This window comes from Phyllobates terribilis, unplaced genomic scaffold (genome assembly GCF_046119375.1).
Source record: "Phyllobates terribilis strain yellow unplaced genomic scaffold, ASM4611937v1 Scaffold_2__4_contigs__length_985480577, whole genome shotgun sequence".
Classification (NCBI taxonomy): Eukaryota; Metazoa; Chordata; class Amphibia; order Anura; family Dendrobatidae; genus Phyllobates; species Phyllobates terribilis.
The window spans coordinates 466,307,157-466,451,335 of record NW_027362762.1 but is presented as its reverse complement, the minus strand read 5'-3'; the positions used below and the strand labels follow the sequence as shown (position 1 = coordinate 466,451,335).

Genomic DNA, 144,179 nt, shown 5'->3' with positions numbered 1-144,179 from the left:
TTTGGAAACTAGACCCCCCAAGGCACCTTTCTAGATGCATAGTGAGCACTTGGAACCCCTAGGTGCTTCACAAATTGATTCGTAATAATGAAAAAGTGAAAAAAAAAACACTTTTTCATTTTTACGAATCAATTTGTGAAGCACCTAGGGGTTCCAAGTGCTCACTATGCATCTAGATAGGTGCCTTGGGGGGGTCTAGTTTCCAAAATGGGGTCACTTGTGGGGGAGCTCCAATGTTTGGGCACACAGGGACTCTCTAAATGCAACATGGTATCCGCTAACAAATTGAATGGAAAATCGGCTCAAATTGTTAGCGGACGCCACATTGCGTTTGGAGAGCCCCTCTGTGCCCAAACTTTGGAGCTCCCCCACAAGTGACCCCATTTTGGAAACTAGACCCCCCAAGGCACCTTTCTAGATGCATAGTGAGCACTTGGAACCCCCAGGTGCTTCACAAATTGATTCGTAATAATGAAAAAGTGAAAAAAAAAACACTTTTTCATTTTTACGAATTAATTTGTGAAGCACCTAGGGGTTCCAAGTGCTCACTATGCATCTAGATAGGTGCCTTGGGGGGTCTAGTTTCCAAAATGGGGTCACTTGTGGAGGAGCTCCAATGTTTGGGCACACAGGGACTCTCCAAATGCAACATGATATCCGCTAACAATTTGAGCCGACAATTTGTTAGCGGATATCATGTTGCATTTGGAGAGTCCCTGTGTGCTCAAACATTGGAGCTCCCCCACAAGTGACCCCATTTTGGAAACTAGACCCCCCCAAGGCACCTATCTAGATTCATAGTGAGCACTTGGAACCCCAGGTGCTTCACAAATTGATTCATAAAAATGAAAAAGTGTTTTTTTTTCACTTTTTCATTTTTACGAATCAATTTGTGAAGCACCTGGGGGTTCCAAGTGCTCACTATGCATCTAGAAAGGTGCCTTGGGGGGTCTAGTTTCCAAAATGGGGTCACTTGTGGGGGAGCTCCAAAGTTTGGGCACAGAGGGGCTCTCCAAACGCAATGTGGTGTCCGCTAACAATTTGAGCCGATTTTCCATTCAATTTGTTAGCGGATACCATGTTGCATTTAGAGAGTCCCTGTGTGCCCAAACATTGGAGCTCCCCCACAAGTGACCCCATTTTGGAAACTAGACCCCCCAAGGCACCTATCTAGATTCATAGTGAGCACTTGGAACCCCAGGTGCTTCACAAATTGATTCATAAAAATGAAAAAGTGTTTTATTTTCACTTTTTCATTTTTACGAATCAATTTGTGAAGCACCTGGGGGTTCTAAGTGCTCACTATGCATCTAGATAGGTGCCTTGGGGGGTCTAGTTTCCAAAATGGGGTCACTTGTGGGGGAGCTCCAATGTTTGGACACACAGGGGCTCTCCAAACGCAACATGGCGTCCGCTAACAATTTGAGCCGATTTTCCATTCAATTTGTTAGCGGACACCATGTCGCGTTTGGAGAGCCCGTGATGTGCCTAAACAGTGGAGCTCCCCCACAAGTGTCCCCATTTTGGAAACTATACCCCTCAAAGATTTTATTAAGGTGTATAGTGAACATTTTGAACCCAGAGGTACGGCACATTATTTGTTTACATTAGGTCATCATATTGAATAAGTTTTCATTATTCTTGAGCGCAAGTGCTCGCTACTTGAGTTTGCATCGGGTACTCAGGTATGCACCATGTACAGCGTGTGCTCGAGTGACATGCTCGAGTCCCTGCTCCGCATGTTTCACGGTTATTAGACACCCAAAAAAAAACATGCGGGGATCGCTCGTGCATGGCAGGCAATCCCCGTAAAGTTTTTTGGCCGCGAAGCATATGGGGCAGAGACTCGAGCATGTCACTCAAATACCCACGATACTAAATGCATACCAGAGCACCCGATGCAAACTCAAGTAGCGAGCACTTGCTCTCAACACTAGTCGCCATATCGTCATCTTTTTTTCTTACTTTTGAAAAAAATCCCAACCCCAGCCCTAACCCTAGCACAACCCTAGCCCCAGCACAACCCTAGCCCCAGCACAACCCTAGCCCCAGCACAACCCTAGCCCCAGCACAACCCTAGCCCCAAACCCAGCCCTAACCCTAGCCCAATCCTAACTCAAGAGTTTATTTTTGACGCCGTTCCTTGTGCGGTATAAGTGATTAGACGACTTTATTCTTCGGGTCGGTGTGATTACAGCAATGCCAGAATCATATGGGGTTTTTATGACTGACAGCTGTCACACACTAAAAGACGCATTTTTTGTAAAATCTAGTTTTTGCATCGCCATATTTTGAGAGCTATAATTTTTCCAAATTTTGGCAGACAGTCATGTGACGGCTCGTTTTTTGCGGGATGACTTGACGTTGTTATTGGTGCCATTTTCAGGCACGTGACATTTTTTGATCGCTTTCTATTCCGATTTTTGGGAGGCAGAATAAACAAAAACCAACAATTCAGGAATTGTTTTTTTTTTTTTTTTTTTATTCTGTTCCGCGTGTGGTAAAATTGATGAGGCAGCTTTACTCTTCGGGTCAGTACGTTTACAGCGGTACCACATTTGTATAATTTTTCTATGTTTTGGCGCTTATACACAATAAAAGCTATTTTATAGAAAAAAATATTTTTTAGTATCGCTTTATTCTGAGAGCTATAACTTTTTTATTTTTCGGCTGATGGAGCTATATGGTGGCTTGTTTTTTGCGGGACGAGATGACGTTTTCAGCGGTATCATTTTTATTTATATGCGTCTTTTTGATCGCGTGTTATTCCACTTTTTGTTTGGCGGTATGGTGATAAAGCATTGTTTTTTGCTTGTTTTTTTTTTTTTTTTTTTTACCGTGTTCACTGAAGGGGTTAACTAGTGGGACAGTTTTATAGGTCAGGTTGTTCCGGACGCGGCGATACCAAATATGTGTACTTTTATTGTTTTTTTTTTATTTTTTTTATAATAATATTTATTGATGGGTACATTATATTTTTATTTTTGGTGTATTATTTTTTTTATTTTTTTATAATATTTTTGCACATTTTTTTTTTTTTTTTTTTTCCACTTTCACACAGTTTATACACTTTATTACTTTGTCCCACTCTGGGACTTTCACTTTTTTTTTTCTGATCGCCTGCATGGCACAGGAATGGAGCACCATCCCTATGCCATGAAGGCTGTCAGAAGTGCACAGTGTGAAGATTGCTTGGAGATGCACTGCGCATGTCCAAGCAATCTTCCTGCTCTCTGGTGACCCGGATGTTGTCATGACGACATCGGGTCGTCATGGCAACACCCGGGAAGCCTTTGCAGACTGCGCTGGAAGCCGGAAGAGGAGGTGAGTATCGGCGATCACCTCCCCTTGCCCCCGCAATGCCGCGATCGACTTCGATCGACTTCGATCGCAGCATCGCGGGGGTTAATGTGCTGGGAGCGGTGCGTGACCGCTCCCTGCACATAGTACCGGGTGTCAGCTGTGACAATCAGCTGACACCCGGCGGCGATCGCGCCCGCACAGCCTGTGTGCGCGCGCGATCGCCATGACGTACTAATACGGGTCTGGCTCTTAAGTCCCAGGGCACAGACGCGTATTAGTACGTCAGATGTTATTAAGGGGTTAAACAACAATATTAAAGTTGGTACAAACATCATGCCACCAGTAGCATTATTGTGGGTTACAAATGCAGAATTGGTGACTTGTTTCTATTATACCATTTCTCTGATTGTTCCTTATTTGGTTTTGGCTCCCACTCCTGAGAAAAAATACTGACAGATTATTTCAGGAGAAAATAGGATCAGTCATTTGGAAAATAAACAGCTGTGTTTTTTTGTTTTCAGGGGACATAAATCACTGCCAGAGGTGTCTGGCAGTGTAATGCCAGCTCTGTTTGTCCTTTGTGTACCTGTCCTGGTGTTTGCCCTGTGTGCACCTGTAATAAGAAGCAGTGAATTCCCTGAAGAACCCTTGCAGGATGTGCCATTAATGAGGAAAGACTGCCATCTGTTGGCCAGGTGAAATCAAGCGGAACAAAATTGTGCTGGAAGTTTTGCAGGAGGAGTGACTTTGGGTGCTGGACCTGATCAGGTGACTCACAGGAAGGACTTCACTTCCTTGATGTAAAAGCCCTGTGCACCGTAGGCTGATTTAGTACCAAGCAAGAGAGCGGAGCAGAAATGCTCCAGAGATGCTCCTGAGTCCAGTGAGGCAGGCCTCAGTGGGAAGTCTACGCCACACAGGTGCAGGTCATCACCTGGGAAGATCCGCATCCCCTACAGGAGAACTCCAACTTCCGTCTACGCTGGTCCGGACCAGGATCTGCGCCCTGCGCTGGTTAAGCCTCCGAGGCCCGGCGTCGCCTGTGAAGAGCCGAGGCCTAGTCCTCTCCACCACAAGCCTAAGAGACTACAGCCGACGGTCAAGCTGAGAATAAGCTGAGAAGACTGCGACTGGAGGGGCAAGCCTGCGATTGCGGAGGAACAGTGCGAGTGAGCATGGCCGTCCCTTCCAGCTATCACCAACTGTACCGGGATTGGCTGGAACTAGGATTTCAGGTTGAAGGGGGGCAGTTGGTGCGTGGGAGGCTCAACGAGCTTTGATAGACTACGTCAGAGAGAGAGACTTGCGGCCTAGTGGGAAAACCAGGTGACCCCTACTAGGGCCAGATCGGGATAGAGAGCTTACGTGGTGACTCCCACGACTGGGCGCACCACCTTTTTGAGAAAAGAACATTATCGTTAAATAGAGAGAGACTTTTTTTTTGCTATTCCAAGATTGTTATTAGTTCTACTGTTGATTTACCTTGTTACTAACACTAATTGTTTAAAGTTATTGCTGTATATAAATTAAGTTATATTAATTCCTGACTGATTTCCGCCTCATGATCTCTGTGCATTGCATCTCGACACTTGTATATCAGCTGGGTCCTACCCGTTTCTGTATATCAGCTGTGCCCGCCAGCATCTGCCTGTATATCAGCTGTGACCGTCAGTATACCTGCTGCACCTACTGTGCTCGGTAGTATCCCTTCCGTTCCTGCCAGTGACGCGCCCACAGGGCCGTGGGGTACTCGGCAGCCGGGCCTCTGGTTGCCGGGGGATATCACGGTGGCTGGCCCGGTCAGTGACCCAGGGCGGTCAGTGAAATGGGGAAATACTTTTATATGGGGTTTTTGTGACGACCCACCTGTGGTGTCTGGTGAGGATCACCAGCGCTGCAACAGTCCTCTGAGGCCGATGGTAGGGCAGCTTGGGATGGAATGGCTCCCCACAGGTGGAGCGGGCCTCAGGGCAGTGTAGGGGATGTACTGGATGGTGGTGCAGGGGAGAGACGGCAGGTCGGTCCCGGAGGAAGGATGGACACTCACACAGGGGTCAGCTTCAGTACCTTTACTGGTGATGCTGCAGGCACGGTCCAGGGTACTCCAGGTGAAGGGCGCACTTCTGGACTCTCCCCAGTGAGCGGGTATAGGGTCTCCTGATCCGTCGCTTTACTCTCTAGGCTTCTGGCCTGCCTGGAACTAGGCCTAGCTTGGTTACTGTCTCTCTTAGCACCTGCTGACCTGGTGGTAGGGCCTTCTCTTTGGAGATCACTCTCCCTGGATGCTGGGACCTCTGTGACTCCTGGCTCTGGCACTACAATCAGCATTAGGTGAACCTGGAACCTGTAGTTCTCCAGGGGTTCCGGTGGTTCCTACTGGGTATAAGGAGTCCCTGTAGGTGCGGACCCGGTGTCCGGTATATAAATCGGGGTGAGCTACTATGCTCCTCTGCCCCCTGAGTTCCACTCTCCTTTTCTCCTCGCTGTCGACCACACTCGGGGCCCTTACTACTTGGCAGCTAGCGTGCTGCGTCTTCACTGCTCTTTTAGCGTCGGCACGCTCTCAGCTCACTGTGAGCTGTGTTCCTCTCTAAACACTGACTTCCAACTAGCTGAGCTGCCTAGCTCCACCCTCCCTATATATATATATATCCCTAACGGGCTCCCTCTGCTGGTCTGAGGTGGAAGGTGGAGGTGTATGAATGTAGTGAGGGCCTCTTGTGGAGAAGTCCATCCATGCACCCTTCTGGGTTCTGTGGCACCAATGTGCAGCAGGGGCGCCACACCAGCATCTGTCTTTAGTGGAGTGGTACCTGGCAGCTACTTGCCATCACACTGTGTGGAGAGACTGTGCAGGCAATCATACTGTGTGTGGAGAACTGTGGGGGCCATCATACTGTGTGTGGGGAGATGTGGGAGTATTATACAATGTGGGAGCCATCATACTGTGTGTGATGGTCTATAGGGGAAACATACTGTATGTATGTGGGGGGGCTGTGCGAGCATCATTCTGTGTGGGGAGCTGTGGTGACATCACACTGTGTGGAGGGGCATTATTCTTTGAGGAGATGAAAAGGGGCATCCTAATGTATTAGGGAGGCTGTTGATCAAGGTACAAAAGCTGAATAACAGGAGCAGTATGATTTACTGTTTTTTTATATACTTTATACAAATCAGTAATTTACTGCTTTGTGGGGGATATCATACTGTGTGTGAGGAGCTGTTTTTGGCCATCATACTGTGCGTGTGCAGCTGTGGGAGTATTATACAATGTGGGGGCTGTGGAAGTATTATATTGTGTGGAGGGCCCTGGTGGCATCATACTGTGTAGGGGGCTGTGGGGTGACTAATTCTCAATTCTATTTTAAATTATCAGTAGTTGGCGGAAACTGTGAAAGCTATCGGCTGTGTGGTGGGCTGTGGGGGCATCATGCTGTGAGGGCCGGCATACTGTGTGGAGGCATGATACTCTGTGGGGGTCTATGGATACATTATACTGTGTGTGTGGGGGGCTGTAGGAGCATCATACTGTGTGGGGAGCTGTGAAGACATCACACTGTGTGGGGGGGCATCATTCTTTGAGGAAATGACAAGGGGCATCCTAATGTATTGAGGAGGCTGTTGATCAAGGTACAAAAGCTGAATAACAGGAGCAGTATGATTTACTGTTTTTATCAATTTTATACAAAGCCGTAATCTATATGGTTTTTATTAGCTGCTACTATTGTAATGTTTATTACAATAGCAGCTAGTTCCCGTACATCATACTGCTCAATATAATAATAATCTACATTAATAGATCAATAGAGCCACCAGCAGTACATGAATACATCACCAGAACCACCGTCAGTACACAACTACATTACCCGAACCTCCATCATTACATTACTGCATCACCAAAACTACCATCAGTGCATGACTACATCGCCAGAACCACCTACTTCATGACTACATCGCCAGAACCACCGTCAGTACATGACTGCATCACCAGAACTACCATTAGCACATGACTTAATCACCAGCACCATCTTTGGCATATGGCTACAGCACTAAAGCCATCATCAGAATAAGAATATAAGGCCACGGCACCACTATCAGTATTTGGTCAGTATTTTTTCTCATGAGTGGGAGACAAAACCAGGAGTGAGTGATAAATGCAGAATTGTTTCTATTCTACCTTTTCTGATTGTTCCTCACCTGGTTTTGGCTCCTACACCTGAGAAAAATTACTGACCAAATACTGATAGTGGGGCTGTGGTCTAACAATAGGCATATTACAATGATCAATTGCAATGTCAGGTCAGCACCCGGCATATACAATTGTATATCACATGGAACTGTACCTCCCAATATGTCCTTAACAACGGTAAGGGTATGATGGGAGTCGTTGTTACCAGCTGCCATCAAACTCCGGACTATATAGGAACCATAGATTCAGGCAGTAGCATTATGAAACATTTAAAGAGTAACTTCACTTTTGGGAAATAACTTATGTTTTTGGACAATTAAAGAAGCACTCCCATGAATATCTCCCGCCTTCTCCGGGATCCAGCGGTGTTCTGCTCCTCTTTGGGGTGACATCACCACTCTGCAGACTCTCTATGTCATACTGCGCTCTGTGTGACCCAGAAGTGGCTTTTACAATGTAAGCCTATGGACTGTCAGAACGAGGCTCCATTGGCATAAATTGTCAAATAGACTTCGCACTCACGCATAGAGTGAGCTGGCTAGTCTGAAGAGCAGGACGTCACTGGATCCCAGAGAAGGTGGCGGAGGGTTAGTATATTAACACTCACGCTATAGTAAATGCACATATACATAGAATTAGTGAAAATAAAATATTTATGGGAGTGCTTCTTTAAGAGAAGAGAAGGTAATCTTTCCATAATGGAGCTGAAGATACAAGAGACTTACTATATAAGTGAGCTTGAGGGATAGTATGAGGTCACAGTATATAAAAGGAGGGACAGTGTGAGGGCACAGTATGGGAGAGGGAGTTCAGTATACAGAAGAAAGGATGTTTTAAGGGCACAGTATTGGGCGTTCAGTAAACAGAAGGAAGAATAATGTGAGGGTGCATTATAAAGAGGTGGTTCACCATACTGAAAGAAGGTCAGTGAGAGGGTACAGAATGAATAGGTGGGTCAGTATACGGAAGGAGTGACAGTGTGAAGACACAGTATGGGAGGGGGTAGTGCAAATAAAGAGGGAAATTGCGAGGGCATAGAATGAAGAGGGGTTCAATATACAACAGACCGGACAGTGTGAAGGCACAGTATTGGACAGGGCAGTATAACGAAAGATGGATAGTGTGGGAGGGTGCATTGTACGGAAGGAGGTATTTTGTGAGGGAGTTGCAGGAGTGTCACTAACGTCAAAGATCCAAGGCTCTGGCCCCAAACTACTTGCCTAGGGACCTGGATCTACAATGAGCGCCACATTGAACTATGTCAGTGTCACCATGGTTAATAGCATTTGGGGACATGAAGAATTCTCTTTATATGGGGGAATTATTATTTTAATTGGAGCACTCAGGGGACATTATTACTTTTTAAGGGGGATCTTAGATTAATAATACTTTTTTCAGAGGGAGACATTGAGGGGTCATTATTATTTGAAAGGGACACTTGGGACATTATTACCTTGAAATGAGCATTCAGGGTAATATTAGGCTAAGTGCCCACGATGCAGAAATGCTGCATATTTTTTCTGCATCTCCCTGGCAGGAAAAACGCATGCGGATTTTACATGTGTTTTTCCCGCCAGGTAGACGCATTTGTCAAGCGTTTTTGCATGCATTTCTGCATGCGGGTTATCAAGCGCTTTTCCAAGCGATTTTAGCATCACTTGGAAAAGTGCTTGACAACTTGGTCACACTATATAAATCCATGCAACCGGCATGGATTTATATAGTGTGACCAAGTTAATAGTTAAAAAAAGAATAAAAATGTTAAAAAATTTAAAAAAAACATTATACTCACCTTCTGATGGCCCCCGGTCTTTTCTCCGCTGTGTCCGGTCTCTTGTACGGCTCGCGGTGGTGTGAAAGGACCTTTCATGACGTCATTTAGTCATGTGACAGGTCACGTGACCGCCAACGTCAGCGGTGCTTTTTTTAACAGGTACCATGGTACCCGGGTCTGGAGGAGAGTCTCCTCTTCTCCAGACCCGAGTACCATCCGCACATGTAGTCATGCGAATATTAAGCGAGTCAATACAAGTCAATGGCGGCAATTACGCTGCGTGTCCGCAAAATTAATGGACATGCTGCGTATTTTTGTGCATTAATAATCCGCAGTGGAAATTTCCGCAGCATGGGGCACGTATTACCAAGCGTTTTTTAAGCGTTTTCGCTTCAGAAATTCCGCGGCAAAAACGCTTGAAAAACGCATAGTGGGAACGCAGCCTTACGTTCTACGTAGCATAGTTGAGTCATTAATACTTTCTATGGGACTTTATTGTTTTTAGCGACACTATCTATCTTGCACACTGTGTAGCATTTTTGTGGCTGGAGGAAGTTATTGTGTCGGCCTGAACCTGATGGAAAAGGTGAAAAATGTTACCGAACCCCTATCAGAAGGAGCAGCACCTGTAAGTCACTATACTGCATGTTACCGTTGTGTAATCACATGTGTGGTTAAGCAGGACTAGTAAATGACCGTATGCTCCCTGTATGGTGGTAATATTGGTCTTTTTAATAGTGTTTAGTGAAATTCAGTCATCAGTATTTTTTGATGTAATGGTAATTTTCATATTATAATATTATGCATTATCTATGCAGTACTAGGGCCTAATATGGAGAGGGGGTACATAGACTTTGGCAGTCAAAGTACATAAGGTGAGACAATTTACCGGTCATAGTATATAAGGGGGAACAGTTTGGGCAGGGCCGGCTCCAGGTTCTTGTGGGTCCTGGGCGAAAGAGTCTCAGTGGGCCCCTTTAACACATACCACGATTCATGAGGCACAGATACCGCAAAGAAATATATATATATATAGTACAATGCCAAAGATTTCACTTACATGAGTGATATCTATTGTAAATTCTACAATAGCTCAGAAATTGGCGAATCCTCGCAGCGCACAGTGCAGACCGGATAGCATAGACCTCCATACAGTATTATGGGCGCCACATAGTCCTCTATACAGTATTATGGGCCCCATATAATGCTCCATACAGAATACTGGCCCCCATATAATGCTCCATACAGAATACTGGCCCCATTTAACGCTCCATACAGAATACTGGCCCCCATAAAACACTCCATACAGAATACTGGCCCCCATAAAACGCGCCATAAAGAATACTGGCCCCCATAAAATGCTCCATACTGGATACTGGCCCCCCTAAAACTCTCCATACAGGATACTGGTCCCCATATAACGCTCCATACAGAATACCGGCCCCCATAAAATGCTCCATACAGAATACTGGCCCCCATAAAATGATCCATACAGAATACTGGCCCCCATAAAATGCTCCGTTCAGAATACTGGCCCCCATAATATGCTCCACACAGAATACTGGCCCCCCTATAATGATCCATACAGGATACTGGCCCCCATATAACACTCCATTCAGAATACTGGCCCCCATATAACGCTCCATACAGAATACTGGCCCCCATATAACGCTCCATGCAGGCTGTGCCCCCCACACAATGCTCCATGCAGGCTGTGCCCCCACATAATGCCCCATGCAGCCTGTGCCCCCCCATAATGCCCTATGCAGTCTGTTCCCCCCCACATAATGCCCCATGTCGGCTGTTCTCCCCCCCCTATAATGCCCCATGCAGGCTGTTCTCCCCCCTATAATGCCCCATTGCAGGCTGTTCTTCCCCACCCTATAATGTCCCATTGCAGGCTGTTCCCCCCACCACACATAATGCCCCATGCAGACTGTTCTCCCCCCCCACATAATACCCCATGCATGCTGTTCTCCCCCCTATAGTGCCCCATTGCAGGCTGTTCTCCCCCCCTATAATGCCCTATTGCAGGCTGTTCACCCCCTATAATGCCCCATTGCAGGCTGTTCCCCCCTATAATGTCCCATTGAGAGGCTGTTATCCCTCTATAATGCCCCATGCAGGCTGTTCTTACCCCCCTATAATTCCCCATTGCAGGCTGTTCTCCACCCCCACTATAATGCCACATGCAGGCTGTTGCCCCCCCTATAATGCTCCATGCAGGCTATTCTCCCCCCTATAATGCCCCATGCAGCCTGTTCTCCTCCCCTATAAAGCCCCATTGCAGGCTGTTCTCCTCCCCCCTATAATGCCCCATGCAGGCTGCTCTCCCCCCTATAATGCCCCATTGTAGGATGTTCTCCCCCCTATATTGCCCCATTGCAGGCTGCCCCCCCCATAATGCCTCATGCAGGCTGTTCTCCCTCCCCTATAATGCCCCATTGCAAGCTGTCCCCCCCGTATAATGCCCATGCAGTCTGTTCCCCCCCCCATATAATGACCCATTACAGTCTGTTCTCCCCCCCATATAATGCCCCATTGCAGTCTGTTCTCCCTCCCCTATAATGGCCCATATAACGCTCCATACAGAATATTGGCCCCCATAAAATGCTCCATACAGAATACTGGCCCCCATAAAATGCTCCATACAGAATACTGGCCCCCATAAAATGCTCCATACAGAATACTGGCCCCCATAAAATGCTCCATACAGAATACTGGCTCCCCTATAACACTCCATACAGGATACTGGCCCTCATATAACACTCCATACAGAATACTGGCTCCCAAATAATGCTCCATACAGAATACTGGCCCCCATATAACGCTCCATGAGGCTGTACCCCCCACATAATGCTCCATGCAGGCTGTGCCCCCACATAATGCCCCATGCAGGCTGTGCCCCCCATAATGCCCCATGCAGGCTGTCCCCCCCCCACATAGTGCCCCATGTAGGCTGTCCCCCCCCCCACATAATGCCCCATGCAGGCTGTTCTCCCCCCTATAATGCCCCATTGAAGGCTGTTCTTCCCCACCCTATAATGCCGCATTGCAGGCTGTTCCCCCACCACACATAATGCCCCATGCAGGCAGTTGTCCACCCCCTATAGTGCCCCATTGCAGGCTGTTCACCCCCCATAAAATGCCCCATGCAATCTGTTCCCCCCCTATAATGCCCAATTGCAGGCTGTTCTCCCCCCCCTATAATGCCCCATTGCACACTGTTATCCCCCCTATAAGGCCCCATGCAGGCTGTTCTCCCCCCTATAATGCCCCATTGCAGGCTGTTCTCTCCCCTCACTATAATGCCCCATGCAGGCTGTTGTCACCCCCTATAATGCTCTATGCAGGCTATTCTCCCCTCCTATAATGCCCCATTGCAGGCTGTTCTCCCACCTATAATGCCCCATTGCAAGCTGTTCTTTCCCTCTCTAATGTCCTATTGTAGGCTGTTCTCTCCCCCCATAATGCCTCATCCTACTGTTCCCCCCCCCCCCATAATGCCGCTGCTCCGGACTCCTCAGTGTCGCCGGCGTCTTCCCGCTCTGCACTGTGACGGCTCAGGAGAGGGCGCGGTGAAAAGACGTCATCGCACCCTCTGACCTGAGATGTCACAGTCAGAGGACGCGGAAGAGACCCGAGCTGCTGCGGAGGCACGGGGAGAGGTAAGTATTGTGCCGAGGCCCTGAGAAAGCATGGGGGTAGGGGGTGGCACTGCTCTCCTCAGCTCACGGGTCCCATAGCATGCCTGGGTGCCAGACGGCGAGTGGGGCCCCCCGCCTGTTCAGGGCCCTGGCACTTGCCCGGGTGCATCAGGTGCTGACGCCGGCCCTGAGTTTGGGGGCAGTAATTTATAGGAGAGAATGGTGTGGAGCCAATGTATTATAAGAGTGTAGGCAGGGCCGGACTGGCAATTGCCAGATCGGCTGGTACCTGCACTAGGCTGCTCTGTCACTTGGGGTCTCCTGGAATCTTCCGCTGCACAGGAATCAATGCCACACCCCTTCTCCCACGAGTCCCATGTGACCTCCTTTTCTTCACATTCACTTTATGCACATGAAGGATGAAAGAGGAGATGATGCCCAACCAGTCAGCATGACCATTACCTATCACCGGACAGCCAGCCTCGCAGGCTGAGGTACGTAGCTTCCACACACTAAAGAGCAGCAGCACGTTAGCGCAGGAACCCTCCACCAGTCCAGCTGGTGAGAAGGACTTCTTCCCAGAGTGTTGGAGGACGAGTTGGGTGAAACGCTTGTCCTCTCTTCTGTCCAGCAGCTCCTACCTCTGATCTACTGCTCCCATCTTGCTACGCATGATCTTCGGCCATGACGCATGACATCACTTCCATGTTCCCCCAGTCAGGGGTATGCCGGCGCCAGCTGTCAGCCACTGATTGGCCAGCGGCGTATATGGCAGCGTAGGAAGCCGGTGGGTTCCCTGTGTCACAATACATTTCAGCTGGATGTGCACCATTATTGCAGGACCCCTCCAACTCTGGGCCCAAGTGCAGATGCACCGGCGGTATGTCCGCACCTGCCATTACGGATCCCTGTGGCACCCCACTGTTAACTGTGACTCAACCTAAGTGTGTTCCACTAATAACCACTTTCTGTTTCCTATCACTGAGCCAGGTGTTAACCCAGTTACACATATTTTGCCCTGGTCCTGCTTTCATTTTATGTACCAACCTTTTGTGTGGCACTGTATCAAATGCCTTTGAAAAGTCCAGATAGACAACATCCACTGTGTTTCCCTGGTCCAATCTAGAGCTTACCTCCTCATAGAATCTGATCAGAATAGTTTGCAGGACAGATCCCTCATAAACATACAGTATATTGATATTGGGAAATTGGGTTATTTTATTAAAATTCTCCAGGATAGCATCTCTTAGAAAACTCTCAAAGATGTTGCCCACAGTAGAGGTTAAATTTACCAGCCCATAAATTCCAGGCTCAGATGTTGTCCCCTTCTTGAATATTGGTACCACATTTGCTATGCGACTGTAATGCTGGTGGGTGAATGTAACACTGGTGTATGTGGACCCACTGCACCACGGGCCGGGCTTACCCTGGAGGGGCGTGACTAAGTGTCTACTGGGTCTTCACTAGAGCCTCTGGTAGTGAGAATAGGCTGGGCTGCAGGTACCACTCCAGGGCAGGGAGGTTCAGAGGCATGAAGGCAAGGACGAGGTCAGACGGTCTGAGGTCGGTGAAGCCAGCACAGGTTCAGAATACGTAGCCGAGGTCAGAAACAGAGAGGTCAGACCGGACGGGTATACGAGCCTGGTCAACAACCAGAGAAACAACACACACATGATCTAAAAGAATCTTAGCAGAACAAACTGACTAGGAACCAACATTTGGGCCAAGAGTGGTGGGAGGAGCTGCCTAATATAAAGCCTGCTTGCACGGGATAGACCAGGAACCTAATCTCTGTAGGACACAGCAGGGTTCAATTCCTGCAATCACCAGCCACGCCCCCTAAAGCTAAATGGAAACAGACTCATATGCAGCAGTGCTGCAAGATGCAAAACTCAGTGAGCCGGCCTGACGCAAATATAAGCCGCGTGGTGACAGGGGTGAGTAGGGCGGCACTGAGGAGGCATGTGAGTTACCGTCATGACAGCGGCAGTCCTGTGATTCAGACCCAGTTATAATAGAATCCTAGAATATTAGAAATGGTGGTCTGTCTATCAAGGTACTTAAGCCTTCCCATCAAAGTTTTTATACTCTTAATATATTGCAATCATCATATTATTTAGCACTGTGTACTTACAATTGCTCATTTTGCCTTTCTATCCAGTTAATTACAGTGGGGAAAATAAGTATTTGATCCCTTGCTGTTTTTGTAAGTTTGCCCACTGACAAACACATGAACAGTCTATAATTTTAAGGATAGGTTAATTTTAACATTGAAAGATAGAATATCCCAAAAAAAGCAAGAAAATCACATGGTATAAATTAGATATATTTTTTTGCATTTTGCAGTGAGAGATAAGTATTTGATCCCCTACAAACCATTCTGAGTTCTGGCTCCTACAGACGAGTTAGACGCTCCTAATCAACTCGTTACCTGCATTAAAGACAGCTGTCTTACATAGTCACCTGTATTAAAGACTCCTGTCCACAGACTCAATTAATCAGTCTGACTCTAACCTCTACAACATGGGCAAGACCAAAGAACTTTCTAAGGATGTCATGGACAAGATCATAGACCTGCACAAAGCTGGAATGGGCTAAAATACCATAAGTAAGACGCTGGGTGAGAAGGAGACAACTGTTGGTGCAATAGTAAGAAAATTAAAGAAATACAAAATGACTGTCAATCGACATAGATCTGGGGCACCATGCAAAATCTCACCTTGTGGGGTATCCCTGATCATGAGAGATCATCCTAAAACTACACGGGGGGAACTTGTTAATGATCTCAATGCAGCTGGGACCACAGTCACCAAGAAAACCATTGGTAACACATTACACCTTAAAGGTTTAAAATCCTGCAGTGCCCGGAAGAAAGCCTTATCATTATGGCTTCTCTTGGGCGCGAAAAGAAATACAGATTACAGATTAAACGTGCACGTTTTTCAGGAGTATTTTGCACTTTTTAGATGTAGAGATTGGGCTTATAACTAGCACTTTACAAAGAAAAAAATTAAGATGAAATTACTTGTAAAATAATATTATAGGGAATTTACATTTCAAGCATTTTCTTAATGTACATTCTACATAGTTACATGGTTTGAACTTTATAGTCCTAGGTCTTTTTTCAACCAATCTTCAAAGTTATACATTTTCTGTTGTTAGATTATTTATAACTTATAATGTCATGTTTTATTTAAAAAGTATCCAGCCCTTTTTTAAATTCTGCTATACTGTCTGCCATTACTACCTCTTGTGGCCGTCATTCCACATTCTGACTGCTCCAACTGTAAAGAACCCTTAGCTATTTGACTGCCAGAAAGGACTTTCCTCCACGTGTAACAGATGTTCCATTTCCCATTGTAAGGTCCTGGAAAGTGATAAGTCAGTACTATGCATTGAACACATACAGTACAGACCAAAAGTTTGGACACACCTTCTCATTTAAAGATTTTTCTGTATTTTCATGACTATGAAAAGTGTACATTCACACTGAAGGCATCAAAACTATGAATTAACACATGTGGAATTATATACTTAACAAAAAAGTGTGAAACAACTGAAAATATGTCTTGTATTCTAGGTTCTTCAAAGTAGCCACCTTTTGCTTTGATGACTGCTTTGCACACTCTTGGCATTCTCTTGATGAGCTTCAAGAGGTAGTCACCGAAAATGGTTTTCACTTCACAGGTGTGCCCTGTCAGGTTTAATAAGTGGGATTTCTTGCCTTAAAAATGGGGTTGGGACCATCAGTTGTGTTGTGCAGAAGTCTGGTGGATACACAGCTGACAGTCCTACTGAATAGACTGTTAGAATTTGTATTATGGCAAGAAAAAAGCAGCTAAGTAAAGAAAAACAAGTGGCCATCATTACTTTAAGAAATGAAGGTCAGTCAGTGCGAAAAATTGGGAAAACTTTGAAAGTGTCCCCAAGTGCAGTTGCAAAAACCATCAAGCGCTACAAAGAAACTGGCACACATGAGGACCGCCCCAGGAAAGGAAGACCAAGAGTCACCTCTGCTTCTGAGGATAAGTTTATACGAGTCACCAGCCTCAGAAATCGCAGGTTAACAGCAGCTAAGATTAGAGACCAGGTCAATGCCACACAGAGCTCTAGCAGCAGACACATCTCTTCAACAACTGTTAAGAGGAGACTTTGTGCAGCAGGCCTTCATGGTAAAATAGCTGCTAGGAAACCACTGCTAAGGGCAGGCAACAAGCAGAAGAGACTTGTTTGGGCTAAAGAACACAAGGAATGGACATTAGACCAGTGGAAATCTGTGCTTTGGTCTGATGAGTCCAAATTTGAGATCTTTGGTTCCAACCACCGTGTCTTTGTGCGACGCAGAAAAGGTGAACGGATGGACTCTACGTGCCTGGATCCCACCGTGAAACATGGAGGAGGAGGTGTGATGGTGTGGGGATGCTTTGCTGGTGACACTGTTGGGGATTTATTCAAAATTGAAGGCATACTGAACCAGCATGGCTACCACAGCATCTTGCAGCGGCATGCTATTCCATCCGGTTTGCGTTTAGTTGGACCATCATTTATTTTTCAACAGGACAATGACCCCAAACACACCTCCAGGCTGTGTAAGGGCTATTTGACCAAAAAGTAGAGTGATAGGGTGCTACGCCAGATGATCTGGCCTCCAGAGTCACCAGACCTGAACCCAATCGAGATGGTTTGGGGTGAGCTGGACCGCAGAGTGAAGGCAAAAGGGCCAACAAGTGCTAAGTATCTCTGGGAACTCCTTCAAGATTGTTGGAAGACCATTTCCGGTGACTACCTCTTGAAGCTCATCAAGAGAATGCCAAGAGTGTGAAAAGCAGTCATCAAAGCAAAAGGTGGCTACTTTGAAGAACCTAGAATATAAGACATATTTTCAGTTGTTTCACACTTTTTTTGTTAGGTATATAATTCCACATGTGTTAATTCATAGTTTTGATGCCTTCAGTGTGAATGTACAATTTTCATAGTCATGAAAATACAGAAAAATCTTTAAATGAGGTGCGTCCAAACTTTTGGTCTGTACTGTATGTATTTATACATATAAATGAGAACTTGTCATAATGTAATAATCTTGTTTATGCCTCTGAACAGCCTCTAAATTCCAAATATCTTTTTTAAAATGTGGAGCCCAAATTGGATCCCATATCCAAGATATGAATTTAAGTAGCAGGATTGGAAGTATGTCTGCATATGGTTGTCTTGAAGAAGGAGTCGGAGGACTCTGAAACGCATTGCCAATAAACCTACAATTTTATCACACCACCAATTGTGTCGTATTCTGGAGAGCGCAGAAACACTTCCAATCCTGCTACTTAAATCTACTGTTTCATGGAAGCTGCTGAATCTGGTTTTCAAGCTCTATAAGTGCTATGTATCACACAACCTCATAAGGTAAGCGGTTCTACCTTTAATTATCAACCTTTTAACATGGATAAGACCCTTTTGTGCCCTTGCATTTCTTTACATATCCAAGATATGGCCTTACAAGGGATTTATAGAGAGGTAACAATATACTTGGATCACAGGATTTTATTTCTCTTTTTATACATCTTAACATCTCGTTTGTTTTTGCGGCTGCTGCTTGACATTGAGTACTGCTGTTCAGCTAACTTGTAACCAGAATACCCAAGTCCTTCTCTTGCTCTGTAATCTTTATTATATTTACATTTAATCTATATGGAGCAGTACAATTACTCCAGCCGTGGTGCTTTACTCTACATTTATTAACATTAAACTTCATCTGCCACGTGTTTGCCCTTGCAGGAATCTTTTCCAGATCCTTTTGTAATATTATAATGTCAGAGGTTAATAATCAACATATGTAGTTTGGAGGGTGCTTTGATCCATTGGAAAAGGTAGGGATAGCCATCCATTTTTTTGGATAAAAAATGTAAAAAATATATATTTGTAGAATTGAATAAAAACAGAACATTTTGGAAAATGTCTCACATTTTTTCTATAGTATTGGGCATGTTTTGTTTTTAATGAATTCTACCAATAAAATTGTTTTGACATTTTTTATCCAAAAAACGTCTGGATATCCCTATCTTTTCTTATTGCTACCACCGAGCAGGATAGGTTTTTCAACAGCGCTAAGGATTCGCTGGCTAGTTCAAGGTGGGTGAGCTGGATCACTCTCTTATTTATTGCCATGATTCATTACTTTTAGATTCAGAACAGCTGCGGAGTTAAAATAATTTTAACTTAAAGGCAATCTGTCAGCAGTTTTTTCCTATTTCTTCTGAGAGCAGCATAATGTAGGAAAAGAGACCCTCAATCCAATGATGTATCACTTACAGTGGTGTGAAAAAGTGTTTGTCCTCTTCCTGATTGTTTATTCTTTTGCATGTTAGTCATGCTTTAGATCACAAAACAAATTTAAATATTAGACAGATATCACAAGTAAACATAAAATGCAATTTTTAAATGAAGGTCTTTATTATTAAGGGAAAAAGAAATCCAAACCTACAGGGCCCTGTGTGAAAAAGTGATTGCCCCCTAAACCTAATAACTGGTTGGGCCACCCTTAGCAACAACTGCAATCAAATGTTTGCGATAACTGGCGATGAGTCTTTTACAACGCTCTGGAGCAATTTTGGCCCACTCATCTCTGCAAAATTGTTGTAATTCAGCACATTGGAGGGTTTCTGAGCATGAACCGCCTTTTTAAGGTCATGCCATAGCATCTCAATGGGATTAAGGTCAGGACTTTGACTAGATTACTCCAAAGTCTTAATTTGATTTTTCTTAAGCCATTCAGAGGTGGACTTGCTGGTGTGTTTTGGATCATTATCCTGCTGCATAACACAAGTGCGCTTCAGCTTGAGGTCACGAACAGATGGCCAGACATTCTCCTTCAGGATTTTTTGGTAGACAGCAGAATTCATGGTTCCATTTACCAGAGCATATCTTCCAGGTCCTGAAACAGCAAAACAGCCCCAGACCATCACACTACCACCACCATATTTTACTGTTGGAATGATGTTCCTTTTCTGAAATGCTGTTTTACTTCTACACCAGATGTAATGGGACATACACCTTCCAAAAAGTTAAACTTTGTCTCGTCATTCCACAGAGTATTCTCCCAAAAGTGTTGGTGATCATCAAGATGTTTTCTGGCAAAACTGGGACAAGCCTTTATATTCTTTTTGCTAAAGAGTGTTTTTAGTCTTGGAACTCTGCCATGCATGCCATTTTTGCCCAGTCTCTTTCTTATGGTGGAGTCCTATCCTTAACTGAGGTAAGTGAGACCTGCTGTTATTTGGATGTTGTTGTGGGGTCTTTTGTGACCTATTGGATGAGTCATCGCTGCACTCTTGGGGTAATTTTGGCTGGCAGGCCACTCCTGGGAAGGTTCACCACTGTTCCATGCAGGACTGGCCTTAGCCAAATCATGCCCTATACAAAACTACCCATTGGTGCCCCTGCCCTACTGATTTTTTTACCCAGTTTCCTAGGACACAAACGAGGACAGGAATCGTTTTTTAATATATATCCTACGAAAATTGATTTAATCACATATATTGTACTATATACTCCTCCGAATTTGAAGTGAGGAATCTGCGCCTAAAATCCACATTAATTCTATGTCTGAACTTACCCTTACAGGGGTATTCTTATCCTGTGCATTTATGCCGTATCCAAGGATAGTGCATATTGGATAGTATATGCGGATCGCACAGATGGGACCCACATGTATATGGAGAATGAGACGCTGTTGCTTTTTGTGGAGAGGTGGTATAAATTCCTATACACATGGGTGGGAATACTGCCATCTCTTGGCTTAGAGCGGCGCCTGTCATGGCCTAGTTGGCGGGATCCGCATCTAATATATACGCTTCTACTATACAAGATGAGAATACCAGAGGATGCATGATGGAGTCGGTGCCTTCTCTGTATGTACGCAGGGCCAAACAGGCCAAAATACAAATGTTAAAAGCAATCTGTCACTACATTTGACCTATCTAAACTATTAATATGGGCATACAGGCCACCCTGGAAGAGCTCATTTACATAAAATGATAAAAGATTTATCAGCAACAAGGCATCTGATATAAGACATACAAGGATGTCTTTTTTTTCAGCAGTCTATAACCTCTATGCCCATATTAATAGTTCAGATAGGTCAAATGTGGTCCCTTTAACGGGAATTTAGAAAAAAATCTCTGCTTTCCTGCATAATAAAGTGTCCTCGGGTTATACCTGGTGCTGCCTCTCAGATCCACTGCCCTGACCAGGGCTGAGGTGCAGCACCACATGCACAACCTGAGGACAGGGGGCGCTGTTTATGGCAGAACATCATATTTATCCCAAGTAACCCCATTATTAACCAGTTTGGGCTCACACACACACACAGGTGACAATGCAGCAAATAATTTAGAGGGAAATCAGTAATACAAATCTATGTGGATATTGCTGCAGATTTGCGTCTGATTTCCTTGCATGTTATGAAAAGAAAAAAAGTCAATGATTTTGAAATCCACAGAAAAGATACAATGCATTGTACATAATTTATCTCAGCTGCTGCAGAACATCATATTAGACACCTCAGCTGCTGCAGAACCTCATAATAGACACCTCAGCTGCTGTAGAACATCATATAAGACACCTCAGCTGCTGTAGAACATCATATTAGACACCTCAGCTGCTGTAGAACATCATATTAGACACCTCAGCTGCTACAGGACCACATAATACCCTACCCAACTGCTGCTGAACCTGATAATAGACACCCCAGCTTCTGCTGAGTTCATAATAACCATCTCAGCTGCTGTAGAACATCATATTAGACACCTCAGCTGCTGCAGAACCTCATAATAGACACCTCAGCTGCTACAGGACCTCATAATACCCAACCCAGCTGCTGCTGAACCTGATAATAGACACCCCAGCTGCTGCTGAATTCATAGTGAACATCTCAGCTGTAAAGAACCTCATAATACACATCTTAGCTGCTGTAGAACCTGATAATACACACCCCAGCTGCTGCAGAACCTCATAATAACCATCTCAGCTGCTGTAGAACATCATATTAGACACCTCAGCTGCTGCATAACCTCACAATAGACACCTCAGCAGCTACAGGACCACATAATACCCAACCCAGCTGCTGATGAACCTGATAATAGACACCCCAGCTGCTGCTGATGTGGCGCCCCTGCTGCGCATGAGTGCCACAGATCCTAGAGGGGTGCATGAACGGATTCCTCCACAAGAGGCCCTCACAGCATACACACACCTCCACCTTCCACCTCAGACCAGCAGAGGGAGCCGGGATAGGGATATAAATAGGGAAGGTAGAGTTAGGCAGTCAGTTCCTCTGGAGAGTTCAGCAAGTACAGATCTGAATACAGAGTCGAGCTCAGTCTAGTCTGAGGAGAGCCCTTGTAGAAGTGATACTGCAATGGAGCTCAGTTACTTTAGTCAGACTCAGTTGTAGCTCAGAATAGTGAGCTTAAGGCGTGCCGACGACATAAGAGCGGTAAAGCGTGGCAAGCTGCCGCCAGTGTGTATAGCCTGATGAGGGCCCCGAGCGAGGCCGAAGGCTAAAGGAGTGAGTAGCATTGGGGGCAGAGGAGCTGTACAAGCTCACCCCAGAAAACATATACCGGACACCGGGTCCGCGTCTACAGGGCCGTATATCCCCCTGTAGAGACAACCGGAGACCCCTGGAAGACTTCAAGTCCCAGGATCACCCAAGAGCTGATACGTAACAGAGCCAGGAGTCACGGAGGCCCCACAAGCTGGGAGTGTGTACTCCAAGAGAAGGCCCTACCACAAAGTCAGCCGATGCAGGACAGAGACAAAGTTAGGCCTAGCTCCAGGCAGGTCAGAAACTTACTACACAAAGGCAAGAAACAGGAGGCCCTACACCCACTCACTGGGGAGGATCCTGATATGCACCCTTCACCCTACAGTGCTCCGGATTGTGCCTTGAATACCATCAGTAAAAGGTACTGAAGTGACTATCGTGTCTGTCCCTGTTCTTGCTCTGACCCGGCTGGGTCCCATCTGTCCTGCATCCTTACATCCCCACTGCCCTGAGGCCTAGCTCCACCTGTGGGGAGCTATACCACGCAAGCTGCCTTAACACCGGCCTCAGTGGGCTGCCGCAGCGCTGGTGATCCTCACCAGACACCACAGGTGGCGTCACGAACTTTTATATAATTTTCCACCCTTTTAAAGAGAGGTCCAGGGTACGGGCCCGGGAGCCGGCCACCGCGACATCCCCAAGACCAGGCAACAAGGCCCGGGCGTCGAGTCATCCCCATCCCCTGGGTGCGTCACTGAATTCATAGTAAACATCTCAGCTGTAAAGAACCTCATAATACACATCGTAGCTGCTGTAGAACCTTATAATACACACCTCAGCTGCTGCAGAACCTCATAATAACCATCTCAGCTGCTGCCTAAACTCATAATACACACCTCAGCTGCTGCAGGACCACATAATACCAAACCCAGCTGCTGCTGAACCTGATAATAGACACCCCAGCTGCTGCTGAACCTGATAATAGACACCCCAGCTGCTGCTGAACCTGATAATAGACACCCCAGCTGCTGCTGAATTCATAATAAACATCTCAGCTGTACAGAACCTCATCTTAGTTGCTGTAGAACCTGATAATACACACATCATCTGCTGCAGAACCTCATAATAAACATCTCAGCTGCTGCCTAACCTCATAATACACACCTCAGCTGTTGCAGAACCTCATAAAAACATCTCCGCAGCTGAAAAAGCTCATAATACACATCTCGGGTGCTAGAGACCTGATGGTACACACCTCAGCTGCTGCAGAACCTCATATTAGGCACCTCAGCTGCTGCAGGACGTCATATTACACACCTCAGCTGCTGCAGAACCTCATATTAGACACAACTGCTTCAGAACATCATAATACCCACCTCAGCTGCTGCAGAACATCATAATACACACCCCAGTTGTTGCAGAACCTCATAATAGACAACACAGCTGCTGCAGAACCTCATATAACATACCTCAGCTGCTGCAGAACATTATAATATACACCCCAGCTGCTGTAGAACCTGATAATGCATACCTCAGCTGCTGCAGAACCTCATAATACACACCTCAGCTGTTGCAAAACATAATATACACCCAAGCTGCTGCAAAACCTCATAATGCACATCTCAGCTGCTGCAAAACCTCATAATGCACATCTCAGCTGCTGGAGAACCTGATAATACACACTTCAGCTGCTACAGAACCTCATAATTCACACATCAGCTGCTGCAGAACCTCATAATACATACCTCAGTTGCTGCAGAACCTAATATTAGACAATTCATCTGCTGCAGAACCTCATATTAGACACCTCAGCTGTAATAGAATCACATAATCCACAACTCAGCTGCTGCATAACCTCATATTAGACACCTCAGCTGCTGCAGAACCTCATAATACACATATCAGCTGATGCAGGACCTCATACTACACACCTCAGCTGCTGCAGAACCTCATAATATACACCTCAGCTGCAGCAGAACCTCATAATACACACCTCAGCTGCTGCACAACCTCATAATACACACCTCAGCTGCTGCAGAACCTCATAATACACACATCAGATGCTGCAGAACCTCATAATACATACCTCAGTTGCTGCAGAACCTAATATTAGACAATTCATCTGCTGCAGAACCTCATATTAGACACCTCAGCTGTAATAGAATCACATAATCCACAAGTCAGCTGCTGCATAAACTCATATTAGACACCTCAGCTGCTGCAGGACCTCATAATACACACATCAGCTGCTGCAGGACCTCATACTACACACCTCAGCTGCTACAGAACCTCATAATACACACCTCAGCTGCTGAAGAACCTCATGATACACACCTCAGCTGCTGCAGAACCTCATAATACACACATCAGCTGCTGCAGAACCTCATAATACATACCTCAGTTGATGCAGAACCTTATATTAGACAACTCATCTGGTGCATACCCTCATATTAGACACCTCAGCTGCTTGCAGGACCTCATAATACATACATCAGCTGCTGCAGGACCTCATACTACACACCTCAGCTGCTGCAGAACCTCATAATACACACCTCAGCTGCTGCAGAACCTCATAATACACACCTCAGCTGCTGCAGAACCTCATAATACACACATCAGATGCTGCAGAACCTCATAATACATACCTCAGTTGCTGCAGAATCTTATATTAGACAACTCATCTGCTGCAGAACCTCATATTAGACACCTCAGCTGTAATAGAATCACATAATCCACAAGTCAGCTGCTGCATAACCTCATATTAGACACCTCAGCTGCTGCAGGATCTCATAATACACACATCAGCTGCTGCAGGACCTCATACTACACACCTCAGGTGCTGCAGAACCTCATAATACACACCTCAGCTGCTGCAGAACCTCATAATACACACCTCAGCTGCTGCAGAACCTCATAATACACACATCAGCTGCTGCAGAACCTCATAATACATACCTCAGTTGCTGCAGAACCTTACATTAGACAACTCATCTGCTGCATAACCTCATATTAGACACCTCAGCTGCTGCAGGACCTCATAATACATATATCAGCTGCTGCAGGACCTCATACTACACACCTCAGCTGCTGCAGGACCTCATACTACACACCTCAGCTGCTGCAGAACCTCATAATACACACCTCAGCTGCTTCAGAACCTCATAATACACACCTCAACTGCTGCAGAACCTCATAATACACACATCAGCTGCTGCAGAACCTCATAATACATACCTCAGTTGCTGCAGAACTTTATATTAGACAACTCATCTGCTGCAGAACCTCATATTAGACACCTCAGCCTTTGCAGAACTTCATAATACATACCTTACAGACTGCAGACCCTTATAATATACACCTCAGCTGCTGCAGAACCTCATAATACCCACCTCAGCTGCTGCAGAACCTCATAATACACGCCTCAGCTGCAACAGAATCGGATCACAGGTGTGGAAAAGATGGAGAATAATTTCTCCATTCTGTGAGTCGACGTGAGACTTGTCTGTGCGTGTTGTATGATATACGCTGCCAATCCCAGCATGCCGCAAATCTTTTCTCACGCCGACTTGGCATGAGAAAATAAACGCTAGTCGGCACTGCTCCATAGTATAACTATGGAGCAAGTGCTATCAGATGAAATATCGGATAGCACTCATCCCAGTTATACGCTGGCTACTCTCCAGTCTGAGCAAGCCCTTAAGTCGCTCTATTTGCCGATACGAGCGGTCGTCATGTGATCACTCACATGCGATTTGCAGGTCGTGTGACGATTGACGTCTCCTTCTGTTTCTCTCATTATTCTAAATTTCAATTGAGAGAAGCAGGAGGAGACGTCAGTCTTCACATAACCACAAGTCTGCAAATCGCATATGAGCGATTACGTGACGACAGCTCGAATCAGCAAGTAGAGCAAAATCCTAAAAGATTGCATACTTTAGGATTCGCATGTCAATGTGCAGAATTACAAACATGAAAATTACACCTATATATTACACATTACACTCTACACATGCCCAATGTAATAAGAAGCAGTGAATTCCTAGAAGGACCTTTGCAGGATGTGCCATTAATGAGGAAAGACTGCCATCTGCTGGCCAGGTGAAATCAAGTGGAACCAAATTGTGCTGGAAGATTTGCAGGGGGAGTGACTTCGGGTGCTGGACCTGATCAGGTGACCCACAACAAGGACTTCCTGGGTATAAAAGCTCTGCGTTCCAAGCAAGAGAGCAGATGTTCTCCAGAGGTGGTGCTGTGTCCAGCATGACAGGCCTCAGCGGGAAGTCTGGGTCACTGCCTGGCAAGGTCTGGATCCTCCGCAGGAGAACTTCAGGTTCCGTCTATGCTGGTTAGCACCCTGCCCTGATTAAGCTTCTGAGACCTATCAAGAGCAGAGGCCTAGTCCTCTCCGCCCCAAGCCTAAGAGACTACCGCCGACGGTCAAGCCGGGGAAGAGCCGTGAAAAGACTGCGACCAGAGAGGCACGCCTGCCATTGAGGAGGAACAGTACGAATTAGCAGGGCCGTCCCTTCCAACTATCACCTACGGTACCAGTGCTGGCTGGGACTAGGGTCCTTCCTTGTATCACGACACAGTGGTTCCACCCTCTGGATCCATAACAGACTTTCCATTTCCTCCTCCCTCTCCTCCTCCTTATCCTCTTCAGCCCATCCACACTGCACTGGCGGGCTGAAGCTGATGTGGGTAGTACCCTCTGTAACGCAGGCAACCATCTCCTGTTACTCCTCCTCCTCATTATCACCCAATCCACCCTGAGAAGATGAGATGAGGCTGGGCTGTGTAGTATCACCCTGTGTACTTTCTTTCTCCATCTCCACCTGGTCCACATGCAAAGCTTCCTCTTTACTTGTGAGCAGTGACCATATGAGAAGACACAGTAGCGGGGTGGTTACGCTGATTAAGTCTTACACACATGTTTGGGGAACCACTGTGCCACGATCCAGGGAGAGCCTGGAGGGGCTTAACTTAGCAAACATCTTGGTCTTCACCAGAGCCCCTGATGGTGTGGTTAGACTTGAGCCCAGGTGGACGCCAGGTGCTACAACAGGACAGAGCCCAGAGCCGCGGCAGCTGAACCCCAAAGGGGCAGGGAAGCAGGACCGGCCAGTAACTGGATCACAGGGGGATGTGAGGCTGGTAGACAGAACAGGTACTGGATCAGGAATGGACAGGATGAGTTCAGGAACACAAGATGGCCTCAGGTACAGGATCACAGGTGCAGGTTTAGACTGGCCTGGTGAGGTAGCGTTATGGGTGCGGACAAAACGGATCAGGCTCAGGACTTGGTAGAGGCAGGACGGGCTCAGGAACAGGATACAACAATGCGGACAGGAACCAGCTGAAACAGGGCAAGCAGGATCGGGTGCAGGCATGACGAACAGGCTGACTAGACTCTGATGCCGAAACTCACATCCTTTCTTTTGGACCATAACCCTTCCAGAGCACCAAGTACTGTAGGAAACGACGTTGGAGGCGAGAATCTACAATCCTCAAAATCTGAAACTCCAAATTACTATCAACCATGATTGGGGGCGGTGGCAGGGGAGGGAACTCAAGAGGTTCTACATATTTCTTGAGCTGAGTCCTGTGAAACACATTGTGGATCTTAAGGGCCTGGGGTAGTTTGTAGCATCGGCATCTCTGCCTCCTGCCGGGCAGAGACACCGTTCCCCTCACCACCGCGGTCCAGGTCCGGCGTCTTCCCGCTCCCCTGCTGCTGTGGCGCGCACTGCGCGCAGCTTCACGGCACTGTGCTTAGGGCGCGCGCGCGCTCCCTCCCTCTTAAAGGGGCCGCACGCCATCCTTTAGAGTCCCCGGCCAATGGCCAGAGGACTTCCCCTATATAAGGCACCTCCTCGAAAATGGAGGTGCCTGTGCAAGGTTGTTGTGCTAAACACTTGCTCCAGCCCTCAGGTCCTGCTGCCTGTCAGTCCTGCCTGCCAGCCTTCTGTCAGTCTAGCCCGCCAGCCTGTCTAACAGTTCTGTTCTCCAGTCTGTCTACTGTTGTGCCTGCCAGCCTGCTTACCTGGAGCACCTGTCTGTAACCTGTCGTTCCCGCCAGTCTGCCTACCTGGAGCACCCGCCTGTTACCTGTCGTGCCCACCAGCCAGTCTTCCCGAAGCACCTGCCAGTTACCTGCCGTGCCCGCCTGCTCCCCTACCCGGAGCACCCGTCTGGCTATCCGACGAACTAGCCTGCTAATCTACCAAGTCCCCCCGTCAGCATTCCTGCTGTGCTCATCCGCTGTATCGGTCAGTTCCTGCCATCTGAGCCATGGGAGTCACCTGCTCTCACACAAGGTCGGTCCCAGAGTGGCACCTGGTCCACCTGCCCGGTTCCTCCCTTGTTCACGGAGTCGACTAAGCCGCCGTGTGACCTTGGTCGGGCCATGTAGGCACTTAGTCATGCCCCTCTGGTCCCTCCTTGCACCGAAGCACAGAGGTTCCACCACCCGGACCCGTTACAGTTTGCACAGGCCATGGAACCCGTTGGCCCCCAGGCTCCTTTGCTCTCTGATCTGTATCAGGAGGTCTCACATCAAGGATCTCAACAGGAAACTATCCTGTCCTACCTGCGGACTGTCAACTCCTGCCTGGACACGCTGTCCACCCCGTCTGTGTCCGTCTCTAGCCGAGCGGCACCCGCTCCGTCAGCACCTCAACCCACTGGCGCTGTGGCACCCGGCTCCAGACCCCGGCTCTCTGCGCTTCCACGTTTTGGTGGTGACCCCGTCTTATGTCAGGGCTTCTTAAATCAGTGCATGCTGCACTTTGAACTCCGGGCACATCAGTTCCCCTCCGACCGGGCCAAGGAGGCGTTCATCATGTCTCACCTCACCGGGGAGGCATGGGCAAGGCTAAACCCTCTGTGGGAGAGAGGGGATCCCCTGGTGTCCGATCTTCTGGCTTTCCTCACTGCCTTCCGGAAGGTCTTCGATGAGCCCGGGCGAAAATCTTCTACTGCCTCCTCACTTCTCCGTCTCCGCCAAGAGAGTCTTTCTGTGGGCCACCATGCCGTACGTTTCCGAACCCTTGCATCTGAGCTTGCCTGGAACAACGAGGCCCTGGTGTCCACCTTCTAGGAGGGTCTTTCCGGACGGATCAAGGATGAGCTAGCCGGTCGTGACATCCCTTCCACCCTGGATGACCTGGTGTTATTAGCTACCCGGATTGACATCCATTTTCTGGAACGTGCTAAGGAGACTACCCGGGAGAGAAGATTTCCGCGTCTCGCTCCTGTATTCCAAAAGCCAGCCTCACAACCAGCAATTGCCCGGGCATGTTCGCCTGAGCCCATGCAAATTGACCAAACCAGGATGGTCAAGTCTCGCCAGGAGATGCGCCGAGCCGAGGGGAGTTGCTTCTACTGTGGCAGTAAAGAGCATCTGATCCGTTCCTGCCCGGTGAGGCCGGGAAACTCCAGTGTCTAGGACCGCTTGGAGAGGTCGTCCTAGGCAAGAATAAATCCTTTCCGTCCTTGACTCTGTCTGTTTCTATTTCCAGTGGTGAGACCCGCTTCTTCGAGATTGCCCATCTGGATTCCGGAGCCGCTGGGAATCTCATTCAACAGGCTGTTGTGGAGCGGTATCAGATTCCTACTGTACGTCTGGCTGAACCATTGGCGGTTGCCTCTGTGGATGGGAGGCTTCTTCCGGAGACCATCTTACTCGTCACAGAGCCTGTAACCCTTCAGGTGGGAATGCTGCACTCGGAGAAGATCTCCTTTCATGTGCTGTCCAGTCTCTTTCACCCCCTCTTGCTTGGTCTACCCTGGTTACAGAGACATGAGCCCGTCCTGAATTGGAGATCTGGTGAAGTGCTCCGTTGGAGTCAGGAATGCCATGAGTCCTGTCTGGTTCCGGTTCGTCCAGCTCGACCCCAGTCTACTCCGGCAAATCTACCTGGTCTGCCGGCACCCTACTGGTCCTATGCGGACGTCTTCGACAAAAAGGAAGCAGAGACACTACCTACCACCTCATAGGCCATACAATTGCCTCATCGACCTGGTACCTGGTGCTTCTCCTCCCCACGGGCGTATCTACCCCTTGTCGCTGGCTGAGACCCGGCCCAAGTCTGAGTACATAGAGGAGAATCTTGCTAGGGGATTTGTCCCGAAATCCACCTCACCGGCTGGAGCAGGATTCTTCTTCGTCAAGAAGAAAGACGGCTCTCTACGTCCCTGTATCGATTACAGGGGTCTTAACCAGATTACCATAAAAAATAAGTACCCCCTGCCTCTCATCTCGGAACTGTTCGACCGCCTTAAAGGCGCAAAGATCTTCACCAAGCTCGATCTTCGTGGGGCGTACAATTTGGTCCGGATGCGCCAGGGAGACGAGTGGAAGACAGCATTCAGCACCCGGGACGGTCACTACGAATACCGCGTAATGCCCTTTGGTCTCTGTAATGCTCCAGCCGTCTTCCAGGAGCTGGTTAATGACATCTTCCATGATCTCCTGTATTCTTGCGTGGTGGTGTACCTGGACGATATCTTGGTCTTCTCTCCGGATCTGCCCTCTCACCGCAGGGATGTTCGTCAGGTTTTGCTAAGGCTCCGGCAGAATTTCCTATACGCTAAATGCCTCTTTGAGCAGACCTCTCTACTGTTCCTGGGCTATATTATCTCTGAGACTGGTCTGCGGATGGATCCCGAGAAGGTCTCTGCCGTCTTAATGTGGCCCCGACCGGAGGGGTTGAAGGCGATTCGGCGATTCAGCGATTCCTGGGCTTCACAAATTATTACCACCACTTCATTCCTCATTTCTCCTCCCGGACTGCTCCCATCTCCGCGCTCACCCGTAAAGGAGCAAATCCCAGGGAATGGACGTCCGAAGTGGAGGAGGCCTTCGTCTCCCTTAAACAAGCCTTCTCCTCCGCTCCTGTGCTACACTGTCTGGATTGCAACAAGCAGTTCTTCCTGGAGGTTAATGCATCCTCCTCCGGAGCCGGAGTGGTGCTCACCCAGAAATCCTCGTCCGGGAGAATGGTAACCTGCGGCTTCTTCTCCAAACTCTTCTCCTCACCCGAGCGCAACTACTCCATAGGAGATCGTGAGCTGCTGGCCATCAAATTAGCACTGGAGGAGTGGCACTACTTGCTGGAGGTGGCTCTGCACCCAGTGGTCATCTACACTGAGCACAAAAACCTCGCTTTTTTGCAGAACGCCCAAAGATTAAATCCGCGATTCTGCTTCACTCTGCATTACCGCCCGGCGGACAAGAACATTAAGGCTGACGCTCTATCCCGCTCATTCTTGTCTTCCGACCTGGAGGAGGAGCCTCTACATATCATTGACCCCTCCAAAGTAATGACTGTGGCTCTGTTTGACTTGTCTCATCTTTCACCCGGTAAGACCTTTGTAGCGTTTCCGGATCGTAAGAAGGTTCTACTCTGGGGCCATTCATCCAAACTAGCCGGTCATGCTGGCCAGAGGAAGACCTTTCTGCTCATCGCCCGACATTACTGGTGGCCTTCCCTGCGCAAGGATGTTGCGGACTTCGTCGCGGCTTGTTCCTCCTGTGCCCGTAACAAGGTTCCCAGGCAGCTTCCATCCGGCCGTCTCCTTCCTCTCCTCGTGCCTTCCGCTTCGTGGCAACACATTGCAATGGATTTCATTACGGATCTCCCTGTTTCTGCCGGTTGTACTGTCATTTGGGTGGTCGCTGACCCCTTTTCTAAAATGGCCCATGTGGCGCCCTGCTGCGCATTGGTGCCAAAGATCCCAGAGGGGTGCATGGACGGATTCCTCCACAAGAGGCCCTCATAGCATTCACACACCTCCACCTTCCACCTCAGACCACCAGAGGGAGCCTGTTAGGGATATATAAAGGGAAGGTAGAGCTAGGCAGTTCAGTCTGGAGTCCACAGAGAGTGAAGTCTGTGTGAAGTCTGCTGCAGCCAGAGAGGTTGTCAGGTCAGTCCAGACTCAGAGAGCTCTAGTTAGTGAGCCTAGGGCGTGCCGACGCCAAAAGAGAGGTGAAGAGTAGCAAGGCCTACTGCCAGTGTGAAGCCTAGTGAGGGCCCCGAGCATGGCCGAAGGCGAGTGGAGTAAGCAAGCAACTTAGGGGGTAGAGGAGCTTAACCAGCTCACCCCAAAATCATTTACCGGACACCGGGTCCGCGCCTACAGGGGCCTATATCCCCAGCAGGAATAACCGGAACCCCTGGAGAACTATATGTCTCAGGAACACCAAAATCTGACTGTTATACCAGGGTCAGGAGTCACAGAGGCCCAAGAGACCAGGGAGTGTGATCTCCAACAGAAGGCCCTACCACCAGGTCAGCAGGTGCAGGACAGGGACCAAGGGCTCATGGACTTTATCAGTGTGTCGGCGGGCCACGGAAATGGACCCGGAAAGAAGCTGTTTATGAAGTGTAATAAACTGCTGAGTTTGAGAAAAACAGAAAGCTTATCATATGTGAGTTGATTGACGCAACGAAGCGAGTATCCCCCAGGATAATGACAAGCGCTGCCTTACATGTGGTTTGAGAGTGCGGGCAGCTGCAGTCTGGTTGCTAGGGGCAACTGCAGTCTGGTTGCTAGGGGCAACTGCAGTCTGGTTGCTAGGGCAACTGCAGTCTGGTTGTAGGGGCAACTGCAGTCTGGTTGCTGGGAACAACTGCAGTCTGGTTGCTGGGAGCAACTGCAGTCTGGTTGCTGGGAGCAACTGCAGTCTGGTTCCTGGGAGCAACTGCACAGGTCGACGAGTGAGGTCAAAGCATCTGGCTGCAACTCGGCGGGGTTGTGAAGGTCGTCGTCGCACTCAAACCTGGTTTGCTGTGGCTCGGCGGGGCTCACGAAGGTCAAAGCATCTGGCTGCAACTCGGCGGGGTTGCAAAGGTTGTCGTCGAACTCAAACCTGGTTTGCTGGGGCTCACGAAGTTCAAAGCATCTTGCTGCAACTCGGCGGGGTTGCGAAGATTGATGTCGCACTCAAATCCTGTTTTGCGGTGGCTCGGCGGGGCCACGAAAATTTTTTCGGGGAAAGTGGTGAAGTTCAAGTGTGAACAGTGTACCGTGATGGCTGTGAGCAAAGCAGCAGATGTGTCTGGAGCTATTGAGCGTTTGAAGGGCCGGTTGGGACCGGAGTTAGGTATTTGAGAAACTCTTACAGGACATGGTGCGGGAACCGCAGGAGCTGTGGGCACCGTATAGAATGGTGGCAGTGGACCATTCTATTAACTCTCCGGGGGCGCCCGTGTTGTCCCAGAGTGCCCGGGGAGGTGGTAAGAGATCTTATGAACTGAGTCGCTGATGTTTTTTGTAAAAATTCCCTTACAGGTGTGGTTGTTTAAAAGGGGGCGGAGTCTAAAAAGGGGGCGGATTTTCACAAGAGTGTGGAGTGTAGAAAACTGGAAATTGTTGATGACTGTGGGTGGGTACCTCCTAAAAATGACAAGGTGACCGTTGATAACGGGGTAGCTCCAGTGGAAGGGGGTGAAGTCAAAGTGGGAGGTGACCTGGTAGTCCACAACACCATGGGGAGTGACACAGACCCCATAGTTGACGGTGACACTACTGAAGTAGAAGGAGAGGTCAGTCAGGAGGGGCTAGACGAGGGGAGAGAGTCCACCTCTCGTCGTAGACGGTGCAGGGGCCACAAAAAGGTTGCTCCTGTACTCTTTGCTGAAAGTGAAAGTAAAGAAAATGTAATGGTGTGTGCCATTGTTTCAAGTGTGGATCCTCCTTCAGAGGCAGAAGAGGAGGTGACGGACCTGGAGAACGTGTCCTCAGACCAGCGGAGCCTGGAGTCTGAACGGCAGAGGGTCTACCAGGTTGTGAAGAACTTACAGCGAGATCTAAAGGGAAGCAACGAGGAAGTTGTCCAGTGGAAGGAGATGTTCCACGCAATTAAGGAGGACCGCCGCAAAATCAAGGAAGAGGTTTTGCAGTTGAAGCTTGAGAAGGAGGCGCGGCAGGATGGTGTTTCTGGACGTGAACAAATCCTAGAACGACTGCGCAAACAGCTCAACCAGGAGCTGTGTGACTCCAAGAAGGAGTGTGGTGAACGCAGTAGGGAACTGCAACAGAGTAAGAGAAATTATGAGGATCTCCTCAAGGTGAAAGGAAAAACTAGAGGAGGATAAGGCAGGTGCAGAGCAAGGGCGCCAAGTGGTTGAGACCACTCTGCAAGATATCCGTGAGGAGAATGATGATCTCCGGGGAAAGACCCTAGATCTGGAAGCTCAGGTGAAGGAGCTACAGATGTCCTGTGATACTTTCCAGAAGGCGGAGACGTACCTTAAGGAAACAGTCAGCAAGATGGAAGCTGAGTGAGAGAAGATGGAGGAGTCCATCGGAAAAGCCACAGACCAGGGTCAGGAGTTGACCGCTGGTGATGGGAGGTATGAAGCAGAGTGATGTGGGCTCGGAGGGTTCGTGGGCTCGGAGGGTTCGGTGGATGTCGGAGCCGAGATCAAGCAGCTCAAGGAGTTGCTACAAGCCCAGTGGACGCAAGAGAAGTGTGAGAGACTGGCTATTGAGAGCCGAGTGGGCGCATTGGAGACGGAGAGGTCTGAGAGAGCTCTGCTGCTGGAAGAGCAGTTGAAGCAGGAAGAGATTCAGAGATGGACTGCTGAAAGGCAAGTAACTGAGCTGGAAGGAGAAGTTTTAAAGCTCAAAGGTCGCCTAGCAAAGTGTCACGTTGTGAACGAGGTCTCCTTGGAGAAGGGAAAAGGCAAACAAGTTGCACTTACTCCCTTAGACCATGAGAAGGTGGACCTGAGGAGAGCTAAGAGTATGGTGTTGGAAGATAAAGTTGAAGTGGAGGTGGTCAAGACGAAAAGTTGTGAAGTTGTAGCTGTGAGTCAGCTCAGGGGAAGCATCCAGGGTGAAGAAGCTGGAAGTCAGTTGTCCCTGAAACCTGAGCTGGTTGATCGTCTGCGAGAGGTGGAAAAGCTTAATCACGCTAGACTGCGAGTGGATAGACAGCATCATCTGAGCAACAGAAGATGGCAGCCGTCTAGAAAGTGTGAGACCAGTCAGAGAAAGGGCTCCCTAAATATCAGAGCAGCTGAGGTTAGGGACCTTTCAAGATGTCCTGGGAGTGGGTTTGGAGGTAGTGAGACCTCCAGTGACTCAGGGTTGAGTGGCCCATACAATCAACCCAATAGAGGACGGAACTATGTGGAGTCACACAGCTGTATTGACCGCTGGGAGCGGGGGAGACCTGGTAGGGTTTCGACTGACCGCTGGGAGCGGGGGAGACCTGACAAGGTTACGACTGACCGCTGGGAGCAGGGGAGCCGCTGGGAGCGGGGAAAGTCTGACAAGTTTACGACCCGGAAATGTGACTTGACGGAGTCGATGACATTGACAGATGGTAGGTCCCTAAGGAGTGGGCTAATATCAATGACTAATGTTCCAGGGGCTGGACAACGCAAGGGTCAAGGGCATGGTCTCAGTGTGAACTGTGGGAGATAAACTGTTTGTGTATATTATGTGTTCAACCCCACAAGTTTGAACAGAGGGGGGGAATATGTGATGTAGCAGACATCCCTTTAATGGTTCAGTGTGTTTTGAATAATCATGTACCTTTCCCTTTAACTGACTGGTCACATGACCGTGACATCACACAGGTCCTTATGTACACAGAAGGTCCTATCTGTGGGTGTGTGTGTGTGCTGCAGTATATATAAACCCTGTGTGTTCCTGTGTAATGCAGGTACCGGAATGCAACGCACAGAGACACAAGGCGAGAACAGTCAGAGATGTTTGTAAACAGTTTTATACAACAGGTATTCTGAAACAAGGGATTAGCAACAAGGGTAATGAACAGTGGTTTGAAATATCAGCAAAATACGAAATTTCTCAAAGTAAGGCGCAGTCTCTTAAAATAAGGTGATGCCCTCAAGCATGAGAAGCACCACACAAGTTCTTTAACCGTGAATTTGGCCCTAGCGGGGGTCACCGGTTATTCCCGCTAGGCCGTGAGTCTCTTTCCGGATGAATTCAATTAAATCACGTTGTGCTACTTTAGCCCCAACCGTCCCCCTCCCAACCTGAGTACTTAAACCCAATTGTCCCCGGTACCGTGGGTGAGCAGTGGAAGTGACGGCCCTGCTCACGTATGCAGCTCCTCTCTGCTTGGCTGTTGGGGGCAGTCTCTCGAGCCTTGGATAGGGGGGTCCAGGCCACGTCGGGTTCCGCGAACTCACTCAGCACCGCGATCAGGTTCCTAGTATCCTCAGCAGGCACAGCACTCGAGTCACAACTGTGAGGGATCCGGAGCTCTTTTACCGGTGCCCGGCTAGAGCACCTCTCAGGCCTCTGGATTTGGCCTGTCACGCGGGGTTTCTCAGGACGCAGGGAGCACGTCTGCTCCTCTCTGCTGCTTGGCGCCAAAGACCCCTCAGGTTTGGCGCGCTGGCCTCTTATCTCTCTGAACTCCCTCCTGGAAGTCACCTGATCGGGTCCAGCCTCTGAATCTGCCCTCCCTGCAACTTCCTTTGTATATTTTGGTTCTGCTTGACTGTCTCTGGCCAGTAGATGGCAGTCTCGCTCCATCCTTGAAACGTCATGTTGAAGTTCTTTTACAAGCTTTTTTGCTCGTTCTACATTCCTCCCTCCTTTTTGCTCGCCAGTCCTCGGGCGAGTGGACTCCTCACAGAATTGATGTCTCCTTCCAGGTAATGCAAGCTCAGACAGGAGTTGGGCCCACTCCTGCGTTTTCTGTTGGATTCGAGACCAGATAAACTCGTCCTGAGCATACTGGTTAGGAGGAATTCCGGCATTAGCCCGCTCAGTTCTGCGGGGCTCTTCTTGCGGAGGAGACTCCGGGAGATCCGAGGAGTCAACTAGTGGGGATTGCAAATCATTTCCTGACTCATTCTGACTTCCACTCGGGAGTGGCACCAACGGTTCTGACGGGCCCAACTGCATTGTGGCCCACCCTTCTTCATCCCCCAAGGTTCCTGTATGTGGCACTTCAGCCAACACGTCTGAGGGCCCAGCCCTGTTACAGACTTCTGCTTCAGAGGAGCAAGGTCGCAACATATTACGGTGCAACACCCTGGATGTCGCGGCGTCATCCCCTTCGGGCCTAACCTCGTAGACGGGGTTGTCTGGGTGAACCTTCTTCACCACCCGATATGGTATTGCCTCCCAACGATGGTCCAGCTTACTCCCAAATCGTTTAGCCCTCACCAGCACTCGGTCTCCTGGCTGAAGCGATCCACCTGTGGTCGGGGGCCGAACTGCATGCTCTACTTCCTGAAACTTCTGAGCAACCAGTCTTCTCACGGTATAGAGTCGACGCTGGTGTTCTCGAATCCAGGTACTTGGGCTACTGCCCGGACCGGGGTCTTCTGAGTCTAGCTCCAATTCGGTGATTTCTCGGCCACTTCTTCCAAACAGCAACATGTAGGGGGTGTAGCCGGTGGTTGCATGAACTCGATTATTATACACCCACACCAGCTCGGACACGAATTCGGGCCACTTCATCTTTTTGTCCGCTTCCAGTGTTCGCAACATTTACAACAGGGTTCGGTTAAAGCGCTCGCATGCACCGTTCCCTTGCGGGTGGTAGGGCGTTGTCCGGGAACGGTCGATCCCATAGATGCGGTATAGCTCATCCATCACTCGTCCTTGGAAGCAGGCCCCCTGGTCAGAATGTATTCGCTTCGGGCACCCATAAATCCGGATGAAATCTTGACAGATGGCCTTGGCTGCGGCTTCTGCCGTCTGATCTTTAGTGGGCGTCACTACTGCAAACTTGGTGAAGTGATCAGTCATGACTAAACAGTGTCCATAACCGTTGTATGAAGTTCCTACTATCAAGTAGTCAATCATCAAGACTTCCAAGGGGGCAGAAGTTCGGATGGTCTGAATGGGAGCTCTTTGCTCCGGGGGCTTGTTCAACTCACACTGGCGACATGTTCGGCAGACCCCCTCGACTTCTTGTCGCAGTTGAGGCCAATACACCAGCCGTTGCAACCACCGGAAGGTCTTTTCTACTCCGAAGTGAGCACCTCTTCTATGAGCTTCTTGGGCTAGCTGTGTTACTAGCGCTCCTGGAACTACCACTTGCCAGGTAACATCAAACTCTCGAGGCAGCTGGATTCTTCGGCATAGCAAGCCGTCCTTCAGAAGGAGCCTCTCCCACTGGCCTAGGATTTGTAGGGTAGTTGGAAGTGAAGCGGCTCTGGTTTCCTGGTCGGGTCTCTGATTAAGGGCGACCCATTCTCTCAACTTTGCTAGCTCCGGGTCGGATTGCTGCAGATGTATCCATTCGTCTCTTGAACGGCCCAGAATCTGAGTGGGCCTCGGCTCCCCTCTGGTCTCTTGGGCGTCGACCACAGCAGCGGCGAACTGGCTGAAATCCGGGATCTCGTCGCCTTCGAGCTCCTCATCTCTGTCCTTCTTCGGCCCCGCCTGAGTGACCCGGGACAGGGCATCTGCATGTGTTTTCAGGGCCTTGGACCGATAGGCGATTTTATACTGGAATTTGGACATCCTTGCGACCCACCGCTGTTCTAACGCGCCCAGTTTGACGTTCTCCAAGTGGGCCAAAGGGTTGTTATCTTGCACTTCTGACCCTGACAGGTACTCAGCAAACTTCTCGGTCATGGCCCACACCAGTGCCAGTAGCTCCAGCTTAAACGAACTGTAGTTGTCCGGATTCTTCTCCGTATCTCGGAGTGACCTGCTGGCATACGCGATCACTCGCTCTTTCCCTCCTTGTACTTGAGCCAGCACTGCTCCCAGCCCATGCAAGCTTCCATCAGTGTACAACATGAACGACTGCGAAAAGTCAGCGTAGGCCAGAATCGGGGCATCTGTTAGCGCCATTTTCAATGCTCGGAATGCCTCTTCTTGTCGTGGGCCCCACTGAATGGGCTGCCGCTTGGCTCCCCCAGCTGTTCCTCTCAGCAATTCATTGAGCGGGTTCGCAATCTTAGCGAAGTCTTTAATGAATCTGCGGTAGTATCCAGCGAGCCCCAGGAATGCCCTTAGTTCCCTTAGATTGGCGGGCGTGGACCACTTCTGCACGGCAGCTACTTTCTCCGCAGTGGGGTGCACCCCTGCACTGGACTCAGTGTGCCCCAGATATTCAATTTCTCGTTTGAAGAGACGACACTTACGAGACTTAATTTTCAGGCCGTGCCTTTGTAGCCGTTCTAACACTTGTTCCAATCGGCGGAGATGATCCTCAAACGTTGCGGAATAGATAATTATATCGTCCAGATATATTAAAGTGGCTTCAAAGTTGAGGTCCCCCAAGCATCTCTCCATCAGCCGTTGGAAGGTTCCTTGTGCATTTGTTAGTCCGAACGGCATTCGATTGAACTCAAACAGGCCCATAGGGAGAACAAAAGCTGTCTTCGGACGATCCTTCTCAGCTACTGGGACCTGCCAATAGCCACTGGCCAGGTCGAGGGAGAAGAATTTGGCGCTCCCTAGTGCAGATAGAGACTCTTCGATTCGGGGGAGTGGATAGGAGTCCCGTACTGTACAGGCATTCAGCTTCCGATAGTCTACGCAGAATCTCAGGGTACCGTCCTTCTTTCGGACCAGCACGATCGGAGCGGCCCAGGGGCTCTGGCTTTCACGGATCACACCGTTCCGCAACATGTGGGCCAACAGCTCTTTCACCTCCTGGTACATTTGAGGCGGGATCTGCCGATATCTCTCTCGGATGGGAGCAGTATTTCCGGTGGGTATTTCGTGCTGAATGTCCCGAGTGCACCCGAAATCATCTTCATGCTGTGCAAACACTCCCTGATATCGCTGTAGAAGTTGTTCGATCTGCCTTACTTGTCCAGCAGAAAACTCAGTCAGGTTAGCTTCCATTTCTTCCAGGAGGTGGCGTCCAGCCAACGGTTCTCTTCCATGTTCCTGGCTATTGAGGGACACCTCTAGGGTCCATGGTTTTCCTTCCACAGGTGCCAGCCCTATAGCGTCAGCTCTAGTAAGGGCCTCCGGCATTACGCACACTCGCGCCACCTCTTGTCGGGGCAACAACTGTAAACTGGTGCCACTTAAATTGATGCAGCGCACGGGTACTCGACCGTGCCACAAGGTGGCCAGAGTTCGAGCAATCAGGAGTCCAGAGGGCGCTTCTTCTCCCTCCATTGGTTCAACTTGAATGTCCACGCCCTCTAAGGACACATGTGCCAGCACCGGCAAAGTGAGTACAGTCTGTCCCACCGGCAGTGTCATTGTGGCTTCGGGCGGTATCGATACCTTACCAAGGTACTGGGAGGTAGTGGGCAACTTTTGAATGTGACTGACCCGCACGAGGTGCTGGAACACTCTCTTGTTAGCTGGGTCTCGAGTGGCGCGGGTCCAGTTGTTTTCGCTACAGCCCTCAGCCAGGAACTGTCCGACTTCTTTCAGCACATTCATGCCCAGGGTTACAATGGGCCCATCGCCTCCGGGCCCGGTGGTCAGTACAATCCCTTTTCGACCGAGGTTCTTTCCACATGCCCGCACGGACATCCATACTACTCCCGCTACTGGGATAGGTAGTTGATTAGCCGCCACCAGTTTGACAGTGGGTTCCCGGCAGGAACGAGCGACTTCAGGAAAGTGACTTTGGAAGTAAGTCTCAGGCATAGTGGTCACTTGAGACCCGGTGTCCATCAAACAGCGGATCCGCTGCCCATTGAATTCAGCCCAGATAATGGGCCTCTCGGAGACAATGTCTTCAGAGCTCCCTCTTCTACTCTCTGAAGCTCGAGACCCCACGGTATGCTCCACAACCTCGGGCATTTTAGTTTAACGGCTGTCCCCTCCTCCTCCTTTCTCGGTTGGGACAGTCTTTGGAGATATGCCCCCTACCTCCGCAGGTCCAGCACTCCGGTCCTCGTTCTGCCGATAGGTCGGGTACATGTCGTGCTGGGGCCGGATAGGAACGTCTTTCTCGTTCTGGTCTCCGTCCGCGTTGAGCAGTACGGTCCGTCGGCAAGGGGGCAGTAGGAGTCTTCCTAATAGAATTCAGCTCACCCCGAATGTCTCGAATTTCCTGACGTATTTCCCGTACCCAATCAGGCTCTTGGTTGGTGAATCCAGGAGCAATTGCCTCATGACTTCTAACTGTGGCTTTGAGAACAGGAACTTCTCTCTTCAGGACTCTAGCTTCAGCCCCTACCTCCAGGAAGCCCATATCAGGGCTCAATCGCAGCCGCTCCTTCAGGATCTGCCTCAGGGAAGGGTCTTTCAAGCCAGCAATCAGTTGGTCACGCAACACCTCATCCAATGGTCCCAGTCCTCGGTTCCCATCTCGAGTTTTCTTAGTGATATGGGCCGTCACTTCCTGTAATGCATTAACATACTGATTTACTGTCTCATTTTCCCCTTGGACCCGCTGAAACAACCGTAAGCGCAAGTGTCCCAAATCTGTAGTGTCACCGTGCATGTCCTCTAGAATTTTTATCACTTTATCCACGGTGTCACGGTCCCCAGGTGGGCGGTACATCACAGTCTGTCGGGCCTCTCCATCAAGGGTTAGGAGGGCCAGCTCCGCCTGGGCTAGAGGGTCAAGGGGATACATACGTAGCATACTTCTCAGTCTTTCTGCCCAGTCCCAAAGTGACATGCCATCCCCTGTAAACTTGGGAAGATGGCTGAGCATAGCCCCCAGGGGTATATGGCTCTGGCCGGACCCAGCCACAGACTGATCCGCCATCTCTGCGTCTGAATGTTGCATCCTGCCGACTACGCCAAATGTAATGCAGGTACCGGAATGCAACGCACAGAGACACAAGGCGAGAACAGTCAGAGATGTTTGTAAACAGTTTTATACAACAGGTATTCTTAAACAAGGGATTAGCAACAAGGGTAATGAACAGTGGTTTGAAATATAAGCAAAATACGAAATTTCTCAAAGTAAGGCACAGTCTCTTAAAATAAGGTGATGCCCTCAAGCATGCGAAGCACCACACAAGTTCTTTAACTGTGAATTTGGCCCTAGCGGGGGTAACCGGTTATTCCCGCTAGGCCGTGAGTCTCTTTCCGGATGAATTCAATTAAATCACGTTGTGCTACTTTAGCCCCAACCGTCCCCCTCCCAACCTGAGTACTTAAACCCAATTGTCCCCGGTACCGTGGGTGAGCAGTGGAAGTGACGGCCCTGCTTACGTATGCAGCTCCTCTCTGCTTGGCTGTTGGGGGCAGTCTCTCGAGCTTTGGATAGGGGGGTCCAGGCCTCGTCTGTCGGCGGCCGACGTCGGGTTCCGCGAACTCACTCAGCACCGCAATCAGGTTCCTAGTATCCTCAGCAGGCACAGCACTCGAGTCACAACTGTGAGGGATCCGGAGCTCTTTTACCGGTGCCCGGCTGGAGCACCTCTCAGGCCTCTGGATTTGGCCTGTCACGCGGGGTTTCTCAGGACGCAGGGAGCACGTCTGCTCCTCTCTGCTGCTTGGCGCCAAAGACCCCTCAGGTTTGGCGCGCTGGCCTCTTATCTCTCTGAACTCCTTCCTGGAAGTCACCTGATCGGGTCCAGCCTCTGAATCTGCCCTCCCTGCAACTTCCTTTGTATATTTTGGTTCTGCTTGACTGTCTCTGGCCAGTAGATGGCAGTCTCGCTCCATCCTTGAAACGTCATGTTGAAGTTCTTTTACAAGCTTTTTTGCTCGTTCTACACCTGTGTGGGGGTGTTCCGGTGTGTAGGAGTTCCTGGGTGTTGGGAGCTCCTGTGTGGGCACCGTGTGAGAGGCACGAGGCTGTTCCCTGTGTGTGGGGGGAACACCGCTCGTGTGAGGCTTGGTGGACTCCTGGGAGGTGAAGCCTGGATCCCTGTGTGAGAGTGTGGGGGATGCCAGTAAGCCTCGGAGTGCCACACAAGCGTCCTGAAGGGTGAAGCCTGGGTATGATATGTGTAATATGCCAGTAAGCCTTAAAGGGAGTGATGGCTGGAGACCACGTGTGGTAAGCCGTAGAGCCACAGTGGTGGCGTATGGAAAGGAATATAACAGCTGAAGTCGGCAAAGGTAATACTCGTGTGTTATGGACATTTAAATGGACATTGTCTTAGTATTTCCTTGCGGAAGGCTGTAATTAGAGCCAAGTGGGCCGGTCTGCCACTTGGGCTCATGGACTTTATCAGTGTGTCGGCGGGCCACGGAAATGGACCCGGAAAGAAGCTGTTTATGAAGTGTAATAAACTGCTGAGTTTGAGAAAAACAGAAAGCTTATCATATGTGAGTTGATTGACGCAGCGAAGCGAGTATCCCCCAGGATAATGACAAGCGTTGCTTTACACCCTCCACATTGTGTCTGATTGCGGGGTTCAGTTCACTTCGCGCTTCTAGAGAGCTACGTGTAAGCTGCTGGATGTCTCCTTGGATTTCTCCTCTGCTTATCATCCTCAATCCAATGACCAAGTGGAATGCATCAACCAGGTCCTTACCAGCTTTCTTCGGCACTTTGTCAACGCTCACCATAACGATTGGGTTGAGCTCCTGCCCTGGGCCGAGTTCTCCTATAACAACCATGAGAGCGAGTCTTCTTCTAAATCCCCATTCTTTGTGGTCTACGGTCAACACCCCCGGATTCCGTTTCCCGTCTCCTCTTCGGTGGACAATCCTGCTGCGGAGTCTCTGGTCAGCGAATTTTCGGCTATTTGGGAAGACACTAGATCTGCGCTTCTTCAGTCCTCCGAACGGATGAAGAAGCATGCTGATAAGAGACGTCTGGATCCGCCTCATTTCCGTCCGGGAGACAAGGTCTGGCTTTCCTCCAAATATGTTCGTCTCAAGATACCTTCCTATAAGTTGGATCCGCGGTTCATCGGTCCATTCGAGGTTCTGAACCAAATCAATCCCGTGGCTTACAAGCTGAATCTCCCTGTCACCTTACAGATTCCCAACTCCTTTCATGTATCCCTCCTCAAACCTGTTGTCCTTAATTCTTTCTCTGACGATCCAGGTACTGCTCCAGCTCCAGTTTCTGCTGAGGACCTCTTTGAGGTAGAAAACATTTTGGCCACCAAGCGGGTAAGAGGAAGGACTTTCTTTCTTGTGGATTGGAAGGGGTTTGGCCCTGAGGAGAGGTATTGGGAACCCAGGGAGAACATTCATGCCCCTCATCTTCTTAAAAAATTTCTTGCGGGCCTAAAGAAGAGGGGGCGTAAAGTGGGGGGGGTACTGTAGCATTGTTCCCCTCTCCGCGGCGGTCAAAGTCCGGCGTCCTCCCACTCCCTTGCTGCTGTGGCGCGCACCACATGCAGCTTCCCGGGCACTGTGCTTAGGGCGCACGTGCGCTCCCTCCCTTTTGAAGGGGCCTCGCGCCGTCCTATAGAGTCCCCGGCCAATGGCCGGAGGACTTCCCCTATATAAGGCACCTCCTCCAAAATGGAGGTGTCTGTGCAAGGTTGTTGTTCTGTGTGCTAAACACTTGCTCCAGCCCTCAAGTCCCGCTGCCTGTCAGTCCTGCCTGCCAGCCTTCTGTCAGTCTAGCCCGCCAGCCTGTCTAACAGTTCTGTTCTTCAGTCTGTCTACAGTTGTGCCTACCAGCCTTCTTACCTGGAGCACCTGTCTGTAACCTGCCGTACCCGCCAGCCTGCTTACCTGGAGCACCTGTCTGTAACCTGTCGTGCCCACCAGTCTGCCTACCTGGAGCACCCGCCTGTTACCTGTCTTGCCCGCCAGCCAGTCTTCCCGAAGAGCCTGCCAGTTACCTGCCGTGCCCGCCTGCTCGCCTACCCGGAGCACCCGTCTGGCTATCTGCCGAACCAGCCTGCTTATCTACCCGGTCCACCTGTCAGCCTTCCTGCCGTGCTCATCCGCTGTACCGGTCAGTTCCTGCCATCTGATCCGTGGGAGTCACCTGCTCTCACACAAGGTCGGTCCCAGAGTGGCACCTGGTCCACCTGCCCGGTTCCTCCCTGGTTCACGGAGTCGACTAAGCCGCCATGTGACCTTGGTCGGGCCGTGTAGGCACTTAGTCACGCCCCTCTGGTCCCTCCTTGCACAGAAGCACAGAGGTTCCGGACCCGTTACATAGTTCAAGACAAAACGCTGCTGATTTAATGATGGCGGTTATTTTATAGGGACCAATAAATCTAGGTCCCAGCTTCCAGGAAGGAACCTTCAACTTGATATTCCTGGTAGACAACCACACAGTCATTCACACATATGTCCGGGCCTGGCGAGCTCTTCCTGTCAGCCATACATTTGTACCTGTCTCCCATGATCTTGAAATTACTCAGAACCCCCCGCCACACAGAGGAGAGCGATGAAGCAACATGTTCCTACTCAGGAACTCCCGAAGCCCCTCCGCCACTAAAGGTACCAAACTGGATGGAAACCGTATGCATCAAAGAACGGTGACCTGCCGGTAGATTCTTGGAGGTGATTATTAATAGCAAATTCAGCCAACGGTAAGTAAGATGCCCAATCCTCCTGGTTTTCGGAGACAAAACACCTGAGGTAAGTCTCTAAATTCTGATTAATGCGCTTGGTCTGCCCATTCGACTGAGGATGGAAGGCAGAGGAAAAGGACAGCTGCACCCCCAGTCGAGATCAGAAAGCTTTCCAGTACTTGGAAACAAACTGGGTCCCCCGAACTGACACCACATCGGAGGTAACCCAGCGAAGCTTCACGATCTCATTTATAAATACCTGAGCAAGAATCTTGGCATTCGGAAGTGCCGGTAATGCGACCAAGTAATAAAATCCATGGACAAGTGTGTCCATGGCCTGCTAGGAATGTCGGGGTCGTAGCGACATTCCACTCGTCCTCCAGTCACTCCAAATTAAGGCTATGAGCATGGGTCAACCATTCAAAGAATGAGTCAGACAACAAGCTGGTTCAAACTCAGAGCATGCTCAGAAGGCTACTGGCAAGCCACGATCTCAGCAATGTTCTGTCTTTATTTCCGCATGCACAAACTTAAATACACTACGTAATGGGGAGGGGAAAGAGAGTGTTCGGGGCGGGGTAAGCCATAAATGTCTAGTATCCAGCCACTCCTGATTGGTCCACGACTCCTTAACTCAGTCTCTGGGCAGACAACAGTCAGTTGATGTTTTGGTTTCATTTCTCTGAAACAGGTGCTTGGCTGATACTGGCGCCATCTTAGGATAAGTTTCGATCTAAGTAACACGTAGCAAGGAAAGCTTATTGTTATGAGACACAAAATGGTGGTTAGTACATAAACAAAGCGTATAAAAGTATAAAAGTATAAAAAGAAGAAAATATATATTCTTTTTTACCCTGACATTCCCCCCTAAACACTAAGCTTTCCCTTGTTTCGGGGCCTTTGAGACTGTCCATGTGTGGGGAGAGGGGAGGTGGATTTCTTCACCCAATCATCTTAGAAGCTGCCCCCTTATGGGACGCCACCAAACAATTGAGCCCTACCCTAAATAACACATGGAGTTCTCCCAACTGACCCTAAACTAGATCTCTCAATTGGACTCTGTCATGGGAGGTCTGGTCAGGCTTGTTCAAAGGAGTGTATTTCTCCATGTCTTCCTTACTGGTATCATCATGTAACAAAGATGTGGTTTCTTGATTCAAAAAGGTCCCGGAGGTTGGAACAGCATTGTTTATAGCTTTCCTGTATAAGGGGACTATACAGCATAGGACCACCAGGCCCAATACTAGTAGACCTCCCATTACTAGACAAGCTTGTTGGAGGAATCCCTTGAGCCCTCCCAACCAACCTGAGAAGAAGGAGGTATCTACCCCCGCATTCGCCTTCACTTCCTCTGCCAGACTTGTTATCCTTTGAAGAGCTATCACGGTTTTCCCATTCACTCCAGAGTTCTGGGGAATGTATGTGCAGCATTCTTCCCCTATCATCCCACATACACCACCTTTCTCAGCGAGAATCATATCTATTGCCAATCTATTTTGAAGAGTCATCCTCGTATTGGGCCCTAGTTCCTCAACTATGCCCTGGAAGGCATCTCTGCTGTAATTTATAAATCTCTGTTCAGTGTAATAGACATAGTTTATCCAATCTACATTCCTATTGATCTGTATAGCCGGGATGAGTGAGAGAAATCCAGCAACTACTTGATTCTGGGCCTTGTACTCATCTGGGACCCCCCTAGGGACTCCTATAGAGTCTATATAGACCTTCGGGTCTTCTGCATAGCTCATATGCAGCTGTTCCAGACTTCTCTTTTTCCTGGTCAGTTCAGGAGTCGTTTCCGGGTTCCAGGGCAGGATTCTGAATTGCATGGCTAATTTTACTAGGGTGCACTGTCCGGTCCAGGTGGTGGGAAGCCTGGGTCTGAGTCGTCCATCCCCACAGAGCCAATAACTATCATATATATATCTGGAATGATTGCTTAGTAGATCAGTGTCCACAGTCTCGTTAGTCTGACAGAAACCATCTTTGAAAATTCCTAAAGAACGACCGGTAGAGTTGTCAGGGGAGTAGCATGTATAATTATCTTTGGTTATTGTTACTTCACCAGGGGTCCGAATTTTTGCCTTGGAGCTAACCACGGGAATGTATTCAGGACAAGAGCTATCGTCTAATTTATTTTTCAGCAACTCTAATAAGCAGAGGGTACTATTATGGTCAGCTGGGAAAGCATGGGTGTACAGATGAGTATTGGCGGCTGCACAGGCCACGCAACTTACGGATATGTTCTGGGCTCTAACATTATACCGTACCCATTCTAACCATAGATTTTTACGGGGATTTACCTGGGTTTCTATGGAGAAAACTTCTTCCCACCGAAGCCCTGGGATGGGAATGACCTCGTTTAAATTTTTTTGCAGCATAGCACCTTCGCTAGATTGGCTTGTGTTCAAAGGGGCTGGTGTAGGTTTTGTTTGTATATCTTTTAGCTCTATTATTCCTTACCTAGGGTTTATAGCACCATTGTAGCTACTCAAAACATATTTCCCCAAATCTCCTGTTTGAGGGTTCTCCAAATTCAGATATAAAGGGAAGCAGTCTTTTTCCCATGAACATTTTGGTCTACGTGGCCACTGTACCGTATCTATAAATCCAGTGCTCAGGGTCATTCGGGTTAATAGAGATCTCCCTTCTCGGTCCTTCCTGTTTACAGCTTCCTTTGGTTTGTATTCCCAGTCAGTATCTCCCGTATTCCACCCCACATCTGACCAATAATAGCAATTTTCGTTTCCTGGACGGGTTACACAGAGATAAAACGTTCCTCGGGCATAAGCATTATACCAGTACCATGTCATTCCTGCACAATCCACTATGTCACAGTAATCAAATCGATACGTCTGAATTTTTGCGTGAGTATCTACCCAAAATGTGGTAGCTGTCCACCCTGGGACAGACAGTAAGCATATGGAAAGGATATAGAAGAAGGTAGTCATCTTTTATAGGCTCGTTTTGTCTCTCTTGCAGTGGGAGGCGTGAATCCAGGTGCTCCTGCCCTCAAGCTTCAGAGCTGTAGGAGTAGTCAGGATCACAGTGTAGGGGCCCTCAAATCTGGGTTGGAGACAGTCTTTCCGGACAAACTTCTTTACGTACACCAGGTCGCCTGAGGTGAAATCATGTACCGCATCACCTGTGGATTCTGGGAGAGAAGCAGATACTGTAGAGCGGGTGTTAGTCAATTCTTTAGACAGAGCAATCACAAATTTTACTACTCTATCATGTGTTTCAGACAACTCTTGGGGCCTAATTTCTCCTATTTTAGGTGGGGTCCCAAACAAAATTTCATAGGGAGTTAGCCCATGTTTAGCTTGTGGGGTGTGTCTGATATGATACAATACTATAGGGAGTAGGTCGGGCCAGGGGAGGGGATGATCTTGGGTCATTTTCAAGAGCTGGGTCTTGAGTGTGGAATTCATCCTTTCCACTTTGCCTGAACTGGCAGGATGGTATGGAGTGTGGAGGCCCAAATCTGTTCCCAACATGTTCCAAAGTTCTTTGTAGATATTTGCTGTGAAAGCTGGTCCTTGATCCGATTCTATGACTTGGGGAACTCCAAATCTGCAGGCAATTTCAGTGATCAGTTTCTTGGCTGTGACTTTAGCAGTCATGTTGACAACCGGGTAGGCCTCGGGCCAGGCTGAGAACATATCCACGGCTACCAAAACGTACTCATATTTTCCTGCTTTAGGCATTTGGATATGGTCGACTTGTATTCTCTGCCAAGGGTAGTCTGGTTTAGCCAGGTGTTGGAGAGGGACCCGTGCCGTACACGTTGGGTTGCAGGTAGCGCAGACAGAGCAGGATTTTGAGTATGCAGTCACAGTGGAAGAGATTCCGGGTGCAAAGTACAGTTTCTTGATACATGCCAAGGCTTGATTCTTTCCTCTGTGTGTAGGCCCGTGAGCCCATGCTGCCACGGCTGAGTACATGCGCCTGGGCAAGCAAGGTTTTCCGTCCACTTGATAAAGAGCTGAGTCGATCTTTAAATCTTTGCGACCTGCCAGCACGGCTCCTGCCGCTTTCCATTGCTTGACTTCTTCAGTGGGGGTCTTCCTTTGTTCCTCACACAATTTTTCTTCAGGCATCCTGACCCCCCTGGATTCCACTCGTGTCTCCGCTGGACTTGTATGGTCTTCCGCCGGCTGTTCTTTGGCCCTTGCTCTAGTGAACGCCACAGCTACGGTTTGCAGGGTCTCCCCCATCTCTTCTTCCTTTTCCTGCCACTTTGATGACACATTCTCCACTGCTGCAGTCTTGGCTGCTTGATCAGCTAGGTGGTTGCCCCTGGCTTCCCTGGAATCTAGTCTTCCATGAGCCTTGACCTTGATAACAGCAACCTGAATGGGTAGTTCCAGGGCCTTCATTAGGGCCTTAATCCATGAGGCATGTTTCACTGGTGTACCTGCAGCTGTGATGAATCCTCTAGACTTCCACAAAGTCCAAAATCATTGCAAATTCCATGAATAGGTAGTAGAAGAAGAGGCACAGACAGACGGATATGGGATACTTTAGAACGCGCATAAATACAACAAGCAGACACATGTTCAACCACATCTTGATGCAACCCCAGCCACCAAAAACGATAAGAAAGGAGGTCCGCTGTTGCCTTACCACCTGGATAACCAGCAAGCACAAAGTTGTGATGTTCCCTAATTACTTTGTGGTGCAGATTAGATGGTACAAATAACCTCCCTTAGATTGTACAAATAACCTCCCTGAAGGGCAGGAGGCAGGGGCGTCCACCTGAGCCTGCAACACCTCTCTCTCCAGTTCAGGGTACAATGGCGAAATGACTACCCCTTCTGCAAAATCGGGGCAGGGTTCTCATGGTCACCACCACCAAGGAAGCTCCAGGACAAAGCATCAGCCTTGACGTTTTTGACCCCTGGACGGAAAGTGACAACAAAATTGAACCTAGTAAAAAACAGGGACCATCTAGCTTGCCTAGGGTTGAGACGTTTAGCCAATTGAAGATATCACAGGTTCTTATGGTCTGTGATAACAGTAATAGGATGGACAGCCCCCTCCAACCAATGTTGCCATTCTTCGAACGCCAATTTAATCGCTAAAAGCTCCCTATTACCCACATCATAATTTCTTTCAGCCGAAGATAATTTCTTGGAAAAGAAAGCGCATGGACGCAATTTACCAGGGAATGGACCCTGAGACAACACAGCCCCAACCCCCACCTCCGACGCATCAACTTCAACGATAAAAGATTGAGAAACGTCGGGTTGACTGAGTATAGGTGCAGTGGCAAAACAACTCTTTAGGGAGGAAAAAGCCTGCAGGTTGGCATCCAACCATTTAGAAAAATCATCCCCCTTCCTTGTCATGTCAGTGAGAGCTTTCACAATTGCCAAATAATTTTGGATACATTTCCAGTAAAAATCAGTAAAGCCCAGAAAACGCTGTAAAGCAGGTTCTTAGGATGGTCCCAATCAAGGACAGCATGGATCTTCTCTGGATCCATCCGAAAATCCGAAGATGACAACAGGTACACCAAAAACTGCACCTCCTGGACTGCGAAAACACATTTTTCCAGTTTAGCATATAGTATCCCTTAATATCTGAAGCATCTGTTTAACATGCCCCCCCCATGTGCCTCAAAATCAGGTGAGTAAACCAAAATATCATCCAGATAGACCACCACAAACCTGCCCACCAAATGATGGAAAATATAATTTATGAAACGCTGGAACACCACAGGTGCATTGGTCAGACTGAAAGGCATAACCAGACTATCAAAATGCCCCTCAGGGGTATTGAATGCTGTTTTCCATTCATACCCTTCTCTGATTCTAACCAGATTGTAGGATCCTCTTAAATTCAACTTGGAGAACACCTTAGCTCCCACAACCCGGCTGAACAAATCTGGAATCAGAGGAAGAGGGTATAGATCTCGGATGGTAATTTGAATCAATTCCCGGAAATCTAAACAGGGATGTAGACCGCCATCTTTCTTTTTCACGAAGAAGAACCCTGCCGCCATGAGGGTCTGATATGTCCCTTCTCCAGACTTTCAGCAATGAAATCCTTCTTGGCTTGTCTCTCAGGGTAAGAAAGATTATACAGTCTGGACTTTGGTAGTTTAGCTCCGGGGGTCAGGTTAATAGGACAGTCATATGCACGATGAGGAGGCAAATCCTGACACATCCTCTCAGAAAAAACATCCTCAAAACCAGACAAAAACGCAGGTAAGGTCTCTGTAGAGACTGTAGAAAGGGAAATGTTTAAACAGTTCTCATGGCAGTAATCTCCCCATTCAATGATCTCGCTGAATTGCCAATCCACAATCGGATTATGCTTCACCAACCAGGGTAGACCCAGTACAATTAGAGTGCGAAGGCCATCCAGGACATAGCAAGGAATAATCTCACAATGAACAGACCCCACCCGCAGTCTTATATTATATACAATCTGAGTCAGAGCTTTCTGTGCAAGTGGCGCTGAGTCGATGGCAAAAATAGGAATGGGCTTAGCTAAAGAACAGCAAGCAAGCGCATGAGTTCTCACAAACTCAGCATCAACCATGCTGACTCCAGCTCCACTGTCTACAAACACAGAAATTTTCTCAGTCCGGCTCTCTAACACCACCTCTGCTGTCAGGATAAACCGAGAACTGCAGGTTGACGAAAAAAACACCCCTCAATTATCCAACTCCAGACTACCAAGGGTTAATTGAGTTTTATTTTGCTTAGGAATCAAGGGACAGGCCCCAATAAAATGTCCCTTTTTTCCACAAAAAAACCCATATGCCCTTTTTTTGTGGATCTCAGGGGAAACGTATGATGCAGAGGCACCCCGTAACTGCATGGGTTCTTCCACGTCACCCAGTACTGGTTCAACCCCAGACCGCTCCCCCGGCAAAGGGGCATTACCCCAAGAAGAGGACTCCGGAGAATGTGGTCTCACACACCTATCCCAAAGGCGTCTATCAACACGTATAGCCAAAGGCATGGCAGCCTCCAAGGACTCTGGGGTTTCATACACTGCCAAGGCATCTTTCAACCTTTCAGTAAGGCCCTTACAAAATTGGCTTCTAAGAGCCGGGTCATTCCATTTGGTATTGGTTGCCCATCTGCGGAACTCGGAGCTATAAGTCTCCACTGACCGATTCCCCTGCTGAAGGCGACGTAGCCTGGACTGAGCCAAGGAGATTCGGTCAGGATCATCATAGATAAGGGCTAGAGCCCTGAAAAACCCCTCCACTGACTGGAGGCAAACAAAACCCTGTGGCAAAGAGAAAGCACAGGATTGAGGATCTCCTTGCAACAGTGAGATCACAATCCCCACTCGCTACTCCTCATCTCCAGAGGAGTAAGGACAAAGTTTAAAATACAACTTGCAAGCTTCCTTAAACACAAAAAACTTGTCCCTACCTCCTGAAAACCTGTCCGGGAGGGCAACCTTGGGTTCAAGCTGGACCGGCCTACCTGCAGAAACCCCAACATTAGGGACCTGCAGCCGCTGTTGCTGCTGCTGAACCTCAGAGCAGAGGTCAGTCACCTCCAGAGACAGCTTGTGCAGCTGTTCTGCCAGCATTGCAACCGTATCCATGAACCAAGGCAGAGAGTAAAAAAAAAACACATCCCCAAAAAATACACAAATAAAACCACATGTAGGTTTTTCTTTTTTTTTTCTTTCTTATTTATGCACGGCCAGTGATAATGTCACGCAAGGTGAGGGAAAGACTAAGTGCAACACAAAGGGAAAAGGGGGAGGAAGCGCAAACACTAAGGGGGAGTGGAGACCTCTAGGCAGATCTAATATCACCCTGCCTACCCTATCGTCGCCATAAAGGTTCCACACCTATCGCCGAGCAGGAACCTAAGCCCTGAATGTCCCTAGAGCTTAGCCCTAGATAGGGAGAGGACAGGGTGAGCATTAGTCAAGCCCCACTACAAACTAAAGACAACAAGGTAGACAAACAAAGGGGATACAGTTAGCTTGAGCAGACACCAGAGAGATAACGCCAACTGTCCTCCAAGAGCAGCAGAGAAGAAACTAGCGGACTGCTTGTGCTCCAAGCCTACACAGAGGTACGTAGAACTATCACTGGTGACTCTCTGGAGAAACTGAGACTATTTAACTACCCAGCAAGGGTGTGTCAATTAGCAGCAGAAGGTGGAGGTCGCTGCTGGGTCCTAAAGGAAGAAGGATAAAACTATACTACAGAGATGAGAGAATGAAGAAGGCGTGTGAAATGCCAAGCGCAGTGACTAGAGATGAGCGGTGTTCGAGCTGTTTTGGGCGGTGTTCGAGCCGTTCGGCGAACACGAACAATTTGAAAAAAATTCGGCTGTTTGAGGTTATGTTCGATAACTGTTCGTGCACCAAAATCATAACTGGATGTTTTCTCAGTAATGCTGAAAATTAATGTTAATACGCAGTTTGAGTGTACAGCGGGGCGGGGGAGGGGCAGGGGATGGATCTCTGCAGAAATAATGAAGATCTCCATTTTTTTTCTCTTTCCTGCATTTACAGTGGGGAGGTGCAATCTGTCAGCCTATCAGCAGCGCACACACGGAGCGAACTGCTTTTTTTCACACAAGCAAGGGCATGTGTCATTGGCAGTGTATGTCACATGTCCTTGCCCTATAAGACCCAGCCATTTTCCCCGTCGCCACCATTTTCTCACTGCTGCAGCTGCGTGTTAGACGGCACCGCTGTTGCTGTGGGCGCTATACTTTGTTAATTTCAAGCCAATTTTCGCACAAATCTACAGATAGCTTGGGAGTAGGGAATAGTTGTGATTGCAGTCCTTTTGAGGAATAGGTTACATCATTTCCTATGACTTTTATCAGGCAGGTCTGTGCTCTTAAATAGATAGGTTGGGAGTAAAGACTAATTGTAATTGCAGTCCTTTTGAGGGCTAGGTTACATCAGTTCCTATCACTTTTTGCCAGGCAGGTCTGTGCCAGTGCTGTGCAAGTTTTTTTTCACAGCATTTGGCTAAATCTAGCAAAGCAAATCCTTTTTGGCCTCTTGCAGTGTGTGTTAGTCAGTGGAGTAGCCTATCTGTGTTGCAAGCTACACCACCTGTGTATAGAATACAATTTTTTTTACTGCACCTAGTGAAGTAAAACTTTTTGGGCATAGCATCATTCTATTAGTCCATCTATACTAACCTCCACCAGGTTGCAAATTCAAAATAATTTTTATCTGCATCTAGCTCTGAAAAAATATTTCGGCTTGTAGCAGTGTGTGGGACTTGTTCTATTAGTCCATCTATACTAACCTCCACCAGGTTGAAAATTCAATATAATTTTTATCTGCATCTAGCTCTGAAAAAATATTTCGGCTTGTAGCAGTGTGTGGGACTTGTTCTATTAGTCCATCTATACTAACCTCCACCAGGTTGCAAATTCAATATAATTTTTTTCTGCATCTAGCTCTGAAAAAATATTTCGGCTTGTAGCAGTGTGTGGGACTTGTTCTATTAGCCCATCTATACTAACCTCCACCAGGTTGCAAATTCAATATAATTTTTATCTGCATCTAGCTCTGAAAAAATATTTCAGCTTGTAGCAGTGTGTGGGACTTGTTCTATTAGTCCATCTATACTAACCTCCACCAGGTTGCAAATTCAATATAATTTTTATCTGCATCTAGCTCTGAAAAAATATTTCAGCTTGTAGCAGTGTGTGCGACTTGTTCTATTAGTCCTTCTATACTAACCTCCACCAGGTTGCAAATTCAATATAATTTTTTTCTGCATCTAGCTCTGAAAAAATATTTCGGCTTGTAGCAGTGTGTGGGACTTGTTCTATTAGTCCATCTATACTAACCTCCACCAGGTTGCAAATTCAATATAATTTCTATCTGCATCTAGCTCTGAAAAAATATTTCGGCTTGTAGCAGTGTGTGGGACTTGTTCTATTAGTCCATCTATACTAACCTCCACCAGGTTGCAAATTCAATATAATTTTTATCTGCATCTAGCTCTGAAAAAATATTTCGGCTTGTAGCAGTGTGTGGGACTTGTTCTATTAGTCCATCTATACTAACCTCCACCAGGTTGCAAATTCAATATAATTTTTTTCTGCATCTAGCTCTGAAAAAATATTTCGGCTTGTAGCAGTGTGTGGGACTTGTTCTATTAGTCCATCTATACTAACCTCCACCAGGTTGCAAATTCAATATAATTTCTATCTGCATCTAGCTCTGAAAAAATATTTCGGCTTGTAGCAGTGTGTGGGACTTGTTCTATTAGTCCATCTATACTAACCTCCACCAGGTTGCAAATTCAATATAATTTTTATCTGCATCTAGCTCTGAAAAAATATTTCGGCTTGTAGCAGTGTGTGGGACTTGTTCTATTAGTCCATCTATACTAACCTCCACCAGGTTGCAAATTCAATATAATTTTTTTCTGCATCTAGCTCTGAAAAAATATTTCAGCTTGTAGCAGTGTGTGGGACTTGTTCTATTAGTACATCTATACTAACCTCCACCAGGTTGCAAATTCAATATAATTTTTTTCTGCATCTAACTCTGAAAAAATATTTCGGCTTGTAGCAGTGTGTGGGACTTGTTCTATTAGTCCATCTATACTAACCTCCACCAGGTTGCAAATTCAATATAATTTCTATCTGCATCTAGCTCTGAAAAATATTTCGGCTTGTAGCAGTGTGTGGGACTTGTTCTATTAGTCCATCTATACTAACCTCCACCAGGTTGCAAATTCAATATAATTTTTATCTGCATCTAGCTCTGAAAAAATATTTCGGCTTGTAGCAGTGTGTGGGACTTGTTCTATTAGTCCATCTATGCTAACCTCCACCAGGTTGCAAATTCAATATAATTTTTTTCTGCATCTAGCTCTGAAAAAATATTTCGGCTTGTAGCAGTGTGTGGGACTTGTTCTATTAGTACATCTATACTAACCTCCACCAGGTTGCAAATTCAATATAATTTTTATCTGCATCTAGCTCTGAACAAAATATTTCGGCTTATAGCAGTGTGTGGGACTTGTTCTATTAGTACATCTATACTAACCTCCACCAGGTTGCAAATTCAAAATAATGTTTATCTGCATCTAACCCAGCCAATACTTTTGGGCTAATACCACAGTTTGGCCTCGCAGCTCGGCTCGGTTCCCATCCATTGTTTTTTGTGCAAACAACTCCAGAGTTGTCAATTAGTTAACCACCAAAATGAGTGGAAAAAGGCCTGCTGCTGGTGGAAAGGGGAATAGGCGTGTTGGGAAGGGAAAAAAAGGTTGTGTCCGTGGGGTAGGTGTTAAAGCAACAGTAACATCTGCAGAAGAAAGACCATCTTCCAGCCAAACTAAGATGTTTACTTCTTTTAGCGGACAATGTGATAAGATCCCTTTCTTACGGCCACGCCAATCGCTACAAATTCCAGATGAGGCACAAAAACAGCTGGTGTTTCAACGGATATCAAGTGCTCCTTTAAGTGGGCTCTCCTCCACCTCAAATTCAACATCACAAATACTCCAGTCCTCAGAGGTGTCACCCGAATCGCACTTGCTTCCTCACAGCTCCCAAGTCTCCAGCTGCCGGTCTGAGTATGGGGTAGAACAGATGGTTGAGTCTGCAGAGCTGTTTACTCATACTATAGCCTGGGAATCGGAGGTCGGCTCCAGAGCTTCTGTGAATCCAGACGAGGAAATGATCTGCACTGATGCCCAGAATCTTTATGAGTCGGATCCAGGACCAGACGCAGAAGGTTCTGACCATAATATAGACCCTTGTTCCCAAACTGTAACTCCTGTTGGTGGAGACAATGAGGAAGACGATGATGAGACTCAAATACCTGATTGGAGTGACAACTTGAGTTTTTTGTCAGGGCAGGAAGAGGTTGGCTCTGAGGACGACGGGTGTGAGAACACACAGGGTGATGATGACGAGGTTGGAGATCCCACTTACTGTCAACCCACAGTCAGCCAGTCGATGAGGTCAGCAGAGGAGGTGGAGGAGGATGCTAGTGACGACGAGGTCAGGTTGCGCCTTCCTGGACAGAGACGTAGTACTGGAAGCACGTCAACAACTGCATCCTCAAACACAACTCTGCCTCTGACCACAAGTCGTGGTGGCTCTTCAGGTCGCATGGGTGCTAAGCCTTGCATAGCCTGGGCATTTTTTCAGATCGATAAGGATGACCCAACTCGTGTTATCTGTAACATTTGTCAGCAAAAGCTAAGTAGAGGCCAAAAAATACATAGTTTGAGTACTTCATGCATGAACCGGCACATGGATATGAAGCATAAGTTGCAGTGGGAAGCTCACTGTGCTACAATGCGGCCTAGCCGGCCGGGCCAACCACCGTCTGCCACATCTTGTGCATCCGCGGCCTCTTCATCCTCTGTGACTGGGGGGACAGCAGTCACACCTGTTTTGGGACGCAGACCTGCCACCTCTTTACCCGCAACAGCCAGCGTGATTGGCAGGTCATCATTTTCTTTGGAGGTGGAAACACCAGCTGGTGTTCAGCGCTATCCGACATCGATAGCACCACCTTTGGATCAAGGCAACCTAACATGTCCACCTGCATCTGCCTCACAGACCGGCAGTTTGCCGGGGACACCCTTCTCAACCCCGTCTAAGCACAACAGCCAGCCCTCGGTCCCTCAGATGTGGACAAGTAAAGACCATTTCCTCCTAGCCATGAGAAAGCTAAGAGGTTGAATTTCACCATCTGCAAGCTCTTGGCTACAGAAATGCTGTCTTTCCGCCTGGTGGACACAGAGGATTTTCTAGACCTTATGTCTGTCGCAGTGCCCCAGTACCAGATGCCCAGTGGGCACTACTTCTCAAAGAAAGGTGTGCCTGCGCTCCACCAGCATGTCGCACACAACATCACCGCTTCTTTGAGAAACTCTGTGTGTGACAGGGTGCATTTCACCACAGACACATGGACAGGGGCATTACATGTCGCTGACTGGGCACTGGGTAACTATGGTGACAGCAGGACAAGGGGCTGCTGTCCAAGTCTTGCCGTCCCCACGAGTTGTGCGTCAATCCTCTTTATCTCGAAGTTCCTCCACTGCTTCTGCCTCCTCAACCTCCTCTCGGTCCTCCACCTGCACCCAAAGCCTGTCTGGTCATGCCACAAGCTTTCTAACTGCGCAGAAGGGATCCTGCACACCTCCTTACTATGCTGGCAGCAGGGCTCAACGTCATCAGGCGGTTTTTACTTTGAAATGTCTGGGAAATGTGAGTCACACAGCTGAGGAGTTGTGGTCAGCTCTGGAGAACCAGTTTCATGAATGGTTGTCTCCACTGGACCTGAAACCAGGGAAGGCCGTGTGCAATAATGCTGCAAACCTGGGTGCGGCCCTTCGCCGGGGCAATGTCACACACGTGCCTTGTATGGCTCACGTGTTGAACCTGGTTGTCCAGCAATTTTTAGCCCACTATCCCAGACTAGATGGCCTTCTGCAGAGGGCACGGTCACTGTGTGCTCACTTCCGCCGTTCGCATCCCGCAGTTCAGCGACTTACATCTCTACAGAAGTCGTTGGGCCTGCCACTTCACCGGCTAAAATTCGATGTGCCTGCCCGGTTGAATTCAACTCTGCACATGTTGCAGCGACTGTGGCAGCACCGACAAGCCCTGGTGCAATACGTTCTGACGTATAGCCTGGGCCAACGAGATCCAGAGGTGGGGCAAATCACGCTGGAGGAGTGGTCTCAGATCAGGGACCTATGCACCCTTCTGCACAGTTTTGAAATGGCGACGAAGATGTTTAGTGCTGACGATGCCATTATCAGCATGACTATTCCGGTGATTTACATGATGGAGCACATGTTAAACAGAATTCGGAGTCAGGTGGTGGCACAAGAGGAGGTGGAGGAAGTAGAGGAGGAGGAGTTGTATGCGGAAGGGCTAACATCTGCAAGGTCCAGACGGTCGGCAGCACCAAGGCGGCAGGCATGTGAGGGTGGGGGAGATGGTTTTACCAGGGTGCATGGTAGCAGCCAAACTAGTGAGGAAGGTGCAGGAGCCCAGGAAGAAGTGGAGGACGAACTGATGGAAGACTCATCAGATGAGGGAGACCTTGATCACATTTCTGTTGTGCGAGGTTGGGGGGAGAGGGCAGAGGAAGGAAGCATGATTGTTACCTCGCCACCAACACAACAGGGACTTGGTGCTCCTGGATGCGCAAGACACATGAGTGCCTTCTTGCTGCACTACCTGCAACATGACCCTCAAATTGTGAGAATTAGAAATAATCCTGACTACTGGGTTGCCACACTGTTAGATCCCCGGTACAAAAGTAAATTTGCAGAAATTATTCCTGCCATAGAAAGAGATGCACGCATGCAGGAGTATCAGCAGAGACTGTTGCAGAATCTTACATGTGCTTTTCCACAAAACACTAGTGGTGCATGTAGTGAATCTCACAGTTCCAACTTGCCAACCAAGGGACCGTCGAGTGTTCAGCACTCAAACCGTAACAGAAACACAGTATCTGCTGGTAACATCAATTTTGCGGAATCATTTCACCACTTTTTTAGCCCATCCTTTGCACAGTCCACAGGAGACAAGAAGTCTGACACATAGTCAACGCCTAGAGACGATGGTACAGGAGTATCTCCAAGTAAACATTGAAGCCATGACTGTGTCACTGGACCCTTGCTCTTTTTGGGCTTCCAATCTGGATAAATGGCCGGAGCTCGCCACTTACGCCTTGGAGATCTTGTCATGCCCCGCAGCCAGAGTTCTGTCTGAACGTGTGTTCAGCGCTGCTGGTGGTGTGCTGACAGATAAGCGCACGCAGCTCTCCACTGATAATGTAGACAGACTCACGTTCATAAAGATGAACAAATCATGGATCTGAAATGACTTTTCTACCCCTGTGTCATCCTGGGGAGAGTAAAAGCTTGATGATTTGTTAAAATCACCTCACCAACCGTTTTAAGCTTTCAAATTACTAATCATGTTTATCTGTATCTTGGCTGGAAAATAATTTGGGCCTTGTAGCAGTGTGCAGTACTGATTCTATTAGGCCATCAATACTAAACTCCACCAGATTTAAAATTACTAATCATGTTTATCTGTATCTTGGCTGGAAAATAATTTGGGCCTTGTAGCAGTGTGCAGTACTGATTCTATTAGGCCAACTATACTAAACTCCACCAGATTTAAAATTACTAATCATGTTTATCTGTATTTTGGCTGGAAAATAATTTGGGCCTTGTAGCAGTTTGCAGTACTGATTCTATTAGGCCATCTATACTAAACTCCACCAGATTTAAAATTACTAATCATGTTTATCCGTATCTTGGCTGGAAAATAATTTGGGCCTTGTAGCAGTTTGCAGTACTGATTCTATTAGGCCATCTATACTAAGCTCCACCAGCTTTCAAATCAATAATAATTTTTAGCTGCATCTAGCCCGGAAAATAATTTTGGGGCTCATAGATGCGCAAGACACATGAGTGCCTTCTTGCTGCACTACCTGCAACATGACCTTCAGATTGTCAGAATTCGAAGTAATCCTGACTACTGGGTTGCCACACTCTTAGATCCCCCACACTCTTCGATCAACCTTTTCATTTTAATAAAGAACAAAAAAATGGTCATTTTTGAAATTATAAGCATTAGCAGGTTATTATAAACTGAAATCAAACAGTTTTCAACTCAAAACTTTATTCTAGGTGATGTTACATTTGCACATAGGACCCATTGTTCGATAGGAGCTTCTGAACTCTCTCGTCCATTGAATTTGTCAGGTTTTGGATGGTTTCTGCTTCAATTGTTTTGCATAAGGACAGAATACCCTCCCAGAGCTGTTGCTTAGATGTGAACTACCTCCCGCCATCATAGACACTCCTTTTGATGATGCTCCAGAGGTTCTCAATGGGGTTGAGGTCAGGGGAGCATGGGGGTCACACCATAAGTTTGTCCCCTTTTATGCCCATATCAGCCAGAGATGCAGATGTGTTATGTGCAGCATGAGACGGTGCATTATTATGCATGAAAATGATCTTGCTGTGGAATACACGGTTCTTCTTCTTGAACCATGGCAGGAAGTGCTGTTTGAGAAACTCCACATACATTATGGAGTTCATCTTTACCCCTTCAGGGATCCTAAAGGGGCCGACAATCTCTCTCCCCATGATTCCAGCCCAAAACATTACTCCACCTCCTCCTTGTTGGCGCCGTAGCCGTGTTTGCATGGGGTGTCCATCAACCAGCCATCCTCCACTCCATCCATCTGGACCATCGAGCGTTGCACGGCACTCATCGGTGAACAAAACAGTTTTGAAGTCAGTCTTCATGTATTGTTTGGCCCACTGGAGCCGTTTCTGCTTGTGTACAGTGGATAGAGGAGGTCGACAGGATGGCTTATGCACAGCTGCAAACCTCTGAAGGATCCTGGATCTTGTTGTTCGGGGGACGTTGGAGGCACCAGCAGCTTCAAAAACTTGTCTGCTGCTATGACAAGTCTTTTTTGACGCTGCTCTTTTAACCTGACGTAATTGCCTGTAGGAAAGAGTCCTCAATTTTCCCTTATCAGCACGCACACGTGTGTACTGTGAATCAGCTACATACTTCTTGATTGTGCGATGATCAGGATGAAGTGTCTTGGCAATGTTGATTGTAGTCATGCCTTGACCTAAACATGCCACAATTTGTTGCTTCTCAGCAGCCGACACATCCTTTTTCTTTCCCATTTTGGCAGAAAATGTAGGCTACTTAATAATGTGGGACAGCCTTCTTAAGTAGTCTTGCCTTTCATTGGAAACACCTGCCAAACTAATTAGCACAGGTGTCTGCAATTGCTTACAGTGATATAAAGTGCCCTGACACACATCACCATCAATGAGTTTAACTGACAAACAAAAAAATTCTTCCCTTATCACTCCTAAACACTTTTTGCATAATAATTTGGAACACAGTGTACATGTGCTTTTCCACAAAACACCAGTGGTTCACGTAGTGAATCTTACAGTTCTAACTTGCCAACCGTGGTCTGTATGGCGTTGTTCAATAAAGGGCCCAAAATTAAGATAACATAGACGGGAGAGGTCTCTATGAATACGAATTCCTAAGTACTTGATACCCTGTGAGGGCCAGGCAAAGGGAAAGTTGGACTGGATGGAATCCTGTATGGATTTGGGGAGGGAGACATCGAGGGCCTCAGACTTCGCTGCATTGATTTAAAAAATTTGACCATGTAACAAAGTGATCTATTTCAGCCATAACAGCAGGGATGGATATATGTGATTGAGTGATATATACTAGGACATCATCAGCAAATGCAGAGCACTTGTACATGGTGCCTCCCACCTCAATCCACCTAATATTGGGGTTATGGCGAATTGATGAGAGCAGGTGCTCCGTCACTAGGATGTATAAGAGAGGGGACAGAGGACATCCTTGCCTTGTCCCATTGGTGATTATGAAAGGTGATGAAAATGTTCCATTTATCTTCAGCATAGGTGACGTATTGCGATACAGGGCCGTGATTTTGGCTATAAAAGGGTCCCCTAGACCCCTACCCCAAGCTTTTTAAGAGAATAATATATGGCGTGCCAGGAGACTCTATGGAATGCTTTCTCAGCATCCAACGAGAGTATCTAATTACAAATTTTTAACTGCATCTAGCCCAGGAAATACTTTGTGCCTAGTAGCAGTGTCTGCTAGTCAGCGGATTATCCCAGCTGTTAAGCAAGCTACACCACCTGTAGTTTGGACACTTAATTTTTTCAAAGGAAATGATTCGGGCCCCCGGGACACTCAGTGAAGCGCATCGGGGAGGCACCCCAAGGCACAGGGGCTGGGACTGGCCGTAGGACGCCTTGCGGTGGACTGTCAAGCTCGATCCTTATAAAAGCTTTTTAACTGCAGCAGCTTTAGTGGACGCTACTGGAGCTGGAATTACGCGGCTGCTGGCATGAGACTTGCCCTCCAATAGATCCTTGTAAAAGGATTTAAAGTGCACTCATTCAAATTAGAGAGACAATTTAAATTAAAAAGATTAGACCTGCCTCCACCGCAGGGGGGCTCGCTCGACCCACCAGTGGACAGGCACCAGTATTGGGAGAGGGGGGCTGGCTGTCAGGGTCCACCGCGACTCTGGCACAAACCCGGCGACACGGAGGTCGCACGGGCAGGAACGGATTGGCCGTGTCGGCTTCGCACTTTTTTGGTTTTAGAAGGGCATGACATGCCTATATCTGTGTCTCCCCCTCCTTTTACTCCTCCACCTCTTTTCTTTTCGCATGACTATATGTACTTGTCACTTTTCCATGTGTTAGTTGTGTCTTCAGAGCAGTTTGTCAGCTTTTGGACACCTTTGAAGGTGTTTTCTATGTGTTTTTGTTTGCCTGCCATTGGTTTTAACGGTGTTCGAAGGTGTTCGACGAACAGTTCGACGAACAGTTCGGCGAACATACGGGTGTTCGACGAACCGAACCGAACTCGAACACTACGGGGGTGGTTCAACACTAGCAGTGACCTTCTACAGCCGGCTCCAGAGCGACTGTTTGTCACACCTGACACACCCGTGACAGAGACCTGTCGCTCCAGAGGAGCAGGGGTAGGGGGTAAAAAGAAGTGACAAAAAATAATAAACCTCCTGGGTAACCCCTTCACGACCTATGACGTATATATACATTACGTGTGTGTATATACAACCCCTGGCAAAAATTATGGAATCACCGGGCTCGGAGGATGTTCATTCAGTTGTTTAATGTTGTTGAAAAAAAGCAGATCACAGACATGGCTCAAAACTAAAGTCATTTCAAATGGCAACTTTAGGGCTTTAAGAAACACTAAAAGAAATCAAGATTAAAAATGTGGTACTCAGTAAGGCTATGTGCCCACGATGCAGAAATGCTCAGGATTTTTTCCTGAGCGTTTCTGCATCTCCCTGGCAGAAAAAAACGCATGCGGATTGTACATGCATTTTCCTGCCAGGGACATGCGGAAATGGAGCGTTCTTCACTTGCATTTCCGCATGTGGGTTGACAAGAGCTTTCCAAGCGATTTTAGCATCACTTGGAAAGTACTTGTCAACTTGGCCACACTATATAAATCCATGCAATCGGCATGGATTTATATAGTGTGACATGGATTTATATAGTGTGACCGAAAGAATGGTAAAAAATAAAAAAATAAATACTTACCCTCTGATGGCCCCCGGTGTCTTGATTCCCTCCGTTCTCCCTTGCCGGCAGCGGTACACTGAAGGACCTGCCGACGTCAGCGTCGCGTGACCCGTCACATGACTATGACGTCAGCGCAGGTCCTTCAGTCCATCGCGAGCTGCCGGCAAGTGAAGACAAGGAGAGCGGGGGCCGCCAGAAGGTAAATATAATCTTTATTTTTTATTTTATTCTTTTTTTCACAGTTTTCTATGGTACCCGGGTCCAGAGGAGAGTCTCCTGTCCTCCAGACCCAGGTACCATCCGCACATTGAAACGTTTGGATTCCGCATGTACAGATCCAGTGATGCGTAATCCATGCGATCTAATGCAAGTCAATGGCGGCGAAAACGCAGCACTTCCGCAAAATAATTGGTAGTGCTGCGTTTTTTTCCGCAATGATAATCCGCAGCGGAAATTTCCGCAGCATGTGCACAGCACATGCGGATTATCATTGGGGAACATGGCAGGCCTTCTACCAAGCGTTTTTTAAGCGTTTCTGCAGCATTTTTGCTGCTGCGGAAACGCTTAAAAAACGCATCGTGGGCACACAGCCTAAGGGTAATTTTTTTCAGACCAAGCAGAGGGAAAAAATTATGGAATCACTCAATTCTGAGGAAAAAATTATGGAATCATGAAAAACAAACACACAAAAGAACACTCCAATACATCACTAGTATTTTGTTGCACCACCTCTGGCTTTAATAACAGCTTGCAGTCTCTGAGGCATGGACTTAATGAGTGACAAACAGTACTCTTCATCAATCCGGCTCCAACTTTCTCTGATTGCCGTTGCCAGATCAGCTTTGCAGGTTGGAGCCTTGTCATGGACCATTTTCTTCAACTTCCACCAAAGATTTTCAATTGGATTGAGATCCGGACTATTTGCAGGCCATGACATTGACCTTATGTATCTTCTTTCAAGGAATGTTTTCACAGTTTTTGCTCTATGGCAGGATGCATTATCATCTTGAAAAATGATGTCATCATCCCGAAACATCCTTTCAATTGATAGGATAAGAAAACTGTCCAAAATATCAATGTAAACTTGGCCATTTATTGAAGATGTAATGACAGCCATCTCCCCAGTGCCTTTACCTGACATGCAGCCCCATATCATCAATGACTGTGGAAATTTGCATGTTCTCTTCATGCAGTCATCTTTATAAATCTCATTGGAACGGCACCAAACAAAAAAGTTCCAGCATCATCACCTTGTCCAATGCAGATTCGCGATTCATCACTGAATATGACTTTCATCCAGTCATCCACAGTCCATGATTGCTTTTCCTTAGCCCATTGTAACCTTGTTTTCTTCTGTTTAGGTGTTAATGATGGCTTATGTTTAGATTTTCTGTATGTAAATCCCATTTCCTTTAGGCGGTTTCTTACAGTTCGGTCACAGACATTGACTCCAGCTTCCTCCCATTCGTTCCTCATTTGTTTTGTTGTACATTTCCTGTTTTGGAGACATATTGCTTTAAGTTTCCAGTCTTGACGCTTTGATGTCTTACTTGGTCTACCAGTATGTTTGCCTTTAACAACCTTCCCATGTTGTTTGTATTTGGTCCAGATTTTAGACACAGCTGACTGTGAACAACCAACATCTTTTGCAACATTGAGTGATGATTTACCTTCAAGAGTTTCATAATCCTCTCCTTTGTTTCAATTGACATCTCTCGTGTTGGAGCCATGATTCATGTCAGTCCACTTGGTGCAACAGCTCTCCAAGGTGTGATCACTCCTATTTAGATGCAGACTAACAAGCAGATCGAATTTGATGCAGGTGTTAGTTTTGAAAATGAAAATTTACAGGGTGATTCCATAATTTTTTCCTCAGAATTGAGTGATTACATAATTTTTTCCCTCTGCTTGGTCTGAAAAAAATTACCCTTCCTGAGTACCACATTTTTAATCTTGATTTCTTTTAGTGTTTCTTAAAGCCCTAAAGTTGCCATTTGAAATGACTTTAGTTTTGTGCCATGTCTGTGATCTGCTTTTTTTCAACAACATTAAACAACTGAAAAAACATCCTCCGAGCCCGGTGATTCCATAATTTTTGCCAGGGGTTGTATATATACACTGCTCAAAAAAATAAAGGGAACACTCAAATAACACATCCTAGATCTGAATGAATGAAATATTCTCATTGAATACTTTGTTCTGTACAAAGTCGAATGTGCTGACAACAAAATCACACAAAAATCATCAATGGAAATCAAATTTATTAACCAATGGAGGCCTGAATTTGGCGTCACCCCCAAAATTAAAGTGGAAAAATATACTACAGGCTGATCCAACTTTGATGTAATGTCCTTAAAACAAGTCAAAATGAGGCTCAGTATTGTGTGTGGCCTCCACGTGCCTGTATGACCTCCCTACAATGCCTGGGCATGCTCCTGATGAGGTTGTGGATGGTCTCCTGTGGGATCTCCTCCCAGACCTGGACTAAAGCATCAGCCATCTCCTGGACAGTCTGTGGTGCAATGTGACGTTGGTGGATGGAGCGAGACATGATGTCCCAGATGTGCTCAATCGGATTCAGGTCTGGGGAACGGGCGGGCCAGTCAATAGCTTCAATGCCTTCAGCTTGCAGGAACTGCTGACACACTCCAGCCACATGAGGTCTGGCATTGTCCTGCATTAGGAGGAACCCAGGGCCAACCGCACCAGCATATGGTCTCACAAGGGTTCTGAGGATCTCATCTCGGTAGTTAATGGCAGTCAGGCTACCTCTGCCAAGCATATGGAGGGCTGTGCGGCCCTCCAAAGTAATGCCACCCTACACCATTACTGACCCACTGCCAAACCGGTCATGCTGAAGGATGCTGCAGGCAGCAGATCACTGTCTGCGGCGTCTCCAGACTATGTCACATGTGCTCAGTGTGAACCTGCTTTCATCTGTGAAGAGCACAGGGCCCCAGTGGTAACTTTGCCAATCCTGGTGTTCTGTGGAAAATTTCAAGCGTCCTACATGGTGTTGGGGTGTGAGCACAACACCCATCTGTGGACGTCAGGCCCTCATACCACCCTCACGGAGTCGGTTTCTAACCGTTTTTGCAGACACATGCACATTTGTGGCCTGCTGGAGGTCATTTTGCAGGGCTCTAGCAGTGCTCCTCCTGTTCCTCCTTGCACAAAGGCGGAGGTAGCGGTCCTGCTGCTCGGTTGTTGCCCTCCTACGGCCCCCTCCACGTCTCCTGGTGTACTGGCCTATCTCCTGGTAGCACCTCCAGCCTCTGGACACTACGCTGACAGGAACAGCAAACCTTCTTGCCACAGCTCGCATTGATGTGCCATCCTGGATGAGCTGCACTACCTGAGCAACTTCTGTGGGTTGTAGAGTCCGTCTCATGCTACCACAAGTGTGAAAGCACAACCAACATTCAAAAGTGACCAAAACATCAGCCAGAAAGCATTAGTACTGAGATGTGGTCTGTGGTCTCCACCTGCCGAACCACTCCTTTATTGAGGGTGTCTTGATAATTGCCAATAATTTCCATCTATTGTCTATTCCATTTGCACAACAGCATGTGAAATTGATTGTCAATCAGTGTTGCTTCCTAAATGGACAGTTTGATTTCACAGAAGTTTGATTTAATTGGAGTTATATTCTGTTGTTTAAGTGTTCCCTTTATTTTTTTGAGCAGTGTATATATAGTGTTTGTGAAATGGTGCTGGGCATTTTATTGTCTGATCTGTGAGAATCGAATCGCAAATTGTTTGAATATCTGGAACCTGCGAACTTCAGGTACCAGATATTGTACAACATCAATACATGAATACCATTCAAAGTTGATTCTCTGGAGATTGATTTGATCATTTTTAGTATTCATGTGCTGATGATGGATCTGGTGATGTATTCCTGTACTGATAATGGTTCTGGTTATATATTCCTTGTACTGATGGTGGGTCTGGTAATGTATTCCTGTACTATTGGCGGTGTATTCATGTATTGATGGTGGATCTGGTGATGTAAGGTGTTACGGGTCCGGGAGGTGGAACCTCTGTGCTTCGGTGCAAGGAGGGACCAGAGGGGCGTGACTAAGTGCCTACTCACCCTGACCAAGGTCACACGGCGACTTAGTCGACTTCTTGAACCAGGGAGGGACCGGGCAGGTGGACCAGGTGCCACTCTTGGACCGACCTTGTGTGAGAGCAGGTGACTCCCACTGGACAGATGGCAGGAACTGACCGGTACAGCGGGTGAGCACGGCAGGAAGGCTGACGGGTGGTCCGGGTAGATAAGCAGGCTGGTTCGGCAGATAGCCAGATGGGTGCTCCGGGTAGGCAAGCAGGCGGGCACGGCAGGTTACAGGCGGGTGCTCCAGGTAGGCTGGCTGGTGGGCACGGCAGATTAGCGAGCAGGACTGTTAGACAGACTGGCGGGCAGAACTATTAGACAGACTGGCGGGCAGAACTGACAGGCAGCGGGACCTGAGGGCTGAAGCAAGTGTTAGGCTATGTGCCCACGATGCAGAAATGCTGCATATTTTTTCTGCTTCTCCCTGGCAGGAAAAACGCATGCGGTTTTAAAATGCGTTTTTCCCGCCAGGTAGAAGCGTTTGTCAAGCGTTTTTGCATGCATTTCTGCATGCGGGTTATCAAGCGCTTTTCCAAGCGATTTTAGCATCACTTGGAAAAGTGCTTGACAACTTATTCACACTATATAAATCCATGCAACCGGCATGTATTTATAGTAGTGTGACCAAGTTAGTTAAAAAAAAATAGAATAAGAATGGTAAAAAATAAAGATTATACTCACCTTCCAATGTCCTCCCGGTGTTTTCTCTGCTGCGTCCAGTGTCTTGGGCGGCTCGCGGTGTTGTGAAGGACCTGCGGTGACGTCATTGAGTCATGTGACAGGTCACATGACTCAATGACGTCATGGCAGGTCCTTCACAACACTGCGACCCATACAGCAGACCAGACGGAGGGGAGAAATCACCGGGAGGACATCTTTATTTTAAATTCTTTTTTTAACAGGTTCTATGGTACCCACGTCTGGATGAGAGTCTCCTCTCCTCCAGACCTGGGTACCATCCGCACATTGAACCGTGTGATATCCACATGTACAGATGTAGTCATGCGGCTGTCACACGGTCCAATGCAAGTCAATGGCGGCGATTACGTTGCGTGTCCACAAAATTAATGCTGCGTATTATTCCACAATGATAATCCGCAGCGGAAATTTCCGCAGCATGTGCAAAGCACATGCGGATTATCATTGGGGACCATGGGGCACGTATTACCAAGCATTTTTTAAGCGTTTTCGCTGCTGTAATTCCGCTGCAAAAACGCTTGAAAAACGCATAGTGGGCACGCAGCCTTAGCACACGGAACAACCTTGAACAGGCACCTCTATTTTGGAGGAGGTGCCTTATATAGGAGAAGTCCTCTAGCCATTGGCCAGGGACTCTATAGGACGGCGCGCGCGGCCCCTTTAAGAGGGAGGGAGCGCGCACGCGCCCAAAGCACGGTGCCCAGGGAGCTGCGCGCGGAGGAGCAGGAAGACGCCAGACCTGGACCGTGGCGGTGAGGGGAACGGCGTCTCTGCCCGGCAAGAGGCAGAGACGCCGATGCTACAGTACCCCCCCCCCCTTTACACCCCATGTTCTTTAGGCCCATGAGAAATTTTTTAAGAAGATGAAGGGCATGAATGTTCTCTCTGGGTTCCCAAGACCTCTCCTCAGGGCCAAACCCCTTCCAATCCACAAGAAAGAAAGTCTTTCCTCTTACCCTCTTGGTGGCCAAAATGTTTTCTACCTCAAAGATGTCCTCAGCGGAGACTGTAGCTGGAGCGGTAACTGGATCGTCAGAGAAAGAATTAAGGACAACAGGTTTGAGGAGGGATACATGAAAGGAGTTGGGAATCCGTAAGGTGACCGGGAGTTTCAGCTTGTAAGCCACGGAATTGATTTGGTTCAAAACCTCGAACGGACTGATGAACTGCTGACCCAACTTATAGTAAAGTATCTTGAGACGAACATATTTGGAGGAAAGCCAGACCTTGTGTCCCAGATGGAATTGAGGCGGATCCAGACGTCTCTTATCAGCATGTCTCTTCATCCGCTCGGAGGGCTGAAGAAGTGCAGATCTAGTGTCTTCCCAAATAGCTGAAAATTCGCTGACAAGAGACTCCGCAGCAGGATTGTCCACTTAAGAGGAGACGGGAAACGGAATCCGGGGGTGTTGACCGTAGACCACAAAGAATGGGGATTTAGAAGAAGACTCGCTCTCATGGTTGTTATAGGAGAACTCGCCCCAGGGCAGGAGCTCAACCCAATCGTTATGGTGAGCGTTGACAAAGTGCCGAAGAAAGCTGGTAAGGATCTGGTTGATACATTCCACTTGACCATTGGATTGATGATAAGCAGAGGAGAAATCCAAGGAGACATCCAGCAGCTTGCACGTAGCTCTCCAGAAGCAAGAAGTGAACTGAACCCCGCGACCAGACACAATGTGGAGGGGTAGGCCGTGAAGACGAAAAATGTGATGGATGAAGTCCTTAGCCAGCACAGATGCAGATGGAAGACCAGGCAGAGGGATGAAGTGCGCCATTTTAGAAAAGGGGTCAGCGACCACCCAAATGACAGTACAACCGGCAGAAACTGGGAGATCCGTGATGAAGTCCATTGCAATGTATTGCCACGGAGCGGAAGGCTCGGGAAGAGGAAGGAGACGGCCGGATGGAAGGTGCCTGGGAACCTTGTTACGGGCACAGGAGGAACAAGCCGCGACGAAGTCCGCAACATCCTTGCGCAGGGAGGGCCACCAGTAATGTCGGGCGATGAGCAGAAAGGTCTTCCTCTGGCCAGCATGAACGGCTAGTTTGGATGAATGGCCCCAGAGTAGAACCTTCTTTCGATCCGGAACTGCTTCAAAGGTCTTACCGGGTGGAAGATGAGAAAGGTCAAACGGAGCCACAGTCATTACTTTGGAGGGATCAATGATATGTAGAGGCTTCTCCTCCTGGTCGGAAGACAGGAATGAGCGGGATAGAGTGTCAGCCTTAATGTTCTTGTCCGCCGGGCGGTAATGCAGAGTGAAGCAGAATCGGGCAAAGAATAGAGACCACCTGGCCTGACGCGGATTTAGTCTTTGGGCATTCTGTAAATAAGTGAGGTTTTTGTGATCAGTGTAGATGACCACCGGGTGCAGAGCCCCCTCCAGCAAGTAGCGCCACTCCTCCAGCGCTAATTTGATGGCCAGCAGCTCACGATCTCCTATGGAGTAGTTGCGCTCGGGCGAGGAGAAGAGCTTGGAGAAGAAGCCGCAGGTTACCATTCTCCCGGACGAGGATTTCTGGGTGAGCACCGCTCCGGCTCCGGAGGAGGATGCATCAACCTCCAGGAAGAACTGCTTGTTGCAATCAGGACGGTGTAGCACAGGAGCGGAGGAGAAGGCTTGTTTAAGGGTGACGAAAGCCTCTTCCGCTTCGGAAGTCCATTCCCTGGGATTTGCTCCTTTATGGGTGAGCGCGGAGATGGGAGCAGTCCGGGAGGAGAAATGAGGAATGAAGAGGCGGTAATAGTTTGCGAAGCCCAGGAATCGCTAAATCGCTTTCAACCCCTCCCGTTGGGGCCACATTAAGACGGCAGAGACCTTCTCGGGATCCATCCGCAGACCAGTCTGGGAGATAATATAGCCCAGGAACGGTAGGGAGGACTGCTCAAAGAGGCATTTCTCGAATTTAGCGTATAGGCGATTCTGCTGGAGCCTTAGCAGAACCTGACGAACATCCCTCCGGTGAGAGGGCAGATCAGGCGGTTGCTCCAGGTAGGCTGGCTGGTGGGCACAGCAGGTTAGCGAGCAGGACTGTTAGACAGACTGGCGGACTGAACTGTTAGACTGGCCGGCAGAACTGACAGGCAGCGGGACCTGAGGGCTGAAGCAAGTGTTAGCACACGGAACAACAACCTTGCACAGGCACCTCCATTTTGGAGGAGGTGCCTTATATAGGAGAAGTCCTCCAGCCATTGGCCGGGGACTATAGGACGGCGCGCGCGGCCCCTTTAAGAGGGAGGGAGAGCGTGCGCACCCTAAGCACAGTGCCCGGGAAGCTGCGCGCTGTGCGCACCACAGCAGCAAGACTCCGGACCTGGACCGAGGCGGTGAGGGGAGCGGCGTCTCTGCCCGGCAGGAGGCAGAGACGCGATGCTACATAAGGATGTACTGATTGTGGTTCTACTTGAAGATGTATTATAGTGCCCAACCTTCCCGGATTCGGTGGGACTGTTCTGCTTTGAGGGCTCAGTCCCGTGTTCCGTCTCAACTTTTCTCCCAGCTTATATTCACTTCTCCGACATGTTCATTGCTCCCCTCCTCCTCTGGTGCGGGGCAGCTTCTCTCAGCACAGCGCACAAATTTAATTTAATTTATTCACTTCACTCGCCATCAGGTCGCAAACTCATTCACAGGCAGCAGCACTACCAATGAGCTATAGGTCATAATGTTACACATAGGTTTTGGTAATCTTGACCTCTATATCAGGCAGTCACTCCAGAAGCAGAGGATACAAGTACATTGGATACAGTCATGTAATTTTTTGTACTTGTATTCTGAGGTGAAAAAAGTCCGATTTTTGTACCTATAAAACTAAGATTTTTATTATAAGCAATTACAAAACCTCTCCCAGGTCTCAAGCCCACAATCCTCAACATCCCAGACAGGAGGTGAACATACTGAGCTACAAGCTGTAGTGATGTCATGTGCAGAATTTTGTACACTTGAGATGTATAGCAGAGTCTGACTGCACAGATTCCACTGATACATTATACACAGCAGTGGATTGTATCCCAGCTTGAGAATAGAAGATTTTTTTTTCTTCCTATAAAATTACTAAAAAATAATGAAAAACACTTAAAATATTGTCATGTTTAATGCACTTTTTTTCACAAATCGGCACATAACATGGACATATTTTGTGTCCCTGTAATAGTAACGACCCGCACAACACAGCGATCAGATTATTTATGGGAATCGGTAAATGGCGTAAAAAACAGCGTGATTGATATTTTTTCTCTATTAACCCCTTAAGGACCCTGGGATTTTCCGTTTTTGCGTTTTCATTTTTTGCTCCCCTTGTTCCCAGAGCCATATCGTTTTTATTTTTTGGTCAATATGGCCGTGTGAGGGCTTATTTTTTGCGGGACGAGTTGTACTTTTGAACAACTTTACTGGTTTTACCATATCGTGTACGGGAAAACAAGAAAAAAAATTCCAAGTGAGGTGAAATTGCAAAAAAAGTGAAATACCACGGATGTTTTTTTTTGCTTTTTTTTACCTCGTTCGCTGAATGCTAAAACTGACCTGCCATTCTTATTCTTCAGGTCATTACAACTTTGTAGACACCAAACATGTATAGGTTCTTTTTTATTTAAGTGGTGAAAAAAAATTCCAAAGTTTACTAAAAAAAAAAAATGGCGCCATTTTCCAAGACCCGTAGTGTCTCCATTTTTCGGGATATGGGGCCGGGTGAGGGGTAATTTTTTGCACGCTGAGCTGAGTTTTTATTGATACTATTTTGGGGTAGATCCGATGTTTTGAACGCCCGTTATTGCATTTTATAGCAATGTTGTGGCGACCAAAAACTTAATTCTGGCGTTTAGATTTTTTTTCTCGTTACGCCGTTTACCGATCGGATTAATTATTTTCTTATATTGATAGATCGGGCGATTCTAAACGCGGTGATACCAAATATGCGTGTGTTTTTTTTTATTATTTTATTTTGAATGGGGCGAAAGGGGGATGATTTAAGCTTTTATATTTTTTTTATATTTTTAAAAATATTTTTTTTCACTTTTTGCATGCTTCTATAGTCTCCATAGGAGACTAGAAGCAGCACTTGTCTGATCGCCTGTGCTACATAGAGGTGATGAACAGATCACCTCTATGTAGCAGAAATGCTCCTGTGCTATGAGCGCCGACCACTAGGTGGCGCTCATAGCGATCAGCACATGACAACCACTGGGGTCTGCTGCAGACCCAGGGTTGTCATGCCCACCCATCAGTGACCTGCGATCACGTGACGGGGTCACTGATGAGCGGGGCTAAGGCCGCGCTTCTGGCACGGCGCTATTAAATTCCGCTGTCAGAGATTGACAGCGGGATTTAACTAGTTAACAGCTGCAGGTGGATCGCGATTCCACCCGCGACTGTTGCGGGTACATGTCAGCTGTAAGAATCAGCTGACATGTGCCTGGTTCAGTGCGGGCTCAGCACCGGAGCCCTCACTGAACCGGGGGTTACAGCCTGGTGCTAATACGTCCCAGGCTGTAAAGTGGTTAAACTCATAAAAAATGTATTAAAAATGTATTGAAAACATAATGCTTAGGCTGTGTTCACACGTAGTGTAAATGCTGCTTTTTTTCTGCACGTTTTCTGCAGGTGCCCTCACTACACGATACAATAACAATCTTCTCGGATTATGGCGTGCTTGCTTCGTTTTTTTTATGCGTTTTCCCCCATAGTTGATGCGATTCTGGTACAGATATGAATCTGCTTTTTTAACACGTTTAATATTACAGAAAAGCTTTGATTCTGAGCTTAAAAATGCAACAGTATTTTTTTCTTCATGCATTTTTTTTCAGAAGTCTAAAGAAAAAATGCACCAAAACCGAAGAAGATTGTTATTGTGTAGTTTGGTGCTGACACCTGCAGAAAACAAAAAGCACAGTATTTCTGCAACATGTGAACACGGCCCTACAGACACCAAAAAGCCAGATGTCATATAGTGAAGCTACATAAAGATGAGAAAGTTCTGGCGGCTCCGACTGTGAATGAATGAACAAAAAATAATCCACAACTAGAGATGAGCAGGACGCACAGATGACGTCGCGCTGCCCTGAGTGATCAAAAGCCGCCAGGGACACAGGATAGTAAGAGATTCACGGCCTCCCGTCCAGCCGCCAGGTACCACTGATCTGGACGCTGGACCGGAGTCCCGGGAATCCATCTGCTCATCTTTAGTCCCAACTGTCCTGGATACAGCGGACAGTTCCGGATTTGGGTCTGTGCCCCGCAGTCTCTGCCGTCTGCTGAATTTCCCTCACTACCAGCGGCCCTCTGATAACTCCTCCTGCCAGGGGAGAAAGAAATGATAAATGGGCGTGGATTGGGGTGTGGCCAAAATTTGCTGTGGCACGCTGCCGCACTGCAACATCTGTCCCTCTTTCTGTTCTTCAAAAGGTGGGAGGTGTGGATGTATTGATCCTTAATTTTGCAGAGTTTACAACAAATCATTAAAAAAATCACTATGGGGGAGATTTCGGAAAGTGAAAGAAAAATTGTGTTTGTTGCCCAAAAGCAACCAGGGTGAAGCTATTATACGGAAGGAGCCGATTATAGAATGAAAGCTGCGCTGTGATTGGTCGCTAAGGCCAGCAATGGCAGACTCCTCAATCTCCAGGTGGGAATGCATCACCTGGGGATCCAGAAAACCCTAAACATTTATAGAAGACAGCACTTGTTAGAGGTTTAATGACCACAAGGTTTAGAATGACAGATAACAGGAAACAATACATGTGGCATCGCTGACAAATGGCTCCTAACTCCATAGCGCACCATAACCATAGACACAAAGCAAATTTGATAAATCTGGGCTTCCGTCAGCAAAACTTTAGGCCGCGTTACCATGGAGACAGCACACATCCATCAATCACCCTATAGCTCAGGCTCTTATTGGTCAGCGGGCTACTCGGGGTGGGGGGTGTCTGTGTGTCGTGCGCACGCGCAGGATATCTACGGCGGGAGGGGGAAAAGGGGGCGTGAATTCCCTCCACTTGTCTCCGCCATCTTGTTTCGGTTCTCGCCGACCCCTCCCCCTAGTCTCCCGGAGCGCGCACGAAAAGGTTAACGAAAGTCCCTATTTGTCACAAGCATTGCCTGTCAGCGGCGAGAGCAAAGTGTGAGCCGCTGATCTCCGCGGACGGGTGACGTGCAGAGCGGCGAGGCAGCTACACGGTGAGCGGGGCTTTTGTGTTTGGGGCCCCGGGGAGATCGGCGCGGTGCTGGGAGAGCCACAAAGTCAGAGGCTGAACTTTACTGCACGGACCGGTGACAGGCCGCACTCCCCGCCTCGGGCCCCGCTCATTGGTGGAGGCCGCGGCCTGGTCGGTGTGATTGGTCGGTTAGTCCGGAAACCAGGAGGGGGAAGGATCGGTGTGATACATGGCGGCCCTTGTAGTCCAGTATTGTGACTAACGGGGAATGGCTGGGTGGGAAGATGGGGGGAGATTACTGCGCGCTCTCTCCTGCCCCCATAAGTAAGCCAGTGATGTGTGAGGACTGGGCCCCTGAGGAATGTGCAGGGGGGATAATGGGGTCATATGTGACAGGACTGGACACCTGAGGAATGTGCAGGGGGGGGATAATGGGGTCATATGTGAGAGGACTGGACACCTGAGGAATGTGCAGGGGGGGATAATGGGGTCATATGTGAGAGGACTGGACACCTGAGGACTGTGCAGGGGGGGATAATGGGGTCATATGTGAGAGGACTGGACACCTGAGGACTGTACAGGGGGGATAATGGGGTCATATGTGACAGGACTGGGCCCCTGAGGAATGTGCAGGGGGGATAATGGGGTCATATGTGAGAGGACTGGGCCCCTGAGGAATGTGCAGGGGGGATAATGGGGTCATATGTGAGAGGACTGGACACCTGAGGACTGTGCAGGGGGGATAATGGGGTCATATGTGACAGGACTGGGCCCCTGAGTACTGTACAGGGGGGATAATGGGGTCATATGTGAGAGGACTGGGCCCCTGAGTACTGTACAGGGGGGATAATGGGGTCATATGTGAGAGGACTGGGCCCCTGAGGACTGTACAGGGGGGATAATGGGGTCATATGTGACAGGACTGGGCCCCTGAGGACTGTACAGGGGGGATAATGGGGTCATATGTGACAGGACTGGGCCCCTGAGGACTGTACAGGGGGGATAATGGGGTCATATGTGACAGGACTGGGCCCCTGAGGACTGTACAGGGGGGATAATGGGGTCATATGTGACAGGACTGGGCCCCTGAGGACTGTACAGGGGGGATAATGGGGTCATATGTGACAGGACTGGGCCCCTGAGGACTGTACAGGGGGATAATGGGGTCATATGTGTGAGGACTGGGCCCCCGAGGACTGTACAGGGGGGATAATAGGGTCATATGTGTGAGGACTGGACACCTGAGGAATGTACAGGGGGGATAATGGGGTCATATGTGAGAGGACTGGACTCCTGAGGACTGTACAGGGGGGATAATGGGGTCATATGTGACAGGACTGGGCCCCTGAGGACTGTACAGGGGGGATAATGGGGTCATATGTGAGAGGACTGGACACCTGAGGAATGTGCAGGGGGGGATAATGGGGTCATATGTGAGAGGACTGGACACCTGAGGACTGTGCAGGGGGGGATAATGGGGTCATATGTGAGAGGACTGGACACCTGAGGACTGTACAGGGGGGATAATGGGGTCATATGTGACAGGACTGGGCCCCTGAGGAATGTGCAGGGGGGATAATGGGGTCATATGTGAGAGGACTGGGCCCCTGAGGAATGTGCAGGGGGGATAATGGGGTCATATGTGAGAGGACTGGACACCTGAGGACTGTGCAGGGGGGATAATGGGGTCATATGTGACAGGACTGGGCCCCTGAGTACTGTACAGGGGGGATAATGGGGTCATATGTGAGAGGACTGGGCCCCTGAGTACTGTACAGGGGGGATAATGGGGTCATATGTGAGAGGACTGGGCCCCTGAGGACTGTACAGGGGGGATAATGGGGTCATATGTGACAGGACTGGGCCCCTGAGGACTGTACAGGGGGGATAATGGGGTCATATGTGACAGGACTGGGCCCCTGAGGACTGTACAGGGGGGATAATGGGGTCATATGTGACAGGACTGGGCCCCTGAGGACTGTACAGGGGGGATAATGGGGTCATATGTGACAGGACTGGGCCCCTGAGGACTGTACAGGGGGGATAATGGGGTCATATGTGACAGGACTGGGCCCCTGAGGACTGTACAGGGGGATAATGGGGTCATATGTGTGAGGACTGGGCCCCCGAGGACTGTACAGGGGGGATAATAGGGTCATATGTGTGAGGACTGGACACCTGAGGAATGTACAGGGGGGATAATGGGGTCATATGTGAGAGGACTGGACTCCTGAGGACTGTACAGGGGGGATAATGGGGTCATATGTGACAGGACTGGGCCCCTGAGGACTGTACAGGGGGATAATGGGGTCATATGTGTGAGGACTGGGCCCCCGAGGACTGTACAGGGGGGATAATGGGGTCATATGTGTGAGGACTGGACACCTGAGGAATGTACAGGGGGGATAATGGGGTCATATGTGAGAGGACTGGACACCTGAGGAATGTACAGGGGGGATAATGGGGTCATATGTGAGAGGACTGGACCCCTGAGGAATGTGCAGGGGGGATAATGGGGTCATATGTGTGAGGACTGGGCCCCTGAGGAATGTGCAGGGGGGATAATGGGGTCATATGTGAGAGGACTGGACCCCTGAGGAATGTGCAGGGGGGATAATGGGGTCATATGTGAGAGGACTGGACCCCTGAGGAATGTGCAGGGGGGATAATGGGGTCATATGTGAGAGGACTGGACCCCTGAGGAATGTGCAGGGGGGATAATGGGGTCATATGTGAGAGGACTGGACACCTGAGGACTGTACAGGGGGGATAATGGGGTCATATGTGAGAGGACTGGACACCTGAGGACTGTACAGGGGGGGTAATGGGGTCATATGTGAGAGGACTGGGCCCCTGAGGAATGTGCAGGGGGGATAATGGGGTCATATGTGAGAGGACTGGACCCCTGGTGGATAATGGGGTCATATGTGAGAGGACTGGACCCCTGGGGGATAATGGGGTCATATGTGAGAGGACTGGACCCCTGGTGGATAATGGGGTCATATGTGAGAGGACTGGACCCCTGGTGGATAATGGGGTCATATGTGAGAGGACTGGACCCCTGGTGGATAATGGGGTCATATGTGAGAGGACTGGACCCCTGGTGGATAATGGGGTCATATGTGAGAGGACTGGACCCCTGGTGGATAATGGGGTCATATGTGAGAGGACTGGACCCCTGGTGGATAATGGGGTCATATGTGAGAGGACTGGACCCCTGGTGGATAATGGGGTCATATGTGAGAGGACTGGACCCCTGGTGGATAATGGGGTCATATGTGAGAGGACTGGACCCCTGGTGGATAATGGGGTCATATGTGAGAGGACTGGACCCCTGGTGGATAATGGGGTCATATGTGAGAGGACTGGACCCCTGGTGGATAATGGGGTCATATGTGAGAGGACTGGACCCCTGGTGGATAATGGGGTCATATGTGAGAGGACTGGACCCCTGGTGGATAATGGGGTCATATGTGAGAGGACTGGACCCCTGGTGGATAATGGGGTCATATGTGAGAGGACTGGACCCCTGGTGGATAATGGGGTCATATGTGAGAGGACTGGACCCCTGGTGGATAATGGGGTCATATGTGAGAGGACTGGACCCCTGGTGGATAATGGGGTCATATGTGAGAGGACTGGACCCCTGGTGGATAATGGGGTCATATGTGAGAGGACTGGACCCCTGGTGGATAATGGGGTCATATGTGAGAGGACTGGACCCCTGGTGGATAATGGGGTCATATGTGAGAGGACTGGACCCCTGGTGGATAATGGGGTCATATGTGAGAGGACTGGACCCCTGGTGGATAATGGGGTCATATGTGAGAGGACTGGACCCCTGGTGGATAATGGGGTCATATGTGAGAGGACTGGACCCCTGGTGGATAATGGGGTCATATGTGAGAGGACTGGACCCCCGGTGGATAATGGGGTCATATGTGAGAGGACTGGACCCCCGGTGGATAATGGGGTCATATGTGAGAGGACTGGACCCCCGGTGGATAATGGGGTCATATGTGAGAGGACTGGACCCCCGGTGGATAATGGGGTCATATGTGAGAGGACTGGACCCCCGGTGGATAATGGGGTCATATGTGAGAGGACTGGACCCCCGGTGGATAATGGGGTCATATGTGAGAGGACTGGACCCCCGGTGGATAATGGGGTCATATGTGAGAGGACTGGACCCCCGGTGGATAATGGGGTCATATGTGAGAGGACTGGACCCCCGGTGGATAATGGGGTCATATGTGAGAGGACTGGACCCCCGGTGGATAATGGGGTCATATGTGAGAGGACTGGACCCCCGGTGGATAATGGGGTCATATGTGAGAGGACTGGACCCCTGGTGGATAATGGGGTCGCGTGTGAGAGGACTGGACCCCTGGTGGATAATGGGGTCGCGTGTGAGAGGACTGGACCCCTGGTGGATAATGGGGTCGCGTGTGAGAGGACTGGACCCCTGGTGGATAATGGGGTCGCGTGTGAGAGGGCTGGGCCCCTGAGCTCTGTACATGGCAGGAGGCATAATGCGATCGTGTATGTAACGTGAGTGAGGCTGTAATTGCCTGCTGAAGTGTTCCCACAGGTGAGGAATTAGCGCATAGGGGGTAGTGTACCTCTTCCCTCCATGTAAATATACACAAGTGTTCTGGACATTCAGCTCAAGTAAAAGTATACATTGATTTATTTATATACAGTACAGACCAAAAGTTTGGACACACCTTATTTAAAGATTTTTCTGTATTTTCATGACTATGAAAATTGTACATTCATACTGAAGGCATCAAAACTATGAATTAACACGTGGAATTATATACTTAACAAAAAAGTGTGAAACAACTGAAAATGTGTCTTATATTCTAGGTTCTTCAAAGTAGCCACCTTTTGCTTTGATGACTGCTTTGCACACTCTTGGCATTCTCTTGATGAGCTTCAAGAGGTAGTCACCGGAAATGGTTTTCACTTCATAGGTGTGCCCTGTCAGGTTTAATAAGTGGGATTTCTTGCCTTATAAATGGGGTTGGGATCATCAGTTGTGTTGTGCAGAAGTCTGGTGGATACACAGCTGATAGTTCTACTGAATAGACTGTTAGCTGCTTTTTTCTTGCCATAATACAAATTCTAAGTAAAGAAAAACGAGTGGCCATCATTACTTTAAGAAATGAAGGTCAGTCAATCCGAAAAGTTGGGAAAACTTTGAATGTGTCCCCAAGTGCAGTTGCAAAAACCATCAAGAGCTACAAAGAAACTGGCTCACATGAGGACCGCCCCAGGAAAGGAAGACCAAGAGTCACCTCTGCTTCTGAGGATAAGTTTATCCGAGTCACCAGGCTCAGAAATCGCAGGTTAACAGCAGCTCAGATTAGAGACCAGGTCAATGCCACACAGAGTTCTAGCAGCAGACACATCTCTTCAACAACTGTTAAGAGGAGACTTTGTGCAGTAGGCCTTCATGGTAAAATAGCTGCTAGGAAACCACTGCTAAGGACAGGCAACAAGCAGAAGAGACTTGTTTGGGCTAAAGAACACAAGGAATGGATATTAGACCAGTGGAAATCTGTGCTTTGGTCTGCTGAGTCCAAATTTGAGATCTTTGGTTCCAACCACCGTGTCTTTGTGCGACGCAGAAAAGGTGAACGGATGGACTCTACATGCCTGGTTTCCACCGTGGAGCATGGAGGAGGAGGTGTGATGGTGTGGGGCTGCTTTGCTGGTGAAACTGTTGGGGATTTATTCAAAATTGAAGGCATACTGAACCAGCATGGCTACCACAGCATCTTGTAGCAGCATGCTATTCCATCCGGTTTGCGTTTAGTTGGACCATCATTTATTTTTCAACAGGACAATGACCCCAAACACACCTCCAGGCTGTGTAAGGGCTATTTGACCAAGAAGGAGAGTGATGGGTTTGCTATGCCAGATGACCTGGCTTCCACAGTCCCCAGACCTGAACCCAATCGAGATGGTTTGGGGTGAGCTGGACCGCAGAGTGAAGGCAAAAGGGCCAACAAGTGCTAAGCATCTCTGGGAACTCCTTCAAGATTGTTGGAAGACCATTTCCGGTGACGACATCTTGAAGCTCATCAAGAGAATGCCAAGAGTGTGCAAAGCAGTCATCAAAGCAAAAGGTGGCTACTTTGAAGAACCTAGAATATAAGACATATTTTCAGTTGTTTCACACTTTTTTGTTAAGTATATAATTCCACATGTGTTAATTCATAGTTTTGATGCCTTCAGTGTGAATGTACAATTTTCATAGTCATGAAAATACAGAAAAATCTTTAAATTAGAAGGTGTGTCCAAACTTTTGGTCTGTGCTGTACATCCATATACTACATGGATGAAAATATTGAGACACACTTCTTAAGGGGATTCTGTCAGGATCAACCCTCCTAAGTAGTCTATATTGGCATGTAGGCCATAGAAAGTTGAATAACCTGATACTTTGATGTCTGTATTTCGATTTTCTATTCCTGAGAAATCTATGTTTCTTCCTAGTATGTAAATGAAGTGTTAAAATCTATGGGCCGGACACAGATCTCCCTGAGAATCTGCCTCGGGGCTGTGTACTTCTCGGCTGTGTGCCCACGATGCGTTTTTTAAGCGTTTCCGCAGCGGCAAAAACGCTGCAGAAACGCTTAAACGCATGGTAGAAGGTCTGCCATGTTCCCCAATGATAATCCGCATGTGCTGTGCACATGCTGCGGATTATCATTGCGGAAAAAAATGCAGCACTACCAATTATTTTGCGGAAGTGCTGCGTTTTCACCGCCATTGACTTGCATTAGACCACATGGATTACGCATCACTGTATATGTAGATGCTCATTCCATGCGTTCTAATGTGCGGATGGTACCCAGGTCTAGAGAAGAGGAGACTCTCCTCCGGACCTGGGTACCATAGAAAACTGTAAAAAAATAAAATAAAAAATAAATTTATACGTATCTTCTGGCGGCCCGTGCTGCGCTCCTCCTTGCTTGCCGGCAGTTCGCTATGGAATGAAGGACTTGCGCTGACGTCGGAGTCATGTGACGGGTCACGCGACGCTGACGTCGGCAGGTCCTTCAGTCTACCGCTGCTGGCAGCTGGGACGGTGAAGCAAGACAGCGCGGGCCATCGGAAGGTAAGTATAGATTTATTTTTTTCTTTTTTACCATTCTTTCGGTCACAGTATATAAATCCATGCTGTTTGCATGGATTTATATAGTGTTGTCAAGCACTTTCCAAGTGATGCTAAAATCGCTTGGAAATCGCTTGTCAACCCGCATGTGGAAATGAAAGTGAAGAACGCTTCACATCCGCATGTCCCTGGCAGGAAAAACGCATGTACAATCCACATGCGTTTTTTGTTTTTTTTGCGCCGCGATCATAAGTGAATTCACTGGTCTCTGCATGCTGGGTATTCTGACAAAGTGCTTTGTTGTCAGCGCTTTACTGCTCATCTGAGCCGCCAACAGAGAGCGCGCTGTCATTTGTCCACATCGTGCAGGAACTAGCCCAGGCCCTGAAATGAGCGTCACTGATGATACTTCATTTCAGGGAGGGACAGCGACTGTGGCAGAGACCGCAGCCTCTGCCCCCTGTTGACTCTTCATTTGAGTATCCCAGCATGCACTGGAATTCTCAAACAAAGCGTAATCAAGTGGGGGAAAAAAGTAAAAAAGCAGTTAGTGTAGTTAGGAAATTTTTTAATTCAAGTATATTAGAAAATATTTTAGATTATGGCACTAACTAGAAAGGGATTTAGGATGAAAATGATTTTGGGCATCGCACCACCCCTGTAATGACAATCTGCTCTCATTGTAATCACACTGAGATCATAGTTCTCTGTCTATTTTTAAAAACTACGGATATTTAATAGCTACTTGCATACTGATGACAAATAATAAAATAATGTTCCAATTTTTCTGGATGAAATTCAGGTGTTTTTTATGGTTGTGTGAACTTAGCCTTAAGATGTGTAGATTTTTTTTTTGTGCTGAAAAGTTAATAAAATAAAACTCCATGCCGCTGCTCCAGTGCGCTACACAGGTCTTGGTTGACTTCCCTGCAGTGATCTGGTGAACATGCGTGTGACCACTGGTTTCTCCCAACTTGTTCCGTTTGTGCAATTATGGTAACACTAGTAACTTACATGAAATGCTTTCCTTATCTGTGAAAACAGTTGTCCAGGATTCAAAGCGATGTCTTCTGGATACGATTTTACAAAATATAAAGCTTTCAGGGCTACCGGATATAAAATGACTGTGGATCACCCGTCAAGGACGTCTCTTCTGCCACATGTGAAGATTAAGAAGCATCTGTCCAACTTGTAGCGACTTGAATACTGACTAGGTCCAGAGGAGATCCAATTCCCTGAGGAAGAAGGACTATACATTCGAAACGCATAGGATCAGAAAACTCCTTTCTGTTCCATGGACCTTTCGTAGCGGGTGACGTCACATTGTTAGGGCCGATCGCTTACAAGGCGTTCATCTGATTGCAGTGCTGCCTACCAGAGTGTAGTAGGGAGACTTTGACTTGCTGATCATTCATCCACAAAGACTCTTAAAGAAGTTGTCCTCTACTTGGACAACTCCTTCTCATACCCCATGCTTGGCCCCGATAAGATAAAAAAGCTTGTACTCTCCTACTGTGCCAGCGCCATTCCAGCAGTGTCGGCACTCGCAGTCAGGGGCTCTCGTGTGGTATTGTGATATCTGAGCCAGGCACCCACTCAGCCTTCTGAGAAATTGAACATGTAGAGGAAGTCAGAGATCAGCTGCAGCCTGGACTTCCTTTTCATGTTCAATTTGACAAAAGACACAGACAGTGCCGACACCTCACCGGCATGGGATTTATTTTATCGGGGGCAAACATTTAGATCAAGAAGGGGTTGTTCTAGTAGTGGGAACCCCTTTAATCTTCAAGTGTGGAGGAAGAGACAACATTGACGGATTATCCACAGTAATTTTGTATCTGGTACCCCTGAAATCTTTATATTTTGTAACATCCTATCCAGAAGACATATCACTTTGAATCCCGGACAAGTGTTTTTACAGATAAGAAAAGCATTTCTTGTAAATTACCAGTATTAGGCTATGTGCCCACGATGCAGAAATGCTGCATATTTTTTACGCTTCTCCCTGGCAGGAAAAACGCATGCGGATTTTACATGAGTTTTTTCCCCCCAGGTAGAAGCGTTTGTCAAGCGTTTTTGCATGCATTTCTGCATGCGGGTTATCAAGCGCTTTTCCAAGCGATTTTAGCATCACTTGGAAAGTGCTTTTCAACTTGTTCACACTATAAATCCATGCAACCGGCATGGATTTATAGTAGTGTGACCAAGTTAGTTAAAAAAAAAAAAGAATAAGAATGGTAAAAAATAAAGATTATACTCACCTTCCGATGTCCTCCCGGTGTTTTCTCCACCGCGTCCGGTCTCTTTCACTGCTCGTGGTGGTGTGAAGGACCTGCGGTGACGTCATTCAGTCATGTGTCAGGTCACATGACTCAATGACGTCATGGCAGGTCCTTCACAACAGCGCAAGCAGTGCAAGAGACCGGATGCGGCGGAGAAAACACCGGGAGGACATCGGAAGGTGAGTATAATCTTTATTTTTTATTTTAAATTCTTTTTTTTAACAGGTTCTATGGTACCCAGGTCTGGATGAGAGTCTCCTCTCCTCCAGACCTGGGTACCATCCGCACATTGAACCGTGTGATATCCGCTTGTGCACATGTAGTGATGCTTATGTCACGCGGTCCAATGCAAGTCAATGGCGGCGATTACGCTGCGTGTCCGCAAAATTAATGGATATGCTGCAGATTTTTGAGCTCAGCATAAATGCTGCAGAAAAATCAGCAGCATGGGCATTGACATTGCGGCTTGTCATTGGGGACCATGGGGGATGGATTACCAAGCGTTTCCCAAGCGTTTACGCTGCTTAAATTCCGCAGCATAAACGCTTGGAAAATGCTTCGTGGGCACGCAGCCTTACACTACTCTTACCACAGAGACATTGTGCACTGCAGCGCAGTCTGCATTTTGTTTAATTTTATTATAACTTAACCGGGCAGAGACTAGCAGGTAACCTGTCGCTCATTGCAGCAGCAGTACACTCAAGTGGGAGCGCTGATATTAATTAACTATTTAAGTGTAATATTACACACAAGTTATTCTGCAATGCATGGATAAGCTAGGTCCACCAGAACAAGAATTATTCTTTGTCAGCAACTTCGGTCTGGCTGTGGTCTCATTCAGACAGATGTAATGGAGGTCTACAGTATTTTCCATCTGTATTACAGTCCTTAGTCCTGGCTTGAGCCTACAGTCCAGCACCCAACCAACATAATCTTAGAGCTATGTTGTTATTCCCTGTTGATACAGTTAGGGCACAGTCATACAGCCATATGACACGGACAGCGATCACATCGCAATGCTCGGACTGGCCGGCGTTTCTCCTGACCCAGGTGTGACAGCGTAGTGTATTTCTATGCATCTGTCACACTGGTCAGGAGAGCAGCCGGCCAGTCCGTGCTCGGTGATGCAATCCTTGTCCATGTTATATGGCTGTCTGACAGCGTCCTCAGGTAGGGACTTGTGGCTGTACTACAGCTGTCTTAATGAGACCAAATGGAGAGGAACCCTGTTCTATAATGTCCATGGGACAAATGGGCAGAGGTTGTGTTGAATGGATTTCCTTATCTTGGGATCCATAGTTTACCTGTGAAGACACCAGAGCCTGATCTACATTGCATATGATGGGTTAAGTTGTCACACAAAATAGGTTTCTAATTGTAGTTGGGCTTATGTACCTGGCTGTAGTGTCAATCCATGCACAAACCCTGGCACTACTGTTAAGATGCCTGTGTAGCGCTTTATTCATTAAAGAAGCACTCCTGTTATTCCCCCACCTAAACCTGTGTAAGGCTATGTGCGCACGATCAGGATTTGAAGCAGAAATTTCCTGTGCGTTTCTGCATCTCCTTGGCAGGAAAAACGCATGCGGAAATTCTGTGTGGTTTTTGTACATCAATGAATGCTTTTTGGAGCTAAATAAAGTTATTTGGTGGGACATTGCTTAAACCCTTGGATTACCGTCAGAACTGGGGTGAGTATATTGGTTAACTTAAATGATTAAAGAATGTGTCTGTTGTATTTCAAATAAAGTGTTTGCTGTGTGTGTTTAACTCTTTACATTAATTTAGGTTTGGTGATGAAAGGGTCTGACACCTTGTCATCACCAAACAAAAGAGGTGTCAGCTGATCCCATTCACCCAATCTTCATTAGCATTTCTATTCACTTAATTTATGCGGCAGCTGTGAGCTGGTATTTTTAGCCTGGGAAGGTGCCATTGGCAAACATGGTCCCTGTCTATTATTAACAGTTCACAGCTGGTTCATTAGCAGCTACATCCCACCCTTCCCTTGATCAGCACTTTGGACGCAGCATATTTTTGTTGCGTCTAAAACAGTGTTCTAATGCTGCACTTTTGTTGTCGGTACATGTGAATCCACCGTATATAATGACACTTCAATCGGTCAAAATCAGCATCGGAGACTAACTTTTCCAATACAGAAATTGACATGCTGCGGTGGAGTTTGGGTACGTGACCACGGCCAGGAGCCGCTGCAGGTTTGACGCTGCATGTTTATACAGCGTCAAACCTGCAGCGTCCAGATGTTACAGCATAGTGGATGGGAGCACTAGAAATCCCATGTTCACTATGTGTGCATCAGAGGCTGTGGATCACCTGTGGACACTGGCATGCAGCTCGTCTTTCAGGACCACAGTATGTCAAATTCTCTTGCAGAGTCGCTAGTCTCCGCAACAGAAACTTGACCACTAGAATGTATTGAATGCGGTAAATACGCATGGTCTAGTAAACAGGTGGATTTACCTGCATTAAGTAGAATGCAACGTTTTGCATCCAAAGCGCTGCTACGTCCGGATTGTGGGCACAGAGCCTAAATTAAAAAAAAAAATAAAAAATAAAAAAAATGGCGCGGGCTCCCGCATCATTTTTATAACCAGCAGAGGGAAAGCCAACTGCTGGGAGCGGATATTAGTAGCCACGGAAGGGGCCATTAGCCAACAATGTTCCCTGGCTATTTAATATCAGCCCACAGCTGTTTGTTTAGCCTTCACTGGCTAGATTACAGGAGGACCCCAGAATTTTTTTTTTTTACATGGGATCTCCCTATAAAATCTAACCAGAAAAGGCTAAACAGACAACTGCGGGCTGATTTTAATAGCCAGGGAAGGGGCCATGAATACTAGCCCCCTCTGGATATTAATATCACCCTTCAGCAGTCCCATAAATGGCACATCCATAAGATGCGCTAAAACTGGTGCTTAGCCTCCGCTCTTCCCACTGCCGTGTAGCGGTGGCAAATGGGGTTGGGGTTCACGTCAGCCTTGTATTAGCGGCTGACGTGAAGCCCAGGTTAGTAATAGAGGGCGTCTATAAGACGCCCCCATTATTAACTGCGTAGTAAAATGGTCACCACTTTTTCAATAAAAGACACGGCCAGAATAAAGTATTTTAATGAAATAAAAAAACACACGTTTCTACAATTATTATTATTTTATTTTTTTTTTTTAATTACCCTCTCAGTCCCGAATCCCTCGATCTCCTGAAAAAAACGTAAAATAACAAACAACCATATCCCTCACCTGTCCGCTGTCAAAGATGCAGTCCACGAACGAGTGTCCCACGGCGATCTGGGTCACTTCTACAGCAGTGACATCAGCAATCACTGATGTCACTGCTGTAGAAGCCAGCAATGTACACGGACGGGTGTAAAATCACCTCTGTCAATATACATGCTGCAGGTCACTGGGGTTCATCAGCTTATCAGCCCCGGTGAACTTACCACCATGGGAACATTCTTCAGAATGTTTCCATGGTGAGGTCACGTGACCGATCAGCTGATTGCTGACGTCACCGCAGGTCCTGGCAGCTCAATACACTGCTGGGAGCGAGCGCGCTCCCGCAGTGGGCCGCTGGACAGGTGAGTAAGGTTTTTTTTTTTTTTTTTCATTTTTACATGTCAGTGTCCACAGGTGATCCTCAGCCTCTGATGAACGCATAGTGGACATCTAGAGATCCCACCCACTATGCTGTAACATCTGGACGCTGCGGGTTTGACTTTGTATAAACATGTAACGTCAAACCTGCAGCGGCTCCTGACCTTGGCCACGTACCAAAACTCACCCGCAGCATGTCAATTTCTGTAGCGGACACGCTAGTCTCCTTCTGCAGATTTTTTCCGATTGAAGTGTCACTATATGCACATGTATCGACAACAAAAGTGTGGCATTAGAACACCGCGGTTTGGATGCTGCAAAATTGCGCTACGTCCAAAGCGCTACTTGTTGCTATTCGTGGGGACTTAGCTGCTAACGAAACAGCTGTGAGCTGTTAATAATGGCCAGGGACCATGTTTGCCTAATGACACCTTCCTAGGCTAAAAAATAGCAGCTCACAGCTGCCCCAAAAATTACATGAATAGCAATTCTAATGAAGATTGGGTGAATGGGATCAGCTGACACCTAGCTCTTTTGTTTGGTGATGACAAGGTGTCAATCAGACCCTTTCATCACCAAACATAATTAAAATAAAATAAAGTAAAGAGTTAAATAAACACACCAGACATTTGAAATACAACAGACACATTCTTTAATCATTTAAGTTAACCAATATACTCACCCCAGTTCTGACGGTAATCCAAGGGTTTAAGCAATGTCCCACCAAATAACTTTATTTAGCTCCAAAAAGCATTCATTGATGTACAAAAACGCGGCAAAACTGTGGTTTTTCCGCAGCATTTTTCCTGCAAAGGAGATGCAGAAACGCTCAAGGAAACTTCTGCTTCAAATCCTGAACGTGCGCACATGGCCTAACCATTCTAACAAAAAAAAATTGTTTAAAAAATGATGCGGATGTAAAATAGTCATGTGGTAAATGCTATTTATTAACTATTTTGTGACATAACTGGTTTAAGGGCATAAGAATTAAAAGTTTGAAAATTGTGAAATTTTTGCCAAATTTCTGATATTTTCACAAATGAATGCAACTCCTATCAAACAAATTTTACCACTAACATGAAGTACAATATGTCAAGAAAAAACTGTCTCAGACTCACTGGGATCCGTTGAAGCATTTCAAACTAATTACCACATAAAGTGACTCTGGGCAGAATTATAAAATTTGGCCTGGTCATTAAGATGAAAATGGGCTTGGGAGTGAAGGGGTTAAGTTATTACTAGTGGTGGTTGAGCGTGCTCGGTTAACCCTTTCACCGAGCACACTCGGGTGTTGCCCAAGTAGTTTCGGCATGCTCAACAACTTTGAGCCGCCATGGCTGCGTGTGTCACGGCTGTTTAGACAGCTGTGACACATGCAGGGATTGCCTAACAAACAGGCAGTTTTTAATAACCAGCGAAGGCTAAGCAGACAGCTGCGGGCTGGTATTAAGAGGCTGGGAAGGTCTATGGATATTGACCCCCTTCCCAGCCTAATAAGACCAGCCCTCAGCCGCCCCAGAAATGGCGCGTCCATTAGATGCGGCAATTCTGGCGCTTCGCCTCGGCTCTTGCCGATTGCCCTGGTGCGTTGACAATCGGAGTAGTAGTTTTGGGGTTGGTGTCAGCTGTGTAATGTCTGCTGACATCATAGCCCAGGGGTTAGTAATGGAGAGGAGTCTATCAACCCCCATTACTAATCCTGTAGTCGAAAGAAACACACAAAACTCCTGGTTATTAAAAATAGGGGGGACTGCACAACATTTTTTTTTCATTTATTAGCTAAACACAAGTATAGAAAGAAAAGTACGCATGCAAAGCACCCATATATATATATATATATATATATATATATATATATATATATATATATATATATATATATATATATATATATATATATATATATATATATATATATATATATATAATATGCAGCAGCACTCAATTATGGCCAAAATACATAGACAAATAAAACGTTTGATTTAAACTGTTATTATTCAATGAACTTTACTTACAAAAAACGGAGGTTCTTAGCGCATAAATTGGCCAATTCATGTGTGCCCATCAACCGCTGCAAGGTGACCCCCCCCCCGTCTGATGGGTACTACTCTGTAAAGTTCATTGAGTAATAACACAATTTAAATCAAATGTTTTTATTGTCTTTATGTATTTTGGCCATAATGGAGTGCTGCTGCTCTTTCTTTTTATGTATCTTATTCAGTTTCTGCAGCTTGCACCTGTTCACATTAGGATGTGCTGGTCAGTATATAATCTCTCTCTCTCGCTGGCCTATTTCTATCTATTCTATTCTGATGGTTTGGGCTGTGAATTTACTGTACTTTGCTGATGAAATATCACATTTCCTTTTGATAGGTGTGCTTAAAAATAGGACAACACATACATGGTCCATGTGCCATGCGTTTTTGTTCTGTTTTTTTTCTCTCACCCATTCACTTGCATTGGCGAGTGCGATCTGATTCTCCCAGAGAATTGCAGCATTCTGTGATTTTTTTTTTTTATAATTAATTTTTTTTCAGTCTGATCTGAGAAACTAGCAGATGAACACTGACTCATTTACTGACATTGGTCAGAGAGCAATGCAGTGTTTTCTCACATTGCTCTCATCCGATTTATACGCCAGTGTGAGTGAGCCCCTAGAGTCCACTTAAATGGCACTTGGTAAAACGGTGTTGGAATCAATCATTTTCTCAAAAAGATAGGTACACCTCTCATCCCCTATCTACTGCTGTCAGCACTTTTGATGGGTCAAAACCGTAGACACACCCTTTAATTCACACCTCCAGCATTTTTTTTTGCAAAATAATGGGTTACGACTCTGAAGCAAGGAGCATGAACAGTACAGTAATAAATGTCAGCTTTCAGTGTAATATAGAAGTAGAGAATAATGCCTGTAATGTAGATGTCTGAGCCCTTTGATAGAGTTGCCCCATCAGAACAGCCTGGTCTGTATAGGACATCTTATAGAGGGGAGTCTATCAACCAGACAGGGGAGTGGTGAAGTATTACATTCTCACCCATTTCATTTATAGAGCACCACATAACTGTAGTTTGCTCCGGGCTAAGGAATCCCCAAGTCGCTAAAGATCAGCTCTACATCCGGAGCTGGCATTCGTGTTGTCTATGCTGATGTCACTTCTTAGGGCCAGCAATGATTACGCTGGCCAGGCCATTAGTGTGAACATGGCCCAATTAGTGCACATGACACATCAGACCCAAAAATGACTCCAGACCTCCAAACCCAATATACAGGACCATAATCTGAACACTTCATCCAGGGGATTAATGGTCGTAATTCAGACTAAAAACTGTGGCATTTTTCTTGGAAATTTACAATTTTAATTGTAAAGTGCTGTGGAATATGTTAGCGTTTATATAAATAAAAATTATTATTGGAGATGAGTGCCACATCTAGAAAACGTTGAAGCCTATAGTGTTTTACCCATCACTGCTCTATCATTTTGTTTCACTTCAGAAGCAACCATTTTACCTGCAGCCCAGAACAACAAGATGAGAGATACAGTAGTAGTACCCTCTGAGAAGTGGTCAGAGGGGAACATGTTGTCTTCTGGCTCATGTATTGGCCTGAAGGGCAGTCTTGCGAAATGTCAGAATAAATTAGCATCTTGTGAATATAGAGAGCCTTTGGCGTCCATGCTTTTATGTGATCCGCCATAGCCAGCCACAATCTGTAATGTCACTTTGATGCCAGGAGCACTGCATCAACTCATGTACAAATGTAAGCATTCAGTAATTGTACATTGTCTCTTTTTAAAGTGGTTTTCCCACCAAAGACATTTATGACATAGCCGTTTTCTGATGAGTGGAGGATTGATCGCTGGCACAGCACCCTCTATGGGACCGGGGGTCAGTGGAGACCTGACTGTACATTCTCTATGGAGATAACCAGGTTACTTCTCTTCTGGAAATTTAGACCTTTTTCATGAGGCGATATTGGGGTATGTGAACAAGTCACATTTTTGCCGTATTCTTCATGTGTTTTTTCCTTGCAGTTTCCAACCTGCAGTAAGTCAGTTCTTTCAGTGTTTTCTGTCTTTTTTCACACATTCTAATGAGTGGGAGAAAGATGCATTAATACAAAGCACGCAAAAATTGCTGCATAAGAAGAACACGTGTTTTCCTGCCTGATTTATACGACCGTCAGATTGCGCCCTTAATGTCGTTATGCAAACCAGACTGCCTGTAATATTGTATGTAATGTTTGGTCACTTTGTCATGAATTTTTTACTGTTTTTTGGAGCATTTTCTAGCTCTTATTCCATGAAAAGATGTTGCTTCTATAAATGCACATGTGACTGAGCGACTATATCCATCTAAGACCTGCTTAATTGTCTACTAACCTCTCCGGTCACTGCTGGGGATTATTCCTTTTTACTCCTTGAGGTTTCTTGAGCGTGAAATGCTCTTTGCAGGCATGTATAAAAGAGCCAGTCTGTCCGCTAAGTCTTGCTGTAACAGCATGAGCTCAACATCTTTACTATGGAAAGTGAGACTGTAGTTGGTTTTCAACAAGCTATTTAATGTCTGTTCAGTCTTGAAAGCATAATGTGACTGACCTTAGGAATTCACATTTTAAATGTCCCTCATACCAGAGGGAGAGATGACTCTCCCCTCCTATACAAACGATTGGGGAAGTTCCAAATCCAGCCTTTCCTATTGCTCTGGAGTGGTGTTATCCTGGAAGTTCTCCTTCACTGCATTAGCACTCCAACACTGTTGTGTAAGTGTAACCAGGGGTTAAGCACCTTGTGTCCTCTTGGTATTTTGAGCCTGTCCTTTGCTACACTGTCACCTGGGCAGGTATTAAAATCCTAGTTGGTTCTGCTGCAGGCAAAGCAATTAGGTTATTAAATCCCAAGAGAAATGGAGTACTGAAGGCTCCAGTCTTTAGAGCAGGGGTCCTCAAACTACGGCCCGCGTTCCACATGCGGCCCGCGGAGGACTTTTATCCGGCCCGCCGGGCTATGGGCTCAGGGCCCCGGCAAGCGGATACTTGCCTCTCCCCGTGCCTCCGCAGATCCGCTGTCTTCCTGCTCTGCGCTTCCTGAGACTTCTCGGGTCAGAGGGAGCGGTGACCTCTTTACACCGCGCCCTTCTGAGTGCCGTCACAGGCAGCGCAGAGCGGGACAACGCCGCCGCGACGCTGGAGTCCGGACCAGAGTAGAGCAGCGGCAGCAAGTGAGAAGTGAGGTGAGTATTGGATTTTTTTTTTTTTTTTTTTTTATGTATGGAGGCATAGGTCATTATATGGGGGGGTGACATCCTGCATGGGGCGTTATATGGGGGGGTGACGTGCTGCATGGGGCGTTATATTGGGGGGTGACGTGCTGCATGGGGCGTTATATTGGGGGGTGACGTGCTGCATGGGGCGTTATATGGGGGGGTGACGTGCTGCATGGGGCGTTATATGGGGGGGTGACGTGCTGCATGGGGCGTTATATGGGGGGGTGACGTGCTGCATGGGGCGTTATATGGGGGGGTGACGTGCTGCATGGGGCGTTATATGGGGGGGTGACGTGCTGCATGGGGCGTTATATGGGGGGGTGACGTGCTGCATGGGGCGTTATATGGGGGGGTGACGTGCTGCATGGGGCATTATATGGAGGGGTGACGTGCTGCATGGGGCATTATATGGGGGGGGTGACGTGCTGCATGGGGCATTATATGGGGGGGGTGATATCCTGCATGGGGCATTTATATAGGGGGGGTTGATATCCTGCATGGGGCATTTATATAGGGGGGGGTTGATATCCTGCATGGGGCATTTATATAGGGGGGGTTGATATCCTGCATGGGGCATTTATATAGGGGGGGGGTGATATCCTGCATGGGGCATTTATATAGGGGGGGGTGATATCCTGCATGGGGCATTTATATAGGGGGGGGTGATATCCTGCATGGGGCATTTATATAGGGGGGGGGTGATATCCTGCATGGGGCATTTATATAGGGGGGGGGTGATATCCTGCATGGGGCATTTATATAGGGGGGGGTGATATCCTGCATGGGGCATTATAAAGACGGGGGAGTGATATCCTGCATGGGGCATTATAAAGACGGGGGAGTGATATCCTGCATGGGGCATTATAAAGACGGGGGAGTGATATCCTGCATGGGGCATTATAAAGACGGGGGAGTGACATCCTGCATGGGGCATTATATGGGGGGGTGACATCCTGCATGGGGCATTATATGGGGGGTGACATCCTGCATGGGGCATTATATGGGGGGGTGACATCCTGCATGGGGCATTATATGGGGGGGTGACATCCTGCATGGGGCATTATATGGGGGGTGACATCCTTCATGGGGCATTATAAGGGGGGGAAACAGCCTGCATATGGCATTATAAGGGGGAAACAGCCTGCCTATTGGGAACATTTACCTGCCTATTGGGGACCTATGCTGCCTATTGGGGACCTATGCTGCCTATTGGGTACAGTTACCTTCCTATTACTTGTTCTTCACTTTAAATATTGTATTTGTTCCTGTATTGTTTTTTTTACTTCAAAATAAGATATGTGCAGTGTGCATAGGAATTTGTTCATAGTTTTTAAAAAAAACTATATTCCGGCCCTCCAATGGTCTGAGGGACCGTGAACTGGCCCCCTGTTTAAAAAGTTTGAGGACCCCTGCTTTAGAGCCTATGGGACTTGTAGTTCCCTAGATAGAAACAAAAAACTGCCTGCCGGTGGTCCTCGGTGCTGCACCAAGATTGCTACAGTAATATATAGAGAACATGGGAAAGGTAGCACTCACCAGCGGCAGCAGTAAAACAATCTTTACTCAGAGAAAAGTCATCACGGGAAGCGGTAGGCTGGGGTGTGCGGGTGAGTGCAGGACTGGACGACGGCCGTTTCGCATCGGGAATGTGCTTCTGTGGGTCCATGGACTCGCCATCCTGGACTCGGGTAGCCTGTTGGCTTACTATCTTGCCCCCTTTTATTTTACATTCCGCCCCTGGTATGCTTTGGTCTGGAATCTTTCTGGCTTGATACTGATTAGCACTTGCTGAATATCCTTAGACCTTCTTGACATATTGTGTTTTTTTTTTATGCTTTTTTCCTTGGAATTAATGCAGTGTTTTACAGTAACAGCAAATTGAATGAGAATTCTAAAATCTTCACACAGTGCGTTTTGTTGGGGGTTTTTTCTTTAGTTTTTTTTTTCATGGGAACTTGGTCCACAAAGGCAGGTACATGTTCTATCTGTGAAATGTATAAATTGCTTGCGTACGTAAAATGCATATGCCTGAAGGAGTTTTTTCATTTAATTCCAGTGTACAGGATAGAGGATAAACGTCAGATTTCTGGGAGCACCAGTCCATCATACATGTGTTTTCACATTGCGTTTAGTGGGTCCCTTCAGGGCTTGTGTCCAAACTAGAGATGAGCGGTGTTCGACTAGAACTGTTCGCCAATCTCAAATTCGAGCTGTTTTGGGCGGTGTTCGAGTTGTTCGACGAACCCGAACGATTTGCAAAAAATTCGGCTGTTCGAGGTTATGTTCGATAACTGTTCGTGCACCAAAAGCGTGTCCTGCATGTCTGGTGCTATTTAGAGCACCAATCATGCAGGGATTGTCTGCCACTCACTGTAATGCCACAGCCATGGTGGTTGTGGCATTACAGTGATTGCCCAAATCGATGGGAACAGTGCCAACAGTGAAACATGAAAAGCCGGCAATTCAGCAGCGGCATACACCGGTACCCGACAATTTAGAACCGAAAGAATAGAGCTTCACACATAGATTAGATAGATATAAACATGTCAGCCACATATATACGAAGTACAGTGACAGTGTTGGTTACTGTACTTGTCATTTAGCGTAAAGGATTTATCAAAAAAAATAATAGTGTTTTCATGCACCGTCTCTTTAAAAAAGCCGGCCGGCAATTCAGCAGCGGTACCCGACAATTTATAACAGACAGAATAGAGCTTCACACATAGATTAGATAGATAGAAACATGTCAGTCACATATATATGAAGTACAGTGATAGTGTTGGTTACTGTACTTGTCATTTAGTATTAAAATAAAGGATTTATTATTAAAAAAATTGGCGTGGGGTTCCCCTTAATTTTAGGCTCTAGCGGAGGTTAAGCAGACAGCTGGGGCAGATGTTTGAAGCCTGGGAAGGGGGTAATACCCACGGAGCTTCCCAGGCTACTAATATCAGCCCCCAGCTGAATACATAGCCTTTACTAGCTATTAAAATGGGGGACCCCCCCCAAAAAAATGACGTGGGGTCCCCCCTAATTTAATAGCTAGCAAAGGCTAGGCAGACAGCTGGGGGCTGATATTAATAGCCCAGGAAGGGAGCCATGAATATTGGCCCCCTCCCAGGCTAGAAACACCAGCCGTCAGCCGCCCCAGAAATGGCGCATTCATAGGATGCGCCAATTCTGGCACTTAGCCTCGCTCTTCCACGCTGCCCTGGTGCGGTGGCAGGGGGTAATAGGGCAGGGGTTGATGTCAGCTTATAATGCCAGCTGACATCAAGCCCAGGTTAGTAATGGAGAGGCGTCTATAAGACACCCCCATTACTAACCCCATAGTCAAAGTTAAAAAAAACACAAACACCCAGAATAAAGTCCTTTAATTGAAATAAAGACACAATTCTTTATTGTTCTAAATTAAACCATACTTACCATCACGCCCATTCCAGCTGAAGCCAACGATCTCCTGTAATAAAAATAAAATAATAAAGCAACCTCATCCTTACCTTTCCATGGTTCCCATGACAGCTTCAGCTCTGCTACATCGAGATGACAGGCTGGACCGCAGCAGAACGCCGCCATCCAGCCTGTCATCCCGCAGACACTGAGAAGAGCAGGCTTGCTTGCGCTCCACATTGTCTCTGTGACGGCATAAAGATGAGCCGAGGTCATGTCCAATGAACTCGGCTCACCTCATGCACGTCACTTACAGCGTGGGAGAATTCTCACGCTGAAGCGCTGAGTGCAGGAGAATTTTCCCACGCTGTCAGTGACGTGCATGAGGTGAGCCGAGTTCATTGGACATGACCTCGGCTCATCTGGATGCCGTCACAGCGAGACACTGAGGAGCGCAAGCATGCCTGCTCTTCTCAGTGTCTGCGGCATGACAGGCTGGATGGCAGCGTTCTGCTGCGGTCCAGCCTGTCATCTCGATGTAGCAGAGCTGAAGCTGTCGTGGGAACCATGGAAAGGTAAGGATGAGGTTGGTTTATTATTTTTCTTTTATTGCAGGAGATCGTTGGCTTCAGCTGGAATGGGCGTGATGGTAAGTATAGTTTAATTTAGAACAATAAAGAATTGTGTGTTTATTTCAATTAAAGGACTTTATTCTGGGTGTTGTGTTTTTTTTAAATACTTTACTAGAAATTCATGGCGGTCATGTCTAATACTGGCGTGACCCCATGAATTTTGGGCTTGGGGCCAGCTGATAATACCAAGCTGGCCCTAACCCCTTTATTACCCAGTGAGCCACCGCACCAGGGCCCTGGATGAGTTGGGTACAGCGCCAGAAGATGGCGCTTCTATGAACGCGCCATTTTCCGGGGTGGCTGCGGACTGCAATTTGCAGCGGGGGGGGGCCCAGAAAGCTTGGGCCTCCCTGCGCTGCAGATTCCAGCCCCCAGCTGCCTAGTTGTACCTGGCTGGACACAAAAACAGGGCGAAGCCCCACGTCAATTTTCTTTAAATTATTTCATGAAATAATTAAGAAAAAAAGGCCTTCCCTATATTGTTGTGTCCGGCCAGGTACAAATAGGCAGCTGGTGGTTGGGGGCAGCCCATTCCTGCCTGCTGTACCTGGCTGGACACAAATATAGTGCGAAGCCCCACTTCAATTTTTTTAAATTATTTCAGGAAATTCATGAAATAATTAAAAAAAAATTGAAGTGGGGCTTCGCACTATATTTGTGTCCAGCCAGGTACAACTAGGCAGCTGGGGGCTGGAATCCGCAGCGCAGGAAGGCCCAAGCTTTCTGGGCCACCCCCGCTGCAAATTGCAGTCCGCAGCCACCCCGGAAAATGGCGCGTTCATAGAAGCGCCATCTTCTGGCGCTGTACCCAACTCATCCAGGGCCCTGATGCGGTGGCTCACTGGGTAATAAAGGGGTTAGGGCCAGCTTGGCATTATCAGCTGGCCCTAAGCCCAAAATTCATGGGGTCACGCCAATATTAGACATGACCGCCATGAATTTCTAGTAAAGTATTTAAAAAAAAAAACACAACACCCAGAAAAAAGTCCTTTAATTGAAATAAACACACAATTCTTTATTGTTCTAAATTAAACCATACTTACTGTCACGCCCATTCCAGCTGAAGCCAACGATCTCCTGAAATAGAAGAAAAATAATAAAGCAACATCATCCTTACCTTTCCATGGTTCCCATGACAGCTTCAGCTCTGCTACATCGAGATGACAGGCTGGACCGCAGCAGAACGCTGCCATCCAGCCTGTCATCCCGCAGACACTGAGAAGCGCAGGCTTGCTTGCGCTCCACAGTGTCTCTCTGTGAGGGCATCCAGATGAGCCGAGTTAATGTCCAATGAACTCGGCTCACCTCATGCACGTCACTGACAGCGTGGGAAAATTCTCCTGCACTCAGCGCTTCAGCGTGGGAGAATTCTCACACTGAAGCGCTGAGTGCAGGAGAATTCTCCCACGCTGTCAGTGACGTGCAGGAGGTGAGCTGAGTTCATTGGACATGAGCTCACCTTATGCACGTCACTGACAGCGTGGGAAAATTCTCCTGCACTCAGCGCTTCAGCGTGGGAGAATTCTCACGCTGAAGCGCTGAGTGCAGGAGAATTCTCCCACGCTGTCAGTGACGTGCAGGAGGTGAGCTGAGTTCATTGGACATGAACTCGTCTCATCTTTATGCCGTCACAGCCAGACACTGCAGAGCGCAAGCAAGCCTGCGCTTCTCAGTGTCTGCGGGATGACAGGCTGGATGGCAGCGTTCTGCTGCGGTCCAGCCTGTCATCTCGATGTAGCAGAGCTGAAGCTGTCGTGGGAACCATGGAAAGGTAAGGATGATGTTGCTTTATTATTTTTCTTTTATTGCAGGAGATCGTTGGCTTCAGCTGGAATGGGCGTGATGGTAAGTATGGTTTAATTTAGAACAATAAAGGATTGTGTCTTTATTTCAATTAAAGGACTTTATTCTGGGTGTTTTTGTTTTCTTTTAACTTTGACTATGGGGTTAGTAATGGGGGTGTCTTATAGACGCCTCTCCATTACTAACCTGGGCTTGATGTCAGCTGGCATTATAAGCTGACATCAACCCCAGCCCTATTACCCCCTGCCACCGCTACAGGGCAGCGTGGAAGAGCGAGGCTAAGTGCCAGAATTGGCGCATCCTATGCATGCGCCATTTCTGGGGCGGCTGACGGCTGGTGTTTCTAGCCTGGGAGGGGGCCAATATTCATGGCTCCCTTCCTGGGCTATTAATATCAGCCCCCAGCTGTCTGCCTAGCCTTTGCTAGCTATTAAATTAGGGGGGACCCCACGTCATTTTTTTGGGGGGGTCCCCCATTTTAATAGCTAGTAAAGGCTAGGTATTCAGCTGGGGGCTGATATTAGTAGCCTGGGAAGCTCCGTGGGTATTACCCCCTTCCCAGGCTTCAAACATCTGCCCCAGCTGTCTGCTTAACCTCCGCTAGAGACTAAAATTAAGGGGAACCCCACGCCAATTTTTTTTTAATAATAAATCCTTTATTTTAATACTAAATGACAAGTACAGTAACCAACACTATCACTGTACTTCATATATATGTGACTGACATGTTTCTATCTAATCTATGTGTGAAGCTCTATTCTGTCTGTTATAAATTGTCGGGTACAGATGCTGAATTGCCGGCCGGCTTTTTTAAAGAGACAGTGCATGAAAACACTATTATATTTTTTAATAAATCCTTTACACTAAATGACAAGTACAGTAAGCAACACTGTCACTGTACTTCATATATATGTGACTGACATGTTTCTATCTATCTAATCTATGTGTGAGGCTCTATTCCTTCTTGTCTAAATTGTCGGGTACCGGTGTATGCCGCTGCTGAATTGCCGGCCGGCTTTTTTAAAGAAAGCGTCTTCTGAGCAGTTTGTCAGCTTTTGGACACCTTTGAAGGTGTTTCCTATGTGTTTCTATGTGTCTTTGTTTGCCTGCCATTGGTTTTAACGGTGTTCTAAGGTATTCGACGAACAGTTCCTCGAACATCCCGGTGTTCGACGAACCGAACCGAACCCGAACACTACGGGGGTGGCTCAACACTAGTCCAAACCTCCTGCAAAACGGGATTTGGACGTATGTGGCAACGCAGAGAGAACGTGCGCTCTGGCATGCATCATTTTTTGAGCTTGTACGACTACTGGAGACGCAGTTTTAGGTGTGAGTGTCTGCGTCCACTAGGCTTACATGCTTGAAAATGATGTACGGCAGACCGCATGTTGTCTCTGCAGTCACCATTATAGTCTACGGCCCCGTCAGCGCATACATCCAAATCCCTTTATAGGGGGGGGGGGGGGAGGGTCGGACGCAAGCCCCGACGGGACCCACTAACCGTAATGTGAAAGCACCCTAAGCTGCAGTCAGACACCTGGATCCTGTCTGCCTGTCCATGCACATTCTAATGTTGGCAAACTTTCCTCCATTTACATCAGGTATAGTATAGTCCTAATAATTTGCAGCCTTCCCTGGACACGTCTCCAGTGATGACTTTTCCTTTTACAGGAGGTTTAAGGTAGCAGTGATTGTTTCAGAACAATTGCACACAAGCCAGTGATGAATGCCGCTTGCTTATCCCAAGTTCTATGCTGGCCTCATGTAAGGCCGAATGATTCCCTTTATTGGTGACATTATAAAGATATTTGCTAAAATGCCCTAGACTCTTGTTGCAGAATAAGCTGTATGGCTGCATACAATGCAATTGCCTTGTTTTTGCTACGATTTTTCAAATTTGAGATAAAAACACAGCAATTTTACTATTTCAGAAAATCGTGAGATCATGTCTTTAAAAGGAATCTGTCAGGAGAATCAACCCTCCTAAGCTGTCTATATTCTGGTCATAGAAAGTTGAATAAACTGATAGCTTGATATCTGCGATCTGATGTCTTATTCCAGAGAAATTCACATTTTTCTTATGTCTATGAGATGTTAAGATCTATTGGCAGAACACAGATCTGCATGAGAATCTGCCCCCAGAGATTATTTTATATGAGGGGGGCGCGTTATCAGTGTGAGACATGTAATGACTGACAGTCTGCTCTCATAATCATGTACAGCAGAGCTAACACAGTACAGCGTTTGTGATGGTACACATTTACTTCTGTCCTATATTAGTTACTGCAGAACTGTGTAATTCTCAGGCAGATCTGTGTCCGGCCCATAGATCTGAACTCATTTGCACATAAGAAGAACGTGGATTTCTCTGGAATAAGACATCAGATCACAAATATCAAGTTATCACTTTATTCAGCTTCCTATGATCTACATGCCCATATAGACTGCTTTGGAGGGTTTATTCTACTGGCAGATTCCCTTTAAGCTTCTCATACTTTAACCATTTTGATTAGTTTTCCTATGGAAAGATGGGTATAAATGGTGGCAATCCTAATTACCCATGTGGCCACTGGCACAGCTGTCCCTGAAATGATTTTCTACTGGCTGTATTCATTGCATGTGCAGATATAAGTGATTCTGCCCGCTGTCTATATGTGCATGTGCTGAATGGGGATGCAATCTAGTTGGTAGCTACCTAATGAGCAGTTTGCCTGCGGCTCTACATAATTTACATAGCCCACTTGTGGGCAGCAAAGGGCTTCTAGTGAGCTACTGCTGTAAAGTGTGATGAGCTCTACAGTTAGATATGCCACAACACAAATTTTAAGGGCTATTAGCAACCCCATTGCAGCATCCTCCTTTTTTTTTTTTTTTCTGCTTGAGTGGTATCACGAATCCATGTTTTCTGTCACCAGTATTATACTTACCAGTTACCTTCTTCAGCTCTTCCCGGCGCTGCTTTGGTCTCACTCCGCCATCTTGTAACTGCAACTTCTGACTGACAGGAAGGTAGGGGTAACACCAGGGCTGTGGAGTTGGAGTCTGTGTCCATTTTGGTGGAGTTGGTATAAAATGGACTGACTCTGACTCCTAAAATCTATAATAACTTGGGTACAGTAGTACAATGCAGGATGTGCTGTAAATGCTTTCATAAGAATTTGGGAAAGTTATGAAATGTCCTATAAATGTCTGTTCTGTTCCTGATCTAAGGATCTCGGCTTTTAGTTGAGATGAATCTGTGCTGCACTTTATGTACATGCTCAGTAGTGAGGCCGGGCTGTGTAGTTGGAGCCAGGAAAATTTCGGATTCGGAGGTTTGGCTTACCGACTCCACAGCCCTGTCTAACAGTCACAATCTCTTAATGCAAATCTGTGAGAGCTTCATTCTGTCCTTCATAGACTTACATTTAGAACACTGGAGCTATCCAGCAGGTCACAATTGGCAGGAGACAACCGGAGTGGCGCAGAAGATGGCGGCTGGTAAGTATAATACTAGGGGTAGGGTACATAATTAGTGACATCACTCCAGTGGTGAAATAAAAAACAAACAAAAAAGACGCTGGAATGGTGCATTGAGAGTTGAAAGTTGTGATTTGATGGTTGCTGTGGGGCACATGGCCACTTTATCTGTTTGATAATTTTGATAAATGAGACAGCTTGTATTGAAAAGACATGAACTGATCAAACTCTAAATTTCATTGTTTGTATGCTTCTACTGCTTTGTGTGGAAAGTTGGCCCTTTATAATCAATGGGATCCACATTTTTTGTTTTGGATTATTTTAAGTGTTCCAAGGTACAGGACAGCCCCATAAGTGGAGACCCCTGTAAGCGCCGAGCCTTCCCGTGCTGCATCACTATATGGACATGGAATGTGACTTCTGCACTTTCCATTAAGCACAATTTCTTTATAGATTACTTATTGCTCCTCTCATTGTACTTCATTCAGTTTGCCTTCTTGTTTTTTCCTTTTGAATCCCATAAACTACTTGTTGTGTTTGTGTGAATATTTTATTCTAAAAGAATACATTTTATAGAGTCATCTTCCATTGTGTATTTTAGTTGTTAGGCTGTAACATGTCAGAAGCTGGCAGCAGCAATGTCTGAGGGTGAGTGGCGGAGAACAATGCTGCATTGAATGTCACACAGATTTTAATGAATGTACTCCGTTCTTTAAAGTCACTTGGTCTGACCCCTGCTTGTCTCAAGGTAACTTTAAACAGGAAGTGTTACAGTAGAGCAGATTGATGATAGCGGCCACCAATGGCGGCTGAGCAGTGCCCTGCAATAACAAGCTGGAGCAAATGGGATCAGAGCAGAGGCGGGTGTTGGTGTCATGTAGCAAGTTAGATTGAATGCCTTTGACTGTTAAAGTGGAAGGAGGCTGCAGGATTTTTCATTGGAGACTTGGGAGTTTTTCCTTTAGACAGGGGTCAGCTGAAAGACAAAGAAAAATGGCGAGGAGTTTGCAAAGGGAGCAGACTGTGCTTGGCTTTGGGATGGATAGTGCACTGTCTCTTCCCTGCATGTCCTCATGCCTTTGTCCTTTCTTCTGTGTGTTTTTTTTTTTTTTTTTTTTCCTCTTTCCCGAGAGGGGGGAGGGCTAGTGAGAGTGAAGCTGAAGGGGAAAAATGTAAGTGCTCTGCCGTGGCCTCCTGAAATGTGAATTTCCTGAACTGCTGCTGGTCGCTTTGGTAAGTTACCTTTTTCTATCTTGGTAAAGTAAAGCGGAGTCTTTTATTTTTCTTTATGGGGGGGATTCAAGTTTGTACTGTCTAGGAAAATGGCCCCTTACATTCCAGGCATACCTTTTGCTGCACCTCTTGTACTGTGCGGCGGCGTGGATTCCTCCTTTTCTCTTGTCTTATTGATATGCAGCTATAAGAGGCTGTGCTCTTGATCTAGAATCTATGTATGTAGGTAGAATACATATATATCCCATAGAGGGAGCAAGGTGATACTATTTGGACACAACCTAGGCAGTCACGAGATATGGTGTTACCTTGCCATATTGTTTAGTTACTACTATGAACAGCTGTTACTATGAATTCCCCTGGCCCCATAACTTTATATTCTAGCCTCAGCTCCATTGTTTCTCAGCTAGACGTGATTGCAGTCACTGAGGTGAATCCATCACTTATTTAGCGTGATGAAAGGTATTTCTTCCTCCCCCTCCGCTTGCCCTTGTACCTTGCAGGTAGGCGCTCTGTTTGCATACCTTGTATCCATAACAGTCACCAGACACTGCACATTCTTGCACATGGCGAACCAAGATTTGAGCTAGTCAAGCAAGCCTCCTAGTTGTTACCAGAGTTTTGTATACACTAGAGAGGCTCTCGCCTAAGGTATGAAGGTCATTGGCATGTATGATGTGCAAGCACACATTCCTGCGCAGACACCGGGAGAATCCTCCACTCACCACGGTTGGGGGATTTGTTCTCCTCTTCTTTTATGTAGGGGATTGACACATGCGTGCAGGCACTACCATGATACTTGGAGTGTATAATTATGTTTCTTGTGTAATTCTCTTGCTCTTCTCCACGTTGGGCCTCTTTCAGTTAGTATGACCTTGAAATGCTGCTGCTTTAGAGGTGGGAGAATCAAGGGCAAACTTTTGTGTAGCACTTTTAAGTGCGCAAAAAGTATCAGTCCTTAAATTGAAATGCACATCTGCGCTATTTTATAGAAATCTGGCAAAAACAATGGTCTTTTCTATATAAAAAGACAACACCTTTTTGTCCAGATCTTTCAGGTGCCATTTAGAAATACTATTGTATAGAAGTTCACTAATAGACATACTGTGCTGTACTGTTGATGACCATGTGGTTGTTACTGGCCACTACTAGGGGTAAAATGTGAAACATTTTGGTTGATGAGAACATAAATGAGTTGGAAAGACCGCACACAGAATGGTAAGATTTCATTAACAGATATGTACGTTGTAACTACAAACTTTGAGACTGTTGGCAGCACCGATAATGGCCTTCTGGAAAGATGGATACAACTCAGGTTTTTACATTGGTTCAAATAGCATTAAATCCTACTGAATTATCGTGGGGGCAGAAACGAGAAGCAACTGTGTGGGACACACGTGATGGATGAGATCAGAAGAACTGGAGGGAAGAATAAATCAAACATTTTTTTTTTAAATTTATTTATTTTTGCTTAAATCGAGCGTGGGCTTTTCATTGGGTGTTTGTCTAGCACAACAAGCATAATATTGCTGGGGGAGGAATCACAAACTAGCAAGTTAGTGGGGGGATCAGACATCGAAGTGGTTAGATGGATGATCTTTCAGCTAATACCTTAGATTGTTGGACTGCTACCTGCAGCATACAAAACATATGCAACAGCACTCTGAGCACTGAGATTTCTGTAAAAATTCTGTATGTTCCATGCTTGGTGGAATAGTAATTGCGCTCAATTCACACCAAGCAATTCGGTGCAGGATTTGATGCTCATTATTCGCCAAAACTAGATGTTTCCTTGAAAAAGATGGACAGTATTTAAGGAGTTGTACGTTGTATTAAGTCCGTGGAGGTGCTTTAAAAAGAAAAAATGCTACACCATCATAGCCCACCTCTGAGATTCTGCTGAGATTGGCCCCTGCCGGTCTCTTGGCTTACTTTTATAGCCAAAGAGAGTCACATTGATTGCAGCTTATCAATGTCTGTTGATTGGCTGCCATGGTCATTTGTTACCCCCACCACAAAGCCAGGAGATGTCAACAGAGGAGCAGCGAGGGTCTGGCAGAAGAGTATGGGTTTGTTTTCTTTTAGCACCACCTTGGGCCCTTAAATACAATGTTTTAGAACCTTATTCTACAGGCTTACCTGTAGTCTTTCTATGTAATGTGAAGGTTTTACCTATACCCATCACTGAACCTTTTTTTTTTTAGGCCTTGTCCAGAAAGATAGATATATTTTAACTGACCGTATTCAAAACTCCCAGCCCCCCATTAGTCGACTGTACTGCACCTTTCAAGGCTTTGTTGCTGTGAGTTCACCTTTAAAGGGCTGTGGTGTCACATCAGTAATACATTGGTACCATAAGACTGCCTATTTTTACAGCGCCCTTTTTAAAAGATAAGCTCACCTTTTGCAAAAAAAAAAAAATTAATCGTACCATAAAAAAAACTGCTTGTTCTTGTTTAAGAAATCTTGTATGTTTTTTTGCATACAACACCTATGTAATTTATGCATCACCATAGTTACAGACCGCAAACAAGTTTAAAAATACAGGAGTACTTCACAATGAGCATTCATTAGGCTGAGGCTTCCTGCCATTTTTTAGGTGGTTAGGTGGGCCGTCATTTAGTTATTAGAGCAAAGGATCATGATGAAGGTCATGACTCCAGGCTGAAGTGACTTCCATATTTCAGACCGTCTCATACAAAAGTGCTTCATCACAGACCATACATCAGAAAAGTGATATAAACCCCATTGTTAAGCACTGACTAACCTTCCACTCCTTGTTAATATTGGGGGTTGCAAGTGACTTGGAAGTCCGTCACTGTATATAGTGACTAAAGATCTACTTACAATGCATGATTATCGTGAACGTGCGTGTGGTGTAAACAGGTCATTGGATTTCAGTCCCAATTACACAGGACTCACAATGAGAACAATGGCATCCTATGTGCACTGTCCAATGTATAAAAGATCGTTCGGTGAGCATCTGAAGTCTGTAGGTTATTAAATGGCCAGCATGCATGTTGCTGATCGGCGGTCATTTAACACCCGTTAGTTGATACAAGCACCCCAGGCTATCACTAATTACTACACGGTCATATCTTAAAGGGGTTTCCTGGGATGACTGCAGGTTGCTGAACTGTGAATATCGAGAAAAGCTTATGTGATTCTAGTTGGCATTTGACCACATGTATGCAAAATGCATGCTTGTGTTCATGTGACCACCTGCTTGTGGTGGAAATGGCAGGGAATCTTGACAGTGTGTGCATTGCACATTCACAAGTCATCAGCCTGTAATAGTGCCTGCAGAAATTTCTCTTGAGCCTGGAAAACCCCTTTAAAACTGACATTAAAATCAGGAGGCAGTACATACTGATTTCACTGTTAGCTTCCAGAGTTGCTGTAGATTTCTCTTAATTTAGTGGATTAAACCACTACAATAATTTCTATAATATACAGTACAGACCAAAAGTTTGGACACACCTTCTCATTTAAAGATTTTTCTGTATTTTCATGACTTTGAAAATTGTACATTCACACTGAAAGTATCAAAACTATGAATTAACACATGTGGAATTATATACTTAACAAAAAAAGTGTGAAACAACTGAAAATATGTCTTATATTCTAGGTTCTTCAAAGTAGCCACCTTTTGCTTTGATGACTGCTTTGCACACTCTTGGCATTCTCTTGATGAGCTTCAAGATGTCGTCACCGAAAATGGTTTTCACGTCACAGGTGTGCCCTGTCAGGTTTCATAAGTGGGATTTCTTGCCTTATAAATGGGGTTGGGACCATCAGTTGTGTTGTGCAAAAGTCTGGTGGATACACAGCTGATAGTCCTACTGAATAGACTGTTATAATTTGTATTATGGCAAGAAAACATCAGCTAAGCAAAGAAAAACGAGTGGCCATCATTACTTTAAGAAATGAAGGTCAGTCAGTCTGAAAAATTGGGCAAACTTTGAAAGTGTCCCCAAGTGCAGTTGCAAAAACCATCAAGCGCTACAAAGAAACTGGCTCACATGAGGACTGCCCCAGGAAATGAAGACCAAGAGTCACCTCTGCTTCTGAGGATAAGTTTATCCGAGTCACCAGCCTCAGAAATCGCAGGTTAACAGCAGCTCAGATTAGAGACCAGGTCAATGCCACACAGAGTTCTAGCAGCAGACACATCTCTACAACAACTGTTAAGAGGAGACTTTGTGCAGCAGGCCTTCATGGTAAAATAGCTGCTAGGAAAGCACTGCTAAGGACAGGCAACAAGAAGAAGAGACAAGTTTGGGCTAAAGAACACAAGGAATGGACATTAGACCAGTGGAAATCTGTGCTTTGGTCTGATGAGTCCAAATTTGAGATCTTTGGTTCCAACCACCGTGTCTTTGTGCGACGCAGAAAAGGTGAACGGATGGACTCTACATGCCTGGTTCCCACCGTGAAGCATGGAGGAGGAGGTGTGATGATGTGGGGGTGCTTTGCTGTTGACACTGTAGGGGATTTATTCAAAATTGAAGGCATATTGAACCAGCATGGCTACCACAGCATCTTGCAGCGCCATGCTATTCCATCCGGTTTGCGTTTAGTTGGATCATAATTTATTTTTCAACAGGACAATGACCCCAAACACACCTCCAGGCTGTGTAAGGGCTATTTGACCAAGAAGGAGAGTGATGGGGTGCTACGCCAGATGACCTGGCCTCCACAGTCACCAGATCTGAACCCAATCGAGATGGTTTGGGGTGAGCTGGACCGCAGAGTGAAGGCAAAAGGGCCAACAAGTGCTAAGCATCTCTGGGAACTCCTTCAAGATTGTTGGAAGACCATTTCCAGTGACTACCTCTTGAAGCTCATCAAGAGAATGCCAAGAGTGTGCAAAGCAGTCATTAAAGCAAAAGGTGGCTACTTTGAAGAACCTAGAATATAAGACATATTTTCAGTTGTTTCACACTTTTTTGTTAAGTATATAATTCCACATGTGTTAATTCATAGTTTTGATGCCTTCAGTGTGAATGTACAATTTTCATAGTCATGAAAATACAGAAAAATCTTTAAATGAGAAGGTGTGTCCAAACTTTTGGTCTGTACTGTATGTATATACGGTTTGGTAAAGCCTCACTTAAATTGTACTGTACAAATAATACATTTGTGTGTGAATCTAAACTAATACAGTTTCTATGCGGAAATTATTTATCACTGTGGCCACACTTTACTCGTGGGGAGGGAGAAGTAATCCGCTTCTTGTAATGTTTTCTAACCATTGATGTGGAAGGGCCCATCTCCAGTACATCAGGACCAGCATCTTTCCGACCATTCAGAGAGCTGCTTAAGGCTATGTGCCCACGTTGCATAAATGAAGCAGAAAATTTCTGCTTCATTTCTGCAAGTCCTCTCCCGGAAAAACGCATGCGGAATTCCGCACTCGTTTATCGCGCATTTTTCGCGCGTTTATCACGCGTTTTCCACATGCGGAATTGCCTTGCGTTTTTTATGCATTGGACAAAGGCAATTCTGCTTGCGGAAACGCAAAATTAATTGACATGCTGCGGATTTTTGAACGCAGCATAAACGCTGCGGAAAAATCCGTAGCATGTGCATAGAACATGCGGAATCCCCTTGGGGACCATGGGGTGCGGGTTACCAAGCGTTTTACAAGCGTTTCCGCTGCGGAAATTCCGCATCAAAAACGCTTGAAAAACGCTACGTGGGCACACAGCCTAATAGTATCCTTAGTCGGTCAAGGAGGGGTGAAGTGTCCCGCATGTTGGCTGCTGTGCTTTTGTACTGCTGCTGTTCCTTTTGATCCTGAGCAATGGGAAAGATTGTGTGGACTGTGATTGTGGAAAGCGGTGCTAATCCCAGAATAAAAGTGTGTGTGTGATAACGTGCCTGATAATGGGGATGAGGTTCTGTGGAGGATGGTTTTGCCCCAGGAGAAGCCCAATTGTTTCTACTTTTTGAATTCTATTTGTAGTTTGTTTCCTTTGTGGAAAGCCTATAACCTCACATACAAAGTATGTGTCCAATAAAAGTTTGGAGGGGACATTTCTGTCTCAATCTTTAGCTATAATTTTCATATTACTCCCTAAACAACCCCTTTTAAAAGGCAACAAATGAGAAAAATTGGGGCAGATGTACCATCACTAATGCACAGGAATTCTAGCACAATTCTGCCTAATTTTCTGATTTGTTGCTTTTTAAATGTTTTTTTCTAGGGAGTAATGTGTATGGTATAAAAAAAAAAAAAAAAAGTATATTTTGTGTCTTGCTGCCATGACTGGTCAGAGTGAATATAGGGAGGATTCGTGTTTCCGGTCTGAGACTCTGAACGTGTCCTATTCCCATCCATTTTGTGGAACAGACTTGGTCATTAAAGTCTGTGGGGATCCATGTAAGACTGAAGACATACTTTGTACTTCGGCATTTCATCTGTTTTTAACTGATACATTGACTTTGTAGACTGCCTGCTTCAGTGAGGAGAAAACTAAACGGAATCAACTAGGATGACATTTAATAAATACATAAATAAATATTGTTCCGTTTCTCTCGAATAGCAAGGATTTGTGACTATTGCCTTATCCCCTCAGGTAGGGTGCTTTCACATTGCATTCTTGCCCACTTTTGGAGTTCAGATGATGGCAGTGAAATGGTCAGTTCAGCACCTATATCTCTCACCAAGGCCCCTTTCACATTGCGTTCTTGCCCACATTCAGTGGTCCTGTCGGGGCTTGCGTCGACGGGCCAATTGATTTATAATAGTGCCTGCAGAATAAACGCGTATATACCTTATTGGAGCCGGAGACCCAGACGTAGGTCACTGCCTTCATCTGTACTTTTAAAGTGTGTGTTCTGGTATGAGTGCACCTGAAGGCAGGTAAATAAACTAGGGGGAAAAGTAGGAGTTTGGAAGCCATTTACATGGAATTCTTTACCAGGAATAAAGATGAATCCCCTAATAGTGATTTGCACAGCTACATTATTTGTCCAGAATGGAAAATTTAAAAAAAAAACAACTTTTTAATTCACCTTTTTAGATCATGTCGACATCAATACAACTTGTTCTCTTTTTTTCCCACTCATTGCTTGCTTACATTTTACCCCATGAAGGCCTTTTGAGCATAAAAGGGGATTTCATCTCAATAAATTACTAGTCCCTGGGTGCTGTTTGAGATATACCGTAGATAGATATACATAGCTATATGTATATAGCTATATCTATATCTCTCTATCTCACACACAAAAAAAACCTGCTTTTCTCACCCTTCCCGAATCCAGTGTTGTCTCTGCCATTGCTCCTGGTATCTGACTTCCCGTCGACAGAGTGGCAGCCAATTAATGAGCACCGCTGCTCTGCCCGTGTAGGCGGAACACCTTTCTCAGATCTTATGAGCGAAGTGACTGGCTGCTGCACAATCTACGGGACGTCAGCGCTGCAGCCAATATCAGATAACCGGAACAGCAGCGGAGACTTGGTGCTGGACTCTGGGGGAGTAAAGCATGGTTTTGTCTTTATAACTGGGACTAGTATTTTCTGAAAGGGGACAATCCCTTTAACTCTTTTGCATGGCCATTTCAGTGGAGTCAACTGTGTAGTTGCTCAATGTGCTGGCATCTATCAGATCTTTGCTCTTGGCGTTTGCATTCTGCTGTTACCATCACCACCTGTAGAGGGTGTTCCTTGTTTTCTAGTAGTGAGCAGTGTGCATTGGTTGTGGGCACTGCTCACCATTTGCTCCTTTTATTTATCCCCTGCAATTGTATGATTGCAGAATCCAAAACTTACTAGTGTGAAGCCAAATTTAGCTCCATGCTGCTTATGATTCAGAACAGAAGTGCACTTGTGTATGTCATGAGCTGTTTAAAGGTATTGTTAATACTTGAAAGAGAACACACCGGATATTTTTAGAATCTGGTCACTTACTTGTAACTGCTCGCAGACAGCCGCCAGCAGTGTTACTGCTTCATTGTGCCCGACGTTCTATCATTCTATCAATGTATTATCTTATCCAGGATTCCGTTCATAGCCGCAATTAATTCAGATCTGTGTACTGTGTATAATAAAATCTTCCATAGGACTATTGTTTTTGCAGATTGCTGAAATGTCTGCTATTGAGTGCAGTGATATGGTTATTGATGGTGATACTTCTTCCATAGAGAGCACTGGTTATGGCCTTTACCTACATCCAGTTGTATGGCTGTGACTCCTGATACAGTATGGTAGAAGTGCACATGTAATCTGCGGCCATTCTTGTCCTCCAGTGTTTCCACACTTCTCACTCATGCAGGTGGAGCTCCGGCCTCAATGAGCCCATTGTTTGAGCTTTCTGCAGGGCATTGTAGATCTTCATGATGATGCAGAATATGAAATCTCATTGGCAATGCATTTCTCTGTATCATGTTACGGTTTGTATTAGATGTTAGCTGACCCAAATGCTTAATTTTGTCTTTAGATCTGAAAATGTCTACTGATGGGGGTTTCGGTGCAGGAAACAGCGATGCACAGCAGAGCCTACAGTCGTTCTGGCCAAGGGTGATGGAGGATATCCGAAATCTAACAGTGGTAAGAGTTGGGGGGAAATAAAAGTTGCCTGTTTTACTGTGTAGTGCTCATAAGAATGGTCATGGAATTTGAAAATTATGATTTTATCTTTTATGCATAAAGTGGAAACTGCTAAATTTACTTGAGTTCAGAGGTAATGCCAATCTATATTGTACGTACCGGCTTGTAGCCATTTAAAGGGAATCCTACCCCCTCCACAGTTAACCCTCCAAAAACTCATATTAAATCACTTATACATTCATGTACAGGACTTGGTCCCTATAAAAATCTTATTTCTAGTGTACATTTTACTGACTTTGTTTTACATGATCGTTTTATTGGATATGTAAACCAAGGGACATCAGTGCACACTTGGTGTGGCCAAGTGCTCAGTCTGCCACTCTGCCCCCTCAATTACAATCCTCTGCTCCTCCCCATGTGTTGAGTGATAGCACTTTTTTTTTTGGAACACCATCTGAATGGAATGAATGCTCAGCCCTGTACACCCTGACACTGTAGAAGCTGAGTGCACACAGTGTTACGGCACGCTGTCCTCTCTCCTGTCTGCATCTGCTGCCTGCTACTGTGCGATCCTGCGTTCACTGAGTGGTCACTGCAGACAGAGGGGTTTTTAAAGCACTGTGCATGCGCTCTTGGGTCCTGCAGTGTCAGTGTGCACACGGCTGAACATTCAGTTCAGGGTGGTGTTCCAAAGAAAGTACTGTCAATCAACCCAAAGGGAGGAGCTGAGGATTGTGCTGAGCTCTTGGTCCTGCCAAAAGTGCACTGAGGTCCCCTTATTTACATATGTACTTAAACTAAGTAAAAGCTACACTACATCTTTTTTTTATGGGCTAAGATCCCTACATGACCCCCCTCTGTCAGGTCCCTTACGGTCTCCCAACTGCTATTTCAGTATGCATTGTTATGCCTCTATTTGATAAGGTAATTTTTATTCAGTGCTAAAATTGCACTTTTTAAAAATGTACTTTATTTTGCTTCTTTCATATGCTTAAAGAGGTGGGAGTAGTTCGGTGGGCTTTCTTTTCCTTCAGGCTAGTCCTGCATGTGATCTTTTAATCGCTCCTCCCTGTACGTGATTGGCAGCCTCCATACAATCCCCATTACATTAGGACAGCGGGCTAGTCTCATTCTTGCTAAAGATTCCAGCAGTCCTAACATGGTAGAGATTGTACAGTATGGAGACTCGGTCACGTAAAGTGATAAGTGATTATAGGACCTAAGACAGGACTAGAATCGTGATGCATGCCTTCTATTGCAGGGGATCTGACAGGTTTCCTATAAGTGATTATCTATTCATGTAAGGGCGCAGAGAGACGGCCGTATTACTCTCGCATTGCAATCCTCGGTCTGGCTGGCCGCTCTCCTGACCGGAGTGTGACAGCTGCATGGAAATACATGCTTTCATGCTAAGGTCAGGAGAGCAGACAGCCAGTCCAAGGACTGCGATACAATCCTCACACAAGTAATACGGCAGTCTGACTGCGCCCTTATGTAACGATATCCCAGGTCCACTGGAGCCACTACCTGGCGCATGGAGGAGGAGGTGACCCAAGCCTTAAATTACCAATAAACTGTTATGCTGATCTTTACTAACTTTTTACCCTGCATTTAGAAGGCATAGACAGGATTTGCTGTCTCAAGCACAGATGCTATATGGTAGCAGATAACTTTATTTTTGTTTTTTTCTTCTTCCCTCCCCATGTTGTCTATACAGGCATGATATAGCCAGTTCTATAAATGTGTAGCGCTTGATATATAAGCACACAATTCCTCTTGTAACTTATACACTGCAGCTGTACCATACAGCGAGGAGTCATTCAGGCACTTGGCACTTAATAGAAATCCACAACAGAAATCATGATGTTAACCACTGGGACTCAGTCATGCTATTTCTTTTTTTCTGTTAGATGCATACTTTTCCTTTTACCCATTTGTAAAGAACCTTTCCTGGTCCAGTGCAGCTTCAAGTCTGGTAGACGGCTGTTAGCACCATTTTTATAAAATCTACAAGGGATTAATGTTCCCTTTTAGTGGAGAAAAACTATTACAAACACATGAGGCACCCAGCTTTGCGGTTATTGTGCTTGAACATGGCAAATGTAGATGTGGCATGCAAGTATAGGGTCATCTGTTAATTCGATCATGCTCGTACATTTCGCTCACATGTAGTGGAATTTTTTTCAGACGTATGTACTTAGCTACTGAGGTTTTTTTTGTTTGTTTTTCATGCTGATATTTTCTGCAGAAAGCACCACCTATTCTCACTTCCTTTGGTGTTTTCTTGGTCCTTTGTCAGTCTATGTACGGCCTGACCACTTGCAATGAACCTTTTAGATGTTCTTATTGTGAGGTTAAAATATTTTACTTCACTATTGCACATTGTGGCAAACTGTTTTGCCCTCTTGGAACTGATCTATTTTTTAACCCCTTATTTCACTATTTTAATAATACTAAACATGTATAGTGTGTTTTTTTGTTATTTTTATCAGCGTACTCGTACTTACCTGGAGAATCATATTGCCAGGTCAGTTTTACCGTATAGTGAACATGGTATATAAAAAAAAAAAAAAAAAAAAACAGTTGTTGAAAATTACTTTCTTTGTAAGTTCAACACACTTGGAATCTTTTCCCCGTTTTCCAGTACACTATATGGTAAAATCAATGGTGTCATTCAAAAGTACAACTTGTTCTGCAAAATACAAGCACTCATACGGCAATGTGTATGGAAAAATAAAAAAGTTATGGCTCGTAGAAGAAGGGGAGGTAAAAAGGGAAAATCGCCATCTCATGAAGGGGTTAAAGGATTTGTGCCAGAAATGTTAGCCCCTATTGGTTGGCTAGGAGTGGACTTATTGATCACTGGGGGCTTGACTTCTGGAGTCCCACCAATCTCTACAAATTACCAAGTGCAGTACTCTGACAGTGCCATGGAGAATGATTGGAGCAAAGCTGTGTCTGCTCCACCTCTGTAGAGTTTTGTTCTTGGGCAAATGGGGCTGATAGCGGTTGGACCCCCCCAGTGATCAGTAAGTTACCCCTTCTCCTGTCGATAGGAAATGACTAGTGTTACTGCTTATGTGACTGATCAGTATCAGAAGTGAATTTGTTGACTTTTTGACAATTCTGAGTTGAAAAAAGGTTTTTTTTTTTTTCTTTTCTCATAACATTATGACCAGGGCTGTGGAGTTGGAGTCGGTATAAAATAGACTCCTAAAATATATAATAATTTGTGTACAGTAGTACAATGCAGGATGTGCTGTAAATGTTTTCATAAGAATTTAGGAAAGTTATGAAATGTGCTATAAATGGTGGTTCTGTTCCGGATCTAAAGATCTCGGCTTTTAGTTGAGATGAATCTGCGCTACATTTAATGTACACGCTCAGTAGTCAGTCGGAGTCGGGGGTCTGGCTTAACAGCTCCTCAGCCCTGAATTTTGACATGTTGTTAAGATCTGTCACCAATTTCTACAATCCTCACCTATCCTGAGAAAACTGCGGTCGTATCCCTGATACTATAGAGCTGTGCTGCAGTTTCCTTGTACAGCGGGTGTATGGGATGACATTGTGCAGATTGTGAAGAGGTCACAGAAATGAATTGGCATTGTCACCCTTTTACCTTTTATTCAGACCGCTACCAATCATAAAATATTGATACGTCTTAGTGAAGGTATTTCCCTCTCAATACAATCGCTATCGGTTTTATTGCAAGTACAGATTGTGTGCTAGCATCTCTTATGTTTTCTCCATACAGAAAGATTTCCGTGTTCAGGAGCTTCCTTTGGCTCGAATTAAAAAAATCATGAAGCTTGATGAAGATGTTAAGGTGAGCTTACCCTTTTATTATGCTAGTATCCAGTTGTATAATGTTATCACAAATGAAGACAAGGGCATCTGAAAGGCATTATAAAGAGTGAGGGATAGTTCTTTAATGGTAATGATCTTCTTTCCTAGGTTTGTCCCGCTTAGAACAAGGAACCTATCCAGTCATGCACAAAAATTCTGCTCATACCTCTGGTTCATAAACCCAAATGCATCCACCTTGTCTACGTGCTAAGCTACCTTTTAGACAAACAGCATGTATATGAAAGATGGCATACACCCCATGGTGACTTTCATCAGGGCTAAACTAGGTCAGATAAGTTACATTTTTTATTTTTTTTTTGGTTTGCCTCCACTGAGGAGTTAGAGCAGCTTACAAACATCAGTAAGGCTGCGTGCCCACTATAGGTTTTTCAAGCGTTTTTGCCTTGGAATTTCTGCAGCAAAAACTCTTAAACACTTGGTAATACGTGCCCCATGGTCTCCAATGATGATCCTCATGTGCTGTGCACTTGCTGCGGAAATTTCCGCTGCGGATTATCATTGTGGAAAAATACGCAGCATGTCCATTAATTTTACGGACACGCTGCGTAATTGCCGCCATTGACTTGCATTGAATCGCTTAATATCCGCATGACTACATGTGCACATGCGGTTATTAAGCGATTCCCCATAGACCTGCAGAAACGCTTAAAAAACGCATGGTAGAAGGCCTGCCATGTCGCCCAAATGATAATCCGCATGTGCACATGCTGCGGAAATTTCCGCTGCGGATTATCATTGCGGAAAAAAACACAGCACTAGCAATTATTTTGCGGAAGCGCTGCGTTTTCGCCGCCATTGACTTTCATTTGAACGCTTGGATTCCGCATCACTGGATCTGTACATGTGGAATCCAAATGTTTCAATGTGCGGATGGTACCTGGGTCTGGAGGACAGGAGACTCTCCTCCAGACCCGGGTACCATAGTACCTTTAAAAAAAAAAAAAAAAAAAAAAAAGAATTTGCATTATACTTGTCTTCCGATGGTCCCCGGTCTCCTGTATGATGCATCATGGCTCCGCGGCAGCTCGCGGTGGTGTAAAAGGACCTTCCATGACGTCATTTAGTCATGTGACGGGTCATGCGACTAAATGACGTCATGAAAGGTCCTTTTACACCACCGCGAGCCTTACAAGATACCAGACGCACCGGAGAAAAGACCGGGGGCCATCAGAAGGTAAGTTTAATCTTTATTTTTTAACTATTACTTGGTCACACTATATAAATCCATGCCGGTTGCATGGATTTATATAGTGTGACCAAGTTGTCAAGCACTTTTCCAAGTGATGCTAAAATCCCTTGGAAAAGCGCTTGATAACCCGCATGCAGAAATGCATGCAAAAACGCTTGACAAACGCTTCTACCTGGGGGGAAAAAACTCATGTAAAATCCGCATGCGTTTTTCCTGCCAGGGAGAAGCGGAAAAAATCTGCAGCATTTCTGCATCGTGGGCACATAGCCCAGTATCTGAAGGTGAAGAATAAGTACTGAAACAAATGTAAAATAAATAACAATGCCCAATAATAAAGACTTAAGTAAATTATGAAATGAGCCATTACTCTGTACATAAAATATTAATGGTGTAGTGTGTAATTTATTTTTTCCTTTTGGTTCAGTACTTGTTCTTCACCTTCAGATGCTCACTTGTAACTGGTGTTTGTTGGTACTTGATGTGTTGGGAGTGTAATCGCTAATAAAACATTGCTGAATAAAGACTGCAATATGATAAGACATTTAGCTTAGTTTTCACCCACAATAAATAGTCTTCTGCTGACCGAGGAACCTGTCAGCGCTTCATGGTTATACATGATTAAATTGAGAAAGACTTTGTCAAAGAAAAATGCGATGGGACTATGCAAGACTTGTCAGGTTTTTTTTTTTTTTCTTTAACTGAACAACCTTTAATGTTTTCCCACGAGCAAAAGTTCATTTTAATCAGTAGATCTTGGAATAATAATAACTTCCACAATTGGATGTGTTTAAATAAAATGTTCATGTGCTGAGATAATCTCATCGCGGGAACTTTTATTCGTGGGAAAACCCCTTTTAAAATGGTGTTTGTCGCCCCCAAAATGCATATTAAGGTAGCTGTACAGTGAGTGGACTTTGTCTCTATAAAAGAATTATACCAGCATTGTACATTTTTAGTGATGGTGCTGGAGAAAATTACTTTCAAGTGTTATACAGAAGATGGCTTTTTGGTGCACCCTTATTGTGGCCAGGGATCCATGCACAGTTATACCCCCTCAATTTGAATCTTGGGGACTCTCCACTTCCCTTCCCTGACTGCAACTGTTAACCATTTAAACACTTATCAGTAATTGATAGCGGCATTTAAATGAAATGCACAACAGTGCTCGCCTGTTCTTTGTCACTTCACCTCCCAAATGAAGAAAAAAATGTAATAAGCTATCAAAGCATCAAATGTACATGAAATTGGTATCAATAAAACGTCAGCTCTGATAAAGATAGATTTGAGCGGGTTTTTGTTTTTCTTTTCCAATGCAAGACGGACTGATAGCACCGTGAGATGTCAGGTTACTCTGCCTATTATATCCTATGAAGAGGGGAGGGTGATGGCAGAAGCAAAGAACACTCACTGCTGCTGTATAATGTATTCCATGTCGCTGCAACTCTAAAGGAAAAAGAGCAGAAATCCTCAGTATTTACTGTATAGGAGACTTTGTAACAGCCAGTCTCCACCTAGTAGGCGACAGACAACTGACAAATAGAAAGAGAGACTACAGAGGGAAAAACTAGTGAAAGACCGCAAGATACCAATCCTTTTAATGGCCAGATAGTGTTATACCTCCTGTACCAACATGGCACACACTTATCCCGAAAAGGCACCTACAATGCTGTGTGCTTTATGATAAATGAGGAGATAACCATGACTTTTTCTACTGATCTTTCTCAATTTTGGCTACACAGGGAATAGGGAACAGAACATGGATCCCCTGGTGTGGTGCATTAGACACACACACACACACACACACACACACACACACACACACACACACACACACACACACACCTACCTTCTCATTTAAAGATTTTCTGTATTTTCATGACTATGAAAATTGTACATTCACACTGAAGGCATCAAAACTATGAATTACCACATGTGGAATTATATACTTAACAAAAAAGTGTGAAACCACTGAAAATATGTCTTATATTCTAGGTTCATCAAAGTAGCCACCTTTTGCTTTGATGACTGCTTTGCACACTCTTGGCATTCTCTTGATGAGCTTCAAGAGGTAGTCACCGGAAATGGTTTTCACTTCACAGGTGTGCCCTGTCAGGTTTAATAAGTGGGATTTCTTGCCTTATAAATGGGGTTGGGACCATCAGTTGTGTTGTGCAGAAGTGTGGTGGATACACAGCTGATAGTCCTACTGAATAGACTGTTAGCTGCTTTTTTCTTGCCGTAATACAAATTCTAAGTAAAGAAAAACTAGTGGCCATCATTACTTTAAGAAATGAAGGTCAGTTAGTCCGAAAAATTGGGCAAACTTTGAATGTGTCCCCAAGTGCAGTTGCAAAAACCATCAAGCGCTAGAAAGAAACTGGCTCACATGAGGACCGCCCCAGGAAAGGAAGACCAAGAGTCACCTCTGCTTCTGAGGATAAGTTTATCCGAGTCACCAGCCTCAGAAATCGCAGGTTAACAGCAGCTCAGATTAGAGACCAGGTCAATGCCACACAGAGTTCTAGCAGCAGACACATCTCTACAACAACTGTTAAGAGGAGACTTTGTGCAGTAGGCCTTCATGGTAAAATAGCTGCTAGGAAACCACTGCTAAGGACAGGCAACAAGCAGAAGAGACTTGTTTGGGCTAAAGAACACAAGGAATGGACATTAGACCAGTGGAAATCTGTGCTTTGGTCTGATGAGTCCAAATTTGAGATCTTTGGTTCCAACCACCGTGTCTTTGTGCGACGCAGAAAAGGTGAACGGTTGGACTCTACATGCCTGGTAGTTCCACCGTGAAGCATGGAGGAGGAGGTGTGATGGTGTGGGGGTGCTTTGCTGGTGACACTGTTGGGGATTTATTCCAAATTGAAGGCATACTGAACCAGCATGGCTACCACAGCATCTTGCAGCGGCATGCTATTCCATCCGGTTTGTGTTTAGTTGGACTATCATTTATTTTTCAACAGGACAATGACCCCAAACACACCTCCAGGCTGTGTAAGGGCTATTTGACCAAGAGGGAGAGTGCTGGGGTGCTACGTCAGATGATCTGGCCTCCGCAGTCACCAGACCTGAACCCAATCGAGATGGTTTGGGGTGAGCTGGACCGCAGAGTGAAGGCAAAAGGGCCAACAAGTGCTAAGCATCTCTGGGAACTCCTTCAAGATTGTTGGAAGACCATTTCCGGTGACTACCTCCTGAAGCTCATCAAGAGAATGCCAAGAGTGTGCAAAGCAGTCATCAAAGCAAAAGGTGGCTACTTTGAAGAACCTAGAATATAAGACATATTTTCAGTTGTTTCACACTTTTTTGTTAAGTATATAATTCCACATGTGTTAATTCATAGTTTTGATGCCTTCAGTGTGAATTTACAATTTTCATAGTCATGAAAATACAGAAAAATCTTTAAATGAGAAGGTGTGTCCAAACTTATGTATGTATGTAGTAATAAAATATATATTTCATTTAGGCCCAGAAATATTTGGACAGAGACACAAGTTTTTGCGAAATAATATTCCAGATACAGTTTTTATATAATCAGTATGGGCTTAAAGTGCTGACTTTTTGTTTGAGGGTATTCACATCCTAATTGTAGTAAAGTTTTAGGAATTACAGCTCGCTGTTATGTAGCTGCCTCTTTTTAAAGGGACCAAAAGTCACTCTCAAAAGCTCTGTAACCCCTTCATGGCTGGGAAATTTTCCGTTTTTGCGTTTTCGATTTTTGCTCCTGTTCTTCCCAAAGCCATAACTTTTTTTTTTTTTTTTTTTATCTTTTGGTCAATGATATATGCCCGTATGAGGGCTTATTTTTTTGCCAGGCAAGTTGTACTTTTGAACGACACCATTGGTTTTACCATATAGTGTACTGGAAACGTGGGGAAAAAATTCCAAGTGCGGTGAAATTGTTAAAAAAAAAAAACAAGGAAAAAAGTGCAATTCCACTTTTTTTTTTTTTTTTTTAATCTACGAACTTGTAATGACCTGGAGAATCAGAATATAATGGTAGGTCAGTTTTTAGCATTTAGTGAACATTGTGAGAAAAAAAAAGGCGCCATTTTTTCGGGATCTGGGGCTGGGTGAGGGCTTTATTTCTTGTGCGCCGAGCTGACGTTTTTATTGATACCGATGTTTTGATCGCCCGTTATTGCATTTTATTGCAATGTAGCGGCGACCAAAAAAATGTAATTCTGGCGTTTAGTTTTTTTTTCTGTTGCGCTGTTTACCGATCAGATTATTTTTTTATATATTGAGCAGGCGATTCTGAACGTGGCGATACCATATATGTGTATATTTGATTTTTATTTATTTTTTTATTTTGAATTGGGCAAAAGGGGGTGATGTTTAAATTGTTTATATAATTTTGATTTTTTTTTAGTATTTTTAAAAACCTTTTTTTTTTTTTTACACTTGTTTGCATGCTTCAATAGTCTCCATTGGAGTCTAGAAGCTGCAATTGTCTGATTGCCACTGCTGCACACAGGCGATGATCAGATCGCCTCTATGTATCAGAAATACTTACTTGCTATGAGCACTGGGTGGCGTTTATACCAATCTGGCAATAACAACCGCAGGGGTGTCCTGCAGATCCCGGGTTGTCATGCCAACACATTGGCGACCCGTGGTCATGTGACACTGGTGCCGATGGGAGGGGCCAATGACACGCATCTGATTTGTGCGAGTTAAATGCCGCTGTCAGAGACTGACAGCTTCATTTAACTAGTTAACAGCCGCGGGTGGATCGCGATTCCACCCTCGGCTGTTAGGGGCACATGACAGCTGATCTGGAGCCCGCACCTGACATGTCGTAATAGTACGGCACATGTCAGAAGGGGGTTAATTGATGATGGATTAATGAGGAAATAGGACATTCAGCCCATTAAACAGATAAAAGGTCTGTTGCTGATTTTATGTGTGGCATTTGCAATTGGAAGTTGTTGCTGTGAACTCACAACATGCAGTCAAAGAAGCTCTCAATGGAAGAGTAACAGACTGAAAAAAATCCATCAGAGAGCTAGCAGAAGTGTTAGAAGTGGCCAAATCAACGGTTTTGTACATTTTTCAAAAAAAAAAGTGCACTGGGGGGAGCTTGGGAACTGAGAAAACCCCTTCACAACATACACACCATGAAGAACACTCTCCAGGAAGTAGGTGTTTCAGTATCTAAGTCTACCATAAAGAGACTTCATGAGCGCAAATCCAGAGGGTTCACCGCACGGTGCAAACCATTAATCAGCCTTAAAAACATCAGATTAGACTTTGCTAAAAAAACATCTAAGGAATCCAGCCCAGTCATAGAAATGCATGCTTTAGACATATGAGGCTAAAAATCAACCTGTACCAGAATGTTGGTAAAAAGAAAGTATGGAGAAGGCTTGGAACGGCTCATGATCCAAAGCATACCACATCCTCTGTAAAACATGGTGGAGGCAGTGTGATGGCATGGGCATGCTTGGCTTCCAATGGCACCAGGTCACTAGTGTTTATTGATGTGACTGAAGACAGAAGCAGCCGGATGAATTCTGAAGTGTACAGGGCTTTACTTTCTGCTTAGATTATTGTAATGGATACTGTGTGTGTCTGTTTTACCATAGTGAATTACAATTAGTGATAATGACCCTGTACTTTACAGCCAGCTTGGATCTTTTAACAGCTGATCGGTGGGAACCTAAATTGATTTTGATATTGATAACTTATCGTGAGGCTAGGTCATCAGTATATTTTGACCAAACAATCCCTTTTAGAAAATAATCATTAGAGCAGCCTTTGGTGTTTTTATGTTAGTCCAACCCAAATGACAACTTTTTGTAAAATTGGTTGCCCTTAGGTGAGGAGTGGCTGAGTGCGGCAGGCAAGGTTTTTTTTTGTTTGTTTGTTTTTAACCTTTTTGTTTTTTTTTTCTGTTATTTTGTGATTTAGATGATCAGTGCTGAAGCTCCTGTACTATTTGCCAAAGCTGCCCAGATTTTTATTACGGAGCTGACCCTGCGTGCCTGGATTCACACAGAAGACAACAAGAGGAGGACATTGCAGGTAGTGATGCTGGTGCGCTTTAGGGCTTCATGGGAACTCTCAGCTTTTGGATATTATTGTCCAATTGAACTTATCAACAAAGGCGCAAATAATTGTATGTCCTTCCTTTGTACTCAGTCAGCTGTAGCTGACCTTTATAGTAGGAGGCCATCCCATCTACTTTACTATTCATAAAGACTTATCTGCTGTTAGCTTCCAAATAAACCTCCATAATTTGAGAGATGGACCAGACACTGATGAGCAATGCTTCAAACCAGGGTTATGCAGTCAGTGGCTTACGACTTTTAGATTTTTCTACACTCTGACTTCATTAATGGTGGGTATAATAACAATTATTACATATATACAGAATCCATTTGATTGCAGCACATATTTTATTTACACAGGATGATGCGCTGCTGAGAGTGATAATTTTTAAACAAGGTTAAAAATTGAATTCAATGAACAAGCCATTTGCTCCTTTAACTGATTGACAGCCTGTTTACACTGGCCAATTATTAGGAAGTGTTTATTAATGCACTATCGGTCAGTGTAAATGCAACATGGGGAAGGTGTGATATATATTATATTTTATAATGCTGAAGTCCATGCATTTATGCCACCCAAAACTAGCTCCAACTCCAGTCCTGCTGCAAACGTTGAGAAAAACAGATTGAGTGAATTTATTTCTAGATGGTCTACATATCTTGCCGTTCCCCCAATAAGAACCTGTGAGCATACTCATCTCGCATAGCTTAAAAGGGACCTGTCATGTAAAACAAACAAACAAACAAAAAAAATGATTAACCTGCAGATATGGGGTTAATAGTGTTCTAATTCTAAAGCCTAGCAGCAGCCGCATTGAAAGCCTGGCTGCCAGGAGGAAATGAGCTTTATTCCTCTCGGCTGCCTCTGGCTTTCAGTCATAGAGGTGCAGCCGGCATGGCTTCAGTCACTTCCTAGTATACAGTGAGCAGCAGCTGTAACAACGCCCCGGCACTGACTGACAGGTGGTTCTGTACTGATACACTGCTGAGCCAACTATCAGTACAGAGCCACCTGTCATTCAGTGCCCAGGGTGTAGTTACAGCTGTCGCTCACTGTGTACTGAACGGTGACTGAAGCTGCGCTGGCCTCACCTCTATGACTGAAAGCTAGAGATTGTGGGGAGAAATAAAGCTCATTTCCTCCTGGCAGCCAGGCTTTCAGTGCAGCAGCTGCACAACTCTAGAACGCTGTTAACCTGCAGGTTAACCCTATATCTGCAGATCTATAGCATTTTTTTTTTTTTTTTTTTTTTTTTTTAATGAGTTTCCCTTTAAAGAAAAGACAAATTTATAAAAAGGTTGACATCCTTTAAACTGTTTCTAAGAATAATATATTTATTATTTACTTTTCTCTTTTGTCTCCTTAGAGGAATGATATTGCTATGGCAATTACAAAATTTGACCAGTTTGATTTCCTTATTGACATTGTACCCCGGGATGAGCTAAAACCTCCAAAACGTCAGGTAGGTGTCTTCCTGCAAATACTGAATCTGTACAGCCTCCACTCTCTATACAGACAGCACCAAAGCTATCCACTTGAGTGCTCCGATGCTGGTGTGGGAACATATGTAATTGTGGAATGTTCTATTACTTGCTGCCATCATGTTCACTTGCATCATAAACAATAAGATTTACAATTGAATGTTTAATCCTGTTGCCTGTTTCTGATGGAAAGAGCTAGAGGAAATGTGAACAGAGCTTCAATCTCACAGCCGTGTGATTAAAGGGAATCGGTCACAGGTTTTTGCTACCCCATCTGAACAGCTTAATGTAGGGACAGAGACCCTGATTCCAGCTGTTTGTCACTTACTGGTCTGCATGCTGTCCTTTTTAATAAAATCACTTTTATATCTGTTGGAGAACTAGCAGATATCTGAATGCTGACCTCTGTATAACCCTTCCCCCACTACGGATTATCAGCTTTCTGCCTATGCACCGTGTACACAGAAATCTGCTTCAACCCCCGACCTCCTGAGTATGCTTGACTATCATTGGAGTAGCAGTAAACCTGTTACCATTTAATCTTCTGCTGATCAGTGATTTTATAAAAACCACACTAAGCAGCCCAGCAAGTGACATATTGCTGGTATTGGGGTCTCCGCCTCTACATTATGCTGCTCTTGGATTTGGTGGCAAAATCTTGGTGACAGATTCCCCTTGATGGTTAAGGGAACTTTGTTGGCACACTGTTGGTGATCAAATGAAGCCTGGCATCTTTTAGGCATTTAAATAATTAATACTAAAAGTATTATTTATCTTAGTGCAGAATTGCAGAATCTGTTGGTTAATTTTGAAGAAAGCAGCCTTTATCCCAATATACTGACAAGGTGCTTGTTACATGAAGGAGGTAGGGAAATATATCAGCTTGTTCATGTAGCTTCGCCCAGTCTTTCTTAATTGACAGCATTTGGCTTTGTAAGCGCGTGCAGGCACTGTTTCCTTTGAAATTTTGCCCAAGCACTGAAACTTTTTTTTTTTTTTTTTAAATATTATATATTCATTTCACTCACGGTATATAGCACTATCAATTTCACAGCGCTTTCCAGACATTATGGGATCTGTCCCCATAGGGAATCTAGATTGTGAGCCCCAATCAGTATGTATTTGGAGTGTGGGAAGAAACACGGGGAGAACATACAAACTCCTTGCAGATGTTGTCCTTGGTGGGATTTGAACCCAGGATCCCAGCAGTGCAAGGCTGCAGTGCTAACCATTGAGCCGCCATTTCCACTTCCCATTCTGTGCAGGCATAGGTACTGACAGCGCACATGTAATATTTCAATAGTGTAAATGTCAATCAAGGAAGGCGGGAGTGTAGTTACAGAAGGAGGGGGGGGGGGGAGGTGCATTTAACCACTTGGCTTTTCTACTTTTTGACTAAAACTTCTTGTCCTTGAAGACAACTTTTCTTGACACTTTTTAAGTTTGGTGCGCAAGTTGCAAATTTGTGGCATGTTGCCATTCAAACTTTATTTTTCCCATATATGCAATAGTTCATGCTGAAAACCGATGCATGCTGCTTAGTGAAAGGTGGACCTCTGTGTATTTTAAAATCTTTGCTGTTAGACATAGTGGTAATGTAAAAAGTGATATAGCTTGATTGAAAGGTATTATTATATTGATATTATTATTATTACCTAGCATCTGCACCTCCTAGCTTGTCATGTCTTGTTTTCAAAAAGTAGAGTTCGATTCCAGATTATCAAAATTATTATTTGAGCACCGCAAGACCCTCAGAGACTTAGTGCCGCAATTGGATTACTACTGTTTTATACTGTCCAGTTATGGCACATGTCTGGTTTCAGCAATGCGTTATCTCCAGGCAGTCTCAGCTGCTGTAAACATCCTTGACTGGAAGCTATGGAACTTTGGAAAAAGGCTTTCAGTCGGATGTTTACAGCTGTTGGCTGCTGCACTCCTCTCTGCCAAGCTTAATGGGTGAAATTTAAGTGGTGATCCTTGGGCCCAACTTGTCAGTGGTCTCAGGAGGTGAGAAAACATCAATACTCCCAGACCTGTGTGTGCGTGTGCGTGTGTGTGTGTGTGTGCGTGTGTGTGTGTGTGCGTGTGTGTGTGTGTGCGTGTGTGTGTGTGCGTGTGTGTGTGTGTGCGTGTGTGTGTGTGCGTGTGTGTAACCAGTTCTATGTTCCTCAACTGTCTCCTAGGATCAACATCTGTTAACATCTTATCTGAGCCGGAGGAAATGCTTTTGTATTTTTTCTTTAATGAATTTGGTGTGGGAATGAGGTTGGGGTAGTTAGATGGTCGGGATAGCAAATGAAAAACTACACCCCTTTTTACTGACACAAATGACAGATATGCATATGGAGCCATAATTTAGAACAGTTATCAGGACCTGAGTCATCAAAGTCATCAAAACAGATGATGTTCACGCCTTTCTTGATGAGGGTACGTGTTGGAATAAGAGGAGCCTGATTCACTAAGAGGCGCGTGATTGGAGTGAGATTTTTTTTTTTACATAAGATACGCCATAGCTCATCATGAATTAGACAAGTTGTGGCATCCCGCCCCCAATTTCTCCAATTTTGGCAGTGTTGGGTGTCACTTGTGTGGGGGAAAAAAAGCCAAAAGTCGTAAAATTTTCACACAACCTCAATTTTCACACTGCTCAAAAAAATAAAGGGAACAATTAAACAGAATATAACTCCAATTAAATCAAACTTCTGTGAAATCAAACTGTCCACTTAGGAAGCAACACTGATTGACCATCAATTTCACATGCTGTTGTGCAAATGGAATAGACAATAGATGGAAATTATTGGCAATTATCAAGACACCCTCAATAAAGGAGTGGTTCTGCAGGTGGAGACCACAAACCACATCTCAGTAACAATGCTTTCTGGCTGATGTTTTGGTCACTTTTGAATGTTGGTTATGCTTTCACACTCGTGGTAGCATGATACGGACTCTACAACCCACAGAAGTTGCTCAGGTAGTGCAGCTCATCCAGGATGGCACATCAATGCGAGCTGTGGCAAGAAGGTTTGCTGTATCTGCCAGCATAGTGTCCAGAGGCTGGAGGTGCTACCAGGAGACAGGCCAGTACACAATTAGACGTGGAGGGGGCCGTAGGAGAGCAACAACCCAGCAGCAGGACCGCCTTTGTGCAAGGAGGAACAGGAGGAGTACTGCCAGAGCCCTGCAAAATTACCTCCAGCTGGCCACAAATGTGCATGTGTCTGCACAAACGGTTAGAAACCGACTCCATGAGGGTGGTATGAGGGCCTCACGTCCACAGATGGGGATTGTGCTCACAGCCCAACACCGTGCAGTACACTTGGCATTTGCCACAGAACACCAGGATTGGCTAAGTCGCCACTGGCGCCCTGTGCTCTTCACAGATGAAAGCAGGTTCACACTGAGCACATGTGACGGTGCTGCCTGCTTATGATTGGTCGCCATCATACAGGGAGAAGAAAAACACGCCCCCACTATAGCTTAGAGTAGGTTTGTCAGCGTGTGAGATGTAATTACACTTATGTCTGCTGTCCTCAAGCAACTTGTAATCGCTCTGCAGCGAGATCATGGTTGTGTCACACAAATGTAATAATCTCAACCCTGATCTCATTGCAGAGCGATTGCAAGTTGTTTACGCACAGCAGACATAAGTGTAATTACATCTCGCACACTGACAAACCTACTCTAAGCTATAGTGGGGGCGTGTTTTTCTTCTCCCTGTATGATGGTGACCAATCATAAGCAGACCGCAACACTAAAAGGAAAGAAGTACACGAACACCCATTTGGGCTTAACTTTTTTTTTTCTCTTAAATTCATTACGTGCCAAATACTTTGCTAATATCTCCAACAGGCGAAATATTATTCTCCTCGGCAGCCACATTGTGTGTCCAGTTCAACATGAAAAATTGGGTGAAAGGTCCTGTTTAATGTAATTGCTCTTCCCCGGCTTTCGATTATACAGCTTCTCCTATGTGGCTTCACTGTAACATAGTTTACGGCAAAAATAAACCCCTGCCGTTAATAGCTACCTTTTCTGTATCCTTCATGCAGCGACTTTCTTCCAGCAGTGAGACTTTGATAATTATTGGTGTGTTGCATCTTTTACACCTTGCTCCTTATTTCTGAATAAACTGACAAGACACAATGGGGACCTTTGTGAAAAATGTTTGGGTATTTGCCAGATGAGCGGATGAGAGGAGAGGTAACAGATACATCAAATCTTTGTTCTGTCGGAGAAAGTGCGCTCTAAGGTTTTCCTGGAGCTGGAACGAAAGCTGTGTGCAGGGTCTGTAAACATCCTACACTCTCAGCTGTGAATATGATGTGGCTGGGAGAAGGGTGTTTACTCCCCCTGCCATGGAATAACCGTCAGCAGATATAGATGTGTAAGATGCCCTTAGAATGTTAACTAGAAACAAGCTATTAAAGCGAGTACACCTAATGCACATGCACTAAGTTAAAGGGAACCTGTCACTCGATTCATGTTTTCCTTGAAACACTACGGCATTTAAGAGAAAACATTAGGCCCAATTCATCAAAGATTTTACGCCAGTATTCTGGCATTAAAAAGCTTTGAAAAATCACAATTTTTCCACAACTCTAAGCTGCGCTAAAATTGTGACTTTTGGTGTTACGTTTTTTTTTTGCCAAGCTCCAAGAAAAAAATAGGCATAGCTTGGGCGGGATAGGGGCATGGCGACCGCTGGTCCAGCAAGGACTGGAGTAGAATTTGTGGCGAGGTGCACGCCGCTCGTCCTGGCGTTCCTGATTCATGAAGAGACGTGTGCATTCATATTCTTCATGAATCAGGACTGTTTGACTGCAGCGCATCTCCTCATCAAGACTGGTGTGAACGACACCTGTCTTGATGAGTTGGGTCCATAGTTTGAAGAGTCTGCACTGCTTCTACCTGCACCACTTCAGTTGATTGACTGGTCTCTTTTATGTACAGTCCTGCTCATCATCATTGGCACCCATGAAGTTTAAGTACATAATGTGGAATATCTCATGTAAAAAATGAATCGAGTGAAACCTTTTTTTTGTATTGAGCACTCGTGTTAAATATAAAAGAGCAAGTGATTAAACAATATTTTAAAACCAAAAACAATGGGAGGGAAAAATAGAAAAACCTAATGCTTGCTGTGACACTGGTATTGGCACTCTTTACATTAATTTAGTATGGAAACACATTTTGACTCCCCTGTGGTAAATCACAAAAGACATTCTCCTGTGATTAATTGTTGGTGCCCATGTGGCATGAATTAGCCAATGAATGATGACTTCACGGTTTTAATAAGCCACATGGTAGGCCGTGTTCACAATGGTGAAGACAAAGGAGCTGTCTGAGGGTATCTGAACTGCTATTCGCAAACATAAGACTTCCAAACGGTATAAGGCCATCTCCAAAGACTTTTTGTATCCCAGTTTCAACAGTGCCAAATGTTAAGAAGTTTGCCAAGCATGGAACCATCAAGAACCTCCCTGGACGTGGGGGAAAGAGGAAAATTGACAAGAGATGTCTTCGAAGGTTGGTGCGAATGGTGGAAAAAACACTGTCAAACATCCAAAGACCTGAAGGCCAACCTGGAACAGTCTGGGGTCATGTTTTCAACAAGTACCATACGCCACCAACTAAACCAAGCACAGCTTTATGGGCGAAGGCCAAGGAAGAACCCATTACTGAAGAAAGGACCTAAAAAGCAATGACTGATCTTTGCCAAGGATTACCTTGACAAACCACAATCCTTCTGGGAAAATTTTCTGTGGACAGAAAAAAGCAAAAAAAGCTTTTTGGCAATGCAAAGCAACAGTTTGTTTACAGACTGCACAATGAAGCTTCTAAGGAAAAGAACACCTTACCAACAGTTAAGCATGGTGGAGGATCCATAAATGCTGTGGGGTTTCTTTGCTGCGTCTGCTACTGGAGGCCTTGACCGTATCACAGGAATTATGAAATCTGCGAATTATCAAGAGATTTTAGAGTGAAATGTCCTACCCAGTGTAAGAAAACTTTGTTTGAATTGAAGATCATGGATCCTTCAGCAAGACAATGACCCAAAGCACACATCCAAAAGTACACAGGAATGGTTGAAAAAGAAAAAATGGACTGTTTTTAAAATGGCCAGCATTGAGTCCAGACTTGAATCCCATTGAAAATCTTGCAAACATTCAAGAGCTTGAACAAATTGCAAACGAAGAGTGGGAGAAAATTCCAGCAAAGTGCGAGAATCTTATAGATGGCTACAAGAAATGTTTGGAGGCTGTCAGCAATGCCAAAGAGTGTGCAACCAAGTATTAATTAGGGGTGCATTTATTGCTGCACATGCTGTTTATTCTGTTTCTTCTTTGAAATTGTTTTTCAACTTCCATGTTGCAATGTTTTATTGTTGTATTACTTTGGACCACTAAGTAAAAAATCCTGAGGATATAACTTTGGTACCATTCCATTTATTTCTGAAGATATTTTAGTCTATGGAAAAAATAAAGGGGTGCCAATAATGGTGACCAGCACTGTATGTACATAGAGCGAGTCATGCAAGTCACCTGCAGTGAAGCTGGGAGAAGCCGACCGGGGGCTACATCTGACAAATTATTAAAACAGATGTGAGAAGAGGGAACAGGTCTTTTTTATTTTCAGTAAATAAATTGGTCAGTTTTGTAGTGTTGCTAATTCATTTTTTATTTTTTTTTATCTATTATATGGATTAGGAAGAGGTTCGGCAAGCCGTGACTCCAGCGGAACCTGTCCAGTACTACTTTACATTGGCTCAACAACCAGCAGCTGTGCAAGTCCAGGGGCAAGCGGCTGGTCAGCAGACTACTACTTCCACAGCTACTCTCCAGCCTGGCCAGATTATCATTGCTCAGCCACAGCAAGGACAGGTCAGCTTAATATGATTACACATACATGTTTGCTTCTTCTCTTAGCCATTCCTTTTGGGAGGATGTAGGAATTGAGACCACAGATGACTTAAATGAAATGTGCTTTACAAACAAGCTAGAATTCAAAGGTGGTATTTTAAATCTTCCAGATCTTATGTGAGGAGGAACCGTGAAAAGGATAAGTAGGATTCTGTGTGTGCCCACCTATCGGTTCCATTGTTCCAAATTTTCCCTAGTGCATAGTTACATGTACAATAATCTTTTACAGGTTTTTGCTGCACACAGGTCGTTCAGCCTAAGATCGCTATGTGCTTCTGATACAGAAACGTGTAATGCAGATGAATAGGGGTGCAGCAACAAGCAAGTAACCAAAAGTTGGACTCAGTCACGTATTTCTTTTAGGTCTTCCTTGTTGCAGTACCCTAGGGGGTCAGCATTAACCCATTCACCTGCATTCCTCTTCCATGTAGCACCGGCACATGGCCATCTTTGACTACGTTACCTGTTTTGAAGCCAAAATTGTGGCGTAGCCCCAGCCTTATGCTTCTCTTCTATTTGTGTATTTCCTATATAGAATGCACCAGTGACCATGCAGGTGGGAGAAGGTCAGCAAGTACAGATTGTCCAGGCCCAGCCACAAGGTCAGACCCAGCAAGGTCAAAGTGCAACAGGACAAACCATGCAAGTTATGCAGCAGATAATCACCAATACAGGAGAGATCCAGCAGATTCCGGTATGTATGAATGATTGCTAGTTGCTTACTACTTTTAGTTCATCTTATTAGTTGCAGATTCCCAAGGTTTGTTCTTCTGTATTAAAAACCAGCCAATTCTTTGAATGAAAGAGGCCCATATGTTCAACGTAGAATCACCTGAAATCTATGTGTTTAAAACCCTATAGCCCCGATTCACCAAGACCGGCATTGTTCACTAGTGTTGATGAGGGGATGCATGGTAGAGTCTGAGGCGCCATAGTCCTTAAGAGACGCACCTCTTAATCAGGCGCGTGTTTAAAAATGGCTTGCGTCTCCGTGCACCTGGCCACAAATCTTCTTCCAGTCAGAGACTAGAGTAAGATTTGAGGTGCTAGGTACGCCACAGTTCATCATGAATTAGATGAGCGGGCTTCACCATACCTCATCTTGCCCCAGTTCCACCCGTTTTAGTGTCTGAAACTGGCGTGAAAATGCCAAAATCCACAATTTTTGAACGGTCATGCGATGTGCAGAAAGTACTTTTACCCCATATATCTGGTGTAACACTTTTTGACTCGGATCCTTCGTGTTTCTAGTTTCCCATTTGGTTAGGATGCTTTCTGCAATGCCTCATTTGAGAATTGGATGTCAAGAAAGATGAAAAATCTCAGCCTTTACAATAGTTTCATGATCTTTTGATATTTAAAATGCATATATAAATTTGTCTATGTAAGTTTAAAGGGCTGAATATTAAGAGATACAATATTGAGCACTACCTAGACACCAAACGGCAGGAAAAAAGTACATTTGTTAATAAAGTGCTTGATATGTTTGTTAATTGTAGGCCTTATCAGGTTCCTAACACCTGCTGCCCATAGGCTATTGACATTTGTTTAATAGATTGTATTATGCAAAAGTGGCAACTTTTATGACTGTAAGCCCAGCATATTTACTGGGAGTTTCTTCCCAACTAGTAAGTAATGCGGTCTGGCTTATGAGTCAGTCCGTTTGCCTTGCAAGTGATGCCAGCTACTAGTGCTAGCATGTCCTGTATTGGGCACATAGAATTATGTATTAACTGAGATCCTGTGAGTACTAGCTGTGCTTGCACGGATTGTCTAGAAACGGGCTGAAAATCATACATACATTGTCCTGTGCTTCTCAACATCATGTTATGCCTTCACACCTCCAGTAGTTTTCATAAGTGTTTCCAAACCAAAACGACAGTGACTTTCCATCATAGTTTCTCTTTGTAGGATCCACTCCTGAAGAAATACTGACCTGTAAATAAGGCAGTAGAGGGGGAGTGCGCATGAATGCTCGGGCCATAGAAGACATAGAATCTGGATTGTCTTTCATATCACATTCTCCTTATTGTTGCCTTCTAATTCCCTTTGCCCCTTTTTTGTAGGTGCAGCTCAACACCGGGCAGCTTCAGTACATACGTCTTGCTCAGCCAGTGTCTGGAACACAGGTTGTGCAGGGACAGATTCAGACCTTAACAGCCAATGCACAGCAGGTAATTTTCACTTTACATTTGCCTCACTTAGTGTTGATGGTGTGGTTTTTAACCCTAGAACGCATACCTGGGGCCTCGCAGGCCCGCCCTGTTAATTGTTTTCTATTTTCTGCAAGATTACTTTAGTTAGAATTTTGAAACTCTAGGTATTCCTCAGGTATATAGTTGTTTGTCATTTTTGTTTGAGTTATTCCATGTTATTTGCTCACGGGCCTAAAAGGCCCCCAGGTATGTGAAAGTGTAGATTTTTATGGTCATGCGTTCTAGGGTTAATTGCTATTTTGGATTATTTCTCTGATGTAGGTCTGTAGAATACTAATTTCAGAGCATATCGGCTTCAGTAACATACTGTGACTTGCACCATATTTCTCTAGTATTTAACACACTCTCTATCCCAACTCCCCCCAAACATGGGAGCACCCAGCTTGGCTAAGCATGCTTGTTATGTGAGAGTCGATGGCAGACTCGTCTGACATTCCCTGATGAATAAAAAAAAAAAAAAAAGTTCTACTGGGCACCCATTTTAACACTTCAGTAATATTTACATCCATTTAGTCCACTGAAATCCTTTTGTCCTTTTTAAACCTTAGAATGTAAACTATACAAAAATTGACTCAATTTAAACACTTAAGTTTTCATTTGGTGAAATTTGTTACGGTGAATCAGGCCAAGTGCCCACGATGCAGAAATGCTCCGGATTTTTCCTGAGCGTTTCTGCATCTCCCTGGCAGAAAAAGCGCATGCGGGTTGTACATATGCTTGTCCCTGGCAGGAAAAAACGCAAGTGAAGCGTTTTTCACATGCGATTTCGAATGCGGGTTGTCAAGCACTTTCCAAGCGATTTTAGCATCACTTGGAGAGTGCTTGACAACTTGGTCACACTATATAAAATCCACGCCGGTTGCATGGATTTATATAGTGTGACCAAGTTAGTTAAAAAATAATAAAAATAGTAAAACAAAAAAAAAAACATTTATACTCGGCCTCCAATGGCCCCCGGTCTCCTTATCCGATGCGTCCGGACTTTCCGGTGTCTCGCGGTTGCATAAAAGGACCTTCCATGACGTCATTTAGTCGCGTGACCCGTCACATGACTAAATGACGTCATGGCAGGTCCTTTTAGACCATTGCGAGCTGCCGGGGAGCCAGGACGCGTCTATATGGAGACCGGGGGCCATCAGAAGGTGAGTATAATGTGTATATTTTTTTTATTTTAAATTTTTTTTTTTTTTTGTACAGGTACTATGGTACCTGGGTCTTGAGGAGAGTCTCCTTCTCCAGACCTGGGTACCATCCGCACATTGAATCGCTTAATATCTGCATGTGCACATGTAGTCATGCAGATATTAAGCGATTCAATGCAAGTCAATGGCTGCGATTACGCAAAACAATTGGTAGTGCTGCGGATTTTTCCGCAACGGAAATTTCTGCAGCATGTGCACAGCACATGTTTATTATCATTGGGGAACATGGCAGACCTTCTACCAAGCGTTTTTTAAGCGTTTCTGCAGCGAAATTGCTGCGGAAACGCTTAAACGCATAGTGGGCACACAACCTCATTGTGAGACTCTTTCATAAGGCATTGACTCTGTTGGTCAGCTACAGATTCCAAGTTTTAGGAAATGAAGTAGAAAAAAAAAAAAAAAGTAGAAAATTTTCAGTGACATTCTGCACCCCAGATTCTTGACGTTCTCTAGCAAACCTTTCACTTTGGAAACAAAAGGCCGGCACTTATTATCCCCTTCACAACCTTTGACATAAATTTACTTCAATGGTCATGTCCCTGCCTTTTGAAGTGGACTCGCACACCAAGCACACTTCTTTCCCTGCACATGATGACTGATTTAATCAAACATCATGTGCATTTAACAGCCGTGGGTGGAGTGGCTCTCATCCCATGGCTATTAACCAGTTAAATCGCTGGCTCGTCATTAATCTGCGCCCCCTAGAGAGAGATATTCGGAAGCTAGAAAAGTGTGCTGTACAATAAAACGTAACTCTAATTAGCCATGTCTATTTACTTTCAGCCTTTTTACACGATAAACAACAAAGTTGTCATAATAAATAAGTAAATGGCATTACGGAGAACAAAAATAACATTTTGAAAATTAGAGACGTTTTCCAATTCAAAAAGTGAATTGCCCAGGGCAGATCGCTTGGAAATCGCTCTGTATGCTGCCCTCTGGCCTACTCAATTAATTGCAGTGACTTTTTTTTCTTGGACTCGCCTCAACATTAAGCTCTTTATGTAGTAAGATTATAGCAGTGCATAGCAAAAATCCCTGAAGTGTCAGTGTCATTGCTGAAGACCCCCTGCTGTCATGAGAGCCCGTCAACATCACATGACTGGTGCCGACGGATGGGCTTCCTGCCAGCGTGTGGTAATTCCCACTGTCAGTGGTTGAAAGCCGGGATTTAACTGGTTAAGCGGCTGTTAAAGGTACATGATAACTGAATAAATCAGTCATCATGTGCAGGGAAAGATGTAGGCTCAGTGTGCGACCTTTAAATATGCATCAAAGGTCGTCAAGGGGTTAACTCAAAACCTACACATGTTTGGTATCTGCGTACTTGTTCTGACCTGGGGAATCCTATTGCCAGGTCAGTTTTACCATATAGCGAACATGGTAAATTTATAAAAAAAAAAACAAGACATTATTATTATATTTTTTTTTTTTTTGCATTTTCAATGGTGTCATTCATAAGTACAACTCGTCCCGCAATAAACAAGCCCTCGTACGGCAATGTGGACGAAAAAATAAAAAAAGTTATGTCTCCTTGGAATAAGAAAAAACGAAAGCACAAAAATGGAAAATCGCAAGGTCATGAAGGGGTTAAGACTAGTGTTTTATGCACCATGTTGGAGTGAATGGTTTAAAATTTAATTAAAGGAGCAGGTCTCTAATATTTTGGATAGATTTGTGACCAAGTTTGCTAAAAACCTATCTAAAAGTTGTCATGCACACTTCCTACAAGAAGAAGCCAGAAATCTTGCACATTTTTGGACCCCTTTTATGCCAATAAATGTAGGTTGTATTATCCTCTTTTCTGTTTCTGAGAAACTTGAGTAGCATTGCAGCAAGTTCAAGGTCTTTTCACGCCACATTACACAGTGGATCTTTGTGTTTTTCTCTGCATCCACAGCATTTTGTTTTCTTTTTAAAATTCAAGTCGAAACTTGTTCTTTCCTTTTTGCAACATGCGTGCGCACACCTACCCTTTTTTTTAAAGCTTTAAAAACTGAAAAACAAGTCGGATCACAATATAGAAGTAACAAGATAAATTCTTGGCCAACTGACCACTAAGTAGACACCATGAAGTATCCTATCACTAACACGGGCTGCTAGCCCACTGCTCAGCACTTTTAAGGTAACCTGTCACCAGGTTTGGCCTATAAGACATACGGCCTGATATACAGCATTCTTTAATGCTGTGAAAAAGCCTCAGATCCGACCTGCAAGAGAAGAAAAAGAGCTTTTATTATACTCACCTGGGGGGGATTAGTCCGGTCTGAAGGGCATATCTCATCCTGGTCCGGTGCCATCCTCCTTCTTGGCTTTGTGTGGTTGACTTGTCCCTACGTCATCCACACAGGGTCCCTGGCATCGCACTCCTGCGCAGGCGTACTTCTGTGCCCTGACGGGAAAGTTCAAAGAGCCTGTACTTTGCTCTGCCCTTGTCAGGGTGGAGAAGTACACCTGCACAGGATTGCAATGCTGGGGAGATTGTGTGAATGACGTAGGACACGTCATCCACATGAACTTAAGGGAGGCACCGGACCAAGACGAGCGACTGGCCTCGGACCGGACCACCCTCCCAGGTGAGTATAATAAAAGCTTTTTATTCTCTTGCAGGTCGGGGGCTTATATACAGCATTATAGAATGCTGTATATCAGGGCTGAAAGATGGTGGCCGTATCTCTTATCGGCCAAGCCTGGTGACAGATTCGCTTTAAGCATTTAGGCATTGTTTGTAGCCATTGCAGAAAGTCCACAGCTTAAAATACTGTGGATGTGCTGTACATTTAATGCTTTGCAAAAAGGGTAAAAGAAGCAATACAAACTGATGTGATGCAGATTTTAGATATGCAGTAACCTTCAATCTGTGCCGTTGCAATTTTTTTTTTTTGCATTGATAAAATCTTGTAAAATTTTATTCACCTGGCAGCTTCTGTAATGGATTTTCTGCCCTCATTTCATTATGTTGATGACTTCTCCCACCTGCCCTGACTGTACTTTTATGTACCCAGTATGGTGAATGCTATATTTGGGCATTATTTAAAGAGCCCTCGCAGCTGGATGCTTATGAAGCCGAATCCCTGATCTGTCTATATGGACTTCATTGGCATAACCATGAGGTGCCTTACAATTTACCATAGCTATAGAGAACAACATGAACTGCACATCTAAAACTCATGCAATGATGTATTGCGGCCAAGACAAAATTTACAAAGCAAAAATTTACGATGTTCTTAATTTCTGATCAGACTGTATGAAGCCCACTGCCAAGTTGCTACATGGGTCCCTAACTTTAAAGTCGCAGCACCATGTGCCAACCACTGCTGCAGCGATGGTCACTTGGCCTGTTTGTACACTTAGTGCCCTACAGCAAATGATTTTTTTGTTTTGCTTAAACCAGCACTCCTCCCATTTGTCCCTGGTGCTTTTAATTGGTAGGAGGCAGAAAGAGGGGTTCCACCTATTTTTGTTCTCAGCCTGAGAACATGTAGAAGGTGAGTTTTTCACCGCCTTTCACTTGGTGTTGGTGCTGTGTGGCCACCATTCCTGATGTTCCTGTGGGGTGCTGTGACTTGAGCCATGGGGGCTTTGCCTCACAGCATGGGCTTTGTGGGCTACCAGGTCACTCCCCCTGCGGTGGTCAGTGTACGGCATTGCACTGTTTAGGTTAGGGACCCACTGTCTGATCAGAATATTACAATAGGAACCTCATGTTCAGATTTATACATTTTTGCTTAGCCACAATAGATCAATGTATGATTTTTATTTTTGGATGTTCTGCAGTCTGGTGTGTTTTTTTTTTTTTTTTTTTTTTTTTTTTTTTTTTTTATCCAGTTATGGCTTAATATTTGCAGGCTTTTATGGTCAGACAAACCTCTTAATCGCACAAAAAATGATTTTTGATTTTAATTTAAGGCTTTTAAAGTTGATTTTTTTTTTTAACTGGGGAGACCACACTGGTTTTGTTTCACAACTTTGTGGCCGTTGGTCAGCCGCAGGGTCTCGCCCTTATGTAATCAGTCAGTTCTGAATTGATGTTTCATCCAAAACTGCATTGAAAAAAATCATAGAAATCATTCCAGGTGCGTTGAAAAAACGTTATTTTATTACCTTTTTCTAAAAAATAACAGTTCAGTATGTAATGTTTGTGCCAGAGATGTGTGATGTCTTTGTGCTTTTTTCGTTTTAGATAGCGCAAGCAGAAGTGCAGCAAGGCCAACAGCAATTCAGCCAGTTTACTGATGGACAGGTAACATTCACAATGGACTGTAAAGATTATTAAATCGTCCTTGGCCAATTATGGATTCTTATGATGGCCGTTTTCTGTTTTCCAGCAATTATATCAGATCCAGCAAGTTACCATGCCTGCTGGTCAGGATATTACACAGCCCCTGTTCATCCAGTCAAGTGGCCAAGCAGCTGATGGACAAGCCACACAGGTCACCGGAGACTGATGAAATGACTCGGGAACGAAAGGGCAATGGGACAGCGCATGGGCATTCACACGGATAGACTGGTGCATTCTTTGACCTTGGCGCATTAGGAGCCTGCAGTTTGCTTCGTTTTTATGAAGTTGGAACATTTCCTCTGCAGAATATCTGTGCACAATATCGAGATCTGAAAATCACTGTAGTATGCACCAAAGAAGGATGACAGTTGTACCCAGCAACCCTGCAAGAAAGAACATCACAAGCCCAATGCACTTGTGTATTTTTACCAGTTGTTTTTTGTTCACACTGTACAATAATTTAAAATGCCATTGGGGTCCACATGGCATCCCTCGTGGAAGGGCTAGTGTGTTCAGCCATTGCGACATATATTACCAGAGTATGCCCCTGCATCAGAATTGTACCCTTTCCTAGTTTATTCTTTGTCCCTCTCTACAGTCCTGCCTTTTTTTTGTAAAGATTTAACAGAGGGAAGGGCAATTTATTTAACCCCTTTGGCTTCCTATCCTGTTCATTTGTGATTGAATTTGGTAAATGTGAACAGGGGGTTGAATGTTCTAAATATATATATATATTCCTTTTTTTTTTTTTTTTTTTTTTTTTTTTTTTTACGTTTTGTGCTAGTCTGATTCGAATGCATGTGAAACCTTTGCACAGACAGCAATAAAGTTTCTTTTTAGATACAGTTTTTCTTTTTATTCCTAAATGTCGACACACATCCTAAAAATCTGGGCGTCACTCCTAATAAAAGCATTGTGTCAACCATCGACCTTTTACAACTTATACATGACGTGAGTGACATTGTAAACCCATTACTTTGCTGCTGGTGGTGATTTCAAAAAACATCACAGTAAAGGATAATGCCTTGCCAACATGAGGTCAGATTACCAATGCACTATAGGATGCAGCTAGCCTCCATGATAAAGGCGGTGGCAACACATATGCAAAATACTGATGCAGACAGCCACTCACTAACCTACCAATTCATGGAGGGGGTGGCTGTGTAGTATTATACATGTACACCGAGTCTGCATACAGACCCCACACAGCACTTTGGGGTCTGTTTTATCCTATGCACCTGTGCAATCTATTCACCTAATGGAGGCCAAAATAGTGTTTGGTTTTTTGTGTGTTTAACCCCTTAACACCCAATGACGGACACTGCACGTCATGACCGGGTGTAAGTTAACGCTCCTTGCCGTGCAGTGTCCGTCATAGCTTTAAACTGTCAAAGCGTGTAAACACGCAGTGACAGTTAAGTGGTGACAGCTGTCCCGCAAAAACCAAGTCGCCATACAGCTCCATCAGCGGAAAAATAACAAAAAGTTATAGCTCTCAAAATAATGGATGCAAAAAAATATATATTTTTTCTATAAAATTTTTACTTGTGTAAAAAAAAAAAAAAAAAAAAAAAACGCTATAAATGTGGTACCACTGTAATCGCACCGACCTGAAGCATAAAGCTACCTTATCACTTTTACCACACGCGGAACAGCATAAAAGAAAAAACCCTAAAACACAATTCCTGAATTACTAGTTTTTGTTCAGTCTCCCTACCAGAAAATTGGAATAGGAATAGAAAGCACTCAAAAAATGTCATGTGCCCGAAAATGGTACAAATAAAAATGTAAACTTGTCCCGCAAAAAACAAGCCCTTACATGACTGTCCCGGAGGAATATTCCCTATAATGAGGCAGATGGAGTCACTGTGGACTATGTCTGGCCTATGATCCGGCAGTGTCCGTCTATGCGTGCATAAAAGCGCGGTCGGTCACAGTTTTGTGCACCTCTGAAAAGGACGACGCTGAACAGAGGCCAGACGGCGTACAGAGTAACCCTGCTGCGTAATTATAGTGACTGGATCCCTTGGGGGGGTGTCACCCGAATCACGTCACTCAGATTTAGATGGAAACCCCAAAGCAATTGCTCAGCGTAGAGCGCTGGATAAATGTGATCCCAAATGTTATGTCAAATGTTCCCAATAACAGCTTCAACTCAATCCACAAAAAAAAAACACTCAGGTCCATCATCTGTCAATGGAAATATAGGGGGCTTCCACGTTACTGGTAGCAGAAAGGCTCTGAAAAAGTGAAATGCCTCCTCGCCCCCAAAAGAAATTCAGCTAATTCTCTCCGAAATTCTAATGCCCCCTCCCTTCTGAGCTCCACAGTGTGCCTAAACCACATTTAGCATCCAAATGTTTGGCATGGGTATAATTTCCAAAATGGGATTCTGCTCTTCTAGCACTTGGGGTCTCTGTATATGGAGTCTGCAAACTATTCTAGGAAAATCTGCGCTCCAGGAGGCAAACAGCGCTCTGTCTCTCCCGAGTGTCGCTGTGTGGCTAAGCAGTACTGTACAGTCACGTATGGGATGTTGCCACATTCAGCAGAAATTGTGTGACAAATTTTGGTGCCAGTTTTTATCCATTATTCCCATTTGAAAATGTAAAATCTAGGGCTAAAACAATTTTTTTTGCTGTAAAAATGTAGTTATTTTTTCTTCACTGCTGAATGATATAAAATTCTGTGACACACCTGTGGTGTCAATATGATCCCTGCACCCCTAGATGAGTTCATTGAGAGG

The 144,179-nt window shown here is 45.9% G+C and overlaps 1 protein-coding gene across 2 annotated transcripts; it reads left to right on the top strand.

The window, feature by feature from the left end:
• Positions 1–76,648: 76,648 nt before the first annotated feature.
• On the top strand, positions 76,649–142,053 carry NFYC (nuclear transcription factor Y subunit gamma). Of its 2 annotated transcripts, none has more exons than XM_073665728.1 (10): positions 76,649–76,880; positions 114,104–114,213; positions 117,968–118,039; positions 125,192–125,305; positions 126,699–126,794; positions 133,521–133,694; positions 134,269–134,427; positions 135,800–135,907; positions 141,335–141,394; positions 141,480–142,053. In XM_073665728.1, the coding sequence occupies exons 2-10, from the start codon at positions 114,112–114,114 to the stop codon at positions 141,597–141,599; spliced, it is 1,005 nt and encodes a 334-aa protein (XP_073521829.1). In that variant the 5' UTR covers positions 76,649–76,880; positions 114,104–114,111; the 3' UTR covers positions 141,600–142,053. The 2 variants fall into 2 exon arrangements, with proteins under 2 accessions (XP_073521829.1, XP_073521830.1); XM_073665729.1 differs by lacking the exon at positions 76,649–76,880 and adding an exon at positions 105,304–105,659.
• Positions 142,054–144,179: the final 2,126 nt, after the last annotated feature.

Coding starts and splice junctions, on each gene's coding strand:
- NFYC (XM_073665728.1), top strand. CDS start 114,112: ATGTCTACTGATGGGGGTTTCGGTGCAGGAAACAGCGATGCACAGCAG. Junction 126,795..133,520: donor TAAAACCTCCAAAACGTCAG/GTAGGTGTCTTC, acceptor TATATGGATTAG/GAAGAGGTTCGGCAAGCCGT. Junction 133,695..134,268: donor CTCAGCCACAGCAAGGACAG/GTCAGCTTAATA, acceptor TTTCCTATATAG/AATGCACCAGTGACCATGCA.